Consider the following 144,179-nt stretch of genomic DNA (forward strand, 5'->3'; position numbering starts at 1 on the left):
CCAAGTAATAAAATAGGCATAAACCATTTCACAGGCAGCCAAGTTAAATTATCTGGACAAAAAATCTTTGTAATATCTCTGAAGGATTCCCTACGAGTGTTCCGGGAATTAAAGGCAGCTGAGTCTTATCACTTATCTCCCTTCCTACGGAATCCCTGCAGCGGCCATTTTGGTCATTAAAACAGCTGTCGCCATGGAAACAGACAGGGGTGTTGTTTTAATGCTGTCATGTTTAACAATTTGGTACATTATTTAATCATTTTAATGGTTATTGCCTGCAAAACATATCATGGGCAATGGGCAAATAAGTATTACTTAAAATTTTAGATTAAGATTGTCTAGCTTTTAATGACTTTAACAAATTTTATTCTGGCTGCCTAGTTTATGCCTGCACAAGAAATTCCTGCATTAGTATAATTTCTAGAAAAAAGGATAATAATCCTGCGCTATGCAACTCAACATGCACTATTTGATTTGTTTTAACAAGGAAATACCCGTTTATTAGCTAGAATAGACGCACGTATAGACCCTAAAATATCATACCAGAAGTTAAAGCAAAAAACCCTGACAATCTGATGCCAGCAGTTTGATTTAAAGAGTATAAACATAAATTTTACCCAGAGTTATGGGACCTGCTATTCATGCGCCCTTTTTATTGTTAACATGTGAATCAAGTTAATATGTTTAAAGGCCTTTAAGCATAGTTATCGGTTTTACACAATGACGATGCCAACATTAACACAAAGCCTTGGGTTAAACAGTCGAGCTTAAACATACGTGTATAATGTGTATTTCAATTGTTTAGCTACTTTGTCTGGATTTTGAAGAAAACAGGGTTTCAGAAACAATGGGTGGATTGTTCAGAAATTTGTTAAAGTTAACAACAACATTAACGTCATCATTGTAAACCTACAAATGATTACTGCTCTGGAATAGTAATAGATACACTTGTGATCTGCAGCATTTCAAACCAGATTTGAGACAACTGGTTCAGCTGTAGTTGTTTATATTTAAATATGTGAGCACATCATTACACAGTTCATGTTTAAAAGGTAACAACGATGTTGTTAATCACGTTGTTAACTTTAACAAAGTTTTGAACAATCAGTCCTTAAAGTACTAAATCGTTACATGCAAACACACATACATTTTTTCTAACTTTAATCATCAAACATTTCTGCATAACAGCTTTATCAGTAGTGAAAAACATATTTAAGAAAATGCTATTTTTTCAAAATTTTGGTTATATAATAAGGCAAAGACTCATATCTATCTATTAATTCATATTAACCAAAAACATTTAGTTTTACATGTAGTATGTACATGTAAAGTACACATGTGCACATTTGCATGCATATGTGCATATGATACATATTATGCAAAGCTCTTTGTTGTTTAGCTAAATAAGCGCAGGGAATGGCCAGGTTGGTGTTGGTATAAATCAGACATTAGTAATTCACTCTTATATTTATTCCCATTTTTATAACTTGAGTGACAGAAACAGAATATTCCTCTCATAAGTAATGCATGGTTTCCTCGGCGCATCCGTACAATCCTTAATGTTCCATTATATCAAATTATCTTGAAATATACAAATCATCATCTCACTTAAGTCTGTTAAAACTATACAAAGCCTGAAGGCATATCATGAAACTGCAGATATACTGGAGTAATAAATAATATGGAAAACTAAAAGTTCTTCAGACATTTCAGAGTGAATACTCAGTTAACTGCAAGTTTTTCGGTACCAAAAAATTGTATGCAGTCAGAAATTACTGTATGGTATGGTTTTTAAACAAAATGTAAATCCTGAATTTTTCATCCTTAAATGACTAATATTATTAATCTCTTGCTAGAGTGAACATATACATACACACATTTAGACTGAGAAGAATATTTTCATTTTCATCATTGGAAATATGCAAAGTGAATAGTAGGCACGGTAGGTTAGAAATACAGCGATACAGGAAGGGGAAGAATTCTAAACCACAAATGATTATCCTCGTCTTGAATGGCCTTTCTTGATAAAAGGAAAACTCCCAATAGCATTTTTTTGTATACAGACAAAATAAGAGCTCCTAAAATTGTTTTAAATGAACATACTCAAGTGAATCAAATACTGTGAAATCATTAATATGTGCCATTAACGTTCATAGTCTCAGTTGGATTATCCACTAATTTAAGATCCCAACGAAAATTGGACCTTTAATTCTTAAATTATACTGCAAATGTAAAAGGGTATATGTATGGTTCATCTATTTACTCACATAACATATACCTGGTCACGTTATCCAAACTTGTAAGTATCTAAATCATTGTTAATATTACTATAAATATGTAATATATTATTAAACTTCAATGATAATAAATTTAAGACAAATTCAGACTTGCATTTGATGTTCTTTTTACGACATTGCAGAAACATTAAAACGAGCTGATGATCTAATCCTCCTGCACTGGAACATGTAAGATATGCTGATAATAAACCTTGTGTTTTTGAGCATCGGCACTTCAAAACTTTGTTGCATTTATCAATTATCTTATCAATAAATTCCAAGCTGCACTAGTGAACGTAAAATAATAATTTATTGATTTTTTTTTTCTTGAAGATAACTATTAGGTAGGTGATTTTAATTTGTATGGAGCAGCTCCTAGTATCTTCTATTATTGTTCATTGAAGATCACACACCCTTACTGTGTTTACAAAATATGTTTAATTTACATTCAATGACTGCAATATTTTATATCCTTGATGTGTGTGCATTAATTAGACACTTAATTTACATTAAGAGATATTTGACCTGGGTATCTGCGCTTATTTGTAGTATCGAAAACTGCGTGAAATAGACAACAGATAGCATGAGTTCAGCACATCATGACTCTGCAGACCATTTAGGGTGGCCCATGCAATTTGTATGTACTAAAAAAATGAAATTCCTTCATTTAAGTACCAAGTAATTGTACTTTTTGGAAAAACCACGAAATATCATGCCCACGAATATGAATGATTTTACATTTAAAATGCAAACACCAACATATCAAACTTTATCCAAAACACACCCAGTTTAAGCCAAAATAGCCTGTCCATTTCAGCTACTAGACCTTCAAACACTTCCAGTTTTTTAGCCAATTACGGAAGGATTTGAGTGGTTCTTGCAACGGATGTCAAATTGTCTCTTAGAATATAAACACAGAAGGTGGCATGCCCCATTTGACAATACATGTTTAGTAAGCACTTTAACCACATTATTTAGTGATTGTGTGTGGTCCGTATACCAGTAATATTATATTGTCAGCCAATGCTATGAGCATGGTAGGTAGTGTGCATGTGTGGTCCGTATTACATCACTCTGGGCCTCAAGCTGGTTAAGACAGTACATGAGAGCCTCTTTCTTCAGCTTGCTGTAGGGCAGAGTTGCATGGAGTTCGTCCAGAATGTGCAGGTAGTGGCATCCCTTCTCACTATCTGGAAAATCGGTAAATATGATAGTAAAGAACAGATTAAATCATTTATCTATTCAGAGTACTGACAAATTGTAAAGAATGGCAGTCGAATCTGTTAAAGAACTGCAAAAGAGAGATTCCCCTACAACAAGAGCGAGCACTGAATAGCAAACACAAACATTCTTCTATTCATGTTTTCACAGTCAATCAAGGGGCATAATTCTTTAATTTATAAAGTCAGTTTTGCCCTTGTTTTACATGTGGACATTGTCTCTTGCAAGATGTGAGATGTTTTTTCTTTGAAAACAGACAAGCTTATAATGTGAGTTATGGCCAACAAAAGTAAATCGCTATTACTTACATTTTGTTTTGGCAGTTTCTGTCACCAAAGTTTTCTTGACAGTTTGTTCCAGTTTAGATGTGCCCATCAGAAACTGAAATATAGAAGAATAAAAAATAGATGATGGACACAGTGGAAACTACAGGGACAAGCGCAGTGGCCTAATCTTTAATCAAGATCCTGGTTATAGGCATCAATGCCAAAGAGACACTAAACAAGAGACATACAATGTCACAAGACTACGAACACATTACACAAATATCACAATATGGTATGGGTTGTAAATATTTGAATGGTCAGTTAAAACTAATTATGATCTTATAGGGTTTTGTCCAATTCCCAAGCACTTCAACTCACACTTGTCCCAAATTTGAACAAAATGTTTGGCTTGACAGAGAAAATCATAATCAAAGCGGGAGGCGCTGAAAGACTATCTGCGGGCAAATATGTGAGAGTTGCAAATTTTATTTGAACTATGGGAATGGGTGAAGGGCACATAGATAAAAATGAAAAATGTGCCGAGGGCCTAGAGCATTTGTGCCCACACTGGGCGAGGAAACAAACATATCTATATCTATTTTATGGCATCTAGTATCATTTTGTTTATGTAAATGTCACTTCAATCGTCGTAATCCCCCATCCCCATGTATGTAATGTTACAATGCATGCCCCTTTCAATCATTTCTAAAGGTTTTATGTTGCTTTAATTAGATATCATACAATAAGAAAATACAATACATCATATATATCATTTCCTTTTATGAACATACACATTTTGTTTAAGAAAAATCATTTTTTTTACAAACTACATCAGCAATAATTCCATTCAAAATGCACAGCTTATCACTTCAGTCGACGTATCCCCATGTATTTAAAGTTACAATGCATGCCCCTTTCAATCGCTTCTAAAGGTTTTTCGGTGCTTTAATTAGATATCATACGTTAGGCAAGTTTTATGAACATACACGTTTTAATTGTTTAAGGAAAATGATTTTATTTTTACGAGCAACTTAAGCAATAATTCCTATCAAAATGCAGAGCTTATCAGGTGGTCGTTTTCCCGCGGTGAGGACAAACATGTGGTCAGTTAATGTATGTAGAAACTATTTTAGAAAATCGGTCAGTTAATGTAGTTGAAACTATTTTTAGATTAGGCCACACCAAATTGATAACTTGTTCATCGGATTTTTTCCAAAAAATAATAGGGCGAGCAAGCGAAATAATAATAAAAATATTTGTATTTCATTTAGCAAAAAAGAGGAGCGAGCGAAGAGCGAACAAATATATATATAGTCATTTAACTCACTTTTGCTCACATTTTATTCACTTATTAACTAAAGAATGATATTGTAAACAGTACAAGGATAACATCCAGTGAAAGAATGATAACACTAAAAGATAATTCTATACAAATATTAGTTTTGAGATCAAACAAATGCTATTTGAGATCAAACAAAAGTATTTCTTTAAACTATTTCATAAATGAGAGAACTCAAACCACAGTTTTCCAGTTTTTTAAACCTTTTTGAAAAGTTTTTTTTTTCAAAATAACCTATGCATGGCTAAGCCTGGACACAAGCGCCAATGGTCACAGCCACCTGCCTGCCCAATGGCATATCCAAATCTATTAACTAGGTTTTCCACTTTTCCTTAGGAAAACTTGGTTAAAAATAATTCTCTATTAAAATACATTGTCATATCTCATGCCATGGAAATGACTAGACAAGGTGACTTGAAAAATAACTCACAAAATGAATATAGGCATTTGAAATCAAATATAAACTACAGCTATCACTCTTGCTTTGACTACACGATTGGCCTTGGTAGCCATCGAAGTTCGAAGAAAAGAATTTACAAAAAACCTACACCGTATTGTAAACCATTTCAGCTGAAAATATGTCACAGAAAATTCCAGCCAGCACCAGATTGATTTTAGGCTTTCTCAGAATTTAACGCCTATCTTTTTTAAACTTGCAGGTTTTCCTTAATTTTTTTAGACATCTTGTTCAAATTTAGATAAGTAATAGAAAACATAAAACATGTATACAAAAGGCACTTTTACTTATGTTGTACTGCAAATACTGATTGTTTCAATTTTCATATATTGCAAAAAAATATTTCAAGAAAATACAAGAATATGCAATATTTTTTCATAGACAAAAACCAATCAGCATAAATATTTAACACTTGAATGATTTCCATATATAGTTTTAATATACACATGAACATCTAAAAAATCTACTAACATTTATTCGCAACACAAAGTGTGATTAATACCTTTTCCAATCACACAGTCTGACACCATTTTTTTTTATCCTTTTTGACTAATATTTACAAAATATACACAATCCATTGTGTGAATGATAAAACTCATGGGATTGCATGAAGCACACATGAATGTGAGTCAGGTTAATTTTTAGCATCATCCTACTGTCCACGAACATTGACTCATAGGCGACCAAGGCCTCCACCCCAAGCACGCCATCGTTGCCTCATGGGGACAGGAATTTCATGATCCGCTGCGTCGGAGGAATCTGAAATTTTAATAAGCAATATTATACATAAATGTTCATTGTAGTATAATGTACATGTAGTATGCATTACTGAAACAGTTTGATGATAACACAAGAAAGGTGGTGCTCGTTTCTTGGCCAAACTTTATTTTTCTATTAATGTACATGCATTGCATATGAATTAAATAAACACTATACTCTGATCTGTAGCAAAATAAAAAAAAACATGCATAAATCATAAAATTTGTATTTTTAAAGGAAACAAATAATACAAAAAAATACATCATATTTGCTATATTAACAGCAAAACAACAAAGAAGTTAAAATACACACCTGAATTTTTACCTGGACAGGTGTAGTAGGTATAGATGACCGATTGATAACTGTCTTTTCACTGTAACGGTCATCCGAATTCCCGTCAAACATGTCCGAACCAAATTCACTGTCATTCACGATAAAATTCAGCAACTCTTGCCCAGTATATATACGTTTACTTTTAGCGGGAGCCAAATTAAAACAAACACAATTGTCCAAAATTTAATCAAACTTTAAATGGTAGTAGAATTGTCATTTGTTGACGTAAATTTCAAGAATCAGGAAGTGTTTTAGTCTCGGTCATCTAGACGCTTGCATCTGGGTCTATATCGTGCATTGACTCTAATTAGAGCGGCTGCATGATTGAGCCTGTGCTTTGATAATTGTTACGATCGAAAAACGCGGTGATAAGGGAAAAGGCTACATTCTACTAAACAAAATAGCTTGTAAAAAAATAACTATTTTTTTTTAGATGTTGCGGGCGCAAGTGATAAAAAAATAAAATATTTTTTTTTGCTTTCTTGAAGAAATAGGTGCGGGAAATCCGATGAACAAGTTATTAATTTGGTGTGGCCTTATCGGAAATTGTCTGTTCTAAGAATGGGAATATGATCATGCTTTTTCAAGTTTTATTGATAAATAAATGTAGATGGAATGAACCTTTTACGCAAAAAATGAAAACATCTTATTAGAAAAGTATACGCCTAAAAATGATAGAATGAATAGTATTTTGTTATTGTATAGCAGGCAAATCATAGAATTTGAAGCATTAGCAACGCGAAACCTGAGATACAATTATTTTGACTTTCAGATAATCATTTTTGTTTTATATCTCATAAAAGTAATATAAAAAATACACCATTACAAATAAGCATGCTTCAAGGTCACACCAGGTTATAATAACAAACCCAGCAGGCGATGAGACACTTGGGGTCGGTCGGTAATAATTTCTAGAACATCTTGGGCTAAACTCAAGAGTGAATATCAGTATGTTACCTTCCTACCAGAGCCTCCATTATTTTGACCCACATTAATCTGATAAATATAAGGATCTATAAATAGTTATATACTGCTAAAAATAAAACGCCAGGATACAGAAATACAGCGCGGAAAAAGCCGAACGAGCAAGAACTCATAATCCGACCGCAATACAACTAATCTATTTTTATGATTTCGTCGTCATTCTGCTACACATAGAGCGCATTGAGACAAAAAAATGGGTTAAAACGACATGAATAGAAGTAGTTCTTTGGATTTTGCGGTCTTAAGACTACCTGCGCGCATGCGCAGATAGTCTAAAAATCATATCCACTTTTGTTAAGTTAATGTAACAGTAGTCAATTCATATAAAGGACACCTACACATTTCATAAATAGATTATAAAAATCAATTAAATAATACATAACAGTAGTTAAATATGAACTCATTACATGTCCTTAATAGTTGCTTAGCAGTAATGTAAATATTTATAATATGCTTAACAACAAAATAAAGACTATACCAATACAATACATGGCAGTAACATATATTCATTAATTTTTACACCTCAACATCCATTCCTTAAATAAATTGCCTTTCCGCAAATGCGTTTATCTTGCGATAAACGCAACATCTTTGGATATGTTCGGATCGCGAATCATCGCAAAACAATATACATTAGAATTTTTTTTATCTTGTTTTTGTTTGTATTGTGTCAGCAGGTCCCGTAAAAATAAATCAACATTTTAGAAAGTGGTAATTTATGATATGTTAAATGAATTGTTGCCATTTGTGTTTCAATTAAAAAGTGATTTCAAGAGGATCTTTTCCTGGGCCATTGTGACGTCATTTGATAAACTGTCTCCAGTTACGGTTGCGTTGTTCTATTTACAGAATGGGTGAGAAAGGATTACTGAAAGGTTTTCTTGAATGAAATGAAGTATTTTTTTAACAATTGTTTAATGAAATAATGAGCTATTGGTGTAAATATAAGCAATGAATTGCGGAATTAATGTCATTATCGGTGATATGAATGCAGATGGGCTGGTTAAAGTATGCATGGTGTCCTTCAGACTCCACACACTTTAGCCACCCCAGCTGTGTTCATACCCCGAAAATGACATCAATTCATTCCTTAACTATTACCTCATACATGTTCCTCCTGTCACCCCTGGCAACCACATGCCCCTCCCCCTCCATAAGGCTCAGGGCTCGTACCAACAGCACTTTCCTTGCATGGTCTGCATGCTCCTATAATACAATTCAAGTACAAACACTCACTTTCCTGACATTTTTTCACTCAAATTTGTATGTATGTTATGGTATCTTTATCAGAACTAGTGATCAAGGATTACACATAAATTTATGATGTACTCATTTCCAATCAAAGCCTCTGGTTGTTATTATTAGTGTAGGGAGTAGCGTGTAAAATATAGAGTAATGTACATAGTAATCAGGACGCAATACCATAGTTCTTTACAAGTTTGGTTCGTTATCATACCCAGTATGGTATACACAGGTGCCAACTTTTCTGGGTATACCCATTACTGAGTACTCTTTGTTATGAGGAATTTCCCACTACACAAAGTATGAAGCAAGGGAGCCACTGCTACCAGTTTTGTATCATCTGACTGTTTACCCCAGTCAAACCAGAAACTTAATTTGGGATCTCCAGCACTAGAAGCAGATGCTTTACAAAGTTTAGCTCTTCCAGGTAACCATTTTTTTCTTCCTTTGATCCTTCCCTTTTTTAGTTTTAGAGTAGCATATCGAAAGAGTAACAACAAGGCTCATCTTTCAGTCAACCAAGATGAAATTAAAATTTCAAAAATAATTAAAATATCAGCCTTGCTTTACATGCTCATATTGTCTCTGGCAACAAGTTTCATTTGAAAATCTTGAGTGATTATGAAGAAACGGTCAATATAACTGTTGTTTTTTTTTTAAACAGCCAACAACTATGATGCTGCAGACAACGACACCTAGGAAAAAGCAATACAAGATTTTATTTGTTTAAAAAACAGATGAGCAAAAAATGATCTTTTGTGTATATACATTAAAGAAAAATAAAGCCAAGGCAATGAATTAGATGTGAAAAATCTAACAAAATTGTATTTGTATTAAAGGGTGTTCATAAAGCCTTGCTAGATATAAACAGCAAATTTTACAATGACAAAGTCTCAGAAACAAAAAGATAAGCAGAAACAAAATCCAAACTGGTTGGTGGCTGTAAAATAAGCCATAAGTATCCCTGTTTCTGATCAATACATCTCCACACCTTCAGATGCACAATGTCATCAGCTGTTTAGAGGAAGACACCTACAGAGATGGCTGCAAAAACTGACACCCATTATCATGGCCAAATATATAACAAAGTGGTTATCATCTATTTTCCTTTTTGCGTATAAAAAGATATCAAAATGATGATAGGGAATTCATGAATTAGCTAGATTTGAATGCCAGAAGTTGTCTATTAGAATAGAATATGAATGTTTAATGTGAATAGTGTCCTCTTTAAGTACTGTTTGACTTGTTGCTTTCTTGGCTTAGTCTGAGCATGGCAAAACAGTGTCAATCTGTTTAGGAGTTTTAGGAGTTTATAAAGATCTGCCCACTCTCACAAGGTCTGCCCGCTTACAAGGTCTGCCCACTCTCACAAGGTCTGCCCACTCTCACAAGGTCTGCCCACTCTCACAAGGTCTGCCCACTCTCACAAGGTCTGCCCACTCTCACAAGGTCTGCCCGCTTACAAGATCTGCCCACGCTAACAAGGTCTGCCCACTCTCACAAGGTCTGCCCACTCTCAAAGTCTACCCACTGTCCACTCCTAAACTGCTGCAATAAGGCTATATATATATGCCAAAGAAGTAATGTTGAAGCCAAAATGCTGTTGAGACTGTGATGAATGAAATCTCAATGGTTTAACAGAGTGGACATTTTGTTTCCAATGACTGCTGTCCCCACGTTGTGACATGCATGCATCACTGGTTGTGGTGAAACTAGATTCATGTTGTTTCTATCTATTATTGGTAAGTCTCTGTAGTTGCATTGATGCAAATTATTAAATAAAACAACTGGTATTTAGAGCAACAACATTTTGTACTTGGCCTAAGTACTAAGCAGACATCTAATTCTCAGATTTCTCTGAAAATAAGCTGATTACAACAACAACAGTTATTAGCTGCATGAAAGAGTATATAAAACACCAATATGCATCTTGGAATCAAACAAGTGTTTTGTCTTAAAATGTGTGATGTTGAAAGTGAAAAGGCTATATTATAAGATGAATATTCAAGGCAATATGAGCAAAGTATTAACTAAAAGGTATAGTTTTATTTCCTTTATTCTTTATAATAAATTACTAAGAAGTGTATAAAAACTAGGGATGGCAACGAGTAGTAAAATTGGTACTCGAGTACTCGGACAATCTTCCGATCGAGTACTCGGGTACTCGATTACTCGGATAACTTGAATTGGTTTTCGTGAAAGACAAGTTCATGTATGCATGTATCGTTCATATACTTTATGTGTTGGTCGTAATATTGGCCATTTTCATCTTCAAATAAGACTGCCATTGTGTACAGAAAAATCAATAAAAAGAAAAGAAATGTTGTTTCATGCTTTTAATTTGTCCTTTTCATTTCATTTTATACATGCATATGTACTATAATATAAATGGAATGTAATACTCCGATTTTATTCGAGCGTTTAGATGATCAATACTACACTCAATAATGAACAACATTCAGAATTACAAACAACAAAAATTATTCATAAATTTGTTTTGCTGTTTACTCTACGAAATAATATTTAAACTGACAGTTTCCATACTGAAATATTGCTGTTTACCTTATTAATATGCATAATTCATGAATTAAGGTATCAACCAATCAATTGTGACAAACATTGCAAAAAATACGCCCATTCAGAAATCATTGCTCGTAATGGTCCTTACTAATTCGCTCGTCAACGTCCATTGGTGTAAAGTCTCTAATTCGTGAACAATACAGTTGTGTAGGAAATGCATCGCTATCAAAACTTCACTAATTGACATCTGTGCAATTTAGCAAATTTGGGCCTTTTTTGACAGTTTGCAACTCTCACAACAACTGTCAATTAATGTATTAAGGTCAATTGTGTACACAGCAGGGATTTGAGGGACCGTAATTAGTTATTTTGGAAACGCGCCAGATCTTATACTTAAGTCTTTAAATTGTGGATTTGGTGAATTTATATAAAATACTTATTTTTTTCGCGTACTCGAGTAGTGATTTGGTACTCGGATGATTGATCGAGTACTCATGTACTAGGGTACTCGTTGCCATTCCTAATAAAAACACACACAAAAAAACACACTAAAATAACCACATTCTTAAAGGCAAAGCCATACATTCTATTGTTCTTATGATATTCAAATTTGCAACACTGTAGGACAAGCAGAACGAGGACATATAAAATTCCTCATAAAATTGATTGATCTAAAAGTTGTTTGCGTTCTTACTATTTTATTTCTTCTGAACCATCAATCCATAGAGAGCGAAAGACAGGTTTTGCACAGCCTCTGAAAGAAAGGAGTGGTCCCTTCAAACCTGGTGAATCTAGTCCAACAGATTCACCTACAAATTCTCCAACTTTAAAGCTAAGAGAGGAATCATGCAAAATATTCGACCAACCAACCCTAGTGAAGAAACAAACCTTAGTTCAAGAAATAGGTGTAACCAAGAAAGGACAGTTTTGTTTAAAAACAAATCTCCATTTAAACGAGGTAAAAAGTGTAGGCAACATCACAAGGGACTCTATCAAGCATCCCAACAAGGAGGGATGGGTTGTGAGTAACAAGGGCAAGGAGAGGAGTAAAATCACACCCTTTGACAATGCTGGTCCTGAAATCGAACCAACGAAGGAATCCCCAGGGTGCCGGGTGTTGGTGACAGGAGGGGCGGGATTCCTAGGTCAACATTTGGTCAGTCTGCTCCACACCCGGGTGCCAGATGTACATCACATCAGTGTCCTTGACCTACAGCCATTTTCTAACTTGCTGGGTGAGTGATGATGGTTCAGGTCCTAATTAACATCTTCAGAAATTCTCACTCATAGTCTGTTTTTTCCTTGAAACAGTTTATTTTTACAATGGCTTTGAAAGAGATAAAAAAGATGTTTTTCTTGTTTATAAAACCTCCCATAATCTCATCTTGTGAGTATTTTTCTGTCAGATTATAAGCCTGTGAAGCCCGTGAGGTGCTACCAGGGGTGCATCACAAACACTGAGCTGCTGAATGAGGCCCTGGCTGGGGTCCATACTGTCTACCATATAGCCGGAAAAATCAGCTTCGGAACATTTCCAGATCTTAAGGGCATGCACTGGGTCAATGTAAAAGGTCAGTTCTCTAAATACATTTGAAATCAAAAGCAACAGCAGCAGAAACCACCCCTGGATTTTTCACAGTTGATCTTTGAAGATATACAAACCTTGTATCTGTTTATGAGCCATTTAACATTAATATAATTTTGTGCATACATACATTGAAGTTTTAGGTAAATATCATATCAATCTAAGATTCGAAAAAGAAATAATTGTATTTAACAGGTACAAACTGCGTCATCGAAGCCTGCCTGGCCAACAATGTATCAAGACTGATATTCTGCAGCACAGTAGATGTTGTTATTGGTTACGATGACATCATCAATGGATGTGAGGCCAGCGTAACCACACCCAGGCACTTCCTGTTTCCTGGTTACCCGGAGACCAAGCACCTGGCAGAACAGGAGATCCTCAAGGCAAATGGAGCCAGAACACAGAATGGTGAGTGAATAAGAACAATTTGAAATATGACTGATCTGGTTCATAACAATCTTGATGCCATGTAACTAAAAACATTAAACCATAGGGTCAACAAAACAAGTGAAAGTTATTTTTATATCCCCTTTTTCAGCACTCAAAAATTCGTGATTTCTAATGATTACACACTTTTATTTGTAAGACAATCAATATTAATGACACTAAGGCAAGCATAGTTATCAACATCTCTAGCAGCCATTTTTCTTATTTCCGGTGGTACACTGCTGACCCTTTCCTTGCGCGCTAATGTAATGTATGGAGAGGGGGACCCCTACTATGTAACCAGTGGGTTGAAAAACGCACAACAGGCAGGGGGCATACTGAATCAGGTCGGTCCAGGCACCGCTCGGTTCCAGCCAGTGTATGTAGGCAACACTGCATGGGCTTTCACATGTGCTGGTAAGGACAAAATGGTATTTTAAAGAATTTATACTGGTTGTTTAAAAAGTAAGGACAGCATGTTCCTGAAAGAGATTGACTCATGAACATTACTCATAATATTTCCTTCCACAGAGAAATGATTCACAAAAATTTAAAATAAATGTTTGAAAGTAGTTTAATACTGTGGATTGATTAAATTTTGCTAGGTCCTTTGTAGTTTTTGGTTTTGGCCACTTCTGTGTGTTTTAATATGTTTATACCATTATCTTACCATAAGGAGATATCAGTAAAATTATATTATCTTGTATTTTCCTAGGATTTAAATTCACCACCTGATCCTTGAATGTAAATTTTTGAACATTAAACTCTTGAAATATTTCACAACCTACTGTACAGTACACTGAGTCACATAATTATTCTAATTCCATGTACATCATATATCATCATGACTAAATCTTGAGAACACTTTCTTTTAGACAAGGCACTTCAAGAGAATCCTAACTTGGGAGGTCAGTTTTACTATGTCCCTGACGATACACCAGTCCAAAACACGTTTAACTTCATGAAACCTTTCTTGGAGGCTAGAGGCCACCAATTGTCAACATTCAAACTACCATACAATTTAGTGTACTACAGCCTCCTGTTTGCAGAATGGATTGCATGGGTTATCTCCCCTGTCTACAAAATCAGTTTGCCCGCAGAATCATACAGTGTGAGATACATCAACATGGATTTGTTCTTTAGCAGGAAAAAGGCGGAGACAGAACTTGGCTTTAAACCAATTTTTTCACCAAAAAAGGCTATCCAGATGTGCCTCAAATACTATAGGGATCTGAATCTGTAAAAGTAATGTGGACTACTTATATGTAAAGTGTAAACTTTGAAAAAGGTTATTATACCAAATAGTTTTATGAATATTTTGTAAAGTATGTGCCATTTGGTTAATCATGTAATCAAAGTGTGTACAAGTAAAAATATCTATTCAAAATTTGTTTTTATTTATTTTGCTTATACATACTTATTTCAATTGTCAAAAACATGCCATATTTTCTGGAGACCATTCAGGGGGATTTGTTCAAAAGGCTGAAAATTCAGGGGGATTTTGGTTGTATTCAGGGGGATTTTTTTAGCAGGTCTAAGTTGGCGAAATATTAAAGTATTTTTAGACGCGAGTACGAAAAAATGTATTCACATTTAGTTTGCTTTGAAAACCTAACTTTTTCATTATACAGAATTATTTTATGTCATGATTTATCATATTTTTATGATACACTGTCATGTCATACTGTAATGCACTTACAGAACAAAATATGTCATTGCAAAAATATGTTTTTGAGACAATTAAATTAAATTTACCTTCCTCCGAAGTCTTTTAAAAACTTGTGCTTAATTCTATCAGCTTTGATGACTTTCAGACAATAAGAGAATAGAATAAATATTATTAATTTCTTCCTTCCAAAATAGTAATATTTCTTTGCCTTTGATAATTACTACAAAGTAATTGATCACTTGTTGTAAAAGTTTCCTTTTGGCATTTCATCCTTGTGGATTTGTACATTCAGTTACACTCACATACTGTGGCTTCACTTTGTCATTATTGCCTGATGTAAAATTTCTAAAAAAAAAATTTTTTTTTTTTTTAAATTCCAAGGGATTTTTATCTCCCGCCGGGAGACCGGGGGATGGATCGAAATTTCAGGGGATTTTTCCCCCTGCCGGGGGAGCTGGCATGTATGATTGTGAGGACAGCTGTACGATAATATGAATCACTTTTGAGTGCTTTCTGGGTATAAACAGCTCTAGAAGTACTTGAGCTTGGTAAACACCATCAGATTGTCCTGGGTGTACAGACACTGGTCAGTACTGCTGACCACTGTGTATCTAAACAAATCACCATGACTACCAGATAGTGAACTTGAACTTGGTAAACACCCACATATTGTCCAAGTGTACAATACCTGGTCAGTATTGCTGACCACTGCATGGAGTAACTACACAACTCACCGCTGATTAACAGTTGACAGTCAGAAAGTCCTTGACCTTGGTAAACAGTGTACAAACACTGGTCAGTACTGCTGACCACTGTGTGAAATAGACTATTTATTGTTCAGTAATAACTACACAACTCACCGCTACCTGACAGTGGACAGTCAGAAAGTCCTTGACCTTGGTAAACACCCACAAATCGTCCAGGGTGTACAGACACTGGTCAGTACTGCTGACAACTGCGTTGAGTATGGCCTTTAAGTCTTGGGCTACTGAATACTGAAAAAGAATTTGAATATTACATTAAAATATTTCCAAATTATATTAATATCTTTCTAAAATAATCTGTAAAATGTAACTGTCGCATCAAACTATTGCAGAGTTAAAATTAAATTTTATGGCATGGCTGTCATAGGAAAACATATTTGAAAACAAAGGGCTAATGCTAAAACTGCATTAAAGCCGGATCTATCATTTAGATAAACACAATTTTGCAGCAGGATGTATGTTTATACAGAAAAAAGTAACTGCTGAAGATACATATTCTCACCGGTCTGACTTGATTTTTTAATCAAGATGACCCATATTTACCCTGGTCCTAAATATATCGAGTTTCTAGAAGATTGGATAAACACTTTTGAATTTTTTAAAGGAATACCTGGTAAGAAACTTTAACACAAAATTTTGTCTTAATATTTGACCTAGTAACCTAGTTTTTGACTCAATACACGTATGACACACTGGGCTGAAATATCATGTTAACAATGATAATTTGGATGAAAACTTGTACCACTACCAGTGTGTGTATACCACTATATATATATACTAATGGCCAAAAGTCGTGTTGGGTATGGTTTTCATTTGAGCCTTGCAAATCCCCTATGCCAATCTTCAACACATTACTGTACCGGCAGTACTGGCTCAAATTCCAAAAAATATTTTTCATTGAATGCATATCAATGTCCTCTTTTCATTGATACCAAATTCATGAGTGTGCGATAAAAAACAAAACAGATATTGAAGATTTTGTAGACCGGACAAGACTTTTGGATATTGTAGTTTTTGTAGACCGGACAAGACTTTTGGCCTTTAGTATATATTGCGTCATAAATGCTACGTCGGAAGACAACATTTTGCTTTGAATGAAGACTTTAAACAAATATATCTTTCCTATTTCTTCACCCTTTTAATTGAAACATAGCGCAGTCTACGTTGTTTACGGAGCCTCATCTTCGCTCTTTTACCAGAGTTTGATTGAGAGTTTTGTTTCTATAAACACTTCGACACTTTGATGAAACTAATCACCTTATCAAATTCCGGTAATTAAACTTAGGCGGGGCTCCTTAAGTGGCATAGGCTGCCCTTTGTTTCATTTAAAATGGTGTAGTTAAAGAAAAGTTATTTTTGATTTAATTTTTCATTTTAAGCAAAATATTGCCTTCCAACGTAGCATTTATGATGAAATTATCAGATGGTATACACACACTGACTACTTATGACATGAAAAACAACAACTTTGGAGCAAAATTGCTTGTGATGAAATAGTTCTCCAAGATAAGTTTATCATTCACTAGATTTTCTGTTCAACTTATCAATTAACTGTGATTTATGCATATAATTGTTCCAAGTTAAACAAAACAGTGCATGAATAAATTTGACCAAATTACACTGGTCACTATCTTTGAAATATTGGAAAGATCAAAGTGTGAACAAAACAAATGTTGATTAACAGTGGATGCAAAACATTTTTCAAAACAAGTTTTCAGTTTGTTTTATGGTATCACTTTCACTATCAGAGATCAGTCTGATTGGCTTGTAGATGGGGGTCTGGTTGTTATGAAGACCAAGTCAGTGTGATCTGTCAGATTATTTCAATTATGGTAAAGAATTTTAGCGGTAGTTTTTAATCAATTAATTGTTGTGTGAATTTTCTCGAAGTTCATGTAGCAAAAGTAGACAGTTTGAAAAGATCAAATCATTAAATAGATCAAAAATTGCATTTTAGTCAAATCATTTAGTTTCATTTGTGATGACTTTGTATGAAAGCAAATTTTCAAGCATTCAGTTTCAAAATAAGATTCCCATTTCCCTAATAAATGCTAAGTTATGTTTACATTAAAAACAAGAGCTGTCACAGTATGTGACGAATGCCCACGAATGTGACATTGACCTATGAACAAGGTAAGTACATGAAAAGTTGATCTTGCCTTTACGTGTCAAACACATATGGCAAGTTATTTTAAATTGCCGCTGAACATAAAAAAAATACCGCCCACTCTTATGTCCTTATATTCAGCATTCTTTCATGAATAAACACTAAGTGTATCTTTCACCTTAGAGGTAGGGACATGGGTCATGCATGGGACATGTCACCTTGGTATGTCAAACACATGTGGCAAGTTATTTTAAAATCTGTCCATACAAGGGAAAGTTACAGCCAGGACACGACAACCAATACTCTGTGTCCTTATATGCAGCATTCATTTGTGAATAGACACCTATGTGTGACCTTGACCTTTGAGGTAGGGACACAGGTCTTGCAAGTTACACATCGTCGTGGTATGTAGAACACATGTGCCAAGTCATTTTAAAATCTGTCCATACAAGAGAAAGTTAAAGCCCGGACACGACAACCAATACTCTGTCCTTATATGCAGCATTCCATTGTGAATAAACACTAAGTTTGACCTTGACCTTAGAGATAGGGACACAGGTCTTGCACGCGACACGTCGTCTTGGTATGTCGAACACATGTGGCAAGTCATTTTAAAATATATCCATACAATAAATAGTAACAGCCTGGACACGACAACCTATACTCTGTGTCCTTATATGCAGCAATCCATTGTGAATAAACACTAAGTGTGACCTTGACCTTATGTGCAAAATTGAATGGGGTTTACTTTATTGTTTCTATTTTCCATTATATTTATCTAGTAATTATAACTTACAAAGTTACAATCATTCAAAAAAGTGAATACCATGAATGTCACACACCAAATAGATTAGCCCTAGGCATTTTAGTTTCAGATAAGACATTCTCCTTAGCCCAAGGGCAGGGCCAATTTTGACCCTAGGGGCATTATTTGAACAATTCTTGAAGAGGAAGACTTTAGAAGTTTTACACACCAAATATCTAAGCTATAAGCCTTTCAGATTAAGAAATTTCACAAAGTTCTTCATATATATGTCTATGTAAAACTATGTATGCGAACACGGGACAGGCATATTTTGGATCCTTTAGTTATAATTTGAACAATATTTGTAGTTGACAACTAGACAATGTTACGCACCAATATCTTATCTCTAAGCCTTTCAGTTTCAGATTATTATTTTTGTCCTTTATATCTCTATGAAACACAAGTGACCCTCAGGATACGGTCAATTTTGAACCAAGAGGCATAATTTAAACATTACTAGAGGACCAATCGACAATGCTACACACCCAATATCTTAGCTTGATGTTAGCTTGATGTTTGTTTTTAAAACTAAACACAAAGTCCAAATTTCAATGCTATAGCTTGAAAAATAAGACACTTAAGTCAAAAGTCAATATTGGTATTTGTTTGCAAAGCTGAACACAATCATGGTCCAAATTTCATTGCAGTAGTTTTTCTTATAAAAGTCTACAGTCAACTTGTGACCCCCCGGGTGGGGCCAGCTTGACCCTAGGGTCACAATTTGAACACACTTGATAGAGGACTACTACATAATGCTAAACAGAGAATATAAAAAGGTCTAGACCCAGTTGTTTCAGACAAGAATAATTTTTGGAGAAACACAATATAATGCTACATACCAAATATCAAGGGTAAGTGCCCAGCTGTTTCAGAGAAGATTTCCCCATATATCTTTATGTAAATAAGTGAACAACGGGCTTAAATTTGAACAACATTTGTAGAGGAGTACAAGAAAATGTAACACATCAAATATCAAAGCTCAAGGCCTTACGGTTGTTGTCAAGAAGGTGTTTTGTATAGTTTACCAGAGTTCTGCGAGGAATTCATTGCTTTGAACAATTTTGAAAGGGACCCAAGGAACATCCAAGTGAAGTTTCATCAAAATAGTCTAAGCAATTTAGGAGATGTTTTATAAAGCAATTGTTGACATCGGACGCCATCCATAGACCTATCACAATAGCTCACCTCAAATTATTTGTGCTCTGGTGAGCTACAAATGGAAATTTAAGTAAAAGTACAATCCATATATAATCAGAATATATAATTTCTAAGGTTAAGAAACATTGCTTTTGGGGCAAGTGAGTGAGGCCCTTTTAAAGTGCAACACTAGGCTGTAGGCTCTTTAATTATGTCTGTTATCATTTATGTTTCATCCTACAAAGAATTTGTGCCAGGCATATTTAAATTTTTCTTTCCTAAGATTGTTAATTTTTCAGGGACAGCGCGAACCAATAAACACTTAGTAACATATTACTTTTGAGGCACTATTTAATCTCAAAAATGAACTCTATTATGTCTGTTATGATTGTTTCTATAATGTTCTAGTCATACAAAGAATGTTTGCAAGGCTTTTTTTAATTTTTCTTTCCTAAGATTGTTAATTATTCAGGGACAGCGCGAACGCAGTCCCCACACCAATAAATTACGTACCCGAGTAACCAACATTTGTGGCTATCGCAGGCGTCAGCCCAACCGAAGTGCAATGGGAGGGCCTCTTCCTGGGGGAACCGCCTTCATGATCACGGTATCCCCTGTACCAGGTAAGTATGATTAATTAAGGTTTGCTCCAGACTGTATACCGGGCCGCTTTAACCATATTGTGGTTAGCTTTAGCCGATTCTTGTGCCAATATTTTGTATATATTCCTGTTTGCATATTTTATTCAGCAAGTGCCATTTCTGAATCGGATATATATTAAAAATCATTGTTTTCACTAATACAAATGTCACTTAAATTTATTATTCATTAAACAGTTCAGCTTGAATTACACTATATATATATATATACATGCATATATAAAGATCAAGCCTCCGTTTGTCTATTTATAGCATGTGGTTGTTATCTTTGTGTTTGTAAACAGCTGTACACACAACTCGTGATCACATCATCTTTAGACATTTTCTATTACTCTCCCTTATGTGATGATATTACACTCTGAATACATGTTGTGTTTGAACAAGCATTATAGGCTTTATACTTGTGCAATATCAAAGTAAGGACTGGACCTATGTCCATTTAAATAGCTCTGTTACGTCCTTTAATCCTCATCATTATAATGAATATATTAGGTTTTTCCGTGCCCTAAATGCCTTCATACATGCTTGCCCACGCCTCAGTGCTTTTTAAAACAAATGAGTGACATTTGGTACCAATTATAACAAATAATTTAATCCTTCTCCCAGGTGACATGTAATAATAATAATAATAATAATAATAATAATAATAATAATAACAATAATGATAATAAATAATAATAATAATAATTATAATAACAATAACTCAGGGGCGCGACCAGTCTTGACATAAGGGGCATAATTTAAACAATGCAGGTACAGATATACAATATGATGCTACATACCAATTATCAAGGGTGTGGGCCCAGCTGTCTCGGAAAAGAAGATTTCCCCATATATCTTTATGTAAAACAACTGATCCCAATGGCGTGGTCAATTTTGACTCAAGAGCCTAATTTGAACAATCTTGGTAGAGGAGCACTAGAGAATGGTTCACATCAAACATCTTAGCTTAAGGTCTTCCGTTTTCTTGTTAAGAATATTTTTTAAGTTTTTCCTTTCTGTTGCCATGGCTACCAGAGTTTTCCATGATATTCATTTTGATAGGGCACCACCCAAGGAACATCTGAATAAAGTTTTATAAAAAAAGATCAAGCAATTCAGTTGTTTTAAAGCAATAATTTTTTTATTGTTGATGACTGATGCTGGGCATCGGCCGACCACAATAGCTCATCTTGAGTAGTTTGTGCTCAGGTGAGCTACAAATGGAGAGTCAAGTACAATCAGAATCCATATATAATCAAAAATATAACCAATCATTTTTAACACTTAATAACATATTACTTTTGAGGCACTATTTAATCTCAAAAATGAACTCTATTATGTCTGTTATGATTGTTTCTATAATGTTCTAGTCATACAAAGAATGTTTGCAAGGCTTTTTTAAATTTTACTTTCCTAAGATTGTTAATTATTCAGGGACAGCGCGAACGCAGTCCCCACACCAATAAATTACGTACCCGAGTAACCAACATTTGTGGCTATCGCAGGCGTCAGCCCAACCGAAGTGCAATGGGAGGGCCTCTTCCTGGGGGAACCGCCTTCATGATCACGGTATCCCCTGTACCAGGTAAGTATGATTAAATAAGGTTTGCTCCAGACTGTATACCGGGCCGCTTTAACCATATTGTGGTTAGCTTTAGCCGATTCTTGTGCCAATATTTTGTATATATTCCTGTTTGCATATTTTATTCAGCAAGTGCTATTTCTGAATCGGATATATATCAAAAATCATTGTTTTCACTAATACAAATGTCACTTAAATTTATTATTCATTAAACAGTTCAGCTTGAATTACACTCAATATATATATATATATACATGCATATATAAAGATCAAGCCTCCGTTTGTCTATTTATAGCATGTGGTTGTTATCTTTGTGTTTGTAAACAGCTGTACACACAACTCGTGATCACATCATCTTTAGACATTTTCTATTACTCTCCCTTATGTGAAGATACCACACTCTGAATACATGTTGTGTTTGAACAAGCATTATAGGCTTTATACTTGTGTAATATCAAAGTAAGGACTCGACCTATGTCCATTTAAATAGCTCTGTTACGTCCTTTAATCCTCATCATTATAATGAATATATTAGGTTTTTCCGTGCCCTAAATGCCTTCATACATGCTTGCCCACGCCTCAGTGCTTTTTAAAACAAATGAGTGACATTTGGTACCAATTATAACAAATAATTTAATCCTTCTCCCAGGTGACATGTAATAATAATAATAATAATAATAATAATAATAATAATAATAATAATAACAATAATGATAATAAATAATAATAATAATAATTATAATAACAATAACTCAGGGGCGCGACCAGTCTTGACATAAGGGGCATAATTTAAACAATGCAGGTACAGATATACAATATGATGCTACATACCAATTATCAAGGGTGTGGGCCCAGCTGTCTCGGAAAAGAAGATTTCCCCATATATCTTTATGTAAAACAACTGATCCCAACGGCGTGGCCAATTTTGACTCAAGAGCCTAATTTGAACAATCTTGGTAGAGGAGCACTAGAGAATGGTTCACATCAAACATCTTAGCTTAAGGTCTTCCGTTTTCTTGTTAAGAATATTTTTTAAGTTTTTCCTTTCTGTTGCCATGGCTACCAGAGTTTTCCATGATATTCATTTTGATAGGGCACCACCCAAGGAACATCTGAATAAAGTTTTATAAAAAAAGATCAAGCAATTCAGTTGTTTTAAAGCAATAATTTTTTTATTGTTGATGACTGATGCTGGGCATCGGCCGACCACAATAGCTCATCTTGAGTAGTTTGTGCTCAGGTGAGCTACAAATGGAGAGTCAAGTACAATCAGAATCCATATATAATCAAAAATATAACCAATCATTTTTAACACTTAATAACATATTACTTTTGAGGCACTATTTAATCTCAAAAATGAACTCTATTATGTCTGTTATGATTGTTTCTATAATGTTCTAGTCATACAAAGAATGTTTGCAAGGCTTTTTTAAATTTTACTTTCCTAAGATTGTTAATTATTCAGGGACAGCGCGAACGCAGTCCCCACACCAATAAATTACGTACCCGAGTAACCAACATTTGTGGCTATCGCAGGCGTCAGCCCAACCGAAGTGCAATGGGAGGGCCTCTTCCTGGGGGAACCGCCTTCATGATCACGGTATCCCCTGTACCAGGTAAGTATGATTAATCAAGGTTTGCTCCAGACTGTATACCGGGCGGCTATAACCATATTGTGGTTAGCTTTAGCCGATTTTTGAGCCAATATTTTGTATATATTCCTGTTTGCTTATTTTATTCAGCAAGTGCTATTTCTGAATCGAACAAATATTGTAAATCATGGGTTTTCACTGAAACATTTTCAACTTAAATTTATTTCTAATTTAAGTTTTCAGCTTCAGTTACACACTGAATATAAAACCAAGCATCTGTTTGTCTATTTATAGCGTTTTTTTCCTTTGTGTTTATAATCAGCTGTATACACAACTCGTGATCACATCATCTTTGGACATTTTCTATTACTCTCCCTTATGTGAAGATACCACACTCTGTATACATGTATTGGTTGAATAAGCACTATAGGCTGTATACTTGTGTAATATCCCCATCACAGTAGCAAAGTCAATCTTTAAGAAAAGACATTTATGAAGCTCAAATTAAAATCCATTTTAACAGCTCAGTTTATCTTCTTTAATCATCATCTTTAAAAGGACAACTTATTTAAATTATTTAAATGAATTTATTAGATTTCCTATAAACATGCTTGCCTCAGCCCCAATGTTTTATAAAAAGAAAAAAAATTAAGCTTCTCTTTAAAAGTATAGTAATGAGTGACATTTTAATTAAGAGAATAAGTGTGAATTATACACACACTTTGTGGTATTCGGCTCATCACTAAGAACAGGTGAAACAGGTATATGTAAGTCACAAAAGGCTTGCTCACTAACATATTTTTCTGAACTTCTTGAACACAAATGTGTATTATATGACGACTTACGACAGATTCTTTTTATTATATTCTCTTTTTATATTTCGTAAAATAAAGCATAAAAGGCCAACCTGTTTCAGCCGAATACCACAATGCAGTGCCATTTCCAGCGCCACTTGCATTGAGAAATGGAGTACCCGAAATAATTTTATACCACAGATTCATCCGATCATTTAATTCAGTTTATAAGTAAATGCATACTAAGAAGATATCTCCAATAAGACTTACAGAAAACACACTATATTTTTAATGAAATAAATGTATGACTTGCTAGAATATTGCCAATTAACATATTAATTTTGCCAATCAATTCGTTGACAAACATGTGGTGTGATATGTTTTCTGAGCAATAGAAATGGAGCAATGTTATATCACGCATGAGTAAAACAGAAAAAAATGTGATGGATATATTAAACCAGAAACAAGGTATAGCATGTGATTAAGTGGCTAAGTGGTTAAGATTACTTTAAAACTGTCATTTAAAGCAAACAGTATAGAAAATATTGACATTGAATTTCAACATCTATCATTAAATCCATACATTGGTATACTTCAACATTCATATAAATAGGGAGTAGTACTAGTGTGGTTATATATGTACTACTTATTTGAATAGAAAACATTTTATTCAACTATTAAAAACTTTAATCAAGTGTTTGCTTATACCAAATTAGCTTAAATAACAAAAAATATTTGAAAAGCAAGTTTTCTTTCCTATTTATACATAATCATTATCAAATACACTAGTATATCAACATTAATCAATGGATCTATTTGTCAAACAAGAACTTTTTATTCATGTTTTTTTGGAAAAAGACATACAAATGTTTACGTAACAAACTCTTTTATATCTCAACATTGTTTATCCTTTATCTTCAATTTTAAGGGCATAGAACAGAATGGATACGAAAAAAAGAAGGAGCTTGCATCAGCATCTTCATTTCATAATGAGGCCATCCTTAAAAAATTGTATGTTTGCTGTAACGCTACCCATCATTTTTACAGTGAGTAGGTAGGTAGGGATTTTTTTTTTTCCCATTGTGTGCCTTAAATTACTCAGTGAATAAGTTTCTTATCATTTCAGATTGCTTGACACTTCATTTTGGACAGACCTCATCCATTAATCCATTATCATGTAGTACAGTGTGATGACTATCATCAGACATGTCTCATTCCATCATCCTCATTTGGACAGATCCCATGGACACAGACTTAGATACTTCATCAGTGTGTCTACATAGTTGTACAACAAACTCTTAGGATTACAATATAAATAGTTACAGAACATTATAATAATAAATTTGGTATTTATAATGAACATCCAAAATAAGTTTCCTGTTAATAAAGTCTAATGCATTGCATCATTTTTGTTTATTGGCTTTGTTTGAGTAACATTTTTAGAAACCTACTCACAATGTTCCAGGGCAATCTCAGTCATCCTGAGTTGTTTACCAGTTCTATAAAGTTCCCATACTCCTATCAGTAACTGAGAACAGCAAGAGGGACCAAAATGCTGTAGAAATCATGTACAAATCATGACCCATGAATGTGTTGTAAACCTGGATTTTGGGCTGACCTATGATATACCATGTTAAAGTAAAGCTTACATCATTTTGATTGCTCATGATTAGTCAGGCTAGACAAACCAGGCGAGACAGTAGCAGTCAGTTGCGACATTTTCAGTTAAAGCGGAAAAGACATCAAACCAGGACTCGTTTGTGCTGAATTTTCTAATGGAGTTTCGAGCATGGAATATGGTTTCAGGCCCCTTTTTCTCGATAACTGTAACCGATAGATAGATAGATTTATTTCAGCATAAAATGTACATAGCATGGAATTAAACACATGATAAATAATATCAGGAATAAAATATATCCATGTTAACTACATTATATATCTAACCGCAAAGGTTACACGCTCGCCTTCGTCGGCCATTTTGTCGATAAAAACAAAAGTCAACCGCATGACGTAATATAAATGAGCCGAAGGAAAATAATGAGCGGAAAGAAAATATAATGAGCGGAAAGATTATTTTCCGTACGCTCGGAGATGCGAAAAATTTTTTTTCGTCCTGAAGGGCCGAAAAAAAAAGTTGAGTCGAGGTAATTTCGTGAGTCGGTCGCGTTACAGCAAACATTCAATTTTTTAAGGATGGCCTGATGTATTTCAGCGCTTTCACTATTAAGTATACATGCTGTATACAGTCCATACCCAAAATTAACTTTTAGAAGTGATTCATACAGAAATTAAATGAATAAATGTGATCATAAGACTAAAGATATTAATTTAAACACAAATGAAATCCTATTTTGAGAGAACTAGCCTGTTGAAAACTGCACTATTTAAAATCTGGGGTTTGCTGTTTTTGATGGGAAAAATAACATACTTTTGACATTGTAATATGAATATGATGTTCAGTGTTTGCGATAAAAAAAAAATCCGTAAGGTTATCATTTTCATATTTCCTACAAAAGATGGCATTTAATATTGGTCTATATTTTATCTATGAACCTTTAAGTAGCTAGTAGGATAGTTGTGTGGAATAAATAACAAACCTATCCAGTGAATAAAGTCAATGCCTTATAATGACCATTAAAGATTAACTTAAGTTGCATATTGAATACCATTCCAATCTAACCTCAGATTGATCCCCTGCAGTTGTAGAACCAAGACTCAGGGCCTGCCGGACCTTTTGAGGGAGCTGGAAGGGCTTATCATAACACTGGCTGTACACACGGGGAAGCTCATGGATCCGGAACACATGAATATTCGGGTCTTCTATCCTGCCTGGGGTGATGTTTAAGGAAATACAAGAGGTTTTTGGCAAATAAATGATAATCCTAACAAACATTTTCAGTACTGGTAGTCTGGTTCTGTTATCTTTAATTATCTTTTTTTATTCATTTTGTGGACAAATGTTTTAAGTATTACAGGGCAACAATTTCCTTTTTTTAAATGTTATACCTGATATAAATATTGTCATAAAGTAATGATGAAATTCAAAATAAAATATAAGCTGGCACAACTGAATTAAGCACATTTTTTTTACATGTAAACAGATATTGGAAACTTCCTGAAACATATATAATGTAAATACACTCATTGAAAGATACTGTGGTAGATAGCAACCACCTCCATCTTTTCCCGGAAGATTTTTAGTTTCCCCTTGGCATGCACGAGATCCCCAAACTGATAGCCATGTTCCTGACTCGACTCCTGGGCTTCTAAGGCGGCCAACTTCTCCTGTAGTGGCCCTGGCAAACTACCACGCTGTATGTGGGTCTCTTTAGGGAGAAATTGGGAGATTAATAGTTTTGTTTTTCTTGTAAGAAATATGAACAAGATCACCAAGCCGGTAGCCATGTTTTTTCTGTCAATTAGTTACATCCAAATAAAATTATGGCCTTTTTTCATCAATAAAATGGCAATAACTTGTAATGGCTCTGGATGGACACATTTTAGCATTTTTCATTAATCAAAAGGCAATATGGTGTTTCTGACCTGATCAAGACGAATATATGGCACGTGCACAAGAGCAATATAGTTATACATTCTTTACATAAATATATATTTTTTTCTGTCCAGTTGTTACAGACAGACTGAAAGATTTAAGGATGGAAGGGCCAACAGAAAGATGGACCGTCAGACAATGCCAAATCCATATTCCTCTATCCAAACCTTCTGTTTCGCAAATAATCAATTCCAAAAGGAGTGTGCAAAATATGGATTTAAGAATCTTTATTTGCATAATACTTAACAGGACAGCATTACTTTGCAGCAAGTACAACATTGAACTTTACTATCCATTTAGCTCGATGAATGCCTCACTTTTCATTGGGAAAATTAGAACTGATAACAATGCACTTACTGTAATTATCAAAGGGCTGTTTCCAAATACAGCACAAAATAACACCAGTACCATCATCAACTGAAAATAGAGAGAAATCAATTTTGTAACCATGGAAAAGATTAGAAGCAGTTTAAGATTGCCCTGATATTTCAAATTTATCTCATTTTACAATACTTGTCAAAAGCCACAATTTAATATGAAATCACTGTTGAATTAATAAAATAACCAAAATTATAATAAACTGACAATAAACCACCAATGATATTCTTTTAATAATGACCACTGCATTGGAAATACAGAACACTGGAAAATGGTTACCCATGAGTGTATCACTACAGTCTAGTAACCCCTAACCAAGCAGAGAAAAGTCACCTAAAGTTGCTGATGCTTGGTCTAAAGGTGTTTTAAACTTAATTTAAGAATATGGAGCATCAATACTATTGTTTGGATAAAATGATTGCAATCGTCAAAGTAAGCAAAGGCAGTTCAGCCCTTACACAAGTAAAATGATTGCAATCGTCAAAGTAAGCACAGGCAGGTCAACCCTTACACAAGTAAAATGTTTGTCAGGCTTGTTGGAAATCTGAATTTTACATAGAAGAGCCTGTAGAAATGCAAGAATTCAGCCTTGTTGATCAAAAAGTGGGTTTCCTACCAGGACTCGATCTGGTTCCTTCATCCTCACACGACTCCAGTGCAAAATCATTGGAACAGGAGTGATTAATTATAATATAATTTTGAAATAACTTCTTTTACAAGTGCTTCAAAATTAAGTAAAGTTTAAACAAAAAGTCTAATATCCAAGACTGTGTCTGCTGCGTTTTCTTGACGGTTTGCTTCTTTTTAGTCATCGTCTCCAGTAATAGAGTGTTCCTCTTGGCTCAACACACTTACCTGCATAAACAAAGCACTTGGCTTGTTCCACCCTCTTTACAATAGTGCCGATGATGTCCACTTTATAAACTGGATGATTTTTGTATGCAAAGGCACCTGGAAAAGTGTAACAAAGAAATAATTTGTGTACCAAGATTTGTTTTCATTCTTTCACAATCTGTACAAACTTTCACACTTTTTTTCTTTTGTTGACATCCATGGTTTATCTTAAAATGAGTAGCCAGAGTAACAATTTCATGTTCAAGTTCAAAGTTTATTAGCAAAAGAGGCTTACAAATGCTTACAGCCATTACAAACACAATCATGGCAACACAAATAATATAAACATATCCAAATCACTTGGCGAGTAAAGTGTCATATTATAAGAGTGAAAAACATATACGGGAGTTAGTACATGTATTTAAGAGAAATATTTAATTTCCAGGGTGGTGTAACTTAATTTCATTGCAGCTTTGATAAATAGCTATATTTAACAGTTTTCTCTTGGAGATGCATACTAAGAAAGACTTTAGGCCAAGATGTATTCCCTAGATAGTTAGATCTTAGTCAATTATTAAGTACACACCATAACCTGATACTCATCTGCTGTTATATTTGAAGAACAACATATACATTTTCTAATGACTCTTAAAATACTTGTATATCTGTCAGTTTCAATTTCAAAGTTATGTTCAGATATGCTTAAACATGTCATATTTTCCTTAACATGTTAACTATTGTCTTTGATCTGCATTATGTAATTTTCAAAAAGAATTTTTTTCATTCAGTTTACAGTATAATATCAACTAAGGCATATCATTATTCCACGCATTCCAGCTTTGAACACACTGGTCACAAATTCTACATTTAAACATTGTAGGGAAGTTTGTAGAAGTTAAGTCTTATGCTCATAAAAGCAAGATGATAAATAATAGAATGAATTCATTTTGCCAAACATGATCCAGGGTTGTTTTTCTACATTTGGGGAATTAAAGGGTCCGGCCCTAAGAAAGGTGAATTTAGCATTGTGTTTGCTGAAAAGGTGTATTTTGCACAAAATAACATTTTAATGCAAATTGATGAAATATACATGTATCAAAACACAGAACACAATGTAATGTCAATAATAAATATATTCTTTGGCCTTATCAACCCCAAAATTATTTTAGCAATACTTTTTATTTATTTATAGAACATAACCTTCTTAATAATTATACATAATTATCACATCTATTACCAGTAAAATGTGGGTAAGGTTTCAAGTCTTGGATGTCTCTAATGTACATCTTTTTGTATGATGAGAAGTGAAAGTCAAGGCCCCAGGCCCGGGGAGGGTAAAACTGAAGCTCTCCATGAACACCACAGGGGTCAGGGCATGCCATCAGCCTAAAACAATAACAATATGTAAATATCCTGGTGAAATAGCATTTTTTGTGCTGAAATCATCTGGCAAAACAGTGTTAACATTTTTAACAGTTTTAAAATTTGATGAAAAATCTGCCCATGATACTACAATGGGTCACAAATACACAAAGCTTACCAGGAGGCTGGTTATTACCTACACACTATACTTCTGCCCCCAACAACGTTTCAGGCTGATCCAGGCACTTTTCTTTCTAGCACCATTAAATCAAGCAAACCTAAAAGGAAAAATGACACAAGATACAAGATACAAGAATCTTTATTTAAAGTCAGGTATGTGTTAACAAGAAACATTAGCTCAACACATTGAGCTATTTTCCGACATCTGATGTGGGCCTCGAACGCACAATCACAGGGACAGTAGAATGGAACTCTAACGGACTATGCTAACCATTCGGCTTGTTCTTACCCACACCCACTACAAACTTGACAGTACTTAGGCTAGCAAGGAAGAGTCTAAGAAGAATAAGCTGTAAGTTTAATGCATTTGTAATAAAACGGAGTCACTGACTAATGTCAAACAGTTCTTTTTTTTGCATATGAACACATATGATGTAAAAGACACATCCAAAGACTGTGTAAAAAGAACCAGACCTGCATTGCAAAACAATTTGCATTATTTGGGTCAGCTCCACATTAGTGAAAAAACTGATCATCGGATTTCAGATACACGTCATCTGATGTACACGATAAAGAAAATGAAATTACATCAAAAGCAAACCATGACAACGAGTAAATATCAAGGTTAATAGTCTGATAAAGAGTTCATGTGAAAATCGTGCAAGCTTAAGAAATGGCAAATATATAAACAAGGGAAGTAATTCATGAGTTACAATTGATGGTTTCAGATCAAACGGCACTTTCGAAACGGGTATAGCGACTTGTTTAGTACACAAAATCATGATTATTGTCATTCTTTTTGTATGCATGTAGGCTCAAAATATATTTACATGTACTTGCTGGTTGTATTTAAGATAAACGACCTTATTTATGTGCTTGTTTGTAAATTGGTACACATTAAGTTCAATGTAATATACACTGGTAGTAAAAGTTGGGGTACCCTATTAAACGTATGTTTATTAGACTCATGTCAGGAATAAGTTTGCGAAATATGTATCATTTCACTAATATGTTTGCATCATACTTGAACAGGTTAATCTTGTCCTAGAAATTGTAATGATAGTTCCAGGTCTAAATGGCACAATTTCCTGAAATTGTGTAGACATTATTTACAGTAATAACTAGTAACTGTGACATCTGCAGTAATAATTTTATGAAACTGGTCAATTCTTTGCATTGGTCGAAATTTGCCAATTTGTTCACTGATTGGTCAATGTTTACCCAATGATTACTATTGCCAAATCAAATCATTTAATATTCAAACTAGACCAAAGAAAGCATGTGGAAATCTTACCCAAGTTGTGTACTACTGCAGCCAATTGTATAAAACCGGTTATCTTTTTGGTTTGGTCAAAGTTATCCGAAATGTTTATCCATTGGTCAATATTTATCCAATAATTTTTTCTAACCAATCAAATCATTGAAAAGTGTTCACTAGCCGAAATATAACCTGTGGACAACTTATCCGAGTTTTATAGTCCGCCCGGTTAGCTCAGTCGGTAGAGCGTTGGACTCTTAATCGGACAACCCGAGTTCGATTCCCGGGCGGACCAGGTCACTTCTGTTGTGATTGGTTATGAAATCCTTTCTACGACCATTCGCACTGTACCACTGCCCCTGGCATGTACAGAAGTTGTCAGTTCCTTTCAGAAGTGAAGGCACCTAGTACTGGTTCACCGCCCAGGATAGGTTTGCGGTGGTTGAACTGACACTCTGGGACCCTTCAATGTGCTCACGCCGGGACCCGGAGTATAAACTACTAACACCACCTCCGAGTTTTATACAATTGGCTGCAGGTTGTCTTTTGCCGACAGTCGGCTATAGGATCTGCTTGTTTCTAGCCACTACGGGGGCTGACAAGCCCCAGTGGAAGTTCTGCCGGTCATTAATCGTCAAATATGTGTGTGTTTTCATGGATACCAGAAATTTAGATATAGTGTTTAATAAAACCACCATTGTACGAAAATTGTATATTTTCAACAAAATTTGCTATATTTATGTAAAAAAAGCGAATTCCAGTACAATCCTTGTATAAACGCAGCAAAAACTGTATTTCTAGTAAAACGCATACATGCTGTTCATTTATTGACACATTCCATGATGCCCTTGTTGTCAACTGTCGACTTAGGGGGAGAACAGGGCAATCACTTGCTTCATGTATAAAAGTAGAATTAAACATATTAAAGCTATTAAATGTACAGGGTATTTTTACACGCTTTATATTGAGTGCTAACAATTGCAAAAAGTACCTAACATCATATAGCGTTGTTGTTTTTTCTGATACGACGTATAAAAAGCATCTGTCGTCTTAACTATGGTATAATTGCTAGCTTGAGATAATAAACTTGTATGTGTTTAATTTAAAGTATACATCAGTAGAAAAAATATCTCTTGCACAATGCAAATTTTATTGTATAGCATCGTATATTGCGTTTTGAGCAAGGCAACACCTTGGTTTGTAAATACATATATGTATTATGAAAATATTTTTTATACCATACACATTCTCTTAAACGTTATAAATCGACCCTCAATGAGTACTGTTTTTTGCTTACCAAAGCTTATTGGACAGCATCCAGGCTTGTCTGGTTCAACACGACATGGGCCAACTTATTCCACAGTACGATGGTTGCCGGAAAGAAACTGCTATTGTAGGTTAAGGTTCGAGTTCGGATTTGACTGAATCGTTGGTGTGCCCTCTAGTGAATTTGACACTATTGAGTGGAGGACTTGGCGTTATGTCAACTGGTTTGTGCAGTATCTTGAATAACATTGTTGTTCTGATGTTGTTACGCGGGCGTAAGTCGGTTATTCATCTCAGGTCGATAAGTATGTCAACGACGCTGCTTGTTCGGGTGAACGTGTTATCGTGTTTAAAGATTCCGTTGAAACATTTCTGTTGTTGGTTAATGTTGAAATCAGAGTGAGAAGACTAGACAGCTGAGGCGTATTTGACAGAAGGAAGAACGCACTTCTTAAAGACCTAGTGTAAGCCTTCTATAAGCCCCCCCCCCCAAAAAAAAAACAAACAAAAAAAAACAACTGTGTATAGTACACAACTACTGTGTATTGATCTTTATCTTTATTGCCTTGTGCTGTCTGTCAGATCTCTGATCCGGGTATCCTGCTGTGCAGTTGAAGTCACAGTTTATTATAGAAATATTCAACCTTTTATAGCCCTGAGCCAATAAACAAATACACAGAAAATTGGCCCCTACTGTGACACCAGTGCATTTAACAGGGCATGCACAGCAGGGGATCATCATTCCAAACATTCCTTCAACTAGGCCTTTAGAGGCATTTGTCTAGGCAGTTGGACGACTTGGCTTTTGCGTGATGATGTCAATGTGTTTTTTTTAGTTCCAAGAAAGATCAATAGAAAATAGAAAAACTAACAACACGATAAAGTTGGCATGATTTGTAGTGTAGAGTACTGCGCTTTGGATGCTGTGGATGGTTTATCTTCGTGGAGATGTGGATAACTTCATATTTGTCCTTAGAAAAGGCCATCTGCCATTAATTTTTCCAAGGATTGGAGACTATCAAGGCCATGATGAAATTTGTAGGAGACGTCTGAGCTGCTGATGATATGATATAGTCCCTTGACAATCATTTTTACTGAAAGGTATATCGTTGTTGTAGACCAGGAAGAGAATGGAATTACGGACACTACGGACCATGGACATTACGGACCAGATTTAGGGACACTACGGACCAGATTTAGGGACATTACGGACCAGATTTAGGGACATTACGGACCATCTTCGGAAACTTACGGACCATGATTTAAACATTTTTTTTTTAAATTATTCACTCATTATTCACTCATTAGTTTTTAATTTGTTAATAAATACTTGAATACTCAGTATGACGTTATATCTTCCATATTTAAAATACATTGATGTTTAACATTGGAATTCATGGGATTTTTCAGTTGCATTAAAGATAATTGTCATACTGAGCACTCATATTGAAGTATTTATTAACAAATTTAAGACCAATGAGTGAATAAATTAAAAAAAAAAATGTTTAAAAACATTATAAATCATGGTCCGTAAGTTTCTTAAGATGGTCCGTAACATCCCTAAATCTGGTCCGTAGTGTCCCTAAATCTGGTCCGTAATGTCTGGTCCGTAATGTCCATGGTCCGTAATGTCCGTGACCCAGAGAATGAGCCGATGCCCTGGCCTATGGGACGCCTGAGATGACAGATGAGATGGCAGGGAATGCGACCTTAAGGACGCACTATTCAGTGCGTGAAGAAAGAAAGTATTCCATCAAGGAATGGATTGTACCCACTAGCGGATTTAGAGGGGGGCGCTTCCGGCGCGCGCCCCCCTCTAAAATCGTCAAAGTTTACTTTTTATGTCATTTTAGGAGATAAAAAATAATAAAATACGCCTATAATGCATCATTTCCAACTACAAATTGTTAATTTTTCTTGATTGCTTAACCCCCAATCCTTATGCAAACAGTTTATGCCATGCACTTTCGGTTCAGAGGGAGGGGTGCATGTCAAAAGGTTGCGCCCCCTTAGTTACGCCCCCTCTAACGTTGATTCCTGGAACCGCCCCTGGTACCTCTGATTACACACTGATCTAGTGTAACGGTCCGTTGTAGGCGGCGGATGTGCGTTCATAGTATAACATTCCGTTATAGACGGAAGTACGTTCATAGTACGTATGTTAACTTGGTTGGGAATACGCAAATTAGCAAAGCCTAGGTTCTGTATGGATTGATGATTATATATGTATATAAAGACCAGCGGATCCAAGGTCGAGCATGCTTTTCTCTGAAGGGATCTTTTGACCTTGTTAGGCTCGCACGTTACACTAGTTTGTGAAGGAGGCAAGACGGTGCGGAACTTAATTGAAAGCGTTTGAGCATTGAAGTCAAGTAGGTCATTCTTTGTTTATACCTTTATCTAGATCGTTACTCGTTACGAGGAGTTTATGTTATAGGGTGTGCTTTTTTCTGAACCCATGTTGTGCGTGTCGGAAGGAGACATGGTGATAGATGATGTTTTCCAACACTTTGTTGTGTTTATTGATTGCACGGACCTATAGGTCCGTGTTGATTGGTAGTGCTTTTCTCACAAAATGCCGCTAAACAGATAAAAGTTCACATTTTAGACACATACAATGTGCAAAATTCCCTTCAGTAGAAGTGACATAAGCATTTTATGTTAGTATTTAATCTAATTTATAATGTAACATGAATCAATCAGCAGATGCAAAATATTCCTGAACGGAAACTTTTGTGCCGTTTTGACCAATTCTTATGTTAATGTCGCAAATGACATCCGGTTCGAATCGATTTCTGGCAAGACAAACGTCAAACCACAAAAAAAATTGTTCTTCTTTCCTTCATCAAATTGTACATCAACTCTACAGGTTTACAGCAGTGGTAGGTTATGCTGCAAATGTTGCATATGCATTGTTGTTTGAAAAGGCATTTATCACCTGTTTCTTTCAAAATCTTTTTATTTGCTGGTTTGATCTTTTACAACGTACAAACGTCAACAGCCGAACGTTTGTTTATTACCATAAGGCTGAGTGTGTTATCCCATTACCTCCTTCCTTGACGACTACCCCTTCTACCTAAATTGTGTGTTTCAAATGCTATCAATCTTTTTAAATCTAGGTCTAGAATATACATACTTTTTACTTTGAAAGTAGTATTGATATGGAATTACAGGGAATTCGTAACACCAAGAGACTTCCTACTTCGGCTGAAGATATCATACTACATATAGATCATTTAGTGAAATGTGTTTGAATAAGTGAAGTGACAATAATAATAAATTGCATAATAGATTAATGTTGTATGCATGTTTTTGTTGGTATTTATAATCAATTAAATATGCTAGCACACCAAACTATGACAAGTCTCTGAGTTCCTTTAAATTTACCGGCTAGAGCCTGGGTTCCTTCTGGAGTCGTGATATGCATCTAGTGCAATTGTCATTCATACACATGCACATCTCGTCTTCGGTTAAAGCCTTCCATCTAGACCAATCAAAATGCTTCTCAATCATACACATCTCCTCTTTGGTTGAAGCCTTCCATATAGACCAATCAAATTGCTTGTAATACTTAGAAGCCAAAACAATGGAATCTTGCTGAAAAAATATGGAAATTGGAATTATCTTATTGTTATAATCTATATTTTATTACAGAATGACAAGCAACGGGTTGACATTGAAAACGTGTGGTTGCAGTGATTTATTTTGGGTGCAATTTACTGCCTTCTAAAGGCTGTTTCCCCTTGCGGAAAAATGTCCATTTTCCCCCAAAAAATTTATAATTTTTTCCCAATTTGATAAATGCACATTATGTTAGTGAATACAAAAAGCAATGAATTTCTTGAAAAATGAACAAAAGCTTGACAAGGCTAACTCTTTCACAGCATAAAGTATGCATAAAAATGTGAAAACATGTATATTTATCATTGTATTTGCTATTTTGATCTGATTATGTATTTTTCCCAATCTGGACTTTTTTCCCATTTTGCAAGGCGCAGGCAGTAAAAATATTTCCAAAAAAATCACTGGGTTGATGATCATTTCATCTGTTACCAGTATGTTGTTTAAATAACTGTTTTTTACTTAGTCAGTATGTGATTTAACGAAAACTTAGTATGGTTTGAACTATTTAAATTGTGTTGCTCTGCAAATAAATTTATTTTTACTTCATTTGTTGTAAGTAGTGACAATCCAGTTTGCTTCAAAATTGAAGCAGAGAACCCTCAAAAGGGCTTCTTAAAATCCAGTTTTCCCTTTAAACCCTCACTGGGGGCCTTTAGCGGCGCATAAACCTCTCCCCCTAATGGTTTCAGCCCTTCAGCTGCCAGGTCAATCACATCCCTGATTTGTCATTAAATAATTAATCGATTAAAGGATGTACAGTAAAACTGTATTTGTACGGACAGGCTGTCATTTGAGAATTGGTGTTTGGTTGAGGTTGAGGCTTAGTCTTGACCATTATTCCTTCTATTTTCATCTTAAATAATGCTGGCGATGGATTGAAACCTAATAAGTCGAGGACTTGAGCACCATTGCCAGTCTCAAATACACAAATCATGTGCAAAACCTTCAATTACCTTGAGGCAATGATTTTACGCATGTTCCAAAACAAACAACTTGTAAAAATAGCAAATGACAGATGAAGGAAATTTGAAAAGGTGGACAAGTGGGATTTCTCGTTACTCCGGTTTCCCTACAACATAACACCATACTCTCGCACAACATATTCCCTACGAGAGTGACTTAGTATAAGATATCATAACTTTTTTCAAAATCATTGTAAAATATATAATGTTTAAACTGAATGATTTTTATTTCAGTTTTTTTTATTTAGAAAAAAATATATGCATAAGGGTTGTATTACATGTCAATATGACAAATGCAGAACAAAATGTTTCTTAGATTGGCCCTTGGGTGTTCTTTTATCACAAAAGTTTATACAATACCCTGTTTTTGTGTTTATCAAAAATTCATGCACCACCCTTGAATTGTCTTTCTATCAGAAATGCTTCAAATATCATATTCAATTATTAAAAAAAAATAAAAAAAATATGAATGATCAAAATGTATTTAAAAGCAAATAAGGCAAAGACCATGGGTATTGTACCAGATACATAGAGTATATATCAGGAGACTAAACTACCCATTTTTCATAATCTTGACACCTCCTACAAATTGATGACTAGGTAGAAAGAGTTTGTGTCCCAACTTGTGTTTGAACACAGAACCACATGCTTCTCCAAATGGAAGAATTAATACAAACGTCATATGCAGAGCTTATGTGATACTCACTATATGAAATATTCTTGTTTATTGTTTTCATATATATGTGTTAATATTTGTTTTTTATTGTGTAAAAAAGACAGAAAAAAATCATATGGTATTGTCATAGTATCGAATGAGTCATGTTGCGAACAGTTTGATGTGGGTACTGTAATTTTGTCCAATAAATGCTCTTCTCTAGCGGAGATAATGGAGATAACGTAGGAAAATAACAAACAAGATAATCATGACTTAATCAAACGTATCAAGAAAAATATACATTCATGTAGCATTCCCACTTGGCTAGATATTATTACGGCTGGAAGTATTTTTGCTGGTCCCTGGCATATCGAGCTAACGGGTTCGACTATAAACTGAAAATGAAATACAAGTTGGGGATCCCTGTTGAAGGAGGTTAGAAACAACTGTCAAACCAAGGCTCACTATTTTAGTCCCAAGCATCACCACTAAAAATACTAATCTTCTTCAAGGAGGGACGTTAATTGGAGATCTTATATGAGAGTGCTATATACTGGCACATGTTAAAAAAACCCAGGGCAGCTCTAACCATGGTTACATTCTGTCTTTGCACTATGCACCACAACCTTGCAAGACTGATACTCAGTAATCTTACTAGGGCTGACACCTATAGATTATAGGCAAGTGGTGTTGAATAATAAATATTCCCACCCCCTCATGAAATGCAATATTATAAAAGCCCACATGCAAGCATTGATGTATTTTGATGTTTTAAAAAAGAGATTATGTAAATATGTGGTTGAGTTATTGATTTAATTAAGGAATGAATTGCGGGATTGATGTCATTATCAGGGTATGAATGCAATTGGGCTGGTCAAAGTGTGTGGAGTCCGGACTCCACGCGTACTTTGACCAGCCGAATTGCGTTCATATCCCCGAGGTTAGTGGTTGAAGTAACTTTTACCATGTTGTCAAGGACAGCGTTCAATAACTAGTTATATAAGTGAATAGTATTGTAATCTATCCTCACAATATAGTAATAGCATGGTTACGCTCCACCTTCTGGTTATGTGATGTTCCAATACAGGAGTTAATGTATAAAAAAAAATGAAGACTCTTTCCAACATTGTACACAGTTTGGTACAAATCTGTTTACAATTGTTCTTTATTAGGACTTTTGAACTTTAACTAAGATGAATTGTTCCAAGAAGAAGAAAATGAGTTTAAATTGTTGCCAAAGAAAACGAGAAATAGTAATATCAGGTTTAATTTTTATGTAGAATGGAAGAACGAAGACTATATCATAGTACAAAGAATCTTGCAAAGCAGTAGTATAAGAATTCGGGCTTGTTCATCCAAAAGTCTAATTTTGATGACTGTTATGGTGTGTATGGATACATAATACCATTTTGAGCATTGTGTATCATTTTATTTATTCATTTGCAAAGCTTTAGCAGTCCTTTTTTGTCATGTGTTATATATATTATACAGATCACTTTACAACAAATTAAAACCACTGAAATACAGTATCATTTCAGTGGTTTTAATTTGTTGTAAAGTGATTTGTATAATACAAAATTTCCGCCTCTGTATTTATTACAGGAATGACATTATAAATTATGACAAACCATAACTGTGAACAACAAACACCCATCCTGAGAAAACATAATCCAGTCCAGATTCAAAATTATTGATTATATAATGAGAACATTCTGGAATATATTGAGTGCTATCACTGTAATTTCATCCATGGACAATTTATCATATCTTACTTCTAAGATGTTCAATAAAAATTCCCAATAAAATGTCACCATGTCTCTTTTATTCAGACTTGGCTCTTTGCACATCAACAATTGTCAATACCCTCTGATGTGTCTGTACCAAATCCAGCAGAAATGCTATTAACATACCTTGAAAATATGGACGTCATCAGGAAGCAATATATTAAACCAATCCTAGAAAATCATGAGGAAAAAAGAAACTTAATGTCACTGACAAATCATTTACAGGAATTTTCTAGAATTCAGTTCCGGTAGCTTTTAATATGCTTTTATGGTTGTAGTTTTGTTAGTCAAGAAATGTTGTATCATTTTTATCTCAACAATTTTAAGCTTTGCCACTTGTATTGTTGTGTTGAATATATATCAGTAACTGTTGTTTTACATATGGCAATTTCAAATTCCAGGTAATTCCAGAGGGCTGTATAAAAATGATTTTGTGCCCAAAATTTTTCCCATTCCTCGTCTAAAAAGGTTGATATTTTCACCAAATTTTGTGTCTTGTTCATGAACAAAATATTTTGATCAAAATTGGACAATAAGTAGCCAGTATATAGGCATTTTCACCTGCAATATGCTGTAACTAGAATCAGTTAGTACTAAGGTTTTAATTATGATTGTCTATTTGTCACAATAATTAACTAATACATTTAATTTATGTTTTATAATCAACAATGATTTTTGTTTGTTTGAAATTCCTTCTTTGTCAAAGTTCTAAGGCCCCAGCCCCATTTCCCATGAGGTGAGAATCACAGCCCTGTATCCTGTCAGAAGGTTTTTCCCACTCCAATGTACATAATGCACACACTTTTTTGACCCATCTGTAAAAAAGGCAAACTTGTTAATGTTTTCGTTGCTAATTGAATACCTTTCATCACATAATAAACACCTCAAGTTGTCTAGTAATCTGTCCTTGGGAGATAGGGCCTGAAATATTGTCATATATTGGCAACTTGCAGCCATTCTTGTCTATTGATTTGTCAGTTTACATTTTACCACTGGTCTCTAATGATTTGTCTGCAAGCGTGGTTAGTGCCATTCAATAATTCCATGTCAAACTTGGTTACATACTTTCCAAGTATTTATTGAACTGTGGAAGGAGAGAGTGTTTGGATTACATTATAACCGGAACATGAGAATGTGGCATCTGGATGCATAATGTAACGAAATAGGGATAATTCCATTGTCATTCAACTGATTTGCATAAGATATGGTCAACAGGGTATTGAGGAAATTATTCAACATCCCTCATTTGATAAGAGAATATTGTTCTACCAGGATTTACACTGCGCTCAATTATTTTTTATTTCATCTGTTTTAATAACGGAGAAAATTTCTCATAGAAGGACTTATTTTCAACAGAAGTCTGGATATTTTTCGTGTTTTTTTTTATTTATTTTATTTTTTTAATAGTGCTTAAGTATCAAAATTTAAGAATTGATTGTTAATTTATTTGAAGGCTTTATATTGTTTTTGTTTTTATTAATATGCATGATAGCAAATCAATAAATGAACTACTTAACAAAATGTTACAAGACTGCATTTCAGACAAACCTCATTACTTTTTACCGAAAGATTACTCCATTTGCAAGTATTTTCTGAACAATTTTCGTAACGTTAATTCAAGGACATAAGTCTGAAAATTGGCATGAATTTTAATACAATTGTAATTCAGCTCCTAATTAGCTCTGCTGTCTTTTTTAGATTTTTCTCTTAAAAGTAACTAATTTTCTTTAGGCATATTAGGTGAAACTTTCTTATCTTAAAAGGCTATTTGCTTAAATGTATTTTTTGTTAGTATTAACACATTATGTTAAGTGTTTAAAGCATATATTTGACTGCACTTTAACAGTCTTTGAATCAAAATTTCAGAAAGCATTTACACACTGTTACGAGTATTTTAAATTGATAATCAGCTCTTCCATTCAAATTGAAGTATTCCTTAAACCCTTGCTATAATAATTTAATATTGCATCAAATTGTTGGGTGTAATATTAAACTAATATTTTCAAGCAGTGCGGGGCTTAAGTTTCTATGCCACAGTGGACAGTATGAAGGCGGATGGTGCAATGCAGGTTAGTTTTGATTTCAATCAAAGTTCTTATATCAGTCCTTACCAATAACATGCATTCAAAAACAGGTATCATATTATATAAACTGTAAAATGTGGAGCCCATTGCTATATTAAGCCTAGGTATTAATTACCATTAGGCCTTGGTATCGCCAGCATCAGTTTGCACAATGTAAATTGTTGGACATGAATGAGAAAATCTTAAAAGATATAAACATGAAATTTCGTACACCTTTAAAACAGTATACACACATGTCCCACAACTCTGACTTAACTATTTGTGGAGTTATGCCCTTTGGGTTGGAAAACGGACGAGCATTGGCATCCTGTTTTGCTTTTCACATGTAACTCAACGTCTTGAGAGATCTTCTAAGGCCGTTATCCAATCATATATCGGTAAAGCTCTTTTTATACAATTTTGGTCTGTTTGCGATCTTTCTATATGTGTGTATGATGTTAGTACATTTTTATGTCCCCGAAGGTGAGCATATTGAAATCACACTGTCTGTCCTTCCGTGTCCAGCTCAACTTCTTGTGTCTGGGCTGTAACTTTCTCTTGTATGGACAGATTTTAACTTTCCACATGTGTTCGGCTTATAAAGACGATGTGTCACGTACAAGACCTGTGTTCCTACCTTTAAGTTTTAGGTTCACACTTAGTGTTTGAATGCTATGGAATGCTGCATATAAGGACATAGAGTATAGGTGGTTGTGTCTGGGCTGTAACTTTTCCATGTATGTACAGATTTTAAAATAACTTGTCACATGTGTTCAAAGTATCAAGACGCAGTATTTTAATGCAAGTACGTCAATTGTATTTAATGTGTACTTCGACTATTATTATATATTATATAGATATTGAATAAAATATGTTTAAATCAAGACGCCGTGTTGCATGCAAGACCCGTGTGCCTACCTCTAAGCTCAAGGTCAGACTAAGTGTTTGTTTACTATGGAATGCTGCATATAAGGATATAAAAGTGTAGGTTGTCAAATATGGGTGGTATTTTTTATGTTCAGAGGCAATTTAAAATGACTTGCGGTATGTATTTGACACATAAAGGCAATGTTGCATTTGCAAGACCCACACTGTATTGTTGTCAAGCATAGAGGAGTTTCAATCCTATGGCATAAACATGCGGTCTTGCAAATGTTGGTTAGACAAAATGTCTTGTGGTCTCTCAAGGCCACCAGCCATATTGGTTAGACATAATGCCATATGGTAAAGCAAATGCAACAGCCATGTTGGTTAGACATAAAGCCATGTGGTCTTTCAAATGCACCAGCCATGTTGGTTAGACATAATGCAATGTGGTCTTGCAAATGCACCAGCCATGTTGGTTAGACATAAAGCCATCATCATCATCCGTGGTCTTGCAAATGCACCAGCCATGTTGGTTAGACATAAAGCCATGTGGTCTTGCAAATGCACCAGCCATGTTGGTTAGACATAAAGCCATGTGGTCTTGCAAATGCACCAGCCATGTTGGTTAGACATAAAGCCATCATCATCATCCGTGGTCTTGCAAATGCACCAGCCATGTTGGTTAGACATAATGCCATGTGGTCTTGCAAATGCAACAGCCATGTTGGTTAGACATAAAGCCATGTGGTCTTGCAAATGCACCAGCCATGTTGGTTAGACATAAAGCCATGTGGTCTTGCAAATGCACCAGCCATGTTGGTTAGACATAAAGCCATCATCATCATCCGTGGTCTTGCAAATGCACCAGCCATGTTGGTTAGACATAATGCCATGTGGTCTTTCAAATGCAACAGCCATGTTGGTTAGACATAAAGCCATGTGGTCTTGCAAATGCACCAGCCATGTTGGTTAGACATAAAGCCATGTGGTCTTGCAAATGCACCAGCCATGTTGGTTAGACATAATGCCATGTGGTCTTGCAAATGCACCAGCCATGTTGGTTAGACATAAAGCCATGTGGTCTTGCAAATGCACCAGCCATGTTGGTTAGACATAAAGCCATGTGGTCTTGCAAATGCACCAGCCATGTTGGTTAGACATAAAGCCATGTGGTCTTGCAAATGCAACAGCCATGTTGGTTAGACATAATGGACATATCATTGCTATTTTCTTCCCTTTCCTATGTACTGACATTGTTCAAAGGTCACTGTCACATTCGGGGGCATTCGTCACATACTGAAACGAGAGTGTGAAAACTTATTGGTTAACTTTGGTACAAATAGTAAATTTTCCTTTTTTTCATACCATGCACATGGACAGTTTTGTCTTTTAAAGTGATTTTAATTTTATCTTGAATTCATCACAAAATCAAGATACAGTAACAGTTCCACTTCGAGGTATCCAATGAACAAATATGCCCGATATTTGAGCCAAACACCCATAAAAAACACAACTATGAATGACATAATTCTTGGAAACATGAATTTAATAATATTTTCTTCAACGACATGTCAATATTGACTTACAGTGACTAATAAGGGGCCATATAGTAAATTGAATGCCGTTGTATAGTGCATGTTAAGCAATTTTTATAACTTGTACAAAACCACTACAACATCCCTGTTAACATGCCTCCAAATACATCATTGATGAGCGCGGTTAGTCCTCTACTCAGAACACTTCTATGTTTTCCGATTGCTATCTAGGTTTGCACCTCTAAAATGAGAAGGATCTGGACGCGTAAAGTGATCAGTACCGAGTCCAATCTAGGGTAGAACTTTTTTAACTGATATTTCTCGTATTGTTTTGCCTGCCTCCTATCTATCCTTGTATCTTTATACACAATTATATTTGGTATTTAGGTATTATATAATCAGGAGAGCTGCATGGGCACCCATCACTTTAGTATTCTGTTTTGTCAGATCTGAAACGCCAGGCGTCCAGGCAATTAGTTCTGTGCTGTGTTCTGTTTTATTCTGAACGATAATATATACTATTTGCAGCATTTAAACTGATTGCGGAATTGATCGTCTACATGTCAGTTCCATAGAACAACATGATATTGTTACATCCTTGAAGTTCGAGTCTTTTCCATTAATTGCTTTCCAATTTCGCTAATTGCAAACAGAACTGTAATTTTAACTAATCCATAACATGATCTATCAGAGACCAATTTGCTATGTATTGATCTAGTAGAGTATTGATTTTGCTCTCCTTCTTTTTCTCCTATTGAAGAGTATCTTGCTCCTGGTCAGATAGATTGATATCTGCCTCAATAGTTTTGTGGGAATTTTGTGAGAGATTGGAAAGAAACCGTTTCTTGTCTGGATTTTATACTTTCTGCTTGTCCAGCATTTTCATATTCCAAGGTCATATTTGTACATCCGACCACAACTTGAGGTGATTTTTGCACATATTTGTGGATTATTTCAAATTAAATTGTGAGTATAACTTCTTTTCCTCAAGTATTGCAGATATTGATGGATGTGTTTGGTCCATGAAGGTTCTCTTATATTAAGCAGGCAAATTGCAGCCAGTGGCATTTCCATTCTGAAATGGTGAATATTGGCATTTAGATCTCTTAGATTGATGTATAATTTGTTCATAATGCCTGTTTGTAATAATTTGTTCATAATGCATGTTTGTTCAATTTTTTCTGTGTTTGTTCTTTCTTTTGAGGAGTGGAACTTTATGCTTTCCTGTTCTGTGATATAAATGCAAACACAGACAAGAGCAAATTTTACTGGTTAAATCCCACCCCTATTGCAGGAATTCGTCAAAATTAATGGGGTCAGAGGTGTTCCAGGCATTACCAAGTCTTCCGGCCAAGTTTTTTCCTGAGGTCTCAATCTCACTGGAACTGTCAAAGTCTGTGTATCTTGTCTTGAATCACCCTTTGTCTAAACTCTCATATGATGCACCATAACCCAGTTAAAGACATGACATTGATAGGTTTTAGTGTTTTCTCCAGATAGTGTTTTCTCCAGATAGGTTATAGTGTTTTCTCCAGATAGGTTATAGTATTTTCTCTAGATAGGTTATAGTGTTTTCTCCAGGATTGATCATAAAGTGCATGGTCAATTTTCATTAAAACAGCACAAATAATAGAGATGGGACAGTTTTTATTTTCCTAGTATCTGTATCTGACATAATACTTACAGTCATCTGAATGAACCATTAAGAAACACATATGATTCTTTAAACCTGAGTTGTCTGAAAAGTCTGCTCCCAAATCACTAACACAGTGGTTCATTTTACAGTATAGGGTCTTTTTAATTTTGTCAAACCTCATTTTGTGTTTAAAGCAATGTATACGTATTATATTAATGATATGGATATACATGTTTAAGTATGTGGAAAATATGATTAAAAGTTGAACTGATTTATTTTGACTTTTATGAGCTCTTGTCATCAAGCCACTGTGATCACACACACTGCTTGTAAGAAGAAAATTAGAACTGATACAAATTCTGTGCCATATTCCCCTCAATTAATATTCTCATTCAACTTGGTTTCACTTACTTATGAATATAATATATATGAACGTATAATAAAACCAAGAGCAGGGTATGAATGTTAAATTGAATGTGACATGAGTTTAGCTTTGTTGATTTTTACTTGTCCTTGGTTATGTTTTTTATGATTATGCTGAAATTTTAGAACTGTATGACATTTTCTTGATGAAAACTTTTTTCAAACAAAAATAAAGTTACTTAAAACAAAACAAAATTGCAGAATTTGTTAATCAATCATATTTTAAAGTGATAAGCTTACACAACGTTTTTGTGTGAATTAAGTACTAATAATGTTGGTATCAATGAAGACATTTCAGTTATGCAGATGTCTGCTGATGATCATACATTCAGTAAGCATCTTGACCTAACAGGTCCCTGGTTGACTGCAAACAAATAAGCAGGCAATAGTTTCATTTTTACCAGTTCCTGGTTTAATGGCAAACTAAATAAGCAGGCAACATTTTCATTTTTACCAGTTGCTGGTATAATGGCAAACATATAAACAGGCAATATTTTCATTTTTACCAGTTCCATAGTATAATAGCAAACATATAAACAGGCAATATTTTCATTTTTACCAGTTCCATAGTATAATAGCAAACATATAAACAGGCAATAGTTTCATTTTTACCAGTTCCATAGTATAATAGCAAACATATAAACAGGCAATAGTTTCATTTTTACCAGTTCCATAGTATAATAGCAAACATATAAACAGGCAATAGTTTCATTTTTACCAGTTCCATAGTATAATAGCAAACATATAAACAGGCAATAGTTTCATTTTTACCAGTTCCATAGTATAATAGCAAACATATAAACAGGCAATAGTTTCATTTTTACCAGTTCCTGGTATAATGGCAAGCAAAATAAGCAGGCAATTGATTCATTTTTACCAGTTCCTGGTTTAATGGCAAACAAAATAAGAAGGGAATAGTTTAAGTTTTACCAGTTCCTGGTATAATGGCAAAAATTGAAGCAGGCAATAGTTTCATTTTTACCAGTTCCTGGCAAAATGCCAAACAAAATAAGCAGGTAATAGTTTTATTATAGGCAATTCCCTAGTGTAATGGCAAACAAAACAATCAGGTCATAGTTTCATTATAACCATTTCCTGGTATAATGGCAAACAAAACAAGCAGGCAATAGTTCCATCATAACTAGTTCCTGGTATAATGGCAAACAAAACAAGCAGGCAATAGATGCATTATAACCTGTTCCTGGTATAATGGCAAACAAATAAGCAGGCAATAGTTTCATTATAACCTGTTCCCAGTATAATGGCAAACAAATAAGCAGGCAATAGTTTCATTATAACCTGTTCCTGGTATAATGGCAAACAAATAAGCAGGCAATAGATTCATTATAACCTGTTCCTAGTATAATGGCAAACAAATAAGCAGGCAATAGTTTCATTATAACCTGTTCCTGGTATAATGGCAAACAAATAAGCAGGCAATAGTTTCATTATAACCTGAGTTCCTGGTATAATGGCAAACAAATAAGCTGGCAATAGTTTCATTATAACCTGAGTTCCATAGTATAATGGCAAACAAAACAAGCAGGCAAAAGTTTCATTTTTACCAGTTCTTAATATATTTACAAACAAAACAAGCAGCCAGTTTTTGCCAGGTCCCTCAGTTAGTTGCAAACAAAACAAGCATGCTATACTTTCATTTTTACCCGATCATGGTACAATCACAAACAAAACAAGCAGGCAATAGTCATATTTTTTGCCAGGTCCCTTGTTACTGTAATGTAATTTTTCCAGTTCCCTAGTATAATGGCAAACAAAATAAGCAGGCAATAGTTTTTGAGCTTTTCATCTGCTTTCAGATCAATGGTTGTTCAAAAGTTCAATAAATTTACACTCTCTTTATTTTCAGCTAGATATCTGTTTCCTAAAATACACCAATCCTTTCAAATATAGTCATGAAGCTTTTATCTGACTCTATTATTCCCCATATTGAAAGCTAATATTGGCAGATTGTAACGTTATATTTTTCTGTCCTCCTCAGAGTTAAGTGTACAAGGGTTTTATATTTACTTGATCAAAGCTTCCATCGGGAATAGTCTTCTTTTGTATTAATGCCTTACAAAGCGGGGGTAAGTAAGTTCATTATGATAATTTTAACGATCACAACAACCACTCTCCATTATTTCAGGCAAATCATCTCTGTAAAGTTCTTATTGGCCTTTACATACGTCAGCATTGATTATCCAAAAACTGCAGCTGACAGTATCATAGAATTGATTATTGGTGCTTTAACAACTCAGGAAATGGCTCAAGAATCGGGAATGGACCCATCCTCTTAGTTTAGGTTTGTCAGGAATCAGAATTTGGTCAATACATGGGAAGAAATCATGTTAACAAATAAAGCTGTTTTATTGACTCTTTCATTGACTCTACTTATATATGATTGCAGGATTTGAAAACTATTCTTTTCAATAGCTCTTACAAAAAAAGTAATAGGTGATGCTTTCATGCTCCGTACATGAATCATCTCAAATGTTTTTGCCTCTTACAACATGACAAAACAAATGGCAAAGACTTGGTGACATTCATAAAAAGGCACAGGAATTTGACCTAGTGTTTTGTCTGAAATATGATATATGAAAGTAATTTTAGACCAAATACTGACAAAAATGACATTAATTCCAGAAAAAAAACAAGTTGCTGATAATATCCTTAAAAAAAGGACTGTCACTATGGACGTGCCCTGATTGTGGTTAGGCAATTTTGATCTCTGTTATCATTTTCACAACCGGCAACATTAAACATTCTGTACATTTTTTATATTTAAATACTCAATTCAACCTAAGCAATGATATAAATCTTGACATTAATCCAAATTATATGGAAATAACCATTGGTGAAAATATTCCTAGAATCAAAATTGTTGACATTTTTCTGACTTCTGGCACCTTGACCTTGGGCTGATTAATCCCTAGCTATCAGCACATGAAACAAATGTGCTGTTTTCAAACAGAAACTTACTTTGATTATCTTCGACATGCATAATTTATTTGCAAAGTATTATATCCTTAGTTTTGCTAACATGTATATTCATTTGCAGTTTCTGTGTTATTCAAGCCTCAGTCAAACAAAAACTCATTTAGTTAAAGGCATTTTTTGCTTGAAGGTATATTCTTATTATAAATCAGTTGATATACACTTGTATTTGAGGATATCACACATTTTTGGAGTATTTTCATGTTGTTGGTGTAAAGACAATACAGCGGGTAGTTAATTATCAGATTAAGGGTTTTGAAACAAACCATAGTGTCTAATTAAATCTGTGGATATTGAGACGCCCCCTCCGGATACAAGTATGGCAGTATAGATTTTTATAGATCTATAGGCTCTAGAGAGAGACGTAGTATGTTCGCTACTTCCATCACCTAAAATTGATCTTGGAAAACAGGAGTGTTAGAAAGACTATGTTGACGTATAGCGATAAATAACAACAGAAACACGTAATTGCACTATTTTATGTGGACCAGAGTTTTTCTGGAAGATTAGTTCTATATTTATTTTTAAGAATTTTGCAAAACACTTGGACTAAAATCTTATAACTATTTTCTGGTAAGACGTTAAAATTGTATTTTAGCCAAATCTGTAGATTCTAATATTTTTTATTTTTTTTTTAAAGCAAATAGACATTTAAAAGTATAATTCGTAGCTTAATATAAAAGTGTATTGAAGCTTTTGTCAAGGATAACATTGGTAAGTATGGAAAACAAACAAAATTAATGTCAAAAAGAGCCGCATACTCTAGGGCATAATTAAATTCTTTGTTATTACAGTCCAATATCAATGTTTGGTACAAGTTTGATCAATATCTGATAATGATGATACATAAAAGGTTTGATAAAACTTGGTAGGTACATGAGAATGGCCATCTGTTGCCTAATACCTATACCATATGGACATTTCATTGTCATTTGTCAGCTGAAACAAGGCATGAAATCCATGGCGTATAGCAATCACGGATGTAAGGACCTACATCGCTTGTATGACTAATGTACCTGTGATACCTGTAAATTGTGATAATTACAAGCTGGGATGCTGGATACTTAGTAATAAATATATATCATAATTATTTATTTAAGACTTTTGGAGCTTGTGTATAATATTTCTGGGATTAATATTTATCCATTATGGTATGTAGATCATCGTTAACATTATGTGTATAGAAATTCCATGACGCTTAACTTGTTTATTATAAGGATAAATGTATTTAGAATGTATTAAACACAATTTTCTTAAACACCTGAAATCTGTTACATGAAGAGAGGAAAAGACTCCAATCATCCAATCGGGTATGAGAAAGGTGACCATATTGGACACTGTTAGTAAATATTGACCACAGGTGTCAAAGATGCATTGTCACAGATTGACCATTTTGACCAATCTGATCTTTTGTCAGAAGTCTTATATCACTGGTTTACAGACATTTACACAAAATTAAATTGCTTTAATGTTTCTATTTTCAGATGGCGTCGGCAAACGATTCAAAGTGGCAGAAGGATGCGGCAGATCAAAACTTCGACTACATGTTCAAATTATTAATAATTGGAAACAGTTCTGTGGGAAAGACATCTTTTTTGTTCCGATATGCTGATGATTCATTCACGTCAGCATTTGTTAGTACTGTTGGAATTGACTTTAAAGTGAAAACAGTTTTCAGACAAGATAAACGAGTCAAATTACAAATATGGGTAAGTGTATCTTCCTCAATTCAAATAAAACTAATATATTGACATCTTGGAGAGTATTCTCGAAATTGGGGCCTGTTATTTATGTGTATGTCCTTATAAACATGCATAACCTTTTAGATGTGCAGTGTGTTTTTGTTAGTAATTTGTCCAATTCTCGGCCACAGTGAAACAATGCTTAACATTTCTAAACGTTTAGAAACACTGGGGAAAAACACAGCTTGTTTCTCAGTTAACATTGTATTGGCAACCATTTGGTAACAGCACACTTATAGGTTACACAAAACCAATATTATATTGTGATCCAATAATAGTAGGAGTATCTTAAATACTTAGAGATTTAAAATGATAGTGTTTCCACAAGGCATTATGACACAGTGCTGCACTAAGCTGCCATTTTTACTGGGGGAAATTTGTCTACTGCCCATTTATCTTGCCCTTTGGAAATTCCCTATTGGTCTTCAATAAGGTCCATGCTAAATCGAATATGAAAAAGTACCTGCACCCTGTCCCTTTTGGTAGCTATATTCTGCCTTCATGGAGACCAGCATGTGTACCCCATCTGCCTTCATTGAGACCAGCTTGTGTACCCTTCTGCCTCATGGAGACCAGCATGTGTACCATTCTGCCTTCATGGGGACCACCATGTGTACCCTTCTGCCTTCATGGAGACCAGCATGTGTACCCTTCTGCCTTCATGGAGACCAGCATGTGTACCCCTCTGCCTTCATGGAGACCAGCATGTGTACCCCATCTGCCTTCATTGAGACCAGCATGTGTACCCTTCTGCCTCATGGAGACCAGCATGTGTACCATTCTGCCTTCATGGGGACCAGCATGTGTACCCTTCTGCCTTCATGGAGACCAGCATGTGTACCCCTCTGCCTTCATGGAGACCAGCATGTGTACCCCTCTGCCTTCATGGAGACCAGCATGTGTACCCTTCTGCCTTCATGGAGACCAGCATGTGTACCCCTCTGCCTTCATGGAGACCAGCATGTGTACCCCTCTGCCTTCATGGAGACCAGCGTGTGTACCCCTCTGCCTTCATTGAGACCAGCATGTGTACCCTTCTGCCTCATGGAGACCAGCATGTGTACCATTATGCCTTCATGGAGACCAGCATGTGTACCCTTCTGCCTTCATGGAGACCAGCATGTGTACCCCTCTGCCTTCATGGAGACCAGCATGTATACCCCTCTGCCTTCATGGAGACCAGTATGTGCACCTCTCTGTCTTCATGGAGACCAGCATGTGTACCCCTCTGCCTTCATGGAGACCAGCATGTGTACCCCTCTGCCTTCATGGAGACCAGCATGTGTACCCCTCTGCCTTCATGGAGACCAGCATGTGCACCTCTCTGTCTTCATGGAGACCAGCATGTGCACCTCTCTGCCTTCATGGAGACCAGCATGTGCACCTCTCTGTCTTCATGGAGACCAGCATGTGTACCCCTCTGCCTTCATGGAGACCAGCATGTGTACCCCTCTGCCTTCATTGAGAGCAGCATGTGTACCCCTCTGTCTTCATGGAGACCAGCATGTGTACCCCTCTGCCTTCATGGAGACCAGCATGTGTACCCCTCTGCCTTCATGGAGACCAGCATGTGTACCCCTCTGCCTTCATGGAGACCAGCATGTGTACCCCTCTGCCTTCATGGAGACCAGCATGTGCACCTCTCTGTCTTCATGGAGACCAGCATGTGCACCTCTCTGCCTTCATGGAGACCAGCATGTGCACCTCTCTGTCTTCATGGAGACCAGCATGTGTACCCCTCTGCCTTCATGGAGACCAGCATGTGTACCCCTCTGTCTTCATGGAGACCAGCATGTGTACCATTCTGTCCTCATGGAGACCAGCATGTGTACCATTCTGTCCTCATGGAGACCAGCATGTGTACCATTCTGTCCTCATGGAGACCAGCATGTGTACCATTCTGTCCTCATGGAGACCAGCATGTGTACCATTCTGTCCTCATGGAGACCAGCATGTGTACCATTTTGTCCTCATGGAGACCAGCATGTGTACCATTCTGCCTTCTGGAGATAAATATAATATGACTATATTAAATACATACATTTTCTGTCAAATTGACATAGTTTTTAAGTTCATTACAGCAAGATACAATTTGCCCTTCTGCTTCAGCACCTGGCTGCTATTCTAGAGCACCCTGCCCTTTTCAAAACATGACTGTCATTCAGATTTGTAGTTTTACGTGGTCAGAGACATGACATTTAACAATTTCATTCCCTGAGGGCCTGTTGAAAACAGGTTATAATCGAAGACATTTAGAACATAATAGGTAAAATATAAAGGACTTGGTGGGGCTCTCTCACTTTGCTCGATCTGGCCTTATTAGCAATGAAAGATGTACCTGAATATGGTCTAACTATTACTTTGTCAAGAAGTATTAAATGCAGTTATAATAAAACCTCATTTTTAATTTTAAAGGAAAGATTTCCATCAAACTAATTTGAACATTATCTATAATGGGAATTTGGAAGTTATTTACATTTCTGCAATATTCCATACTAACTTTTCTCTTCCATATTAAATGAAGCAATATTCATAAATTGACATTTGCTAGTCTGGCCAAGTGCAATTAAATCAATTAATTATAAATGTCAGTAGTTTTCAAGGGCAATATAGATGTTATATTAGGGCTTTGCCTGGTTATACTATTTTCACAGTTACATTTAGGAAGATGGCCAATTTCCCATCGGCAAAAGTGTGTGTTCAAGGTTTTCAATCTGATTATTGGACCATTACATTGATCTAGATAAATAAGATCTAGATAAATAAAAGATTTTCATCATGTAGGCCAGTAAATTGAAGTTGAATTATTTATGAGTGTCACATTGTTTTATAGAATAAATATAAATGTTTTCCCAGTTGTTAAAAAGTCTGTTTGTGAACACTTTCAGTTTAATGGTTTGACATGTTCAAATAAAGGGGCTAAACAATGCGGATATCTTAGGTTTCACATCCTTGTTGACTGCAAAGGTATTATATAACAAATAGAAAATGTTTTTATGAGTTTTAAAAGGCCTTCAGCAAAATTGGTGAAGGTATTATTATGCACCGGTCAGTTGTAACCAAGGCCCCCCCCCCCCCCCCCCCCGGTCCGGGAAATAGCTGGGACTTTGACTCCCGGTCCAGCCAATCCCAGATAAAATTCCCGCCAAGCAGGGACAAACTGCTGGTGAAATCCCCGCCAAATGCCCCTGCAACCCTAGGTAAGGCCCATTCCCCGCTATTTTCCGCGCCAAAACAAAACCAATGCATTTATTAACGGCCGACTACCAATGGTGTTGGAAGGTAAAAACTTGGCCCATTTCCCCCTCTACTTGAAGCTTATTTGGTAGGGGAGGAGGGAGAGGCTTTGCTGCTGATCATAGTAGCCTGTTTGTCATAAACACAATAGCTCTCGAACAGAAGAGTGCCTGTCAATGACATCTTGTGGTAAATTCAAAACAATTAGCAGAAATTATTTTTCTGACATACACAGATCTGGATTCAAATAGAAACTTAAATTTTCAGGAATAAAAATAATACTTGAATTATAGAACATTTGTGACATAGTTTAGATGAATCTGTCCAAATTGTATAGACTATTTTTGCCTCCTGTTTCCTAAACATGCAAAATGAACATAATGGTTGTATTAATATAGCCATCATTGAAGAATTGTACAACCAGGCGGATTTCAACAATAACATCTCACGCCATTTGTAGTCATTTCCAGGGTTGGTTATTGAAACTGCAAGTTCAGTTCACATGAAGCAATAACAATTTGCCGCAATTGAGAGGATTACAATGGCAATATTTCCTGGCGGGAGGTTTTTTTCCTGATAAAGAGGAGACTTATTTGAATAAATCAATAGCTTCAATTTATTTTAATTGACGTTACAAGGCCAAAGAAAGATATGGAATAGTATGGAAAATAATACGTAGATTTCTTAAAATTTTCTTAGTCAAAATGCAGAAGTGATGTTAACATTAAAGTATGTTTTTTTCAATATGGTCAATTTTTGAAAATCTTTATTTTTTATTTCATATGACTGAAGAGGTATGAACATTCTGAAAGTGACTTAAGTTAGGAAAAGTTTTATGAGTATGGCTCCTGGTCCCAAAAACGCTAGGACGTTTAGGGACAAAGATTTTTAAGTCAAGTCAAAACAGCATAGCAAGTGGTGAATCCTTACCATGACATTTAGTATATTGTGTATTAAATAATAAATATTCTACCGATATATTTTTCATTGTAATCAACACAAATGGTCAACAACAGCTAAAAATCGGAAATCAGATTTTTTTATCAAAGGTAAAAAAAAACCCTCTAGGGTCAAAGGGTTTTGCTTCGTAGGGTTGGGTTGCCCTTAACACGGGTTGTTTTTAAGGCCTAATAATCTATAACAAAAGCTGACAGCTGAAAGTCATTGTATATTTACGTAAATACATGTATCCAAAAAATGGTTAAACTGTTTTATCCACCAAATAAAGTATTACAAGCCTTTATAAAGCTGGGCTCACACTACAGGACTGACGTTTACCGACGTTTGAACAGTTGTTTGGACCGAAATTTGGACCGACATGTACCCTCATTAAGGCAAAGGTCAAGCACTGCTAGTAATTTTTTAAAAAGTTTATAAGAGTTGATGTTTGCTACCAAACGCTGGTAAATTTGTCGTTATATTTAACATGCAAAAGCTTTGTCGACATTTGGAAATAAACGCTGGTGTAAATTTGAGCTCCATTTGTAAATCTTCTGAATGCTCGAGTAGCGAATGTGTAACTTTGGACAATGGATCCTAGCTGATATGACCACTTATTATAGACGTGGCCAGCTAAGGCTGATTTCATCTGACCTCTGCTCATTATTCCTTCGCCTAAGTTGGTGACCGCTGCACATTCACTATATTTGCGTTGGTAAAAATTTGCCTATGCTAATATGGAAAAAAATACACTGCTGGTAAATGCTGCCAAGTGCTAGCACACGCTGTCAAAAGCAAGGAGACATTTCTAAAAGTTGATGTGCGCCGTACATAAAAGGTTCGTAGTGTAACTGTAAAAAATCGTTCTCGCAAACTTAATTTCACCGATGTTTGGATTCAATTTTCTTATACTTTTCAATTGTTGGTTCAAACATTCATAGTGTGAACCCACCTTAAGAATGGAAAGATTTGATTCTCTAAAGCATTCAAATACTCAAAGGCAGAAGGGTGCACATCAAATGGCAAAGGGGTGCAACAAAACAAGGGCAGGTTGAATCCTTTTAGTAAAGATAATTCTCCTTTCAGGTATAAATTTAATGGTAACACTACAATAAAACTAGGCCGATTTTATTGCATCAAGAAAACCTTGAAGGAATGATAAGGTTTCCATGGAAGCTGCCTTGTAATTCCATTTAGAGACGCATAAAATCAGCAACAATATGCAACATCTTGACATTTTAATTGTGTTTTCTTGAGATTGCTGACAGAAACTCAATTTCCTCAAATTAGGCATCTGGGTATTGTGTTGTTACTTTGTGATAGTATTTTTATCTTGCTGAAAGTTGTCTGGTTTTTAATGGCAGCAATGTTTAAACTTGCTCTTTAAATTATCAAATTAGTGTTGCCGTTGAATTGTTGCATTAAAAAGACTACGTTGGTAAGTCATAATAGGAAGTTCAAAAAATAAAGATTTCAAAATATGGTTGATAATATCTGTGTTCTTCCAGGATACCGCTGGTCAGGAGAGATACCGAACGATCACGACAGCGTACTACCGAGGGGCCATGGGATTTTTACTCATGTATGACGTCACCAACGAGGAATCATTCAACGCGGTTCAAGACTGGTGTGTATTGGTAGTTTAGTAGATCATGTTACCAAAAAATCACAAAAAACAACCTTGTAACAAGTGTTTTTCTTATGTTAAAGGTCACAAACAAACCCAATTCAAATCTTGTTGGTACTGGTAGTTCATCAATCTACTTATCAATCATGACAGCTAACTAACTGCTGGGCCATGACTTTTACTAATTTATGTGCCACCAATGAGGAGTCATTAAACACAGTTCTGGACCAGTGTGTATGACATGATTTGTAATTCAGTTGATTATTTTAAGCCCAATTCTCTAGTTGGCCAGCTTGTCCTATCAGTTTATATAGTTACGAAAAAAGAAACATGAAGGTACCAAACAATCAAGAAAGCCTTCTATAGAGGTGCAGATGGTTAATGCTCATGACATGGAGTTATTTTATACTGATGGGTATTGTTAGTTTAGTTAATCCCTTTGCCAAAAAATCATAATGGCTTACTACCAATGGTGTTGAATTTTTTACACCTAAATGATGTCATGTGCATTACTACTTTTCTTATATGTCTCAGTTACATAACACCTGAACATATTCTGATACTGCATGTTCACAAAATTGTCAGTACACTATTATTTCACTTACCATCCACCATTTTACAGGTGCACACAGATAAAGACATACTCATGGGACAATGCCCAGGTGGTTCTGGTGGGGAACAAATGTGACCTTGAGGATGAGAGGGTCGTCTCCACGGAGAGGGGCAAACAGCTGGCAGACCAACTAGGTAAGGGATACAGACACATTGGGGGACAGTATATTATAAAGAGTCCATCCTTATTAATGCAAATCTAAAAATATGGAAATGGACCGATCATTAAGTATAATAAAGGATGAGAATCAAGGTATGTTCCACATTCCAGTCAGGTTCTTTGCCACAAGGTCAAGGTCATACTGCATGCAGAAATCTAATTTGTTGTTCGTACTGAATATACTTCGTGATAGTCATCAGGGCTTCTAAAAGTTTGGAGCCTCAGCCGGTCCAGACCTGGGGGCTTCAACATTTTTTTTCATCATCATGTTTTTTCCACTGACTAAGTCATTTTGGACCAATATTGAAAAACAACAACAATTTCAGACCGATTTTTTAGCCATTTTCTTTACCTGCAACCGGTCTGGCAAAGTCAAAATTGGTCCAGACTGGCAAATTGCTGGTTTTTAGAAGCCCTGATAGTCATTATCTGCAACCCAAAAGTATTCGTATTTTCTAGGATTTTTTTCCATCATTCACTAACATCTTGTGTCTGAGTTTGCGGCTCATGCTCGGAAATGTGTTTATTTATAAAATCAAACCAAAAATCATTAATATCATTCATTTTGATAACAGGTAAACACAAATAAAGATGGAACTAGTCATCAGTAACATGTCAGCAATTTTCATTTACAGGGCTTATTCTTATTATACATGTGAATCGGAATTTGCAGAAAAGTATTATTTCTGGGTTACTGTTGTAAAGAACTATTATTATTATGAATGTGAAGGAACATCAACTTTATCCAGGAAACTCCCAGAATATATGAGTCTGATAAAAGTCCATCGTTCAAAGACTCTGATCATAGATGTTTCAAATATTAATGCAAAAAGCTTTTTTATAAAGCAAGGTTGTTTTACCCAAGAACAGTTAAGGTTTGAGGTATTCTGGTTTGTTAAAGTCATTGAAAATCAAGTCTGTATGGGAGTAAGTAGATACCTAATTACTAGATACATATTTAATGTCTGAAGGCATATAAGTGGCATATTTTATGCAGATGTATTTCTACCATTATGTGTGTCTCATTTCCTGGCAACTACAATTTACAGTAATATCTTTTGATGGTTCTGTGGACAAGTAATGGATTAGCTTTTGAAAGTGGTTATTGCCCTGTGAAAACAAAAACTGCACAAACTCCACTATCTGCTGATAATGTTTTTGCTTCAGTTCAAGAACATGCAATTTATGTCATAATGATCAATCCTCTGGGTATGAAGTGGCTGTAATATTTCAAAAACTTTTAGGAAAACATGTCATCATTAAAACTAGATGATCCAATGGTCTAACTGGTGAACCCAGGTAAGAGAAAGATGCGTGTGAAAGCCTTAATGAGGGGACGATGTGTTTGTGAGCCTAGATGAGAGGAGGATGTGTTTGTGAGCCAGGATGAGGGGACGATGTGTTTGTGAGCCTGGATGAGAGGGGGATGTGTTTGTGAGCCTAGATGAGGGGACGATGTGTTTGTGAGCCCAGATGAGAGGGGGATGTGTTTGTAAGCCTGGATGAGAGGAAGATGTGTTTGTAAGTTTAGATGAGGGGACGATGTGTTTGTGAGCCTAGATGAGAGGAAAATATGTTTGTGAGCCCGGATGAGAGGAAGATGTTTTTGTGAGCCCGGATGAGAGGAAGATGTTTTTGTGAGCCCGGATGAGAGGAAGATGTGTTTGTGAGCCCGGATGAGAGGAAGATGTTTTTGTGAGCCCGGATGAGAGGAAGATTTGTTTGTGAGCCGGGATGAGAGGAAGATGATTTTGTGAGCCCGGATGAGAGGAAGATGTGTTTGTGAGCCCGGATGAGAGGAAGATGTTTTTGTGAGCCCGGATGAGAGGAAAATGTATTTGCACTGGGCATTGATTGGTCTTGTGCTTCCATGTTTATAATTTATTGATGGCATAACCTTAAACCAGATGCTGGGCTCTCAATTATTGCATTGCTGGTATGGGAGTTTTTGGATCACTCTGATTTATATGACAGATTCCAGATACTGGCACTTTAATGAGAGAATTTCCCATATTTGGACAAACATCCCAGCTTTAAATGATTAATTTGTTGTATTTTTATGAAGGCCTTAAACAGACCCTATTTAGAATAAATTCTTGAAGAGCAGTTCTTCAGGGGAACACACTTCATCAAAAATATGAACATTTAATTGAAAGTGTTCATTGCCAATAGACACAATATAGCAGTTTAAGCTTGCCATATTTGTGGACACCTTTAAATGTAGAAAACAGAAAACAGGATAAACCTTCTCTGTTCACATTAACTTTTGAATTGTTAACAAGTTTCCTTGAAATGACATAAAAGCAACAACAACATTTCTCCTTTATGTAAAAGCTCTTTTTTCAGATTCAATGTTTCTTTTACATCAAATGTAAAATGGGAATCAGATAGCTTTTGTTGCACAGTAAGTCTGTTATTTCTAGCAAAATCTAAGGAAAATCTCTGTTTCGTATTCCAGAACAGCCTTCCAGAAATCCTTGCCGCAAGACTCTCTGAGCTAATATCAATGGGAAAATAAATGACATTGCAGTACAATGATATAATTATAGAATTATAGATTCAGTGGAGATAATGCATTGTTTAGGAACCAGGCTAGGTAGCCACAAATAAATAGATTCTCCTTGCTGTCAAATACCAAGTTATTAGTTTTATCTTGCTGTCAAATACCATGTTGTTAGTTTCTCCTTACTGTCAAAAACTGTGTTGTTAGTTTCTCCTTACTGCCAAATACTGTGTTGCTAGTTTCTCCTTGTTGTCAAATACTGTGTTGCTAGTTTCTCCTTAACATCAAAACTTCGTTTTTAGTTTCTCCTTGGTGTCAAATACTGTGATGTTAGTTTCTCCTTGGTGTCAGATGCTGTCTTGTTAGTTTTTCCTTATTGTCAAATGCTGTGTTGTGAGTTTCTCCTTACTGTCAAATGTGGTGTTGTTAGTTTCTCCTTGATGTCAAATTCTGTGTTGTTAGTTTGTCCTTACTGTCAAATGCTGTGTTGTGAGTTTTTCCTTGGTGTCAAAAACTGTGGTGTTAGTTTCGCCTTATTGTCAAATGCTGTGTTGTTAGTTTTTCCTTGCTGTCAAATGATGTGTTGTTAGTTTCTCATTGGTGTCAAATGCTGTGTTGTTAGTTTCTCCTTGCTGTCAAATGCTGTGTTGTTAGTTTCTCCTTGGTGTCAAATGCTGTGTTGTTAGTTTCTCCTTGGTGTCAAATGCTGTGTTGTTAGTTTCTCCTTGGTGTCAAATGCTGTGTTGTTAGTTTCTCCTTGGTGTCAAATGCTGTGTTGTTAGTTTCTCATTGGTGTCAAATGCTGTGTTGTTAGTTTCTCCTTACTGTCAAATGCTGTGTTTTTAGTTTCTCCTACTGACAAATGCTGTGTTGTTAGTTTCGACTTGGTGTCAAATGATGTGTTGTTAGTTTCTCCTTACTGTCAAATGCTGTGTTGTTAGTTTCTCCTTGCTGTCAAATGCTGTGTTAGTTTCTCCTTGGTGTCAAATGCTGTGTTGTTAGTTTCTCCTTGGTGTCAAATGCTGTGTTGTTAGTTTCTCCTTGGTGTCAAATGATGTGTTGTTAGTTTCTCCTTGCTGTCAAATACTGTGGTAATAGTTTCTCCTTACTGTCAAATACTGTGTTGTAAGTTTCTCCTTACTATCAAATAATGTGATGTTAGTTTCTTCTTACTGTCAAATACTGTGATGTTAGTTTCTCCTTACTGTTATATACTGTGGTGTTAGTTTCTCCTCACTGTCAAATACTGTGGTGTTAGTTTCTCCTCACTGTCAAATACTGTGGTGTTAGTTTCTCCTTTAACTGTCAAATACTGTGATGTTAGTTTCTCCTTACTGTTTAATACTGTGTTGTTTAAAGCCTAACCAGAATGACTTATACATTCAAACGAATGATTTTTGGATGTGGAAAATCCATATTATTTGATTACTTCCAGCAGCTAAATGGTTTTCATGTAATTTGTCCTTAATGTTCTTTGCTGTCATTAATGTGCCTAAGGAGGTGGACAAGTTTTGCTTATTCATTAAAACAAATCAGCTTATGAAGGAAAATCTAACATTACTGCAGACTTTCATGGTTAATCTTTGCTTAAATCCTGTATCATTTCCAGCTACACTAATCTTTGCATTTTTAGTATGTCTCTTTTGCCAATATAAAAGGTCAAGGGAATGTTTTTACTTTGGTTTTGTCTCTTCGAACTCTAAAACTGATGAAACTCAGGACTCCTGTTGCAAGCGACAATATGAATATGTATAGTAAGACCCTTAACTCTTACTTGATTTATTTTTGAGCTATGCTTACTCTTTGACAAAAAAAAAGCCTAACATTTATTCTGCATTTCATTCACCATTCAAGATAACAGAAATTTGCCACACATTATACCAGAGACAATACACACATGTACAGCAAGTTCCATAACTCTGACTTTAATAGTTGTTAGGTCATGCCCCTTTTCCCCTAAAATGTTTTTGACAACAACAGAAAAGTATTCATTCTGCAGTTGTCTTGTTTCCACTTTCAGCTATTCTTTCCATTTTCAAAAGGTTCTTCCACAATCTTCTTAAAATGTTGATACTTATTAATGTTATTTTAATCCTGTCTGACTGCTTACTTTAACACATGGTGTATATTAGTGGAGATATTGTCTGGAATAAGACAGAATGTGCCTGCAGACATAGGCCATTTCAGCTTGATCCTATTTCACAAGTTCATTTCTGTCTGAAACCATAGTCTTCCTACATTTAATGACCAGATAGATATTAAAGTGGATAGCTGACATGATTGAGCTTAAAGAAAGTGCAAACACAGTTATCTCCTGCATGCCAATCCTAAAATCCCGGAGTATGTCTCAGGGGGTAACACCAGATTGATTTCTAAATCGCTGTTACCACTGCAAATAGGAGACATGGACATTTAACAGGAAATCCCAGTCTTGCATGACTGCTAACTTTATTATATTGAGACATAAAGCTCTCTTCTTTCATCTCTTAATTGCTACAACACCTTTACTATTTGGCCGGGACATGCACCATACATGCTCATTATTATTATATCTTTCCATGAAATGCATAAGATTTTTACCGGTGCACTTGTGTTGTGATAGCAGGCTTGGTGTTGTTCTAGACTTTGCCGTTGTAACGCAAAACTTGAACCTGTCTGATAAGAATGATAGACTGAAAAATCTATTCGAGACATTCGAACGGAACCTGGTACACATGTTGCCAGAGACAATACGCACATCAACAGCAAGACCCATAACTCTGCCTTTATCAACTGTTGAGTTGTGCTCTTTTGTCAACAGAAAAGAATAGAGACAAACCTTGAAGTTCAGTTGAGTGGTGCACTTGTTGAATAATTATGATGGTTATTTATTTTGATGTTTATTTTGTCATGTTGATTGCAAAAAAAATTACTTCAAGTGTCTGTTTCTGCTTGTTTGGGCTCAGTTTAATGATGGTAGATGTCTCAGGTGGCCAACATTCTGCTATGGGGCTAAAATGATGATTGCCTTCTTTCGCTGATAACTTTCCAATAATGTCTGATAGTGTTCAAGAAACAAATTGATTTATTTATGTAGCTTCAGAGGCACCCTGTTTGTGTTCAGTAAAGCTGAAAAAATAGCTGTTTTCATCCTAATGTCAGGGTTGTTAGAATTTGCAGATTTCCGTCTTAATGAAATTGGGCATCTCTAAAAAATCCCTCCGATTATGGTTGATAATTAGGTAGAAGCTAATGGAAGGGAAAGGTTTGTGGGGTTTAGTTCTGTGGCTGTAATAGAAAGAAGGATGATGATCCCTGTGTCTGGTTTTATTGGGGATGCTGTCATTTATTGAACACACCATTTGCTTCATTTTGAAATGACGTTAACAACTGACATTCCAAATATACATTTGGCATTAAAATTTACTGCATCTTACATCAGGACAAAGCAGTTTTCCATACTGTTTTAAGAGCTGTCTATTCTCATTGAAAGCCAAGGCATTTGTAACATCGCATACAGCGCCTTTTGATTCTCGTTTTATTTGTAATAAGTAGGGATGAGATGAAACAGATAATATTGATACTGTGCTGATATTATTCGTCAACAATATTTATTGTTACATAAGCCCTGTGTAAATATTGTAATGAAATGGCTCTATAGTCTATACAGTCCTGTTTTTCGGCGAAATACTGAGTAATACTTATCATGTGAAAAACATGTCTGCCACAATAACATAAAAAAATATTGAAACTAATACATTTGGAACTTTGGAAGCAAAATTGCTATAAAATTGTAATCGTTTTTTTTTGTCTTTCGTCTGGGTTTAGAATCAAATATATGTATTGTATAGGGAAATATCATATCGGCATATAGTTATATCAATACTTTTCACTTAGCAAGTATTGTTATTTGCTCACATGAGAGTGAATGTCTGTGTAATACATACATGTACATACAAATACATTATTGTATAAATGCTTTCCTGTTCCAGGCCTGGAGTTCTTTGAGACATCAGCGAAGGAGAACATCAATGTGAAAGCTGTGTTTGAGCGCCTTGTGGACATCATCTGTGACAAGATGTCCGAGAGTCTCGACACTGACCCAACCCTCGTGAGCAGCCAGGCCAAGGGGACACGACTCACAGAAAACCCCAACCCACAGTCCTCCAACTGCCAGTGTTAATCGGAGTTGTCCTCCTTTGTACAACTGTATTAAATTGATTTGATTAGTATATCTAGTTTTGCACTGGTTTTATTTAGAAAATGCATTTATGAGAAACGTTGAAGAATGTTGTATGGATATTACATGTTAGTATTAAAAGGATAATAGCAGTGCAAAAGTAGAATACTTTTTCAAAAACACATGATAAATTTAGACTGTGTCAAAATCTCCCTCATTCAAGCACGCCTATAGGAATGACAGAGTATATAAAGACTGATGGTTTGATGATAGTATTTTAGAAAAAACACATTTGATGTATTTGACAAATATAGCAGTAGGGATTCTGAAATTGCATAATGGTTCTCTTGATGAAAAATGGTGTTGTTCACAGTCATGACATATATGCAAAAGAATGTTTTTGTTAAAACTTTGATTGGTTTAGCTAATTTGTAATTTAAGAGCCATGGAAAGTATGGTGTTGAGAAGATGAATGGAATTTTTAAATGCATATACTGTGAATTCATTACATTGATGGATACAGGTTCACCCATAACATGTATGTGTTTATTGCATACTCATTTGTCATTCGGTAAAATCCACACTACTATTTCATGTAAGGTGAAAGTCATTATAAGAACTAGTTACAGCACTCACAACCCAAGTTATTCTGACTATATACAAGTGTATAATATCAATGACGAAGGTTGCAAGTGACGTAGCAGTGTTGTACCATGTTGTCAAGGATAATCTTTAATTTATCTGCATGGTAGTTATAGAACAGTTTCACCCATTCTTCTTGTTACCATGCCGATAATGTGTAGAAGAAAACAAAAAAACAAACACTCAAACATGGTACTACTTACTGTTTAAATATGGTGTCACTATATTAGACTAGGCCTAATCTAATTGTCTCAACTTCAATAGTGTCATAATTTTTCTCCTCTTACAAAAATGCCAAAGTCTTACAATATTTTTTTAGTCTGAATATTCTTAAGACTAATTTAATACTTCACATTATTATTACTACGCAATATCTAGTGTTTTTTTACAAACATTTATAAGATAACTTGAACGCAGAAGTTTTTGTGCAATATGAACATTTTTACTTCTCATATTCAAAGAGTAATGTCATTATATTCCAGCCTATATACCAGTAAGCATGCCATATATGAATGATCTTCCATTTATGTATACATACATACATTTGCAAGGCTGATGAAAAATTGAAACTTTTATCGTCATACAAGAATTAAATATTACATAAATCTTCTTCATGTTTTCGCTATATTTATCATGAATATATGGTGTGGATTGTTGTTTCCAAGTATTCCAATTCGATGTAGACATTCCATAAGCTGGATGGGACCAAAAACAAATACCTTGTTTTAATTTACGTAGGTTAGTACATGGTTAGGCCTTCCTTTTCATGGTATTTTAACAGGGTTTGGAGTTTGAAGTTAAGGAAATTTTTAATTATTATAAGTGAAGCAGACATTCATTAATTATGACATGACCTTAGAAAAAAAGTGTCTTGTATTTCTTTAATGTTCAAACTTTAAATTAAATCCATTTTCTTGGTGACAAAATCTGTAATAGATTAATGACATGAATTTGTTAGGAGGATAGAGGTTAGCTCCATACACAGTGTTGTGCATGTAAGTGTTACAAATTAAATTTCCGTTCTACACATAACTGCAATATTATTAAGCCAGAGAAATTTAAATGTTACCTGTGTATTAGAATATGTAAATGTTATTACCTGTGTATTAGCATATGTAAATGTTTTTTTCTGTGTAAGTTTGATTGTTATACTAACTGATTGTGATGTAATATTGTTGTTGCGTATATTTTACTGAATGTAAGACTTGTTTTGCATTTATAAATAATTGACATTCCTTGTCTGGTATGACGCATAGGGCCAATCGTTCAGAACTTTGTTAAAGTTAAAGTTGTTAACATCATTTTTGTTAACTTTTAAAGTTTTTACTGCGCGCCTGTTTCTTCGTTCTTCTAAATTTCTGACAAGATTTGAGACAACTGCTTCACCTGTGCTTATTTTATTTAAATATGTGAACACATGGTCAAATAGCTCACCTATAAAAGTCAACAAAGATGCCATTAACAACATTGCTTACTTTAATGAAGTTCTGAACACTCAGCCCATTGTTTGTATCTAGTTGTATTTATAGGCTAGTTGATGTATACATACTTACACTCTCATATAATCTCATACACTTTACATTGTAATGCATTCCCTCAAGCTGTATTCATAGAATATCTTAAGTCATTTCTTAGCTTAAGTCATTTACCTAAAATTTTCATGGTCAAATTAAGTGTGTTTTACATAAGAGAATCAAACCATGAAAATGACAAAATTCAGATATGATGAAGCGATTAAATCTTATGACAAATGTAAAACTTATTTTAAGAAAATGACTTATGTTTGGAAATGACTCAACATTTTTTATGAATACCAGCCTGTTCTACATTATATCTAATGATACGGATACATGGGTTCAATGTTATGCGAACTTGTGTTGTGTTTTTGTTTGCAACTTCGTGCTATTTATGATTGTTCACTGTTAGTGCAGAGCATAATGTATTGGCACCTTCTAAAGAATGTATTCTTCATTTATTACATACAACTCTCATCAACTTACTCTCTCACATTAAGTTTAAGGCTCAATGCTTTAATGTTTATATTACAATAAACACTTGCCTTGTTTTTCTTTAATTTTTTTTAATTTTTATTTTTTAGTCATTTTTGGGTTGTGATTTACTTTACATATTCAATATTTATTTATCTTTACTAGTTTGTTGTGAATCTTCATTGAGTCATGTCTACACAGCTTTAGTAGTATCATTTAATTGCCAGAATGTATAGCTTATCACCAGAACTAGTGCTTTCACATTGTCAATGCATAAAGAGGATTTTAAGATGGTTGGTTTTTGCAACAGATTAAAAATGTGTTCAGAATTTGGGGAAAATGCTGGATTAAATTTTATAAATGATACCTACGACTCCCGGACCCTTCTTACACTATTCTCCATTTCTGAAGCTCAGGTTACCAGGTTATATCAGCTATTGTTCTGTTCTGTTTTCTTCTAGTCTTGTTATGTTCTGAATATTTTATTTGTTGTTGTTAGTTCAGTTAAGAATTTATTCCATAGTTTTGTTTTTGAGTTTAAAGCTTTATTGAAGATTACTTTTATCAAGTGCATTTAGAAAAAAGAATCATTTTCATGAAACAGTGTGCAATTAATTGAAATTGTTTTTGCTCCGAAATCCATGTATAAGTGCAATAAAAAGTTTTTTGGTTTTCAAGAAACTACTGTCTGTAATGAAATCCACATCAATTTTTCATAAATTTAATGTAAATTAATGTAACCATACCTTGATGTTATCTTTGCTAGTGCAGCAATATTTTATTATAAAGCTTACTAATAAATTTTTTTATGATCGTTCACAAAAGAAACTTACTTGAAATTTTAACATACATAATATATACCATGATGTAAAAACAGTACTACAGACTGTTGTATATGTAGCTATCGTCTGATTAACAAGCATATACTCTTGTACTTATAATTACCCATACTGCTTTATACATTTTATTCTTGTAGTTTTGTGAATATTTCCAAACAAACTGTTTAATTGGCTTATCATATGCTTTTGGGTAAACTGTCTCTATATTTTGTGATTGGTAGGGTCCAGTTTTTCCAGTTGAATCTCTTTACTAAGATCTGATATTTTGGTTGTTTTATTTGATGCACAGTGTTACGTAGGACCATGATATTTATCCTGTATTGAAGTAACTATATTGTAAATAGCTCATCATTTATATGTGATAGTGTTGTTTGAGTGAGTTTTCACATACCAGTAGGATATTTTACAACATTTATATCATAAGATAAATTGAAACTTTTTTTACTTTAAAGAAACTTTTTTTTGAAAATGAAATTAAATATACAGTTGTTTTTCTATTAAAAATGCCACTATAAAACATAATTCTATATAAGCTCTCTGGAATATTTTGCCAAAATAGGAAATCATACATAAGAGGTGTAGATAGTGGTTGTTACAGTTACTAGAGTTTACAGGACTCAACACTCACAGGGATGAACAAATTATTGATCAGGACAGGATTAAGAGCTCTCAGTATCAGAATTCTACACCTTTATATTTTGTCCAATGGAATGGCAGTATTTTTCAAATCTGTGGTACATTTACTTTTGTTAATCAGACTTGGTTAATCAGTAGACATCCGGTATTATTTAATCCGGTGAATCAGTAGCTTTAACCAGTGGCTGGGCCAGTAGACACAATATATTACCAAGCTGGTTGAAGGGTAATTGGTATGCATTTAACAGAATAAAACAGTTACTAGACTTTGTGGCATTAAATATGTATTTCGTTAAATGCCTACTAATAACCTTGTATCATTACATTAAGTATTTTCCATTAAAAAACGCTCAGAAGGACTTTGCGATAGATGTAAAGGGCTCTGAAAAACCATTTCATCAGCTTAACATGGCTTTAGGTTTGAACTGTACATACGCAAACAAAATTTTCAGATTTTACAGGTTTTTCTTCATCCCTGTGCTTTATATTCACAAAACAATTTAAGGGTAAGATTCAGTTACATTTTTGTTTCATTAAGAGTACATCATGACAAAAATTTTCATTTTCGTTATGATTTGAAATGACACAACTTAGCACTGGCATAAGAGTATACATGTTTTTGTAAAATATATATTGTTCTAGTAAAAATAAGAAAAATCTATCAACATTTTCACTTCTGAATCTATTTTAGGAATCCAAAATGCGTGTAGAAGTTGTATTCATGTTAATTACATATTGATTGTTTATTTGGTTGGCTTAGACATTTTGAACACTAAAGTACTTGTTTCCATATTTCCAATATATCCACATGACATTGTTTTCTTGTAATTAGGTATACTGTGAGAGTGACAAAAAAGAAATAAACTTGATGGTTAGCACTATTCTGTGTTCGTATTTCTATTCTAAAAGGTAATAAACAATGTTACATGTTGAAACTAATTTGTTTCAAAATAGTGAAGCAAGTAATTACAACATAATAGTAATCACTCTCATTGGCGAAAAGTAATGTGAGAGTGAGGTCTGGTGTTGTTGGGAAAAACAGAATACCCAGAGCAAACCTAGTTGTACGGCTTCAAGGTGTCCCAATACCTAACTCAAATACTCCAATGTACAGGTTTAGTTTAAACTGAAGTGGTTTTTATTTTAACTGGCTCCCAGTTTTGTGCTCTCTTGTTATATCTGTGTATGTTAATGTATAAACAAAATCACACATGTGATTCTTGTCATTGGCGCACAGCAAAGTGGATATAAACAATATAAATTTGACCAAATATTAACGAAGGCCAAAACTGTGAATTTTGTGATCTGGCTTATTTTCAAACTTGGGACAAGATAATTATTCTGCCTATAACAATTGGTAAATATTCAATAAATTGAGCTTACCAGTTTCTGAGGGTACAAGAAATGATGATGCCATAGTTGCATCAAGATAGGATTCCTATATGTCTGCTATTGCCTTAGATGCATGACAACAAAGTGTGTTCGACACAGACATCAAAATAATAAGATTTAGTTCTGTACAATCATAATCGAGTCAACAGGAACCCTGAAGATTTGTTTTATTCAATTAGACTGACATAAGGGTAAAATTGCAACTTGATGATTGAATTCTTCCCAGTGAATGTGTTCCAAGAATGTGATAATTCTTTTAAATGAATGTGTTCCTAGTAAGTCAGATTCTTCCAAATGAATTTAATCTACAGCCAATGACAAGAATGTTTTTGCAGAATTCAAAACAATACGATTAAGCTCATATGTGACAAACCATCAATGCAAATAGAGAAATGTCTAAGGAATTTAGTTTTTTAGCTTGACTATTCGAAGAATAAGGAGAGCTAAACTACTCACTCTGGCGTTGGCTTCACACCTTGGTTAAGGTTTTGCATGTAAGCACCTTTAAGTCATTATCTCATTAAATACATCATGTATTGCATTGAAACTTCAGATATGTATTCCCAACTATCCAACCTTCTTAATTAACCAAGTTAGATATCTCTAGTTTGCTTTTAATGCAAAAAATGGGCCTTTATTATTGACTTTGGTGATTTTTTGGTGAATTCTGGTTAGGGTTTTGCATGTAAGCACACATAGGTTAATAACTCAGCAACTACATGATGTATTGCATTGAGACTTCATACAATGGTACTCAACCATCAAACTTACTTAATTAACCAAGTTAGATAACTCTAGTTTAAATTTAATGCAAATAATTGCCCTTTTTTATTCGACTTAAGGTTTTGCATGTTAGCACACATAGGTTAATATCTCACCAACCACTTGATTTATTGAATTGAGACAGTGATCCATGCATGTTTCACCAAAACTTTTTAATCCTTAACACCTAAAAGCGGCAAAATAGTCGAGCGTGCTGTCTCTGTGACAGCTCTTGTTTGTATTCTAAAAGGACATACCCGGTAAATGGCAAAATAGTAAATCTAATCAATGCTCACATTTTGGAAGTGTGTGCTTAAACTCTCAATAAATTGCACATAGTATACTTACCGTATCTTTCCATCAAGAAAAATTAAGTTTTAATTTTCACTATTTCTTTTATTGTACCATACTTTGGTACAATCTTGGACTCCATGTTGGTTAAAATATGGTCTGGATTATTCTTTGTGCAATAGGTATTGTTAAGTGCGCTTAATAAGTAAAGAAACACTATTGATAAAAACATGAAGTGATTGCAACCGTACTAATTTCTTAGTTTGGTATATTTCGGCGACTATTTTAGATGCCACAATAGCAGAAATATGGTGAATTTCATCAGAATTTTACCCGAATATGTTTGTCAATATTTAGAAATCATTCAATTCAAGGTAAATTGTTTATTTGCTTAAATTTGGTGGCTATCTTGGCTGCCATCTTGAATAAAAAAATAATGAAAGACACAAGGCCATTTATCTGATTCTTGTATTTTAGTGTCTAAGCTACCAAAATACGCCATTACATTTTGTCAACGCAGCCATGCAAGTTTTGGCTTAAAATCTCCATTTTGCTGCTGTACTAATACGTTCACAGTAACAGATAAATCCCAATGGTTGTGTTCTAAATAACAGAAAACCTTTATTCAATAATGTTCTTGCAAAGTAAGATTGCATTTTTCCATGCAGCCTGCCCAGTTTAAGTTCCATCATTACCAGCACAATGTTGTACAAAATTCTCAATATTTTAATCAATACAAAAAGATGTAGGAATTTCTACTTTATTCTTAGTTTCTTCAAATTTGCAAGTGAAGCTAGGTTGACAAAATGTGGCATGTACGGTAATAATTTCGTGTTGTGATGATAGCCAGTCTGAAAACGGCACAAACAAGTAATGATTATGGCACACTATTGTCTTTTGGGATCACAACTGGCAGATACAATTTGCAATAACAGTCTAGTCCTTCCCATAAAATACAGCATTTCAGAACCAAAGTGTCTGGCCAATATTAACTCTGAAGACTCTCATTTAAATAAATGACAAAACCATGTAGTTAAAGTTGTAAAATCATGATAAATGGAGATATATAACATGGGATTGCTAATCCTCCCATGCAATGTGGAATCATTATAAACAGACATAAATGCTAGATTCAAAGAGTGCATTGTGGCCTTGACCTTTCGCTGGCATCAACATGGATTCCGCATGTGGTCCAAGTTTCATTAATATACTTTGAGTTTATGAACAAACTTTGGTCACATGGCTAAGTTTGGTAAAAGTCAAAAGTCTCATTGTTATTTTTATTTGATATGTTATGTATGTCTGTTATTCATGTCGGAAAATAGCTCATTAAGCTAATGTTTCTTGTTAACACATACCCAACTTTAAATAAAGATTCTTGTATCTTGTAAAGTGCCAATCCCCATTGAAAGTATGTAGCAATTATTCTTTAGATTGAACAAAAAGAAAATCAAGAGATGTCACAGAGACAGCGCGCTCGACTATTCCGCCGCTTTTCGGTGTATTGATTGAAAAGTTTTGGTCAAACATGCATGGATCACTGTTAGATTAGATTTCAATGCAATACATGATGTGCTGAGATATTTACATAAATTGAATGGAAAATATTTGAGGTTGTACGCACTCGACTATTCCGCCGCTTTTCGGTGTATTGATTGAAAAGTTTTGGCCAAACATGCATGGATCACTGTTAGATTAGATTTCAATGCAATACATGATGTGCTGAGATATTTACATAAATTGAATGGAAAATATTTGAGGTTGTACGCAAACTTTAACGTTAATTCTAAGTCGAAACAGGGGCATAATTTTGTCAAAATGCTTGATAGAGTTACCTCCTCTTGTGTACAGGTTAGGGGCATGATGGTGAACAAGTGTGCAAAGTTACAAAGCCAGATGTCAATGGACTTTGAAAATATTTGAGGTGGTACACAAACTCTTAAAAAACTTAAACATAAGTGGTTACGCCGACGCTCGGGTGACTAGGATAGCTCTCCTTATTCTTCGAATAGTCAAGCTAAAAAGTATAATACCCCTGACATTTCACCAGAAACTTCCAATTTGTCCAATTTCGAAAGACCTTCTTAATGCGGCTTATTATTAATAAAGGCTTTTTTCTAAGTTCAATTTGCAGACATAAAAAGTATAATACCCCTGACATTTCACCAGAAACTTCCAATTTGTCCAATTTCGAAAGACCTTCTTAATGCAGCTTATTATTAATAAAGGCTTTTTTCTAAGTTTAATTTGCAGACAGAGAAAAACACTACACAAAGCTTTTAAGACTTTTATTACTACAAAGAAAGAAAATGTTAGAATAAATACTTCACAGCAACGCTTTCCTGCATGGTCCTGCCATGACTGTCGAGAACAATATATATTGTTATAAAAATGGCAAGGTTAATATAAAGCTAAAACATGTATATGAACAAATATTCAAATTTTCTAAATGTCAACTCCGGGTTAAACAATGTAAATTAAATGTACTTTTAACAATGAAATTACTGTAAGATAATAAACAAAGTGACCATTAAATTACATATGTAAATTCTGGATAATATTTGATTAAGTTTAAATAAATGCATAATCTTATATATATATATATATATATATATATATAGAGAGTTGCATTGGTTTCAAATATCTTACTAATTTTATACCAAATTATGGGAAAAAACATAAAATAAAAACCAAAACAAACATTTTACTTTCAAAAGACACATGGAAACATCTTCACATACTATTAATGGTCCATTATATCACATTTATTTTTACCACTGATATTTCCTCATAATAGGTGATTTGTATTTTACGTACAGTATGATAAAACTATCGTAAGCCATTAAAAAAACAAACATATTAATTTGTTAAAAATTCTCTTTCATTGGATTGTTTTTAGCATTGACATGATTATTAAAAGTTATTCAATGACATGATTATTAAAAGTTATTCAATGGAGTAACTGTAAAAAAATATGTTTTCGAAAATAAAAGAAGAAATTTAGTTTTAATTCACCATTTAACAACCTGACAGAATGTTACTTAAACACTTAAAATGTAAAATACAATAAATGCATGCGCATAAATGCAAGAAAAAAATGCATATCACAGTTGGAAGGCATAAAACTATCTAAACATATACCGATATGTTGTTATGAAACATTGCAAAACATGAAATATAAAGACATCTACATCTGGTAATATTAAAAAAATGCTCACTGTAATCATAATCTCATGTGATTTGTCACAGACAACTTAAGACCTTATATTTAACTTATTTGTTTTTTATTTGAATTCAGAGACTTGACTTTTACTGTGTTGCTGGCTATCTGAGATATCTCTATGACATGACAGACACAGATTTTGACAGAATTTGCTTAATTAATAAATAAAATTGTCCCATTTGATAACCTCAGTTCTGATAATCATTAAACTGTGCCGCATGACATGAACATTTAAATTCTTATTTATGCTCTTGTTCAATGATTTAAATTTTAGTCAATTAATACAAAAAAACGTATCATAAAATAATATTAGTAATTGTATAAAAAATCAACTTCACACAACAATCACTTTGATTTAATGATATTTAACAAATAATTAACTGCAAACCATTCAGGGTGCATTGTTTTTCAATTAAAATCTTTTAATTATGTTATGATCATTTTTGAAGAATCATTTCAAAGCATTTAAACACTCATATAAAACAAAAACTATAATAACCCTAAAATGTTGTAGGAAAATATCATAATAACTATTTCTAGTGGTGCGTATTATTATTCTATTTTATTAAGATGATTCTAAGTGAGTAGAGAACAAATAAGAATACTGAAATAATATAATAAATTTTGATTCTGTTTTATTTTCATCAATCTGATATTGGTAATAAGAACCCCTTTTTAAAAAAATGTCTGACAATGTCTTTCAAAGTTTTTTTTCAATGTCAACTACCAAGTTCTCCATTTATTATCATCTTGCTGCCAGCTAGATATAAAATATCAATGCTTCTATTTGAGATTTGAAACAGAATTTACTCCTTCTTCGCCTTCTTGGTTTTCCTCTTTTTCTTCTTCTTCTCCTTTGAGTCATCTTCAGTTGCTGTAGTTATCTCGATAGGCTCATCTGAAATGTTCAATAAAATCATTTACTTTTACTCTGACAGTGTGGAAAGATATAAGTTTGGTGCAATACATGTACAAGGTAGGGAAAACACAATAGAAATTAAAACTATATTTTTTTTAAATAGCAGTCCCCATTTGATTCTTCATGCTAATGTCACACTGTCAACGCCCCCCCCCCCCCCCCCCCCCCCCCCGCTTCAGCAGTCTTTTATTTTTAAGAATCACAAGAATCACTATGATACATTCCATAATCACATCTGAGTACAAAAAACAACAAAAAAAAACATTCACTATGGAAGATGTATGATGCTTTAATTGCATGTATTACAGGAATAATATATCTTAACAAAATAGAAAAATATTTAGAGCTTACTGTACATTTAACATGACCTACCATCATCACTCTCCTGCCCTTCGCCCTCAAATGCTGGATTATCTTCCCCTGGATTTCTTCCTGCTGGAGGTAGTGGTTGTTCCCCCTCCTCCTCAGGGTCAGGGACGTACCCTGGATTTATCTCGGCCATCTCACGCTCGCTCAGGCTCACTGCTGACCCCTGCAGGCTTGGCTGGCTGCTCACTACAGAGCTACCAGACTTCTGGCCAGCTGGAAGATGCAATAAGAATGACAATTATAGCTCCTAGACTGATGATTAAATGCTAAAATTACCATTATTATAAATGAAGATAATGCAGACACACACATTATGACAACACTAAGGCTTTTGCAATACATTGCAAACATCTCTCTTCAACGTAAAAGACAAGATAAATTCAATTTTATTGCTTCTTATAAATGTTCACAAAATTTTTACTTCTCCTAATTTAATCTTTTCATAATATTCATTGCACATTTTGTGTTTCCATAATTTTACACAGAAGACAATTATATACTATATTATATAAAAAAATGAATGCAATCTAAATCAGTCTACTGGAATTGCCCTTTGCAAATCATATTACAACTATCTTTGATAAATGTGAACTAAATTACAGTTGCCTATATATAACACAGTCAATTCCTGTTACTATTTGGTCTAGCAAAATATCCATCAACCTGTGTCAGCCAGAATTAAGAATTTTACTTCCTGGGAAAAAAATGCAAAAATAACACAACATGTAAAATGTAGGAAAGGATTTTTTGTACATTTATTCCATCATGAACAATTGTCCTTTCTATGGAAACAAGTTAATTCCCTCTTGTTCCATGTGGATTTTAGGGTGTTTCCAATATTGATTTGCTAATAATTGCTGTACAATGATTTGAGAGTATTAAGCATGACAAAGATGTGGTTTTACAAGAACTAATCACGTTCACATTGCTTTAGATATGTACAGGGACACCAAGCAGTTTCTGATGGCAGGCGAGGATTAGTTTCACACCATCCTAAACATCATCAGCAAATGCCTGATGAAATGTTTTACTACGTGATTACCAAACAATATTTATTTAATCAAACATGCTTAATATACTTTTTTGTGTTTAAAATGATTTTAGAACCACCCTTTGGAACCCCTTAAAACTGTAAAAATTCATGTAATGTCTGATAAAAAAAACTTTCAAAAGTAGTAATATTTGCAATAGCTGCCTCAAAATGACATTGATATTAATTAAATTGATCTGGGATCAATAACCAATCCTACTCCTGGAATTAATGAAGTTTATTTAAACATAATTTTACAACCTGTTTTAATTCTACCATGATCTTTTAGTACAGTTACATATCCTATGTAAACTGTTTTAGACTATAGATACAATATATAAATGCAATTTAGATGTCGGGCGTAAATTATATTAATATCATTATTAAATTTTTTCAAAGTTTCGCTAGACTATTTTTTTATCGTATGATATTGATATTTATTGTTTTTAATCCAGTTAAATACCACATTTCATTTTATTGTGTTTCATATTTTTTAGTATGTTGTACATTTATTGTTCAAAAGCTGTCTAGTATTTTAATGATATTGCTTGTAGTTAGCTATCAGATTATATCGTTGTAAAGCGCCTTTGAACGTGTATATGAAAAGGGCGCTATATAAGTTTGGTAAATAATAATAATAATAATAATAATAATAATAATAATTTATATATTCACACCATAAAACTTGAACACAGATAATGTGAATCCTTGAAGATGTGTGTGTTTGTATTTAAAATATACATACCAGGAGACATAGCCCTGCTACTGTGTGCTGACCCAGCCGATGGAGGTCTTGGAGACAGATGGTGGCTGCTACCTCCTGGGGACCCAACATCGCGGCGCAGGGAGGCCTTTGAGCCAAACAAGCTAGGGGAGGTAGAGCGGGGATAGGCAGGGCCGGCATCAGAGTCTGATGAACTGCTCTGTGGATTCAGAAAGAAGAAAATCAGAGGATAATGTGATAACATGTGTGTTTGTAAACAGGTCAAGGTTACAATATAACACCCTTATAAGGAAAATAGTTTCTTAAAAAACATATCATATTCATGCCTTGTTTTGAATTTTGCAAAAATAAAGGGAATGAAATTGAGAAGTTAATGAAATCTTATTAGTCTATTTCTTTAAATATCATAATTATTCAATTAATCTAGAATTCTGTGAAAATGGATGTGTCACCTGTTTGGAGTGCACACCATAAGCGAACTGATTAAAATACAAATTTTAATTTTAAATCAGGAAAACTTTGTAGTAAAATGAGTTACTGCAATTTATCACATTTATCACAAATATGACCAAGATAAGTATTATGCACACAAACACTGTCGTCAAGTTTCATCTTGATTGGAAAAGAAATACAATAAATTAATGCACAAGACATAAATCTACCATTTTTTTAATGTCAAAAATCATAACTCTCGAGTAGGTGATGCAATTTACCCTATGGTCAAACTTAAATGAGCCAGTATGTCTACAAACAAAGTCACCAAGATTCATCATGATTTGGTAATAAGTAGTAATGTTATTGCCTGCACAAGACATAAAACAACCATTAATTTATGTAAAAGAGGCATAACTTTGGAGTAACTGATAGGATTTACCACAATAATTCATGATCAATATAAACTGAGACATAATGTCCATAAACACTGTCACTAAGCTGCATCATACTTTGATTACCAAATATTTCACTGACCGATGATGAGGAAGATGATGACCGAGACCTTGGCCTTGCTGGCGGTCGGTGTCCAGACATGGGACGGTTAAACGGCACACCATGTTTTCCCGCAGGCACCTTCACCATGTTATCTTCATCTGAGTCCAAACCACCCATCGGGTCTTCTATCATTGGGCTATATTGTGAAATTTTTTAGTAAACAGATTCCAATTGAATTGGTTTGGTTAATAAGATTTTAATGGTCTCAAATGGATATCATTACTGTTGGTAAATCTGTGTCCAAACCACTCAACATGTCTTCTATCCTTGGAGTAACACTTTGAGAGGAAAACAAACAAAATAGAAAGAAAACACAACTGGACATGCCAATTAAATGTTGGCATTTAATTCAGAAATATTGAATAAAGTTCATCTTTCATAACATGAAAGGGCCAGTGTTTTCACAAAACCAGCAATTTTTATATGTTACAGCACAGAGCACACACTACCTGATACTACTGTTGTTGAATTTTTGATGAACTTATATTCTACTAATCTCGGTTTAATTTGTATGAATATTAACATTTTCATATTAAGCCTGAATAACGTTAACTTGATGTCCATGTTTAAATGTAAAAACACCTTATTTCTCGTGAACTTATCAATCGACAGTAAGAACAAGCTTACGTTTCCAGGTCAATGAGTCCCACGTCAGGAAGTCGCCTCAACATCCCCTGTACATTGTCCTCCTCCTGAAGTACAAAAGTTTGTTACAGTGATAACCTGGAACACTCAAGTTCATACCAAATTCAAATTTTTACTTTTCTCTATGACAGCTGAATCATTTTTTAATTTCCACCAAGATGTTTAAAGGTATTTTATTAATTATAACAAGGGCTGTCACTGAAATGGAAGAATGTGTGAAAGCGGTACTCAAGTGTGATTAAAAGGTCATTTAGAAAGGGAGAATGGAAGGTTTATGAACAAGTGTAATATTGTTTTATTAATAAAAACACTAATTATAGCCTCTCATTGATGTTTTGCAACAACACATGAGACCCAAGCATGGTCACTGTAATATGTCAGTGTTGTTGATGGTCTTATGTCATACAGCCCAGAAACAACCACCTATACTCTTATGTCCTTATATTTAAAATCCATTCATACAACAGAAAGTTGGAGCTGGACACTATCACCTTAACTCTTTGTCATTATATGCAGCTTTTAATAGTAAACAAACACTTAGTGTGACCTAAGCCTTAGAGGTAGGGACACATGCCTTGCACGAGACATGTCGTCTTGATAGGTCAAACACATGTGGCAAGTAATTTAAATATCTGCCTGTACATGAGAAAAAAACAGCCCGGACACGACAATCTGTTAGCGATGTCCTTATATGCAGCATTCAACAGTAAACCAACACTACTGTGACCTTGACCTTAGAGGTAGGAACAAGGGTCATGCATACAACATGTCTCTTGGTATGTCAAACAAATATGGCAAGTTATTTTAAAGTTTGTCCATACAAGAAAATGCTACAGTCCGGACACAAGAAATTGAGCTGGACGCACGAACAAACGGACAGTTGGTGTGATTTTGATATGCCCACCTTTGGTTAAGATACAGTTCATCTTAGATATTATTTTCTCTGTTTTTCAGGCATTATTTTTAGTCTAAAATATCATCAGGTGCCATGATTAAGGAACTTTTTATCCTCATCCTGAGACAGGCCTCAGTGATTCTATTCAGTGTATTGATGAAAGGATGGTCCAATCAAAATACTCACATTTTTATCCGTATATTAAGATAACTCTAAGTGCTTTATTAGAAAGGGCGAAGAGCATTTTTATACCTCAGTGGATTCCTCATCTGTGGACCGGTCCACTATGACATTGAGAAGGTCGTCCGAGTAATTGCCTCCAATTGGCTCCGGGTACAGGTCCTCATAGTAACCATCCTCTTCTACAAATTAATTGAAGTGAAATCAGTAACTGTTTTCATTTATGCACAGTGTGAAGAGTTGAATCCAATAACATTGTGTAGAGACCAAATTTCGTTTTTTTTGTGTTTTTTTTATTGTGGGGGTGGGGGGATCACATTATTCTTGAATTTGTAAGTGATGTACTTTGGCCCCCTTTCTCTTAAATTTACTGAAGCCAAAACTGAATTGCAAACAATGATAACTATAATGCAGTTTGTTAAATATCAACAATATATATCCAAAAGAGACTACTTAAAATTGATTATTCTACCCACCTTCAAACTGCCTGTCTGAGGGAAGTGTGGGCCAGACTTTCTCCAAGGCCGGCTGCAGTAGATTCCTCTTGGCCAACTTCTCTGACCGACCATTCAAGAACAGGCCTGCACATGGACATAAACATCATATAACATACATGTGTTCATCTTGTAATGTTTAGAAGAACTATAAATCTATAGTTATAGTTTTAATGCTGTATATTTCAAAATGACGTTACAGGCACATTTTCAATAAACCTTGACCATGCCAATGATATCCAAGAATACCTTCAAACAGCTTTAAATTTATGTTTTTCTAATAAAATATATTTTTAAAGACTGACAAGCTTACATTCAATGTTCCAAACTTCGCAAGAGTATCTATTGGTGCAACAAAATGATCATACACATTTTACTTAGTTCCCACTTTTGGAACTTAAAGAGCTGCTTAATCAATCTTGGAGATAATAATCTCCTATTATCATACCCATTATGTACATCTTGAGGAGCATGCGTTTCTTGTGTGGAGGTACGAGGATCATGTCGTAGTCGCGCTGGGCAAGTCGCTGACTGAACATCGGCACCAACTTCATAAACTCGGCAGCCGTGCGTCGAATTGATTTCTTCACACTTTCTGTGATAATCATAAAATATTTAGAGGACATGATTAACTTACCAATCATTATAGAATTCAAACTACACCAGGGTCTTACATATATCAAAAGGTTAACTAAATAACTTAAATACAGAATGACTTAGAACTGCTTAAACAGATTATATATTACAAATTGATCAACTGAGAAAAGTTCGAGTTGATGATAACACAAACAATGCAAGCACTCAATGCCTTTTTCAGATGATCGAGGGGCATTACTCCATAAACATTCAGACAAAATGAGCGAACATGTATGCTAAATAATAAAATATCTGCATTTTGTCAATGTAAACAGACTAAATCAATTCCTGACTTTATGCTTTAGAAACATACTAGCTTGAAATAACACAGCTTGAATAATTTGCATGACTATCCATTAAATCATAGAGAGACATCAGTGGACTTACCAGCAAACAGCGACCTTGGTGCAATGTTAGCATGAGACTCGACCAGGTCATCCAGCACCTCCCAGAGGACCATGTGAAGAGCATCATGCGTGTACTCAGCCTCCCGACAGTATGTGTTGATCACGTGGATGTGGCGGGCTAGCACATGCACTGGAGCAAAAACTGCAGACACACGCTGGATCTTCTCTGTAGGTTCAGAAAAAAACAATGGATTCATAAAGGTTAATGAAACTCAGTGGAATCTGACATAAAATGAAATGATTTCAATATGATCTTGGACGCTTTTTGATAATCAATTATCAATGTTTTAGAAGATTTTTGAATAAAATTTTAATCATGAAAAACTATTACCGTATTGAAAGCAATCTGCATTGTAAACATAAAATAGTCTATGAAATAATTACCATGAGCAATCTTGGCCTTGATGATGGCCGTCATGAACTTCTTGGTCTCTGATGTAAGGTTACCAGACCCAGAAGTGGCAATGTTGGGCCACACAGGTCTCTTGTAGCAGGACTTAGTGGAATGGCAGCACGTACGCGACACAAGGTACACGAGGAGAGCGACCAAGGAGACTGTCCAACTCGCCTGGATGAAGGCGATAAACCAGACTAAATACTCTGCTGTGAGCCAGGCTGAAGGTATTGTGTAAGAGGTGTAGGCCGAAATCAGTGAGCCGATAAAAGAGTTTCCCATATTGCATAGGATACTGAATGCAAGGAATGCATTACAGCTTGTAAGGCGAAATGGTCTGATCAGAATCGCAATGATAAATACAAGAAGAAGCCAGATTGTTGTGACCATGGCTTGGATATTAATATGTTGAAATGCAGAAGCAAATATTATCAGGAGAATAAGCTTCACAATCTGTAGCGTTGTTCTGTAATATCGTCCTCGGTGTTTGTAAGAGGAGAAGATCCACATGGCATCGTTGAGCCAAGAGCGGTTTAGGTGGATTTTGTATTCAGTCTCCTTCATCAGTATAAATGCCAGATATCCATGTGATGTTCCTGTCATACCTTCTTGCCTTATCTTCCAGACCAGGAATGCTGGATAGATGATAAAAACCAAGGTCAAAATGATGACTGCTGGAGCTGCAAGCTTCCAGTGATCAACACTAAAACAAGTGTAGTCGTTTATCGTGTAGACCTTACTGTAGTCAGCCTCACACTGGAAAATTCTGAACATTACCGTACCAATAGGCAAGCTAAGGACATGGATGATGATCATAAAGACAAACTGTATCCATGACATCACTCTTCTCGCCCAGGACTGGGGATACCAGAAGTACCGAAAGCTGAAGTGGAGAGCTGCATAAAAGATAGCAATTCCCCCAAACACTCCAAACCAGGCAAGCATAATGTTTTCATAAGATACTGGTACATTAGTGCTTGCCAGATATGCTCCTTGAACACTTGCATAGGTAGATTCATTCTGGAACTTGTAAATCTCCCAGACATCCAAATTCAAGCCAAACACCCAGTACATCTTGCGTAGCCATGTCTCTGGGTACACCCATCGTGTTGCCATTGACTGTATGAGGGCAAAGATCTGCAGAAAATCCAGAACAAGAAGAGCTACATCCATCCACACCAGGTTGACACTCCTCTTCTTCTTCTGATCTATGATATCAAAAACTTCTTCATCATCTTCGTACACCTGGATCTCCTCATCATCATCATCCTGGCGAACATACCTGAAGATAAGCAACATTAATGTTCATTATTTTGTAAAAACAGTACCAAAGAAATGTAATTATCTTGCAGGAGTAAACTCTTGTTTCCAAAATTATTACTTAATTATAATTGACTTCCAACTATTTTTTTATTATTTATTTTTTAAGTCCACAAATCTAAATCAGACTGTTTGTTATTTTATTTATTCCGGTAAGAATTTCTCACCTTGAATTAGTTCTATCTTTATTATATAAAATGAAATAAGAAATTGAAATCCATATAGTATTGTTCTGATGATTCATTATAATAAAAATATATCGAAAAGGTCAACATCTGCACCTATCCAAAGTGATTTTGTTATAACTGATTAATGAAGTGTATGACTTTCTCTTCATTTCCCTAAAACTTTTGACCAAAATATTTTTTTCCTAATAAGTTCATCAATTTGTCATTAATTTAAATAATCAAAGATAGATAAATGAAAATAACAAAACATACAAGTGTGAAAAATGAAGCCAAAATGTAGATTCAAGGATTTGTACAAGCATAAAAATGGTTTATAATTAATCGATCATGCTCATTTTTCCGTCTTCAATAATCAATAGTAAAAATTGATTGCAAACCCTACTTCCATAATATTATATTCAATTACCATGAAAGTAGAAATATGAGGAATAAACTTTTTTTCCAGACAAACAAGGGGCATAACTAGGCAATTATAAAATCAAGAATTATGGGCCGTAAAACACTTGTGCATATGTCACTGGTAGCATGTGAATATCTTGACTGGTTATATTAAGCACTTGTAACCTTGAAGTTTTTGCATATCAAGGGAAAGAGCTAAAGAATTAATAAAGCCAGAGATACATGCGGGTATTGGCCATAGTTATATGTGTATAGAGGTTCATGTGAATGTCTAAAACGTTTTTTAATTATGACAAAGGTAAAACTTTTTTTCATGTTAATGACTATACACTGATAATGACCCTAGAAGGTCATGTCAATATAAACATGATTTTTTTCTTAAGAAAAGACAGAACTAAAAAGTCTCGTTAAAAATACTTTATCCAAATTGGACCAATGTGTCAATGATTTACTAGGATCATTGCCATTTAAATTTATAGGAAAAATACTTATGGCGTTGGGAATAAAATGTAGCCAAAGAATTGGTACAAGAACAGCTGGTACAAAGGCTAAGTCCTTCTGAATTACCTGGCTACAGGTTTCTGCCTGTATGTGGGTGTACCAAGCCAGTCAGTCGTGAGAAGTGGGTACACCTCTCCCTCTACCTTCACCATTCTTTCTGCAGAGGTTGGGTCAACAGTATTTATTATTCTTGTAAGATAAATGGCAAACAACCTGAAAATAAATATAGTACAGTTATCACAATATGTACATCATTTTGTTATAAATATTTGTTTTAATGTACAATGTACATGTATACATGCATGTGTTGTGACTTAAAGTATAGATGAATCCAGGGCTTTTACTACAACAAGCTCCCACTGGTCTAGACTATAGGACCAATTCCCAAAGCCAAATATTAAATATTTTCCCCAATTGGACAAGTAAAATCCAAGGCTGAACCACCTGTAGATGTTAAATTGGCTACCGGTACCGGGGATACAAAAATAAACATACCAAAATACTGCAATTGAATGTCCTCTGATTTCTTTGATTATTCAAACCAAATAAGTAGTGTAATATTGATTATGAACAGGAACTCCACTAGGACAAATGTTGCACAATAGCAAGTATTATTGTGGAAAAATCAGAATTTTATTTTTCTGAGTGATCAAAAATAATTGATTCACAACATGAACTTCAAGTAGTGCAACTCAGTCTCAGATAAATGTTGACGATATGGATGGGGATGCTCAAACCTCAACTGCTGCGGTAACAACTTCTTTAATTAACCCTCTGTCATTAGTAGTAAAAATATATTTAAGCACAGAAATTAGATAACATTCATATTTTCAGTTATATAAACACTTAATTTTTCAACAGTGAAAATTCCCAAAACCTCACAAAAAGCAATAACATTTCTTTCCCAATTGGTAAATTTATTATGCAATTTTTTCCTGTGGACCGGATCAAGGGAATATGAAGAAGCTTGTAACCAGTTCATGCATATGTAAAAGAATCATTCAACCATTTGATTTCTATCTCTGAATAACATCTTCCGAGTGTTTCTGATTTTAAAGCAACAGAAAAAGAAGGGACATCAGTTTGAACATGTCAATTGTACAATTTTTCTGCAAATTCATGAATTATTGCTTTAGTGCCAAATTGTGATAAAACAAGAATAACCACGGCTTTTTAATCTATTTTTTACCCGAAAACGGTATAAAAAAATAATATCAAATAATATCAAATTTTGCCCAAAGAAAGAACAACAACTTCATTGTAAAGATAGGAAATGACTCCCCTTAATAGTTTAAGGTAATGAAAACAGTGTATCATGCAATCAAAAGGATTCATAGAAACTTACCTGCGAAATTTACGTTTTGTCCGCCATGTTGTTTACGCAAATTTCTACGGAGATATAGGCTGGTTTAAAATATTTAACAATATAATGTCGAACGCAGTTGAATAAAATGTAACCCGTCTATACGGTTTGGACCCGGCTTCTCTTGGTTAAGAAGTTCACAAGACGGCGTGCAATTTGTCACTTTAACCTTTGAACTAGCAATGATAACAGAAAATTGACATATATATATATATAGATTGCACTTTTATTTTACAACGAAATTTAACTATTCAAAGGTGTGACAACGTCGTAAAAATGCCGCTCAAGTTTGCAGCTAACATCTCGATGCTCTTCCAAGAGATTCCTTCCATGGTGGGACGATTTAAAGCCGCGAAGGATGCAGGTTTTAAGTATGTGGAATGTACATTTCCCTATGCAGAAGGGTCAGAGGAGTTGGGGGAGGCTTGCAAGGAGGCGGGGCTTCAGCACGTTCTCATCAACAACTGGCCAGGTGAGGGAATAAGTATTGAATGGCATTGTTGATATAGCTTCCTGGAATATCACGATTTAGTCTAAATGAATAGTACAGTCAATTTGCTTGATCATAAAATGTGTAGGTTTTTTATACTAAAGTAAAATGAGTATAATAAACTGGGTTTAATCTCTATACATGTGTAGAACATCAGTTTATCAGTCTTTGTCTGTGAAAGAGTTGTGAAATTACATCAAATACCTAGGTCATCAAGTTCATCAACTCTTTATGAAGGAGTATTAGCCATGTTAAGGGATTTAATTAACCACTCATTATATGGACTATAAGGTGTATATACATGTCAAAACTAGTAAAACATCTGCTTTTCCTTGGACACATTAACTGCTTACACTGCACACATTAATTGTCACTGTGCACATAGTTGTCGAAATATTTAATCCTTAATGCATGTTGTCTTTTCCATAGACAAGACTGAAACCAAAAAAGAGATGGAAATGGCCCAATGAACCTTTAAAATATCAGGGCAATCTATTAAATCTTTTTATATTACCATACTGCATATTTGAGCGGTGTGTATCGTGAAAAACACTGGAATGGAGTGATAAATTATTGTATTAATAGCATGTCTTTATGTGACACGCATGTTGAAATTATTCCATTTCTTAATCACCATAATAAGAGGACAGACTGTCCCTTTAAATACCGCTATTATTGGACTTAAAGCTTTTTATCATCAGTTGGCTTATGTCATATTTACTTTTGTGTAGAGGATTTTATCTAATAGTAGCCTTTATAAACAAGTCATGATAAATGCACTATGATGATACACAATTCGAATCTTTTGTCATTTAACTTCCTTGAGATTAAAATTGATTACTTCCTTTATTCCATACAGACAAGTACTTGTAGTGTTGTACTACTAAATATATTAGAATGAAAATGCTTATAAAATATAACTTTATAATCCTGTTCAAGAGTAATTTCAGAGAAACACCTCAAATGTTACCCTGATGGGCATTTTAAGTAACACTAAAGTTCTCTCTTGTTTAATCATCTAATGACATGTTTTGCCTCATTTGAAGTAACTTTGATGTTGATTCCGATGGACAATTTTTATTAGAGATCTTTGGTTTAAAATAGCATCAGTTGTTTATTTTTTTATAAATTTATATAATTATTATTTCACTTTCTGAAAAATAGGTCTGGTTAATCAGATGAATGAAATATCAGTTCGATGGATTCACAATAATATTGCAAGTAGTTTACCAAGACTTGAATGTCCCTCGTTTTCATGATTTGGTTGCCTAACTAATGCTGGTCATTCTTGACTTCTGAAGTAGTCATTATTTGCATTGGATTATGATCATCATAAGCAATAATAACTATATGTATTTATCTATTTATATAAATTGTCAACAGTTTTTGGTTGTTAATCTCACATGAAACACTATAGATGCTTCATGAATGTTGAATATTGGTATTTACTTTAAAATATTTCAAATGTATTATACTGGATAGGGACCACCTTTTCGCCCTCAGCAATTATTCGCCCACCTGGCAAATCCTGTGTTTAACAGTTCCATTGTGATTACTTTTCATACAAATAGAAGTGTGTGTTCAAATGAATCTTCAAAATAGTAAAACTAAAAAAATCTGAAAATAAGCAATTTATTATCAATATTGAAATTGCACCAGGTTGCCTGATATTTTTTTTCCAGTAGGGGATTATCATTTTTTTACCGCTCATCAAAATGGAAAAAAAAATCCCTGAAAATACTTGTTAAAACAGAGCAACATGTTCGGATTTATAGAAAATAGAAAGAAATTAAATATTTTGTAGTTCATCAGCTCCTATTTTTTTGAGGTATTTAAATATTTTTTTTATAGTGGGTGAAGTATTGGTGCAGTACACTGTCGTTTCAGTGAATGAGAATGAGTATGTTTGGCATGTGAATTTGCTCTTAAAATCAGCATACACTATAAATCTTACCGCACAAACTTTTAAATCTGGAGATTAACTTTCACTGTTAAATGTCTTCAGGAGATATTCAGTATTTGTCAAGTTATTCAAGAAATACTATAATTTTCAGGCAAAAAGGGGTACCTAACCAGTATACAGATTTTGAAGCTGAAATCAGACTCTGCATATAATATTAGTGCCTCTAATTTACTTGCACATTTATAATTAAAACAAACTTTAATCCTGATATTGTGATGTAACTTGGACAAAAACATCTAAAGAACTTATTTTCAAAATATTGTTTAATTTTGGACATGTGAATAAAATGCAACATGTATATTTTATTATATAACAATCGGTTTCTAGACTGTTTTCATTAAGATGTTTGTTGAATAATTTATAACAGTTTGTTATAATCTAGTTGGCTCATATATGGCTTCATTTAATCCCAACTACCTATCTTCTAATATCAAGCCTTCCTGCTTAATCTCTGTAATCCTTTCAAAATTCGCTGATGGATTGTTTGTCGATTGACACCTATTCAAGCATAATTCTTATGCATAGCTCTTGGAAATGTCTTGAAATATTGTCAGTAATTTGCAATTTGGTAATTCCTAGTTTGTTCTATACATGTGTAGCTTTCTTGTTTTACTTGTTACTTGTTTTTATCAGTCTCGAATTGACAGCCGTTTGTTATTCAGCTGGTGAATAAAAGTTGAGAAACAGTGAACAAGGACTTTCTTGAATTATCATTAGTGTTAAAGACTTCCACAAAGGCCTTTGAGGGGACAACCTCTTGAGTTCACTAAACATTTGACAGAGAACTCTACTCATAAAACTAATTAGATTTCATAGCAATTTTCTCTTTTATTACTTCTTCAAAAATAAATGATGATAATTTTTGTCCAATTTTAAAAGCTTTCATCATGTGCGTAACTTGATGAATATTATGATGATAAACGTTGCTTATAGGCTTATTTCCAGTGACTCAGGTTTAAAAAACAACAACATTTACCATGGTCATAACTGAAAACATGTCAACTGTTTTAAATTAACACTATAAGTCTTGTGTATAGTTCCATCACTCTGGCTAAAATGCTCACTGAGTTATGTCACTTGATTAACAGAGAAAAGTGGAGACTGGCTAAAATTGTCACTGAGTTATGCCACTTGATTAACAGAGAAAAATGGAGACTGGCTAAAATTCTCACTGAGTTATGTCACTTGGTTAACAGAGAAAAATGGTGACTGGCTAAAATGCTCACTGAGTTAAGTCACTTGATTAACAGAGAAAAATGGTGACTGGCTAAAATTCTCACTGAGTTATGTCACTTGGTTAACAGAGAAAAATGGTGACTGGCTAAAATGCTCACTGAGTTAAGTCACTTGATTAACAGAGAAAAATGGAGACTGGCTAAAATTCTCACTGAGTTATGTCACTTGATTAACAGAGAAAAATGGAGCCTGGCTAAAATTCTCACTGAGTTATGTCACTTGATTAACAGAGAAAAATGGTGACAGGCTAAAATGCTCACTGAGATATGTCACTTGGTTAACAGAAAAATGGAGACTGACTAAAATGCTCACTGAGTTATGTCACTTGCAGGTTAACAGGGAAAAATGGAGACTGGCTAAAATACTCTCTGAAGTATGTCACTTGATTAACAGAGAAAAATGGAGACTGGCTAAAATGCTCACTGAGTTATGTCACTTGGTTAACAGAGAAAAACACAGACTGACTAAAATACCCACTGAGTTATGTCACCAAGTCTTGGTTAACAGAGAAAAATGGATAATGCTAAAATACTCATTGAGTTATGTCACTTGGTTAACAGAGAAAAATGGTGACTGTCCAAAATACTGAGTTATGTCACTTGGTCAAATTAGAAAATTGGAAACTCTGGCTTAAATACTCACTGAGATATGATCCTTTGTTACTTGAGAAAAACGAATGCATCAGACTTTTATATAGAAATAGGCTTGCTTTGTGCTTAGGCCTTGCATATGTATGACTCATAAGGATAGTATCATCTGTATGTAAGAAAATGATTTTATTTCAGGTAAGATGGAGAAGGGTGAGCTAGGCATGGCAGCTCTCCCGGACCGTGTCCAAGACTTCCGCATGCAGCTGGAAATGGCCATAGAGTATGCCAACTGCCTCAACTGTAAACGGTGAGAAGACATTTCTCCATAGCTAAGTGACAGACCTCAGGCCAAGATTGAAATCCAATTGCAACATGCCCAAAGGATTAGTGGGAACATTTTTGTGAATATTAAGAATCTATATAAATTGCATTTTTTTTGGTGTTTTTTTGTTTGTTGGATGAGCATTACAAATATTTAATCTGAAGGTAAATGCAGGCATATATAGTAAAAAATCATTAAATGTTTAAACTGGATGAAATATAAAAGAGTATTAGTTTGGTAACCCAGGACAGTTTGACTAATTAATAGTCATTACATTAGGGCCTAATTTTTAGCTCTACTGGCCAAAGGCCAGAAGAGCTTATGCGATGGTAATGTGTACGTAGTATGTGCATCCGTGCGTCCGTGCGTCAGTGCGGTCGTGCGTCCGTGCGTCTGTAAACAATTGCTTGTGAACACGATACAGTCTTCAGTTTTGATTGTATCTCGATGAAACTTGTACAGTATATAGATATCCATTAGAGCTCGGTTCCTTTCGAAAACCAGCCAGATCCGTCCATAAATGCCTAGATTATAGGCCATGAAAGTTCGTGCGTCCATGCAGTCGTGCGTCTGTAAACAATTGCTTGTGAACACGATATAGTCTTCAGTTTTGATTGTATCTCAATGAAACTTGTACAGTATATAGATATCAATTAGAGCTCGGTTCCTTTCGAATACCAGCCAGAACCGTCCATAAATGCCTAGATTATAGGCCATGAAAGTTTTAAAGAAATGCTTTCTATTTTTAGCCAGGTCTGCATGAGCGAATTCTATTTTTAGCCAAGTTTACATGTACATGTAAATTCAAGTCTAGAGTTAAGGGAGACAATTTGCAAGTCTAGGATTTTGAGAGACAATTTGCTTTTTGCTTCTGCAGCTGATTTTGTGAATTACTCTGCCTTGTTCTTGTTGAAAGCCCAAAGGCCATTTTTTAGCTTTAAGTTCTGTAGTTTGCACATTCATCTTAACAAAATTGGTTGTGAATGTTTAAGTTATGCACCTGGTGTCATTACTGGCCACACCCAGGGTTCACAGGTTTGGTAAACATAAATCTGGAAAGGTTTGAAAATCTTTTTGTGTGTTCGTGCATCCATCTCAGCACAATTGATTGTGAATGTTTGTTCAAATTGATCAATGTTGTCCTAGGATGCCCTTGACTTTGACCTTTTGACCAACTTTTTTTAACTTCTAAAACTACAGAAATTTTTACTACGAGTACAGTTTTGAAAGCATTTTTTTTTTTGTCAGATGACTTTTACTTGGCACATATTAAAATAGTTCATGCAACTAATCTGCTTACAATACTTTCTGGGCTCAGATGTTGAACGTGCTACGTTTTCAGGTAACCCAAACACAAAACATAAAGTATATGTCTGTTGCCTTTTGCCCATACATACATGCTCTGGATTGATATGACCACAAAAGCCATGCCAGTAGAGCATAGGCCCTTTTGGGCCTCTTGTTTTATTAGCTTGACTACTTGAAGAATAAGGAGAGCTATACTACTCACCCTGGCATTGGCATCGGCGTCGGCGTCACACCTTGGTTAAGGTTTTGCATGTAAGCACCTTTAAGTCATTATCTTAGTAAATACATCATTTATTGCATTGAAACTTTGGGTATGTATTCCCAACTATCTAACCTACTAAATTAATGAAGTTAGATAACTAAATATAATGCAAATAATAGGCCTTTATTATTTGACTTAGAAATTCTGGTTAAGGTTTTGCATGTAAGCACACTTAGGTTAATATCTCAGCAACTACTTGATGTATTGCTTTGAGACTTCATACAATGGTACTCAACCATCAAACCTACTTTATTTACCAAGTTAGATAACTCTAGTTTGCATTTAATGCAAATAATTGCCCTTTTTTATGCGACTTAGAAATTCTGGTTAAGGTTTTGCATGTAAGCACACATAGGTTAATATCTCAGCAACTACTGAATGTATTGCATTGAGACTTTATACAATGGTACTCAACCATCCAACCTACTTAATTAACCAAGTTAGATAACTCTGGATTTAATGCAAAATAATTGCCATTTATTATTCGACTTAGTAATTCTGGTTAAAATTTTGCATGTAACCACATTTATGTTAATATCTAAGCAAATACATCATGTATTGCATTGAAATCTAATCTAATTTTACAGTGATTCATGCATGTTTCACCAAACCTTATACTGAAAAGCGGTGGAATAGTCGAGCGGGCTGTCTTTGTGACAGCTTTTGTTTTGGTTCAGGTTACCTGACCATAACAACGAATAGGCGCACTAATGTTTTTATTGTTCATCTGTATTTTTTTTTAATTGAAAAAACAATTTTTTTTTATTTATTGTTAGTCATAGTGTGTGTTTTTATAATTATGTAGTTTAAAAACCTTTAAAGCTTTATACTGAAGATTACATTTATACCATTTCCCATGACAATAACATTCTTACATATAGCCTAATATTTTTTTATTCTTTTTTGAAAAGCCTACCTACCCTACCTGCTTCTGGACAAGATGTTACCCTAAACAAACCTACTTGTTTGGCCTAGATACATGAGCCGAATAACAAGACTTTAGCATCTTAATTCCTATTTTTGAGTTAACCGACTATGTTTCTTACCAACCTGCCCCATTTTTAAAAGATTTGGATGAGAATCTAAAAGCTGTTTTTATCTAACCATGTAAATAATTTCCCCTGCCAGGATGCATATAATGGCCGGGCGTACATCGAGGTACAAACATGAGGAGATGGAGGAAACATATCTAGACAACCTACGCTTCGCTGCTGAGAGGCTACAGAAGGTACAAGCTTGTTGTGTATCATATTAAAGACGAATGGTTTTTCCGGTGTAAGATAGCAATATATTTCACTTCGTCAACCAAGAGTTGTATTTCACAAATGGCTTTACCCTATGTGAAATGTTTGTATATACTAGTTGAAACTTATTTCACTCATACACTGCAGCAATAATTTTCATTTTACATCATGCTTGTTATTTATTAAAAAATGACAAGTTAACATTATTTATTTGCAAATTAAAGTTTTACTTTTAGCTGTAAATTTAACATCATACAAAATTGATTTTCCCCAGCATTGTTGCGCTTTTGTTCATTTCTCACAGTGTAACAGGTTACCGGTAATTATTAAAATGCCTGAAAACAGTGAAATAATGATGTTGTGATTTCAATGTTTCAAACAGTTAGCTTATCATGTAGTTATAATTATTATTGATAAACCTCTGACAAGCACTGCAGGAAATGTTGCAAGTACTCATTAAAGGAATGCCTCATAAGTGAATTTACTTCTAGTATAATTTGTGTTAAAGAATAAGATAACTGTCAGCTTGATGATGAAGTATTTAAAGTATTGTACTGTAAAATGTTGTCACAATTTGTTAATATCATGATTTTATTTTTGGTGTTAGCCAATTTTCTGATTAATGTATCTTTGACAAACATGTCTAAATTGATATTTCACTAGGTTTAAAAGTCATGTCTTCATTGGTTAGTAAAATATCATAACAATTTACAGTAACCATGGGATGGGTTTTTAAAAGAAATCTTTTCAGACACCGTATATAGAATTGCTTTTTCTATTTTCAGGAAGGCATAATGTGTCTGATAGAGCCGTTAAACTCCCGCATTACAGCACCAAACTACTTCCTCAGTAATTTTCATACTGGTAGGGAACATTATTGTTGTTACACATATTTATTACAAATATGTATATGAGGGTATTGAATAATATCAAATAATGGTCTAGGAAATAAAAACTTATAGATTTAGTTTGTATGTTTAGAACATAATTTATTCAATTATTGGTATTGTAATTGCCTTGCCTTTTACCTTTCAAGTAAGTGAGTTCTAATGTTTTGACCTTCAGCATTAATATGATCTTAGACTACCACTTAATCTGCCATAAGGAAATTATTCTATCATAATCTAGATCTCTCTAGATGTTTGCCTTGTTTTAATAATAAAGATAATTATCAGGTGTAAATCATTTGTTTAAGAAACTTTATTGTTTTTCCTGTTTCAGGTGTTGAGTATATCAAAAAGGTTAACCACCCAAATTTGAAATTGCAGTTTGTAAGTATGATTTTGACTCACAATTTTTTTAGGCTTCCCGCTGGTGTTCGCTAGACCCATTAGACTCAGACTCAGAAGAGCACTTTTATTAAATTACAAAGATCAATTTTATTCCATGATGGATATATTTTACAAAAACAAATCTAAAGATTTGTACAATTTCAAATACCGTAAATGACTGGGTATTAGACGCACTTTTTTCCCTCAGATTTTGATGCAAAAAAATGCCTGCGTATAATACCCAGTAACAATTTTTTGAACTTTTTTTCTGAGGTCGATTTCAAGCCGAAAGTTTGTTTAGATTTATGTAGAAAGGGATGTTACTCGCGTCATATTGATCGAGTATATACGGTTTAAACGGCAGTTGAAGATTGGGATACGGTATATCGTAAGACGTTTATAATTTCAACAAAAATATTTTTCGATTAAAGTTACCGTAATTCACCTAAGAGTTCGGACACTCTAAATATTTGGACACCCATAATTATTTCCCAAAATAATTTATTTTGCGTACTTAATTTTCGGACACCCAAAGGACATCAATCATAACTTTCATAGTTACCAAGTTTCACAGACGAAGATTATTGATTTTTATCAATGCCTGGCTAGATTACCTAACCGTATACACACCACTGTGACAATTTAATTAGTTACTACCCATCCTAAACGATTTATTGCCTGTTGAAAAGGAAGTGTGATATATTTATTTGAGGATTAAACAAAGAACAAGGGCAATCAAGGGATTAAGAAAACATCGACATGGCATGTTTGTAAAACGATCTGCCAATAAGCTTTCAAACTTGTACCACACGACTATATGAAGCAATAATCGTACAGCTATACATTAATCCTGCATAGCAATGTCCATGCTCTCCACGAGATCCTCGTGGGTATAACTGTAAGTTATGTGACGTCACACAGTGTGACTCTTTGATCTGAAGCCGATAGAATGTGTTTATTCAGTTCAGTGCATGTATAAAATGGTGTTTTAATTAACTTGATGTAGGCGTAATAAATAAGTTTATGACCATTGATTACTACGGATAAATTAATAAGTGGTAAAAAGCAAACATGAAGAAAAAAGGCAGGTTAAACAAACATGTAAATAAAATGTAAAAACGATAATTTTCTATGTATTCGGAGGGAGAAAAAAAATAATTTATGGTGTCCGAACTCTTGTGAATTACGGCATTCAATATTATTTTGAATAATAAATTGAATTAAACAATAATCAAACTTACATATAAAAAAGCAAAGTTGGGCATTGTCAAAATATTTTTTGCATAACAACTTTTCATTCTAAACAGTATGGTTGTATGGTTTTAAAGATAACCATCGCCATTTTCACGAAAAAAAATTTTTTTGTCACTGTCAACAAACAAGGTGGCTGTAAATGCCAGACGATTTTGACATTTTTTCTATGCGTCTTTTAACCAAAAACATAGATTAAAAGTTTTTTTCTCGGATTTTTCACAGATTTTTTCCCCTGCGTCTAATACCCCCTATCGTCTTATACCCAGTCATTTACGGTAGTCATACAATTCAGCAAATTTCATCTTTAGTATTCAATTAGAAGGAAAGATACAATGAAATGAAAATCTGTCGCTTTGCCTCTTTGGTCTGAAGCATATTTATTCTGCCCTAAAGGTGTATTTATATTGCCTTGAGACGGCTTGTAATCATGGCCCCTGTTCTCCAATGCGACGGAAAATTACCAAATTCTGTTAGATGAATGTCTGGTATGCCTTTCTCAAATGTGCTTGAAAGGCAGAAAAGAAATTTGCTTAAAATGCAGAAAAAAATGTGCTTTTAATGCAGAGAAATGCACTTTTAATGCAGAAAAAAATGCGCTTAAGGGCATAAATGCACTTGTTGTCCGAAATAAATACACCTTTGGAGCAGAATAAATGTCAGTGTGTTTATACCACGTGATAAATTTTGTCATAAATGCTATGTCGGAAGGCAATATTTTGCTTCGAATGAAGTCTTGAAACAAAGATAACTTTTCTGTTTCTTAACCATTTTAAATGAAACATAGCGCAGTCTACGCCCCTACGGAGCCCCACATTCGGTCTTTTACCAGAGTTTGATTGAGAGTATAGTTTCTTGAAACACTTCGACAAACCTTTTCACAATAAAGCCCTCTGATGGAGCACTATCAAAATATTATTTTGGAAACAGATTTGTCGAAGTTTTTGATGAAAGGAATCACCTTATCAAACTCCGGTAATAAATTGAAGGCGTGGCTCCTTAAGCGGCTTAGACTGCCCTTTGTTTCATTTAATATGGTGTAGTAAAAGAAAAGTTATCTTCGATTTAAGTTTTCAATTTAAGCAAAATTTTGCCTTCTGACGTAGCATATATGATGTAATTTATCACGTGTAATACACACACTGAATGTGCTTCAGTTACAAAAACTGGCATATTTTCTAGATTTTAATTCACTCTGTAAGAACAAATATGCTTTAAATACAGTGCCAATACTGCTGCATTTAATGCAGATTTAACACACTTTTGAGAAGCAGTTGGTGTTTGGTGTTAACAAAAGAATGTCAAGTTATTCATTGTCCACTAAGTGAGGAAATCATTGCAGACATAAAATCTGTGAGTGAGTGGCTTAACAAAGGAATTTGAATTCGCTATTAGCATATTATGATTGTGTTTACTTAGACTAGAAGATAAATAGAAGAAGATGAGGAAAGTTTATATAAGGAAGTATAACAAACAATATCAAACAATACATAATTGAAATAAGCCAGTATTACTGCAAGTTCAAGCATTTACAATAGCTTATTTAACAATGTACTTAAGGCAAACAAGCGAACTATTAGTAAATTATAAGTAAATTACAGAACAATTTAACATCTGGGTAGCACAATATTGACTAGATTATCTATAGAATATATATATATATATTTATATAAAAGGTCGTTACTGTTTATCTTTATTAAGTATAAATTTTAAAAGCTATAAAATATGCACAAGACCAAGATTTTTTACAGGCTTAACGTATAAGAACTGACTTGTATTATTTGAGCAATATCAATAGTGTTCTGTTCTGCTTATATTAGTGTAATAAATATGTCATGTGTTTCTGCATGTTTAATTCAGGATGTGTTAGTTTCTGTATTAACGCCTATTTTTATTCCAGGATGTGTTTCATGCTCAAATCATATCAGGAGATCTCACTGGCAACCTGAAGAAGTATCTTCCTTATATAGGTAAACACAAATTACTTCCCTTATACAACTGTTGTAGAAACGTAATGTTCAGACTCATGCAGCTGCCATTGTGATTGCTAGACTGATCTGATAATTTAAAAGAGCTCTGAAAACCAAAAATTCATTAAGCTGTAACAACCACCAAATTGCTACCCGGGTAATTAATAACAAAAACAACGGCTAAATTTCCTTTAAGACATTGCTTGGTTTTATCACGGAACTATAAATCATATAGTTATTGATAAGAAGTTTTATTGAAAGAGTTATTTAGAAGCTGGAACATGCACACACATATATAATATATAGAGGCATTCGATAGAAATTTGCGCTGAATTCTATGAATGTTAAGACATATACTTGGCGATGCCTGCAGGCTGTGCTTAAGGCCTGCTGACTTAATCTTTCAGAAGTCCAAACATAAACACTTACTATTGCATGGAAACAAATACTAGTGTGAGATTTTAATCAAAAAGAGAAGACTTTAGTGTAAGTTGTGAATTTAAGTTATAATGGTCTGTTTTGTAACTGTTACGGTACCAAAAATGTCAACTTTTTTCTAAATACTCTGGTTTCTAAATACTCTGGTTTGTAACGATTTTTTATGGACTTGTTTCTGAAAAAAAATGTTGTAAAAACATTATGTGTAAATGCTTTGTGAGGCATAATTTGTTTGCTAGGTTAAAGAAAAAGTGTAAGTATGGTCGTTTAGTCATTGTTGGCATCAGAATCTTCATGCAAAAACATTAACATTGGCCATAACTAAAAAAAAGATCAAGATGTTCTTATGAAACTTGGTACACATGATCATGCAACAGGCAATGTGCACATAAATGTTAAGGCCCATATCTCTATCTAAAATAATTGTATAAGTATACTTCCCCATAATTGACAAGAGGCGAGTGCTGGCATCCGCTAATAGTGCTGTTATTTATGTCACCGATAATGCAGGGCACATTTGCACATTTAGGTAGCAGGAACGTCTCAACAAAGCTGAAGGGTGAACTGTAGATAAGCCTGTATGGAATATATTGAATGCAATATTTCTGGTCACATCTAGATAGTGCCTTACCTCAAGCCCATAATGTTTGATATGTTGAATTTTGCCAACTAAGGTTGATTGATACTTGCCCTGTATCATAAATCTACTTATATTACAGGTCAAATCCAGATAGCTTGATCAAGTGAATTAGAAACAGCAATGTTATTTATGTCACCAATAATGACTCAATATTCTAAATTGACCCTATACAGGTCACATCCATATAGCCCAAGTTGTTGACCACTAGTTGACCCACCAAAAAAGGAAGGGTGAACAACAAGTGTTATTGATGGTTGTCCACACAGCTTGAATAACACTTGCCCAGTAGCATATTATCAACATGCATCAACACTTTAGGTCACATCCAGATTGCCCAAGTGCCTGACCGTGGGGAGCCGGACCTGAATGGGGAGGTGAACTACAAGTACATCTTCCAGCTCCTTGAGGACATTGGATATGAAGGATATATCGGATGCGAGTACAAACCCAGGGGTATAATCTCTTGTGGTTCTTGCTTGTATCTCATCTGTTTATGTGGCTTTTTAGAAAATATAGAAATATTGAACTTGCTTCAGTGTAGTCAATGGCAAAGGAGTTGGCAAGCAAAAACTTTCATATTGGTAATAATTTCAAACAATGAACATTTTTGACATGAATTGTTGTAAAATTATTTCCCATATGTCTATATGAAGTAGGTGCCATAACTTTGGATAACATTATGTCCAATGATTGGATGAGAAAAACTGACTTAAGGGAGACAATTGTTAGTGGTTATTTTACCTAATATCTTGATATTTCTTACATCAGCTCATGTGTATTTTTAATTTACCTTTCAGCTACGACACAAGAAGGCCTCAAATGGATAGAAGAACTGGGAATAAAACTTTAACTTACTGTATTGATAGTATTAACTTTGTTGACACAAAATCATGTTACGTGGACCAAATACATAAATAATCATTTAGTGGTCAATAAATATTTACAATATATTTTTAGAGAATTATTTTGTTAACTCATTTTAGCTTGTCTCTTTTTTGAAAAAAGAAAGAGTCCTGGTATTGTGAAAGCCTTGGTGTCAGTGTCAGTGATCACAATGTTGTCGTGCAAAACCCTTCAATCTGGCGATACCTCAAAAGACGTTCAAGATCGATATCAAAATGAACAATAGAACATGGGTTGCCGGAGAGAATACACGCATGTACAGCAAGGACCGGAACTCTGGCTTTTGTAATTGATGAGTTATACCCCTTTTTTCAATTAATAAACAACAGACGAGCATTCTTATCTAATTTTAAGTTTTAACAAGTGTGGTCTTTAAAGAAAAACCTTGACAGATTATGAACTCCGATCAAAACAGTTTAATAAAATGATATTTTCTAAGAAGATATATATTTTGCTACTTTTATATTTCTGAAAAGTGTTTTTGTTGTTAAAAGTATTTATATATCAAAAGGTTAGGTGATATTGATTGTGTTCTTTTGCAATATTGGGTAGAAATTGTAGAAATACTGTTATTTTTACCTTTGTTTCAATTGTAATATTTTACAAAAGTGTTCGAATTGGTTCAGATATTTATTTATTGTGTCCTTCCTTATCTTATTTAATTGTTAATCGATTCAAAGGGAGTGAAAGTAGTTTGTAAAACATATTTAAAAATTATACAAGTAATAAGTTTTGGGTATGTATGCATTTCAACAAAACTTAAAATATGTTATCTCTATAAGCAATATGTTTTGTTAACTGTGTATGTTTCATTTCTGGGGAACTTGACTAAAGTGAGTGTGCTTGAAATGGGAATTCCCACCTGGCATATAGGTACATGTAGCCAAGATAACCAGAACACCCTGCGCTCGGGTGGTTAATAATGTGGGTTAAATGAATCCTGTCACATGTCTAACCCATTTTCATGCCATGCTTAACATCTCACAACAACGACTTTATAATTTGATTCCTCCCACCTCAGATAAATAGATCCATTAATTTAACCATGCTAGAAATTCTTATCTTGCCCACGGGCGAAGATAAAATGCCCGGATGGAACTTCTTTTAATGGTCACCACAGTGTAATTACCTCCCTTGTTGAAGACTGTCGTCTGTAGCGCATCATGGAAACCTTGTCTTGTGGCAATATTTAGAACGCTAAATAATTATTTCTCGCTTCAAATGTCACCAGAAAACAGTTTTCACGCACCTTTCAAGAAATAATGCTTCTCTCTTCTTAGAACTATTTAAAGACCGATCAGACCATTTACATACTCTGAATCACTGCGCAAATATCCATTACAACCACGAATTATCGCATATCCGTGCGCAATTATTTTCACTAAGCACAAAAGAGTTCTAGCAAAAAAATACATTTTTACTTAATTTTGTTTAACTGAGATGGGAGAAAAAGCATCTACCATAGCCGCTCGTGTAAGATAGAGTCATCCCGACCCTCGCGCAGGGTGTTTTGCCAAAACACCCTACGCTCAGGTCTATCTTACACTCTCGGCCATAGAAGATACTTACGGTATAATCTTTTCATGTTTAGAAAACCCTGACGACTTCTTGGCGGTTTCAGAACATATATTTGGAAAACATATTATAAATGTTAAAAAACAGTTAAAATATTATCACTGATCAAACTAATGTCACTCCCTTTAAGTCTCAAAATTAATGTATACTAAGTGGAATTAAGATTGAAAAAACAAAGCAGAAAACAACCTTGTCAAGAATAATAACATTAAACTTTGTCTTAATACCACATATTTATAGTTCAGAAATTAGGGTATAGTAACTTTGTATTATGTATTAAAACAACTAATCAAATGTTTACTAGGAGTGGTTTTATTCCGATTAATCTTCACGCAAAGTTGATAGCTATTAAAGCAGAGTATTCACTGCAATGTTTTGATGTTATTGTATATTGAGTGTATTATTTTGTTATCTGTTACATAATTGTAATCCTATGTAGTAAATGTACTTATCTTTTGGGGAAACTGCCAGGTTAGGAAACGAAGGGATTGATTCTATCAGTCCTCACAACCAGTGATTAGAATTTCCAAAAGTTCAGTACCATTCTAAGTTTTAAATTTAATTATCAAACAGGGTTATTTTCTGAACAAATATTTTACTGTTCTGTTCTGTTCTGTAATACTGAAGCATATATGTACAGACCTTTGCTATTTTTGTTTCCTGATAAAAATGTCAATGTTTGCTGCTCTTTGAATGCTGATAGGAAAGTTTGTACACTATGTTTTCTGGCCGAGCAGTTTCCTCAATTTGGTTCATGTATTATGATGTCTATAAGTCACTGACAATCAGTATTGTTAGGTCAGTAAATGACGTTAGTTAAGAGGGCCTCTAGGGTTTTTTCTTAGAAACTTTTGCTCCAGGCTTCAAGCTTTGCTTTACTAAGGGAAACGCTTTTATTTGCTCAAGATTTTTTTCAATTTTTAGACAAATTTATTTTTTAGATAAATTTTTATTTGAATAATAAAATTTTTAGATATTCATTTTCCTGAAATCAAAAAATAGGGCGGGCACCAAAATCTTTGTTGTCCATCAAAATTATGCTTTTTTCTTTTGAATTTTTGCAAAATTTATTGACAGTCAGAAATGGCAAAGTAGAGGAAACTAGATTTAGATTATAACCTTTATTTACATCCATTATGTAATTGCCTATCAGCCATTTATATTTAGTATCACGCTAAACTGTTGAGAACTCTTCACAGACATGACTTCATTATTTGGTTCCCACTCGGTAAAAACATGTTCCAATCTAACTCGGAACATATTGTGCCAAATTTCCTTTTAGTAAAGAAATTAACCCCCAGATTTCCATTTAGTGTTTTTTTTTACTTCATTAAGTAAGTGATTTAGAAGCTTGTGCATGCACACTGACTAGTGTAGAGACATTTGATGGGCATTTTGCACCGAACAATAAAAAATAAGCATTTATTTTTGGTCTTCTTAGTTCTAGATTTTTGTGCCAACCTTTTTACTTTAGAAGATCAAAAATAGACTTACTATTACTTAATGGGTTTTTTCATCATTGAATGATATTCTTATGTCTAAAGAAGTGGACTCATGAAATATCAATTGCTTTTAACTGTGAATGTTCTATATGTTAAGTTTGTTGTTGTTGATTTGATGTTTTGTACAAAATTCTACTATATACAATCACAGGGAGCAGAAACATTTTTTTTTTTATTCTATCCTATATGTATATATACTCTCTCTATATATATACATATAGGCTAGAATAAACAAAAATAATTTGTTTCTGCCCCCTGTGATAAACAATGTATCTTTCTTTGTTTGATTGATTAAAAAAACACATGTTTTCATATTGAATACATGTATATCGTAGTTTATACACATATCCCTAATCTTAAGGAAAAGAAATAGTTTTACTGTTTTATGGGATTTCTATAGTAAGCGAATACACATACTTTCTTGTACACAGGGACACATGGTGTATATAAGATTTACTGAATAATTTTAGTGAATTTTATAATAATGACTTTGTCTGATTAAAAGAAGTACATACAATATCATGTTTCAGTATCATCAGCTAATCTATCAATTTTAATGGTCATTTTAAAGGTCCCTTATTCAGATATGTGAACCTTTAGCAATGGCGAGAGATAGATTTAGGTCTCAAAAGTGGTAGATTAGGTTCAAAAGCGGTAGAATTTCTAATTCCTTTAATTTTCAGTCAAAAACAATGATATAAACAAAAACTTGATATTTGTAACTATTTTTAGATTTTTGGAAAATATGCATAAAATATGTCAGTTCACATGTTTGCCTTATTTTACATGATAAAAGGACAAGTTATGGTCTAAATTTCCTTTCGAACACATTTATTCATCGGCATAGTTCTGGTAGTTGTAATGATACTGTACATATATTTATACATGTATATTACAATAACGTTATGTACTTGACTGTCTCACCATCAGTATTTAAAATGATTTCCAATATATTAACTAAGGTCATTGGATGGTAAATATACGTCTGTTAGAAACATCTTTGTAACATCATGTAGTTTCAATGCATATTCAGTATAACCAGATAAAGACTACAAGTAGTACAGATGAAGGGCCCTCTTATTAGCAAGCGTACAACAGTTATTATAGATCATGAATTGTCCTTATTAAGTCGATATTACAAAATAAATGGAATGGTTAACTGCCGAAGTCAAATACAATTTGTCTAAATTAACAAATTTAACTATTATTTTCAAAATAAATATTCTTCATTATCGTTATCATATAATATTATTAAATGATGTTTCTAAAAATCTATTATACAGTACATCTGTTGAACTGGTGGCACTAATTTGTTCAGTAAAACTGAGGTCTTTCGAACAGCCGGTCATTCAAGAACCCATGGTTCCTCAAGGTCGGAGCTTGGTCTTGAACATTTTTCCTTCTATTTTCATATAAAATATACTGACGCTGCATTGAAAACCTAAATAAGTCAAGAATCGAGCACTATAGTTGGTCCCAAATACACAAATCATGCACAAAACCTCTCTTGAGGTCATAATTTCACACTTTATCCTGAACGAGTGTTCCAAAATAAACAGACAATTGCTAGGTTACAACAGCCTTTGAACATATGAGCGATTTCCACAACGCAACACATAATCAGTGTCATAGTGAATCGCCTGTTTGACGACTTCAAACTTAATATACACTGAAAGATATTTCCTAACAGACTGGAAAATTACAACTCGGGTCGTTCAAAACATCGGTTCCCTCGAGGTTTCAGCTCGCACCCCGGCGTCCTCGAGCGATCGCAGTTTTACTGTATACCAAGAAAATTAAGTTGACAGGAAATCAAAAATGTCTCATTGAGAATGTTTTGTACTAAACATTTTTCTTGTGTTATATATGTTTTGAGTAGTTTTTATTTGTTCAAAGTCATTTATATTTTTGTGACATCCTAGATATTGTTTAATTAGAAAGTATTATTTACATTTTTTTTGTATTCTACAAAAAGTCTTTGGAACTATTCTGAAATGCTAGTAAGTCAGGCCATTTTACAATGTATTACATATTGCATGGCGTTGATAATGAAAACACAGACTAGGTATATAGTGGCTTGGTATAAATATTGAATTAAGAAGGTACCGTATATAAGTATTACAAGTTTAAAGTGTTTTTCATATCATATTATTTTGCTTTTATAAATAAAACACTATTTCTCTGCAAACACTATATTTTTCTACAAGCCATATATGTATAATACTTTTTGTATGTTTTTATCATCAGTAATCAGGCCTCAATTTCTCGAAACTTCTTATGTCTCTTATAACAATATTAAGCTAATCACACTTTTTTTGTTTTTCAATACTAGCATAATATTAAATTCTTTAAGAGTTTTTATACTTAAAATAGGAATGATCTTTATAATAATTACAATAAACCATTTTTCATTTAACAAAATTCATTTAAATTATGTATTTTGGCTAATTGAAATAAGCCTTTTAAGCTTAAGAAGTTCCGAGAAATTGGGACCTGGGCCTCTAAAGTTCAGGATTAAACCTAAAAATTAGGATTAAAAGCTTTTATTGTTTTCGGCTCAGACATTTGCATCAAAAACAGTAGGAAATGCCTTAAAATTAACTTAAAAAAAACTTTGAAAACACTTCAAAAGAGTTTTAAGCTCCTTTACTGTGCTTTGGGTATGAGTTACTTGTACTCAAACAGACCCCAGGCTATTTTACAGGATAAACAATTCACAGCTGTGAGAACCCATGGTAATGCATTTCCAACAATAATTATGTCCCTTGACTAAATATTATTAGTGGTTTTAGTTCATAAGGGTCAGAGATGGGGTTTATAGTTGTGTGAGTGTAAATGTATAAAAGAAAAAATTAGAATGGGAATACCGCCACTTCATCGTGAACAGAACATGAGTCGACTCTTCACTATTTTTAAAGCATGTTATCGGGACATACAAAAAAAATGAAAAACACCAGTTTCGATCCCTTCAACGTTAAACAATACGCAGATGCCAGTTTAGATCCCTTTTTAGTTATATGCTTGTGATTCCTATTACATTCCCTCAATTTCTAATGGAACCAATAACTTTAATCTCATCCATATTTCCAGTTTTAAGTATATTTTGTTATTAAAGTTCTATGATAGTAGCATTTAGTCACGATATACATAACTGTCTAGTATTTGTATCCCTGTAATGGCTGAGATGATCTTCATTTCTATCACATTGTTAAACTTTCTGTAAAACATGCAATTAAATTTGACAAAATTAATTTATTTTGATATTTATGTTCAATATTGTTTAACTAAAATCTGTAATACAAATGGATAATACGGTTATAAAAAATAAATGTATGGATACAAAGCTCTTCTCTTTCTATTGACCATTTGTAGACTTACTCCTGGATAGTGGGTTTGAAGGGCCATAAAATGTGCTTACTCCTACAGATATTATAGACTTACTCCTGGATAGTGGGTTTAAGGGCCATAAAACGTGCTTACTCCTACAGATATTATAGACTTGCTCCTGGATAGTGGGTTTGAAGGGCCATAAAATGTGCTTACTCCTACAGATATTATAGACATACTCCTGGAGAGTGGGTTTGAAGGGCCATAAAACGTGCTTACTTCAACATATATTATAGACATACTCCTGGATAGTGGGTTTGAAGGGCCATAAAACGTGCTTACTCCTACAGATATTATAGACTTGCTCCTGGACAGTGGGTTTGAAGGGCCATAAAACGTGCTTACTCCTACATATATTATAGACTTGCTCCTGGACAGTGGGTTTGAAGGGCCATAAATCGTGCTTACTCCTACAGATATTATAGACTAACTCCTGGACAGTGGGTTTGAAGGGCCATAAATCATGCTTACTCCTACAGATATAATAGACTTGCTCCTGGACAGTGGGTTTGAAGGGCGTTAAATCTTGCTTACTCCTACAGATATTATAGACTTGCTCCTGGACAGTGGGTTTGAAGGGCCATAAATCATGCTTACTCCTACAGATATTATAGACTTGCTCCTGGACAGTGGGTTTGAAGGGCCATAATACATGCTTACTCCTACAGATATTATAGACTCGCTCCTGGACAGTGGGTTTGAAGGGCCATAAAACGTGCTTACTCCAACATATATTATAGACTTGCTCTTGGACAGTGGGTTTGAAGGGCCATAAATCTTGTTTACTCCTACAGATATTATAGACTTGCTCCTGGATAGTGGGTTTGAAGGACCATTATACGTGCTTACTCCTACAGATATTATAGACTTGCTCCTGGACAGTGGGTTTGAAGGGCCATAATACGTGCTTACTCCTACAGATATTATAGACTTACTCCTGGACAGTGGGTTTGAAGGGCCATAAAACGTGCTTACTCCTACATATATTATAGACTTGCTCCTGGATAGTGGGTTTGAAGGGCCATAAAATGTGCTTACTCCTACAGATATTATAGACATACTCCTGGAGAGTGGGTTTGAAGGGCCATAAAACGTGCTTACTTCAACATATATTATAGACATACTCCTGGATAGAGGGTTTGAAGGGCCATAAAACGTGCTTACTCCTACAGATATTATAGACTTGCTCCTGGACAGTGGGTTTGAAGGGCCATAAAACGTGCTTACTCCTACAGATATTATAGACTTGCTCCTGGACAGTGGGTTTGAAGGGCCATAAATCGTGCTTACTCCTACAGATATTATAGACTAACTCCTGGACAGTGGGTTTGAAGGGCCATAAATTATGCTTACTCCTACAGATATAATAGACTTGCTCCTGGACAGTGGGTTTGAAGGGCGTTAAATCTTGCTTACTCCTACAGATATTATAGACTTGCCCCTGGGCAGTGGATTTGAAGGGCCATAAATCATGCTTACTCCTACAGATATTATAGACTTGCTCCTGGACAGTGGGTTTGAAGGGCCATAATACGTGCTTACTCCTACAGATATTATAGACTTGCTCCTGGACAGTGGGTTTGAAGGGCCATAAAACGTGCTTACTCCAACATATATTATAGACTTGCTCTTGGACAGTGGGTTTGAAGGGCCATAAAACGTGCTTACTCCTACAGATATTATAGACTTGCTCCTGGACAGTGGGTTTGAAGGGCCATAAAACGTGCTTACTCCTACAGATATTATAGACTTGCTCCTGGACAGTGGGTTTGAAGGGCCATAATACGTGCTTACTCCTACAGATATTATAGACTTGCTCCTGGACAGTGGGTTTGAAGGGCCATAAATCATGCTTATTCCTACAGATATTATAGACTTGCTCCTGGACAGTGGGTTTGAAGGGCCATAATACGTGCTTACTCCTACAGATATTATAGACTTGCTCCTGGACAGTGGGTTTGAAGGGCCATAAAACGTGCTTACTCCAACATATACTAGTATTATAGACTTGCTCTTGGACAGTGGGTTTGAAGGGCCATAAAACGTGCTTACTCCTACAGATATTATAGACTTGCTCCTGGACAGCGGGTTTGAAGGGCCATAAAACGTGCTTACTCCTACAGATATTATAGACTTGCTCCTGGACAGTGGGTTTGAAGGGCCATAATACGTGCTTACTCCTACAGATATTAAAGACTTGCTCCTGGATAGTGGGTTTGAAGGGCCATAAAACGTGCTTACTCCTACAGATATTATAGACTTGCTCCTGGACAGTGGGTTTGAAGGGCCATAAAACGTGCTTACTCCTACAGATATAATAGACTTGCTCCTGGACAGTGGGTTTGAAGGGCCATAATACGTGCTTACTCCTACAGATATTATAGACTTGCTCCTGGATAGTGGGTTTGAAGGGCCATAAAACGTGCTTACTCCTACAGATATTATAGACTTGCTCCTGGACAGTGGGTTTGAAGGGCCATAAAACGTGCTTACTCCTACAGATATAATAGACTTGCTCCTGGACAGTGGGTTTGAAGGGCCATAATACGTGCTTACTCCTACAGATATTATAGACTTGCTCCTGGATATAGGGTTTGAAGGGTCATAAAACGTGTTGCTTACTCCTACAGATATTATAGACTAACTCCTGGATAGTGGGTTTGAAGGGCCATAAATCATGCTTACTCCTACAGATATTCTCCTGAAATTTGAATATATCTGATTTCTTTTTTAATTATTATAAAGTTTCTATCAACTTCTGCAAATAATGAACAATTAAATGGAAATACAAAAAAAAATCACTTTTGTTTCTTAACCTTCCGAATAACGTATACTAAAGAGGTCAACTTATATTGTATGTTATAGGGTTATCTCAAAATAGTGTATCGATTTTAATTTTTCAAATTGCATTGTCATTGAGGTTACAAACTTTCCAGAGCTTATAAACTGTTATACAAGCGAGCACTGGGTAACCTTGACTTCCAGTGCTAAAACTTTATTATATATATATATCGCAACCAAAGTTCGAGGGAGGTATATGAGTCACCATACGGAAGATTGTCTGGTTAGTCTGTCGGTTTGTTGGCAAATGTTTGTGACTCAAACTTCTACAATGGTAGTTGTTTCACTCTGATACATGCTACATTTTAAGCCATGATGGTTAGTAATGCCGTATATTTCGTAACATTCGACCGTTCGTCTTCTAGTTAGGGCTATCAATTAATTATCATATATACACTTTTGGCTATATTGCAGTTTGTGGAGTCAACTTCTCCCAATTAAGAGCTGATACTTGGTAGTGATAATTGATTACATTCAATGTGAGCTGTTCAAAGTTGAGTGATATTAATACTTGTTTCAGTTGTGTTTTTGATTTGTTTTCTGCTTTCAGGTGGTTGCCGGAGCTGTTGAGGTGACTGGCTGTAACGGTCACAGGCATGAAAGCAGAGTGCTGTTATAATATGTGCTATAATTCATGGTCGCCTTTTAGATTATTAAATTTATTCTTATATGGTTATATTCTGTATAATTTACTTTGTATAAATAAAATAGCACTTTTTGTATCAATTTTATTTCAATTTAATTTTGTTTTATTTTCTATGATTAAGATTTTGCTTCAGTTGTACTTTTAAAGTGTGGCTTCTTTGTTTTAAATAAGTTTTTGATAGCAATTTAGTTTTAAAGATAAATTATGTTTCATGATGTCATTAAATGACATGCATTATCACTCAAGTTGACTTCCTGGGTTATTTAATGTCTGCAAATACTTTTATCAATATATTAATACCTTTAAGTCGGATTTTAGCAGCTTTGTTGCTGCCTTAGGGGCATTTTACCTAAACAAGAGACGTGACTTCCACGCGTTGCAAACAATTTAGTCACTTACCATTTATTCCCGAACGAAAGAAAATCTTCATAATAAACTATTAACTGTTCTCTTTGTTGGATATTTTATATAGGCTAAAGACGGACTGTTGGCTGAACTGCCCCAACCTCCACAAGCAAAGCGAGTTTCCCCCAAGAAAAGCGAGATTCCTTAAAGCAAGGGAATTTCCAAAAAGCGAGTAGATAACACGTGATCTAAGCTAAGCAAATACAAGTTATTACGGCAACATTTAACATTATACAATCCGAAAATCAGCGGTTCAGTATATGTGTACCATCTTGCTTCTTTCTGTTGTCATGGATTCACGTGGTTTAATAATTTAAAACTTGTTTCATTTCCGTCTAATCCCAACATGTTGGTAATTTTGATTCATTTACATCCAATATACTTAAGGACTTTTGAGTAGTATATGAATTGAAAAACAAATGAATAAGTGTTATATAAATGCAGTTACTCATCAGTGACTTTGAAAATTATCCTGTCCGAGGCTAACACTGATGTTTTTATTAATATTTCTATAATGTTCAGTACAACAATCTAAACATACATGTATGTAAAACTCGGTGAGTTCACTGCTGTATTATTAGTGATACTTGTACCCCATATTCACATCGCTGGTATGTATTTATATAAATGTTTTAATTAAGACTGTTTTCTGGAAGAATGTACAATAGTGCCTATTGAAAATGCAGACTCCTGCTGCTTCCCATCAAACAAGAGTGCCCTGAAGGCCCTGTATCGCTCACCTGATCCAATAAAGATTATCAAGAATAACATTCTGATCAAGTTCCATGAGCATATGGTCTTAAATGTGGCCTCTAGAGTGTTAACATGCTTTTCCTATTATTTGACCTGGTGACCTAGGTTTTGACCGCACATGACCCAGATTCGAACCTGGCCTAGAGCTACTCAATATAAACATTATGACTAAGTTTCATGAGCGTACAGTTATAAATGTGACCTCTAGGGTGCTAACAAGCTTTTCCTATGATTTGACCTAATGACCTAGTTTTTGACCACACATGACCCGAATTCAAACTTGACTTAGAAATTATTAATATAAACATTCTGACCAATTTTCATGAAGATACAGTTATAAATGAGACCTCTAGCGTGTTTTCAAGGTTTTCCTTAAATTTGACCTGGTGACCTAGTTTTTGACCGCACATGACCCAGATTCAAACTTGACTTAAAGATTATAAATATCAACATTCTGACCAATTTTCATGAAGATACAGTCATAAATGAGACCTCTAGAGTGTTAACAAGCTTTTTCTTCAATTTGACCTGGTGAACTAGTTTTTGACCGAAAATGACCCAGATTTGAACTTGACCTTGAGATTATTAATATTAACATTCTGACCAACTTTCATGAAGATACAGTCATAAATGTGACCTCTATAGTGTTAACAAACTTTTCCTTTTATTTGACCTGGTGACCTAGTTTTTAACCCCAGATGACCTAATATCGAACTCGTCCAAGATTTTATTGAGGGTAACATTCTAACCAAGTTTCATTCAGATTGTGCCCAAATTGTGACCTCTAGAGTGTTAACAGTCAAATTGTTGACGACGGACACAGGGCGATCACAATAGCTCACCTTGAGCACTTCGTGCTCAGGTGAGCTTAAACACGCCAGCCCCAACCCGTGACAATCAACATTCAATTCGTCAACTGCGTTCCATGGATAGGGCAGTACACTCACTGCTTTACACATACAATATGCAGCACCCTGCTGCCGTTCTCATTCACCAGAGGTTTGATAACCTGTAGATCGCACAAATGTAGCCTCGACACCTGCTGGTACAGAACAATACGTGACTGAACAACATTCAACACTCTCTGCTTGGCAATTACAGGGTGGTGTCCCAGGCTAATAGTGATGGATGCTTAGACGGTCATGTGCTACCGCTGTTTATTGGGTTGACCGGCATTATTATTAAATATTTATTAAGATATGACGGACACTCAAAACAAAATATATCTCAATGTACATGAAAACTGAACGTGTGTATCCAAAAATGAAAGAACTGGATACTTTCCAAGAAATATTCAGGTTACAAAAATAAAATGAAATTGCGCGTATGTACATGTATAAACCTTTTTAAACTGCACATGACTTAGTTTGACCTCTGGCGATATGGGATAATATATACAGCGTTGTCCTTCTAAGAATCTTCATGGCAAAATAACATATATTTATTTAGTATATTTATTTAAGTAGTCGTTAAAATACAATTTTAAGTTTAAATTACGTATTACGTAAGGGAAGCGGCCATCAAAACTTTTATTAATCATTTGTTTCTTTTCGGCTTCCCAAACCAGATTTTTCAGTAAGTTATTTTCTACTAATTTTTATTAAGCCACTGTCACACCAAGCTGCGTTGCCACTGCGATTTCACGGCGTTGTTTAATTTCCCAGAGCGCCGTAAGATCGCAGGGTAAAATGAGATTTTTCATGACGATGTCGATGTCAGGGGGTTCTTACGGCGACCATGGCGTTTTTTCTATGGCGTTCTTCCGCGTTCCTACGGAGTTGAAGTTGGCAATTGCATGTGCTCTCACGGCGCTTCCTCTGCGCTGGGGGTATGTTGTTCCGCACTTCCTATAAAAACGATATCTTCATCAGATCTGCGTCCTTCGATATGGTTTTCATACAAATCAAAGTTGCACCGGAAAAGTCAAGTTTTAGCTATTTTGTTTATTTTCGAAAAAAAAAACCTCGAGATATTGGGATAACCTTCGTGTCGTCGTCGTCGTTGTGTGACAATTTCTGCCTTGACTATAACTCAAAAACCTTTCAAGTGAGACCAAGCGCATGTTGAGATAAAAAAAAAACCCACATATTTTTAATTTAAGCTTAAATAACTAGTTATGACGCTTGCTCGGCGGAAACAACACTAACAGTCGAGTGTTTGCGTTCGCTCAACGCGTTCTTGTTTCATTTGACATACGGCAATGCAGCACATTTAGTACAGTTAAAGTAAGTGCAATCTCATACCACATTGTGATAGCAATCCCCCATGATGTGTCAATTAGAAAAGCCAAATAATGACACAAAACGGACTCGATTGCAATGCTGATAACGCAAGTATGTCAGAACGACTAGCAGAAAGGTTGATATATTTGGAAATATATAAATGATATCGCCTTATGTAAGAACAGGACATGTCTAGAGGCTTTGTTTGTGTTATATTCTTGTCAGGTAATTCAAACACGATTTGTAAGAAATCCAGTTAAAATTCTATAGACTGTTTATTTTTTTATCTAAAGACTAGATTTATAATAAGTTAATGAACTGGTTTATCGTTGTGTAGGGTTCTATTGGAGTACATGTATATGTTCTTTCAACATAATTAAATCCATTAATTGTCGTTCAGCGTATTAAAAACGTTAAATAGTCCAACTATTACAACGGTCTTAAAAGTTTAGTTAAATAATAATCATGGTTACCATATTATTATATAGTAAAACGAGTCAACCATCTAAATCTTTCTCATTTTACTTATTTAAGTGGTCACAATTCTGTTACCATGGGTATCAGCACAATCCATCCAGATTGCGCACTCAACCACCGTTGGCACCACCAATGTCCCTCCCACCCCTTCAAGTGAAGAACTAGGCCAATCCCATCTCACAACGCTTCAGCAACAGAGTACAACTGGAGCAGCTGTTTCTGGCAAAGCGGTTGCCATATATTCACAGAGTAAAGCTACTACAAATGTTAGAAGCACAAAAGTCCAGTCGACTACAAAGTTTACCGCACCTAAAGTAGACAGCAAGTCGACAAATTTGGCAAACGCAAGCACAATGGCACGAACAACAACCACCAGAACAAATATGTCCCCGACTACCGGTAAACCTATCATACACAAACGGGCAAAAGTATGTTACGACACCCTTGGTTGCTTCAACAATAGCCCACCATACATCCACACGGTTACACCTTGGTCACCGGAAAAAATAGGTATATTTCTGACGCTATTGAAGTAGCTTATGTAGTAAAACGGATTTGATATTCAGAGGTTTTGTTATAATAGCTGAGTGACACCATTATTTTATATGAATAAAGTGTACTACTCAGTGTAAAATCGCGTTTTAAATCTCAAACTTACTTGTAGAATATGACTTATGATATTAAATAACTAGTCAATCTCATTATTTCTAGTACAAGGCATGTTTCAGACGTCAATTGTTTGCTATACACCCGCGAATGGCCACCGGGAAATGAGACGGTCCGGATTGTGTACAATGAGCAAGCGTCACTCCGAAACTCCAACTTCAGCACGAGTAGACCTACCAAGTTTGTCATACACGGCTTTAATAATGACATAAAGACAGAATGGCCCTACGTTATGAAAGACGAGCTATTGAAAAATGTGAGCAATACAATTATATATGATCATCGCAGTTGTTGTTTTAACTCGCTGTGTACTGTATATCTACATTCTTTTGTTTTACTTCAGTAAAATAAGAGTGAAACGAATAAGGCAATAATTAACCAGAAACTATTTCTACTGTTTTTTGGTAAAGATCTAGTTTCATCATTTAGCCTTTATTTAACTTGTTCTTGTTTGTTTGTCTGTTGATGTATTGTCTTACATGATTCATGTGCCACGTAACAAGATCATAAAAGGTTTCTGGCAGACAACTGCGCGTTTCCATTTTGTAATTTTTGCCATATGAGTAAAGAACCATCCAACCTTTCTGGGATGTGTAACAAATGATTACAGATTAAGTATTGCTTTACAGTTTCAATGTACTTATTCAAGGCTTCGATCAGGCTATCAGCACTCAAACAAAGAACATTGCTTCATTTTCATAATGCGCACATACGCACATACTATTCTATGTTCCAAGGCGGACGTGAATGTATTCCTGGTATTCTGGGGTAATGGCGCCAATTTGGGCTTCCTTTACGACCAGGCCGCGACAAACACGCAGGTTGTGGCGGCGGAAATCAGGGTGCTTATCCTCAACATGGTCTCGCTGGGGGCAGATGTGAACCAGGTTCACTTGATTGGCCACAGTCTCGGAGCGCACACTTCCGGTTACGTAGGGGGCCGGCTAAAGTCTGACCACCATTTGGTGTTAGGACGTATAACAGGTATGTAAAATGTCCTCATATTCAATATATATGAGTATCCTGCTTACTTTATCGGGAAATCAGATCAATTATAAAAAAAATATGCACAAGACAAATATCCAGTAAACGAACAGTGAAGGTTTCAATAAATTAAAGCTGCACATGTTATAATTACCTTAAAGACTGTTGTATTCATGTACAATGAGTATGATTTATTTGAATGTCAAAATCCCTGAATAGGCATGCCAGTATAGTGTATAATCTGCTTTATAATTTAATATAGATTTATGCACCTTATACAGTAATTAGATCATTTGTAACAAAAGGCCTGGATCCCGCCGACCCTGACTTCGAGACAAAACCTATACTTGTTAGACTAGACAAGAATGACGCCGCCTTCGTCGACGTCATTCACACTAACGGCGCTCCATTTACTGGGCTAGGTATGTGAGGCATTCCCTGAAACTTCAATTGTTCTGTATCTGTTTTGTACAGCGTTGTAACGGAAGTTCTGTTTGATAAAGCGGTTTTGCGTTACGCCAGTAATTACCTTGAACGAATTCAACACATGAAGACAATCTAAATAGTTGCCAGTTATGAAACAGCGCGTTTTTTTTTCCTAATTGGGTTTTGGCTGAAATAGATTAGTATTGGTTTGACCATTAAAATACAGCATGCTTAAACAAAAGTTAGTATCATATTTTTTATGTCGAAATTATTCCTCTTAAACTAGGTGGTTATGGCCTTATGATTCAGTGCGGTGACGTTGATTTCTACGTTAATGGCGGAGCGTTACAACCAGATTGTCCAGGTGTTGGAATGTCCGTCCCAGGCATGGGTAAATGTTGCGTTATTTAAGGATTTCTTCTTGTCGTAGGTAATTTTATTTTGAATGACCAACATGATATATTGCATTGCCTTATCCCAAATAAATAAAGAAAAACGTGTTAATGAACAAAATATGCAGTCTGATCCATAGCCTTGCATCCGCAAGACAATTGCGTTAAATTCCTATACTAATACATGGCGTTTTGATGTTTTGTGCGTTGTCGCAATATCCTCGTTATCGGAGTTCAAATTCATGGATTAAGCTAAAAACACAATGAAGTTATTAATAATGTCGTCTTGGTCTTATTCGACTTGGACTTGAAACATGCATGGAACGGGACTATCTATGTTCACGGACATGTCTGTTTTGGTAGATGAGTTTGAAAGGAAAATGTTGTTGGATCAGTTAAACAGACAATTGTTCAAATATTCGGAGTTATGGTTGCATAACATTTAATTTAAACTTCCATCCCCCTTTAGGCTTTATGGACTCACTCTCGTGCAGTCACGGTCGTGCACATGAAATTTTTACTGAGACCATCAACTCACAGATGTGCCAGTTTGTTGGATACCCATGCTCCAGCTATGTAAGTATTTATGCATCACTTTTATATGCCATGTATACATTACCTTGTTACCACCTCTATAATAATGTATAGGATACTTGTACCAGTTGTATCCATTTGTACTGCATGCCAACTCAGAACGAAAGCGGCGAAACAATTGAAAAATCTAGATATTAGACGCATTGTCTTGTGTCGAATATCGTCGTTCTTGTTGGTTTTAACATATACACCATTGGTTATGGTTAAAACATAAATTACTTGATGTATGAAGATTTACAATTTCCAGAATTACAAAGTTTGAGCATCATCAAAGAATATACTGTGACATGGCAAATGGAGAGGTAGCAAATAGGTCCTGATTGTTACCCTTTCCCCTGCGAGCATTATTATGTTCTAAATTGCCTCTCGCTAGGTTTTCAGTCTGTCTGTATATCTGTCCGTCACAAAATATAATGTCGGGAATATCTGCAAAAGCATATTAGCCAGAATGATGAAACTTTACAGGAATGTTAAACAGGATATTAATTTATCAAGTGCGTTTAGTGTTTTGTATGTGGTTGCACCTCCTAAGTGCAGAGTGGTGGTCAACTTTCGTCTGCCCCTTTGGTATAGCGTGATTCTGCCTCTGGTTAAAGTAGAGTTATAGCCCTGTCTTAATTATAAATTGCATATAAAACATGTTATCTAGTATCACCACGTTTCCATAAAGTATATCAGCAAGTATATAAGCAAGAGTCATGAAACTTGATATGAATGTTAAGCAGAATTTGAGCTTGTGTATCTGAGGTATGTTTGTTTGTATGTCCAGCAGAGTCATGGCCCTTGACATAACCAAAATTAGGTACATAGGTCATGGAACTTACTCTTATCTGAGGTATTTGAGTTCGAGTCATAAAACTTCACAAAGATGTAAGTGTGCTTATAAAACTGTGCCCTAAGGTCAAGGTCTTAAAATAGAAAAGTAATTGTACAGCATATATTTAGTTCGAATAAAGCTAGAGTAATAAAAATAAGTACATGTACATGTATGTAGGTATGACCTTTTTATGGCCTCACTCTTTCGTTTGGCAGATGGTTAATTTGGAAAGTATGGTCCCGGGTTTTGTGAAAAATACGAGAAGTGGGGGACATATTTCTAGTTTCTAATGCTTTCACTTTTAGACAACATTTTCACAAACATGCTCCCGTAATGCGGAGACACCAGTTTACAAATGCAAACGCAACTGGTAATCTCGTCCTGTCACATTTAACCAATTTGCTATTATGTTTTTGCTAAGGACCTCGTCCTTGGGATCAATTGAAAAAAATAATAACCAAGATTTGTTACAACACAGGAGAGTTTCCAACGAGGAGACTGCATGGATTGTGGCGAAGACGGATGCGCAGTGATGGGCTATGCTTCCGACATGTACACCGTTCCAAGGGGCAAAAAGTATCTCAACACACGCCGATCTTCACCGTTCTGTGGTGGGTAAAAGATATATGCATGTTGATGGGAAGTGGTTTTATGGTTTGTTAAAAACGATCAGGGTACATATTTTTGTACATATTTACTCATGTTATAGCACTTTAACAATAAAATATAACAAATTGCTTCTCTGAGTCTATGTCCTAATTTCAGACTGAAGACGTTAGTGTATTTTGACAGAACGATACATCTTTTAAATTATGACGTTTAACATTGATATACAATCACGAAGCAATTTATACGTAGGCAAAATTGTACAATCATGATATGTCGTGTAATGTAGATTTATTAGTGCATGTACACACATTCAAATACATGTGTATGTCGGTTGGAAGGCCAGTGCTTGTTGTAATAAGTGGTCTAAATTGTTAACAATACAACTAATTCAGGCGGATATTTATTTTGCTGTCTCTTGAACATTCAAGGTTATTGACAATATTGGCAGATTTATTTATGATGCTTTGAAGTTCCGAGAGGAAAACTCCGAACATCAGCTGCTTCCTTGTTGGTTTGCTTAAATTGTGTATACATAACATATTTAGTTAATATTATTATATTTTGTTTAAATGTATCATACTATATAATGCCATTCCCATTATTGTGTTGCATCTATATTTAAACTTAATATTATGTTGCATTAGATGTTTATAATTTTATCTTGGCCATACATCTATATGACCAAAGGTAAGATGCCGTTTTGCCAATAAAACTTTTAACGTGTAACTTATTAAGTACCATTCCCGATAAGATGGTAGAAATAGGTTACGCCGGGGAATGGAGACGTCTAACTGCATGTAGATTTGATAGGTTGAGACAGGTCCACAACATGTCATACTTGAAGTTATCACGTTCTTGTGTAACCCCATTCGCCGGTATATTTCAATTATCCATGAAATTTTAAATCCAGGGTGTTGTTGCATTTAACCTGATCAGTATCAGCGTTTCTTTCATTCTACTTGGGACACAAACGAATTATTCGTATATTCTTGAAATTGCCTGTAAACATTTGTCATAAAATGATCTTCTCATACCTGCAGGTCACCAGTACAAAGTGTTGGTAAAGATGTCTACTTTTTGGGACAATACAAAGGGGAAGATTGAAATTAAGCTTGCAGGCACATGGGACACGAGCGAGTGGATCCCTGCAACTGCAGCTGGTATGTTTTACTTTTATTCCCAAAATGTTTCGTTGATGTAAATACGCTGTCATACTGTTACCATTATATTGAAGTACTTAAACGCTGTCATACTGTTACCATTGTATTCATAAAGTAAAACGCTGGCGTACTGTTTGCATGGTATTCGTAAACCAAAACGCTTTCAAACTGTTACCATGGTATTCGTAAACTAAAACGCTTTCATACTGTTACCATGGTATTCGTAAACTAAAACGCTTTCATACTGTTAGCGTGGTATTCATAAGCTAAAACGCTGTTATCAGTATGGTATTCAGAAGCTAAAAACAGAAAACGGTGAAAATCCCGGACTGGACGAAAGAGAAGCACTCACACAAACACACGCGCACACTCAAACGCTGAAGTAATAAGTGAGGTCACCTTAATAAACTTCCCTAAGTTGTATTGTTACGTTATATTTCGCTCACAAACGCCACTTTCAGGCATAAATGACGAGCAGTTGAATAGAGGAGCCACGATCTCACATGTAGCTGTTATGAAAGAGGTGATAGGAACGATTACCTCCATCAGTGTCCGGTTTACAAAGGGCAGTCATTCCCAAGATACCCTTCAAGTGAATACAATCAGGACGAAATCGGGAGACAATGGTGAAGAGTAAGTAAGATTTTCAGATTAAAATAAGCCGAGGGAAAAATCTGGTTATTCACGACGCTATATTTTCGATTTGATTACGCTTTTTAGTACACGTTTTCGTTTGGTTAATTTAAATCTCTTACAATTTATAAAGAGCTTTCGTTTTCGGACGAAGTGCATTTTTTATACAAATTTTCCAGTCCTCAATTAAAACTTTGTATTAAGGGTGAATATGTAACACGGGCTTGAAAAAAAAAACATCCAACAAAACGACAGGGACACACACACACACACACACACACACACACACACACACACACCCACACTTATGGTCTGTTGTAATTTGATTTTTCTTTCAGGACGGTGTTTTGTTTGTCGGACGTCACCTTGCAGACAGGTGTTCCACAGGATTTCCCACCACACCGAGGAATGACATGTCCTTGATTTCTTTTTGAAACTTATCAGAAAAATAAAATGTGTAAGATTTTTTAGTATCGACAATACATTTACCCTATTATCCAACAAAATAATATATATATCTAATATTGAGTGTTTCGTAGAATCGTTTTTGTTTTTCATTCAAATGCCATCAAATTTGGGTAATATGTGTAAACCTTGACCCATTTACACCAGAATGTAATTACAAAAGATGATTTAAATCTATTATTGTTTCTTTATGTTCATATGTTTGGAAAACATTCCGATTCTCCAATAAACTCTGAAACCCCTTTTGAATGTGCATGTATCTCTTATGTATTATTTTGATATAAATGTGTATATCATTTCCAATATTCTGAAGAAAATTGCAAAATTGGTCTCCCCAACAAAAAATGACTTGAGAAGCTTAAAAATAACCTCCCTTTTCGTATGCATAATTAATCGGATTATTTAGATATCATTCAATATTTTTTGCGATAATAATGATTATTATAAGAATGTTAAATAACCAGAATGTTGTAACTATGTCTTTGCAATTTTGATTAGTTTATAAAAAATCTTTTCTAGCTTGATTGTGATGAAAGCTGTAACTTTCGAGTCCGTTTCCTCGGTAGAGATCTGCAAAACTGGTATCCGCTTTGAGAGCCATTGAATAAGGTCGAACCGACAACCTCTTTGGTGAGAGGCGGACACATTACGATTGAAGACTTATTATTTCATTGGGGTCGGATTTTAAGGATTTTAAATATGATACTATAAAGTATATTTCCGATGAATCCTGCCTCCATTTTGAATAACGAATATTATAAAAAAGAATATCTTCAAAATAGACAGGCCTTTGTGAATTAAACATGCAGTTTTTGTATTTGTATTAAAAGGAAGTAATATTTTAGATATTTATCAATTTTGACAAGACTTAATTGGACTAATATGTTTTTAGAAATTGTTTAATTCAATTATGTATTTTATGATGACTCGTGACAGATCTTTATATCAATAAAACATTTTAAAAGAACCACTAATCATACTCAATGCTGCAGAATGACACTATGTTTAGTACGGTTCCCCGAAGGGGGTGTCGGATGTCAGTTGAGGGGCACCGTAGTGGAGACACTACTGCAAGAACATTTGCATATTACATGGATGTCAAACAGTATTTTAAACAGAAACAAGGTATTGTCAGAAAAAGTTGCAAAATTGGATTTTTGGTAGATATTTTGACAATTATTTTTACCATTAAACAGTATATCAGTCATTTATAAGTCAGGTATGGAAATCAAGGCACAAGGTGTCAAAATTTGAAAGAGAAATAATCATCCACGTATGGTTCATTGCATGATTATTACGTATAACAACTGACGTTTAATGGTTATTTCACACGAAATGTACCGCAGCAGTGTTACATAGCCTATACCTTTGCATTTCCACCAACTGATTAGTGCAACTGTAGTATTTTGTTAATGTGTGGTGAAAAATAATATTTCCAGGTCATTTCTGTTTAATTATTATTATACGTCAACACCTCGGAAGTTATTAAAGGAGTCTGCGAACAGCTCTGTTATATGTATTCGATTACAGGTCATATAATATTTCAAACTTGTTCTCAGGTTTTGATAACTAGTTGATTTATTTTCCTAGCTATAAAGAATGATTACGTGTTATCGAGTAATTAAATGATGGTTTGTTACATTTAATCTCAAAACACTATTAAACAATGATAAACCAAATAAGAACGGTTTGGTGATACTGTGAACCAGCAACGTCCGACCCACATGCACATGTCAACATGGAAGTCATCATTATGACCTTATCCAGGTTTGAAAGTGTTTCACTTGGTTTCCCTCTAAACATGAACACTCATATCGGAATAGTAATAAGTAAGCGGAACTTTTGACCCGTGAGCTATGACCTTTTCGACCAGTCCATTGTTGAACTGTTACATTCCTTATTATAGTGTGTCAATAAAGTACATGTAGTTACTTACCCTCTAGTATGCAGCTACGTATTAAACTGCTTTAAAAGAGCACCGTAACACATTGACACTCGTGAAATAAAATACGATCTGAAATCAATCAATATCCTCTATATATGCCATCTGTATAGGCACAAAAAAGTTGTATTTAACACCCGTAAATGATATGCGTCGTACTCTATTGTAGATAATTAGGATTGCAAAACGTTTGTGTCAGTTATCAACCCCTCTCCTAAAACGTATGTATAAATTGGCTCGGTTGACATCGCTAGCAGGGATCTAATGTCAGATAGGTGGGTAGGTATGGCTCTTAATAAACGGAAATCATTTCATGCATTAAACTGTACTATTCACAGCAAACTTTGTGAACTAATCAATCACATGTTTTTATCAAATAAGTATATATATCTTGATGCAAATTTAGGTTGCTTACATACTCCACAATACTTTCTCTGAAGCTCGCGGTGGATGTTTGGCTTTGCCTGCGCCATGTGTCTTTATTGCGGACAGCGATTTCAAAATAGCTCAAATTAATCTTTTACATTGGCCATCAGTGCCATTTTTTAAAGCTGTTGTTTGGTGGTTTGAGTTTATTTATACTCACACTCGGGCAAGACCCATTCGGCGAGTGTTCCGATAAGATTGTTAGTCATATTAGGTTTTGTGTAGCATAGTGCACAGAAAGAATGTTATCCTGGTTAGAGCTACCCTGGTTCTTTAACGTGAACCAGTGTACAGCACTCTCACACGGGACCCTCATTTAATGTCCCTTCCGAAAGACGATTAGTATTTTTACTGGTGAGGCGGGCAATTGAACCTTCGACCCCTGGATTGACAGAAGATTGTGTTACCACTAGACCACAAATCCATCAGAAGCCACTGTATACCAGAGCTCCAAATATATATACATGGTGACCTGACGTGACTGACCACCATAAGCCGTACAACCTAAGCCATATATAACATACTACTAATGCAAACATCATATTGTCACAAATGTATCGTTGAAGTAATACACAACCGTCTTACTTGAAAGTTTATGTTAAAGCAGCATGTTTATCATGGCCTCCGATAATTGCTCCGTACCAGTCTGCACCGGTTCCCGAAAGTTTGTTCATATCATAAGATGGACCCTGCTCTCCCCTCATATTATTAGCAAAGCGCTAAACCCTTTGGAATGTAGCATTGTTTTTATATCCTATATTACGTTTAATCAAATTAACGCTCTTAAAAACTTCAGGCTCATTATTTAACAAGGTAAATGGGTCTTGCATAAGAAATCACTTGAATGTTTGTTTGAAAAACAGAGAAATCACTTACTTAATGTAGATTAATGTGAATGCAGATGAATCTGAACGAGAGCGGTTGAATTTAAACGCTATAACGCGTTTTCATATTGATTGCAAACAAGGGAAAGTAGTTTACAATTGCACACAATCATTACATGTATATACTGATTAATATAATATATATTAAGACGATAATATGTGAATACAATACACATTCAGTTTCTATCAGTAAGCATCAGCAACATAATTTCTACTTGTCTTGTCGATTTCAGGCCTCGGTACCATATTCTCTTATCTCCAATTATGATTTAGTTTGTCAAATCAAATACTTACAAGATTCTAAAAGGACACGATCGGAATGCTGATAACAAAAGTATGTCAGAACCACTCGCAGACAGTGTGCGATACTTGGCGAGTTTGTTCGTAAGCAAAGGAGATGGCTGGATGTTTTGTTTATATAGTATACTTGTCAGGTAAATTTGATTGGCAAACACTACTTTTCATTTTTTTCTTTGAGCTGTGTCTTTCTTCATTTATTTGTAGGACATTCTAAGTGTTTTATTTTTAAACGATATACAGGTAGCTGGTTAGATTCGAGATGGAGGAAAATTATACGACGAGCGAGAAAGTGTTCGTTACTAGCCAAATAAACTTCCTCCATCCGTGTACCAACCATATATTCGCTATATCCTACATTTTTTATGCTTATATTCTATTTTCATAATTTTTAATTTCATTTCATGTTTAGATATCCTTTAAAATACAACACTTATAATTATTTACTCTTTCGCAAGAAGAAGTCAACAGCTCAAAGACAGTTTAAACTATAATGTATATTGCAACGGTTATCGTTCTCCACCCAGCATCATTTACAAGCAGCTCAATTTTCTTTTCAAAGTAACATCTAAAATCTCGTAAAGTTTAAGCAGTTGACATTGCATACTAAATATAAACTTCAACCAAAATCCTATAACTTACCTACCCTCTATAACGAAGAAAATCACAAGCAAATACGTTCCAGATTCACGCAAATGTCATTGGAGCAGCCAAACTTACTATAACAATGAAAAATTTAGGGACCAGCTCAGTAGAAGAAACTAAAAAAAAGTACAAGGGAGTCTTATAGGTGAAGAAATTGTATACAAACATAATCATACAAAAACGCATAGCATATTAAGCTCATATTCATAACCGCACGTGCGTTAATGCCAGAAATATAAACCCGTCTACCGGGCATTCCTTTATTCGGTCATCAGAAGGGGTAGAAGCTCTTTTTCTTCTATGTTATAATATTTCTATTCTTCTATCATTGTTTTGACGTCTTAAAGATTTCAGTTAAGATATATATTGTCTACTATGTTTTGTCAATACTTTTATTGTAGATGCGTTTTTTGTTTTGTTTTATAAATAACAACAATAATAAAATTACACGCTATCTTTTAAGCGGTTACACTCGTATTACCATGGGTATCCGTGCAGTCCACACCTTCTACTAGCCCTGCCACTGCCGCCAGTATACATGCCACGACTATCACCGACATTCCACCCACCGTTTCAAGTGAAGAACTAGGCCAATCCCATCTCACAACGCTTCAGCAACAGAGTACTACTGGAGCAGTTGTTTCTGGCAAAGCGGTTACAATATCTTCACAGAGTAAAACACCTATAGTAGTCAGCAATTCTTCACCAACATTAAATGCAAGCACAGCAGCTAAAACAACAATTAATAGAACAACTATTCTACCGACTACCCGTAAACCTATCAACCATACAAGGGAAGTTTGTTACGACACCATCGGCTGCTTCAACAATCGCCCACCGTATATCTCCAGTCTACCTTGGTCACCACAAAAGATAGGTTTGTTTCTTTAATCGACAGTTTTGCTTTCAGCGTTACTTGTATTTGAGGTTGCATTATCACAAAATAAAAACATCAATGACACAGGTTGCATTGCCAAACGATTTGATATATCTGACACTATTAAAGAAGCTTATGTAGAAAAATGATTCGTGAGCTTACTAAAGTGATAACATTAATTTTTATAACTTTTAATTAAAGACCACGTTTGAAATTTATAACTTGGTTATAGAATATGATTAACAATATTAAATAACTGGTGAATATTAGTTTTTAAAATACAATGCCTGTTTCAGACGTCCATTTTCTATTATACACCCGCGAATGGCCATCGGGAAACGAGACGGTCCGGATTGTGTACAATGACACCGAGTCACTACGGAACTCCAACTTCAGTACGACTAGACCTACCAAGTTTGTAGTGCACGGCTTTCTCAACGATATGAAGTCACCATGGCCCTACGTTATGAAAGACGAGCTATTGAAAAAGGTTAGCGAACTTTGATATAAAAGAATCCATAATCGTCATAGCCGATTGTTTAACAGCTGATATATACTGTACATCTTCCTTTCGGCCCACTTGAGTGAGTAACCAGAAAATCAATTGATACTGTTTCTATGGTCCATCAATACATGAAAACTGCAGGGACAAGCCCAGTAATCAAACATTTAGATATCGGCCCTGATTAGAGACACAAGGCACAAAATCGACACAAACGTGTAAACACCATATATATACACACACAAACAGACAACGCATCAAATATATATTGACCGATAAATGATCGGATTACAAGACTCCATTCACATTTCAACTTTCACGTCTATTTTCTTTGTTTTTCATTATAGTAACTTAATAATAACTGGACTTGACCAGTTTATTTGGCATATTGAGCAAATAGCTAAGCCTCCTTTCGAATGATATGTCATACGTCTCTTTATTTTTTGCTTAACGACAAAAATGTACTACTTTATATATAATCGCATTTCTATTCTATGTAACAAGGCTGACGTCAATGTGATCCTGGTTTTCTGGGGCAAAGGCGCCAACGTTGGTATTACCATGTACGACCAGGCCGCAACGAACACACGGGTTGTGGCAGCTGAAATTAAGGTGCTCGTCCTTAAAATGGTGTCACTGGGCTCGGATGTTAGCCAGGTGCACTTGATTGGGCATAGTCTCGGGGCGCACACTTCCGGGTACGTTGGGAGCCGGTTGAAGTCTGACGACAATTTGGTGCTAGGAAGAATTACTGGTATGTTAGAAGTTTAGATTACGTAATTAAACCTGACTCTCTTGCTTGTATTAGAAGAACATCAGACCAATATTTTAAGTACTATGGACAATACTAACCTCAAGCTTGATTGATGAAGATGCGCAAGTCATAAAAATGCGACATTGCACATTAACACGACATTATTGAATATTTGTATACACAGTTTGATTGATCCTAATGACAATTTTTCAATATGTTAATGCGAGTACGGTGCATGAACGATTTTATAATATAGTACTGCTTCATGGACCTTATAATTATACATGTTTGACATAACAGGGCTGGATCCCGCAGAGCCTGACTTCGAGAAACAACCAATGCTTGTTAGACTCGACAAGAATGACGCTACCTACGTTGATGTCATCCACACAAATGGCGCTCCAATGCTTGGCGGAGGTCTTTGAAACATTTCCCGACTTTTTAATTGTTCGGTAGCATGTCTGTACTTGTAGTGTTGCCTTAAAATGTAGTTAAACGAGGATGTTAATGAGATGTTAAGTTTAATTAAACTGTTTTGTTTTATGCAAGTAAATGTTTTGAACGAATTCAACACATGGAGACGCGTTTTGTTTCCCCATTGAGTTGTACCCTCCATGAATTAGTATGGGGTTGACTTAATGCAAAAAAATAAAGCATGCTTAATTGTTATTTTTTTATCACATTTCTATGTCAACAATCATTATATTTGGAACAGGTGGATTCGGCCTGATGATCCAGTGTGGTGACGTTGATTTCTACGTTAACGGCGGAGAGTTGCAACCAGATTGTCCAAATCAAATAACGGGAATATTCACCTCAGGCATGGGTAAACAACTAAACATGCGTTATTTTATGATTACTTCAGGTCAAAGGCAATTTCGTTGAATGACAATAATAATGCAATGCTATTTTGAACTCTTTTTCAATCAAAATTAGGTGATATAGTCGTCGCATTTGACTCGTTTATAGATTAAAACGGATAACAATAAAGATTTTTGTTAGGCCTTTATTCAATCGACTTTGTGTTCGGATACATGGCCATCATATGTTCGTTCATTCGTGCCCCCTCTAGCCGCGGGTGACGTTGTGGCGTGCAGTCACAGTCGTGCACATGACATTTTTACGGAGACTATCAACGCACAGATGTGCCAGTTTGTTGGATACCCCTGTGCCTCATATGCAAGTATTTTTCTATCACTTTAATATAATGTTAAAATTCGGTAATTATGTGTACCTGGTAGTATCAAGCTATGCTGGAAGGTAGTATAAACATATGCTGAAAGTTTAAGGTAATTATAACATCATAATTTCATTTATTTTTTTGTCTTTTAACTTTTGCAAAGATATTGAAGTGTTGTGGTGTGCTAGTCTTCTCGAATTGTCAATATTAAGATGTTTGTTCGAACTTGCGAAAATACATGACACTTTGGCAGTCTCCAATCATTTCATGTATTTAATGTAGACGAAGATATTGCCTAATGCTATCGTGGAAAGATATTCATCGTCTGATTCCGATAATGGATCATACATTTGTCATAGAAAGAGATCGCCAAACTTAGAATCATCAACCATGTTTGTTTTGACAGTTGTTGCAGACGGACCGTAGTAAAAACCGCGTCAATGTTAATTTGTTTGTATTATTAGTTCAATGCGTGTTCTTTTTTATGAATTGCAAAATCAAGTATTTTTCAAATGATATTTCTAGGACAAAATGTTTTGCCTTTAAATTCTTCGTAAAACATCAAAATAAACATGTAAACAAGCCGGCATTCAACAGAACATGTGCCCTGCTATATATAGTAGTACAAAAAGTAGATCGTAGTAAGATCACTACACGCGGTGATTCACAAGCGCCCAATTAGAGAGCTGCTTTCTTGCCAAACTCCGCCCACGAAAGTCACGAAAGGCCTACCTGTTCATGCAAAGTTCAATTATCGTTCAGAAAATCAAGTACGGATGTAAATATTCGACTTTAAATCATCGTTTTAAACACTAAGGTAAATTGATAAAAAGTGTTAACAGTCAATGAATTTAACATTTACAACATCCAATGTACAGGTATACGGTACGGTGTACGGCGTGTTTTAAGTTAATAAGTTATGGAACACGTTCAGATGTATTTCGTTTGGAGACCCAAATGATGTATTGTACATATCATATCAATATTAAAAACAAATCATGTTCTCTCAAAATGTACAATTTGAACGTCGTTGCCATTTCCGTTAAATCAGCAAAATATTAATAAAGAGAGTTTCGTTGATTTAATAGTACCCTCTCATGAGAAAGAAAGCAAAACCATATTAAAGCCACCAAGAATACATTTACACGGTCACTTAAAAAGCTACTTAAAAAGCTAAAATATTTGTGTGTGTGTGTGTTTTTTATGTGCTCTCTTTCAGGATGTCGTCATCATAAAACAAAGAACACAGAGTTATTATTTATGCCTAAGATTATAACCTGGCGTGGAACCAAATGTTGACATCATGTTTACTACAAATCTTAATGACTTTATGCGTGGTACTTATTCAAAACCGAATGGCTGGGAATGTTAATGTTATCTAAATACTAATAACTATGATGCGTACCAACTCAGGATAGGTTCCAGCGAGGAGAATGTCTAGAATGTGGTGAAGACGGATGCGCTGTGATGGGCTATGCTTCCGACATGTACACCGTTCCCAGAGGCAAAAAGTTCCTTAACACACGTCGATCGACACCGTTCTGTGGTGGGTCGAATATATCTGGTTTAAAGTGTTAACAGAACAATGCAAGTTCTAAACTATGCATATAGCAGGAATATTATACGTTGTGAATTCTAGCGCATGTATAGTGTCGAATTTACACTGAGTCACAGCAAGTCATACCAGTATTTATTCATTCTTTTAAACACAGTTTCGGCAAGGGCACTAAATAATCCATAAACAGTTATGCCTTGGTCAAATTACATGTTGTCGGATTCACATAGTTTTTCACATAAGTATCACCTTCAGCAAAGGCGGATCCATACGTTGATGTTGGAGGAGGCGTAACTTATGGACGTTACCTTCTTATTTGCACCCTTTCCTCAGAACCGAAATTTATTTGGTTTAAAAAAATGGCAAGGGAATTTTGGGGTGCTTCCCGCATGAACATACTAAAAATATCTAATCCAAAATGGCTAAGTTGAGGCGTATTTTATTACCTTTTCCCGCCTAAATTGAAATAAATAGTGCGCCCCTCCGGATCCCTGAGCTTTATTTCATGTTATTTTGATCGAACAAGTCTCATGAAATTCATTGCTTCATACTTGCAGGTCACCAATACAAAGTGTTGGTAGGTGTGTCTCATTCGGGGAAAACTACCAAGGGAAAGCTCGAAATTCAGCTTGCAGGCACATGGGCCACCAGCGAGTGGTTCCCTGCAACTGCAGCTGGTATGTTCAACTTTTGGTACTAAATAAAATGGTCATTGATGTTCAATTATCAAAGCGCTGTTTTAGTGTAACATTTACAAACTCATAAGTAGAAAACAATAATCGCGCGAAACTTTCACGACAAAGAAAAATGAGGCCCAACAACTATACCCGAAGTAAAACCGAAGTGAGAATGGTCTAGTGGTAAAGGTGTCCGTCTCTCTTCTTAGAGGATTTGGGTTTAGGCCACACAATCGTTTCTTTCTCATTGCCCCACATAATAGACACAATACTGGTTTCTGTCCAGGAAATATTCATATCAGCTTTAAGCTGTCGTTACGATCGTGATAAAATAAATTGGTAAGTACCTTGTAATAAACTTGTATTTTAGATAACAGATATAACAAACAATTTGTCGCTTTTAGGTAAAGATGATGAACAACTGAAGATAGGTGCGACAGTCTCACACTTGGCAGTGGCGAAAGAGATTGTAGGAAGGATTATGTCCATAAGTGTCCGGTACACCAAATACAAAGGCACCTTTTTTGGATTGTTTGGGGGAGGCCAGAATACCATCCAGTTGCAAAAAGTCATGACTGAGTCGGGTGACAACGGTGAAGTGTGAGTTTTGTTTGCAAAATAATACATTTTTAATAAGAATTATTCAAATAGAATTTCACAAGTAAACATTAACATATATATTTCTGTTTCGCATATTTCATTTTGTTTACTTAAATATCTTAATATTGACGAAGTACTTTCCTTCCTTCATGTTTAAACCCAAACAAATATTCTAACGTTTATCATATCACTTTTGAAACTTGGTTCAATATCCCAGATGATAAATATGTACAATACTAAAACGATGAAAAGTTACTTAACCTGAGGCCAACAATATAAACAATGCCATTGTTTAAGGGGACTAGACCCCGGATGAGGGAAAAACCTTAAAATTGATATCGATGTGTAGATGAGTACGAGGCATTGAATCTTAAATACTGATATATTACATCGCTTACGACGCACTTTTTGCGTAGGTTTCCAAGTTCGAAATTTACTGGGTTGGTATATGTATCTGTTCTATACACGTGACTTTCACATGCTAAATATACACACTGTAAACTGGGAATCATAATGCACTATTTTTAAACGGGTTATCAGCTGTGACAGCGACAAAATATTATTTTAATCATGTAAAATGGTGTATTATCAATTTCATACTAATTCGTATTGATAACTCTATGTTTGTTTTGCGAAAACACAGTATTTGCTGATTTGGGACTGTCTGGTGTCTTGTCACTTTAAAGCTCTTGAACGTAAAAATAACTCGAACAGAGCACACACGCCTTATCATTTTTAAAAAGAAGTATTGTCATTGAAACAAGACAATTTGTTGATTTAGATATCCGTCTGTTATAGTTTCACCTTTTTTCAGGACCGTGTTTTGTTTGTCGGACGTCGCCTTGCAGACAGGTGTTCCAAAGTCGTTCCCTGCTCACAGTGGAATGACATGTTCTTGATTTCTGTTTCCAACTTTTCAGAAAAAAATATGATAGTTTGTGTTTTGTATTATTAATACATTTGCAATATTATTTTATAAATTATAAGCATTAATTATGTATTGTCTGTGCCTATCTGCCAAAAGATTAATCACACTGTTAACTTATGTTGTACAGAAATCCATTGAATGTAACAATTGGCACTAATATTTTCACAATGTACCTCACAGTATTCTGAAGATTATTACTTCACTGTTACATACATAACGCCAATAATGTTCACACTGAATGACTGTCAACTTTCAGATTTAAGTTTATGAGGTGCGTTTATGTTTGCATGACACACATCTCCACACAAAACGTCTGAACTCAGTGTTAAAGAGTCCTATTATGTAAGGGTTGACGCAACTATTGAACATTAATGTGCGAAACAAAATCTTCTGACCAACAGGTAAATCATCATCGTGACCCTTGTGATCCAGACGTACATAAAAGTATCCAACATAACTCAAAAGCGAAACAAATGTGATCATAAATGTCATCTTCTGTTACATTCCTTTGCACCCTCTTCCTCATTTGTATGCTCTTGCTAGGAAGTCTTATAACATACTCCTTTTTTGCATCAGTCTTGTGAGTAACATTTGAATGAGTGGAGACGCTGTTCTCGTCGTGTGTACTTACTATGATCCCACTCAATGAAGCATCAGGAGTTGTATCTTCCCTAATGTCGCCAGAAAAGTAAGAGTTGTCTTTCTCATTATCTGCTTTTTCGCATTCTTCAATTGACTCCTTTGCTCGATCGTTACTATCGCCATTTTTCATTCTTTTAAATCTTTTGCTTTTTTGCTCTTCTTTACAAAGAGTTTCAGAACAATGCTACTGTATAAAATAATTAGAAGAACGATTACAACAACAATTATCACAATATCTAACGCATGAAACGTTATCTGCGCCATTGAAACAGTGTCATCGTTAAAGAGGCATCTTTTGCCGACTATAGCTATATTGTCTGCCGTGGTGACATTAATCTCCTTTGCAGTGGAAAACTTAACTAGCTCGGGCACTGCCAAAATAAGTGAAAGTCCGAACATGACTGCGACCATACATCTTCCAGCTTTCATTGTGAATCTCCTGCTTGAAAGAACCAACACAACGCAGTAAAAGCGGTCTATTGCTAGCGGAACTAGAAGCAGCGTGGAATTAGCTGTAAAGAAGTGAAGAAGAAATCCGTGGATTTTGCACATGATATCGCTTTCATAGGTTACACTATGCATTATCTGGTAAATCAAAAACGCATTGACCGCCGAAGCAATTAGATCGCTCACTGACACTGAGGTAAGGAAAAATACATTCACAGTTTTAAGTTTCTTGGAACAGTAAAACAGCATAGCCCCGGCGTTACCAACTAGTCCGATCACACCCAAGATGCCTACAAACACAATCTCCGGAATAAACTCAGCAGTTTTAAAAGCGTTGTATTCGGCAACGGAAGGAGTAGCCATTGTATTAAATCTGTTTTGATAATAATAGTGTTCGCATAACGTCAAATCACAGCACCATGTGTACCAAGTGCTACTGCAATATGAATGTTGAATTGAAAACTGAACGGCAGTCGACATAAATTTTTCATAGTCACAAATAAATTATTCGAGCAAGACCAAAGCGGAACTCTCTTGGGTACATTTTAATGTATCAATTCATTAACAAAGCGGCATAACTAATAGACTGGATTGGATACTTATTAATTAATTAATGCAATATGACATCTGACGTCTGTTTGACTTTGAAAGCAATGCTTTAATCAGTTTTCATTTGATTATTTTTACTATCTTGAATTCCAATCTTAAAGGGACTCGCTCATGTTTTGGCACAATTTTGTTCCAGGTAATGCATCTGAAAACACTTACATTATAACTGTTTTGCATTTCACTACCTAAATTGCAGCAAAACAAAAATAGACTCAATGTATAAAGGAAAGTTCTGGTTTTAGTGAGGGCCGAACACATGAAACCTAATCTTATTTTTTTTGAATCGCGTTACTAACGCTATTCGAAATTGTGGACTCCAAAATCAATATTTCAAGGGAAGACGTAATTTCGTTTCATGCAATCATTAAGTATGAAAAAATTTTCATGCCAAACAAAATCGCGGAGTTGGAATGAAAAGTACCGATTCTGGTACTTTTGTCTGAAATGTAGATCTTTTGTTTAAATTTGAAAAATGTGAGCGTCCAGTATGTGGCGAACAACATATTCTTTGATCGACATTTTTGCATTCATTCCTTATGCTAAATTGGCTAGTCGGTGTTATCACGTGATATTACCGAGGTAGGTGTATAGCTTAAATATGTCACCCGATTAGAGTAAGCCGCCGTGGCTCAGTGGATACGACGCTGGACTGCAGTTTTGGCGACACAGGTTCGAACCCGGTCTCCGACACATTTTGGTACTTATTTACAATTACGATTTCAAAGCGTAACACATTCTATTAGATAATTGCCCTGAGGTTCGTTACAGAAGAACACTTTTTTGGTGCCAATCTGGTGTACAGTCCCTTTAAGATACTAAAAATCGGTCTGGAAACGTGTACAGTCGAGTGATAACCATAAAGTTTGGAAAATAGGAATATATACATGCAAGCACAGTTACAACGTGCACAGATATGCCATATCAGCCGAGAAAATACGAAAACTTGTGGGTAAAATCGGTTATTGGTAAACATTGCCTCCTAAGCCACAATCTGTTTAATTACTTTTATATCTTTAAAGTAATGATATCAAACCAAGATGTCCATCGCAACATACTGGACGCATAGATTTTTTTTAAAATTTAAAGAAATAGTCCACTTATCAGGCAAAGGTTGGTACCAGAATCGGTACTTTTCATTCTAAAACGCCATTTTGTTTGCCATGAAACATTATTCTTACCTAATATTTGCATGAAACGAAATTACGTCCTCCCGCTTGATAATGGAGGGTTCGAGCCACCAGAAGCTTAGTTTTAACACTCCTTTTAATTTAGCTCCCGTTATTTTGTCATAAAAAGTGCATTTTTAAAAACATGAGCGAGATCCTTTTAGGGCCATTCTCAGAGATAAACTATTTATGGTGAATCCCTTTTAAGGTAATCCATCTGTCATTTATACAAATACTCCTACTGGTAAATATTTGTTTTTAAGACACATAATTTTAAGTTGACTATTTTTATGTTTTAGTCGAGAGCTGATATATGCATTATGTTGTTTAAGAAACAAATAAATAAAATTGCTATATTATCATAGACAATGATTGTTTTGTTGCCTCACTTTAATTTATAATATCAAAATAGTAACGCCATGTTTGTAATATCAGGAATGTCCTTGGTAACAAGTTACAATCACTTTTCCCATATGATTAGAGCTTCCAGGAAATAGTCAATGGTATAATTTGTGGAGACTTTTGTTGACCGGGAGTGGGTTCAAGTCCAGGTCATAATCGAAGCTTAATTATTTTTCCATTATGTCTTGACAAGTAAACTGTCAAAACTATTGTATTTATGCCGCAAGTCGTACACATCAACCGCTCAATTTTGCAGTGGTATCTGCGATCAGACCGTATTGACGTTAATAACTATAGCAGCCCGAAATTAGGTAAGATACGACGACGCTACAATAGGCAACAGACTGTTGACCACGAAATATACCGAAATCAATGTGCAAAAGTAAATAATATGCTGGTAGAGGCTAAAGCGAACCATGATTTGGATAAGGTAGCAGCTTGTGGTCGAATTAAAAGAAAACTACTGAACGGTCCAACTGAGACATCTTTACCTACAAACATAAAAACTTATAAATTGCCACAAGAGTTTTGTGACTTTTTTGTTAAGAAAATAGAAACCATCAAAGATGAGATAAAATCAAAATTAGTTCTAAACCCAGTCGAATCAGAAATAGAACAGTTGAGTGTTGAAAATAGTCTGACTTAATTTGAAACAGCATCAGAAGAAAAAGTTACATTATCAACATTTCGCTCAGTACAGGAAACGTTCCATCAGAATTTAAAGGATCTTATGTTCGACTTCTTTTGTAAAAATCAAACACTGGGAAGTTATTTTAGACCTGTTTCAAATCTATTATTTGTATCAAAGATCCTTGAAAAAGTAGTGAGTTCTCGTATTGATGAACACTTGACAGAAAATCAACTTCAAGAAAAACATTAGTCAGCATATCGTAAATTCCATTCGACAGACACTGCACCTATCAAAATCCAAAAACGATGTTGTCAAATCCATTGACTATGGCAATGCAACCATCTTAAAAATGTTAGATCCTTCAGCAGCTTTTGACACAATCGATCACAAAACTTTGTTCCAAAGAAAATGTGTTCGGAAACGCTGAAAAACCACTTGAATGGATAACATCATACCTTCAAGATTGATAACAGACTGTATACATTGTTTGTGTGCTGTCAAACCCGGTCACACTGAGTTTTAGTGTTCCACAGGGGTCCATATTAGGGCCGAAATGTTATACAATGTTCACTAAACCTCTTGTTGCCATTTGAAAAAAGCATGGGCTGCAATACCATCTCTAAGCCGATTACTCATTGCTGTATATATTTTTCACACCATTAGATGACATTTCTAAACTTTTCAACGCATTCAATCGTGCCTTTGAGACATAATATCATGGATGAATTTAAAAATGATCAAACTTAACACTGATAAAACAGAAGTCATCATGTTCTCATCTCCTCATAACTCCAACACACAATGAAGATCTATCGGTAACCGCCAGTGACTCGAAAATTAAAAAATCTGTAAATGTAAGAAATTTAGGTGCCATCTTTGATTCAAACATAAACATGGCAGATCACGTTTATTCGGTATGCAGATCATGTTATTTTTTCATCTTAGACAAATAGGCAGAATTCAGAAATATCTGACAATTAATGCATCTAAACAACTTGTGACTTCTTGATTATCTCGCGCCTAGAGTACTGCAATGCACTACTGTATGGAGTACCTCGAACATTAATAAAAAACTGCAGATCGTTTAAAATACAGCTTCCCGCATCATCACCAGAACCCTGCGGTACGATCATATCACACCTGTACCTGAATTACATTGGCTTCCAGTGCAATACAGAATTCAGTTTAATTTTTAACGCATACCTACAAAGCTTTAAACGGAAAATCACCAGAATATTTGGAAGAAATGTTATGTGTTTACAAACCACGAAGGAACCGACGATCTCAAAACAAAGCACTTACTTTAGTGATACCAAAAAGTAAAACTGTAACATACGGCGACCGACGATTTGAATATGCAGCTGCGAAACTGTGGAACGACCTACCATCCGGTGTGAAAGACTGAAATTCATTGTGTTCTTCCTAACGTGCACTTAGAACACACTATTTCAAACAAGCGTATGAATAGCATTTTAACCTGGAATAATCTGTGACAGTCATTCACGGAGACTGTGTGACCATTACGTGATTTTAAACATAATTTTACAACGTGTTTTAATTCTACCATGATCTTTTAGTACAGTTACATATCCTGTGTAAACTGCTTAAGACTATTGATTTAATATAAATGCAATTTAGATATCGGGTGTAAATTATATTACTTTCATTTTTAATATTTTCAATGTTTCGCCAGACTATTTATTATCGTATGATATTGACATTTAATTTTTTAAAAATTTAGACGAGTAGTTCAATACCACATTTTATTTTATTGTGTTTCATATTTTTAGTATGACGTACATTTATGGTTCAAAAGCTGTCTTAGTATTCAAATGATATTGCTTGTAGTTAAATATCAGATTATATCGCTGTAAAGCGCCTTTGGAGGTGTATATGAAAAGAGCGCTATATAAGTTTTGGTAAATAATGTTAATATGATTGTTTGACAACTTGGCTTTTACCAGTAGTTTTCATATTTTTGTTAATAAACAATGATGTCAAAATATGTGTTGGAGTGTCCTTGACTTTATTAAAATACCATTCAGGAAAATTTATTTAATCTTTCTTCGTTTAATTACTCTTCTTTAACGTTATCGCATCAAATCAGAGCCCAAGATTGAATTGAGTTTCAAATGTGTATGCGTTAAAGTGAGCTGCATCCACAGCTGCATTCTTTCCTTAGCTTATGGGTAATAAATATGTTAAATATCGAATGTCAATTTCTGCAGATGTTATCCTCTTTTAGAAATAGTTGACATGTATTCTGTGAATTGAAGTTAACTAGTTTTCAATTATTTCGATTACAGGCTTGTTAAACCAGCTACAGCAACTTTTTATCAATCACTTTTGCTGGGTTGATGCAATACGGCTGGTGTTGTAAGGGAAAACCTGAGAAAACCCACTTAATATCATCCAAATTAAGAGGACAGCATTTCTCTCCTCCTATTTTAAACATAAATGTATATCAGTCTGAAATATGGATTATATAAAAGCAATGTTTGAATTGCCTCTGGCATATCAAGTTATTTAAATCCAGCGTATGTGATATGTTGATTTGTCTACATGTGTAATACATAAAGTTTAAACTAACTGTGAACACAACTTGAACATTTATAGGCTGTATTTATTCATCAATCTTCGTTTAACTTTGTCAATTGATGTGCTTTCAGATATTAGCTATTTGGCGCAAGATCTGTATGTTACTACAGATAAATTATAATAACGCATGTTTTTTTTGTATCAGGTGTCTGATATTTTTACTTAATAAAATAGTGCAAAGTATGTCTTCTAGTTAAAAAAGTCTAGATGTAATATACCTCTCTAGGTTTTAATGTCTTTTTTATAAAAAAACCGTATCATTTTGACAGTTATCTGCAAATTTTACATACAGCATGGTATTGTTTACCGAATGGAATCGAAAGTGGAATCTAAATAGACGGTCAGCATGGTTGAGTGTTGGTATTCATTTTTGTCATAAAGCCATTTATCAGAAAATATATTTAAGGTAAATATGTATATGAAACACATAGTGAAAATAAATGGCCATTGTAAAGCTAGATTGTTTCGACAATAATACGGGTACAAAGGATCATCATGTCTTTTACTTCATAAAATAGCTAGAATATTTAGATACAACAAATAAACAAGCGTTCAAAGAAACACACACGCACACAGTTATTTTGTTTGCAAGGCCACTACCCGTAGCAAACATAGCACAAAACATACATTTGATTACTACTAGTGCAAATAAGTGAGAAAGGATCAAATAGTAGTAATAATAGTCAAGACAGTTTGTAATAAAATAACATAATTTATTAACAATACAATAATGTTCTAACAGTAATTCATTGTAATAAGAATGTAATGTTTACTCTGAAAACAAAGTTTTCTTTTCAAGATTTAGTCTAAATAATGTCAAGATAACAACAGTTTGTCAGGTATAAGTTCCAGATATTGTCTCCTTCAATCGCCACATTTAATAGTATTTATGATAGATGTTTTGTTCTACGCCATTCTATGAAATAACTCATGTTTAAACAAAGGCAATGTTCATAAAAATCCATGCTACAAACTGTAAGTTCATGAAATAGCAACACCAAGAGGTCGTATTAAAGACAACTCTTGTTTCACTTCATACCAAATGTTTTTGGTTCCTGTTTTTAAAACCAAAATTGACACTCATACAAACAATTTGAAGCAAGAAGACAATGGTGTATGTCTAACATAAAAAACATTATTGCAAACATGCAATATAAATTAGTACGTATAACAGTTACTAAGTAATCAATAGTTATATGAAAACACTACAGAAACAAGTCCAGTAGTCGAAAGTTTAAACATAATCCCGGTTTTATGGCACAGGGTCAACGCCAATGACATAGAACACAAAAACAAACAATCGCAAAGCAGAAAATAGGGAACAACAAAACAAAACTCCACAAACAACACACTTCATAATTATTGACTCTATCTTCCGAACCAGCTGCTGGAAACCTTTTAATGTTACGAATCTTTTTTTATTAAATCACTATAAAAATCTGGATGACAAATACTGCTCGGAATCAGCAATTTAAGACTACTATTGCACTTAGATATAATAATATAATGACAATTAACATCTGAACCTCTGTTTAAGAAGTGTTTCCGTCATAAGTTTACTGCGAAAGCTGAATTCTTTGACATATGTGCATATTCTATGAAATCTTATCAACTGTGCAATAAAAACATCGTATGATGGTGAAAGAGGAACATCTCAATCCAATTCATTATTAAAAACACGAAAATGCTGTTGGTATATTGTCGCTTTCCAAAGTGATTGAATATTTTGTCATCGGTCGAAAACGTGGAAAACGGGTCGATCACTTACTTAATGTATAAAAGTTGAATAAGTGCTATTATATAAACGCTATTTTTACACGCTTACATATTGAGTGCTAAAAGTGACAGAAAGAACCAATCATCAGTTTACATTATAATTTGCATTTGACTTTTAGAACTTATAAAAAGCATCCGCCGTCATATCAACGGTATAGTCGTTGGCTTGGAATTATAAGTATTATTTTTTATTCATGGCCGCTCGTGTAAGATATTGTCATCCCAACACAAGCGTAGGATGTTTTGCGGAAACGAGGTTTAAAATAAAATAAAAGAAGTTAAAGGCTCAAACTGAAGACACTTTTGACATTGCTATGAAAGTGAGTAAATATCATTATGACATAGTACGTATCCACTATTAACTATATCAACCAGACGGTTTGTACCATATTTGTTTCAAAATAAAAACATGCTTGAGATTTCAGCGGACAGTGCATTCTAGTCTGTTATTGCATTACAGAAGATAGAAATATTTTCTTACAAATTAAAAAATGGGGCAAAACAAGTTATGTGAAAGCAATACGGTTGCTTTATTTAAATTTAGCAATTTTAAACCTTAGAACGAAAAAGAAGCTGTTCAGATTGCAGTCAAAAATAAAAAAAAAATCGAAAAAAACCCAGCAGGGTCGAGGCATTTTATATTTAACAGACAAACTAGACACGTGGATTAGGTATCATGACATCCGGAAGTTTATAAACTTATGCAAACAAAGGCCACAGTAATTAGAAGTGTAGCCAAAGTCTGTTTTACGAGACCCGATCCATTGGTATGTGTTGTTCCCCGGCTTTGTCCGCCTCCTGATGGAGTTTGTGTAACATTATCATTAGCGGCATCCGATGGACACTGAATCTTACCAGCGTAGTCACTGAAGAAGGGGTTTGTTTGAGCACCACATTTGCCGTAACTAACACCTGCTTTGATAAAGTTCTTAAAAAAGTAGGCTTTCTCAGATGTGCAGTTGTTTCTTGTTGTAACGTTGATGCAAGACTTGTAACTATTGTAGGCCCTGGAAAAAGACCAAGATATTAACAAAATTGCCATGGTGATCACATTTCCTCACTTGATCAAATAAGTAGTTATTGACTGTTTATGCTATATTTTTAAGCAATTTCCTTAAATTGTCATTAAAATATCTCCAGAATATATTGTGGTGTTGACAGCCAATGTCGTTCGTTAAATAAGTACATATTAGTGATCCTGTTTCGATGAATACGTACCTACAACCATCAACACGTAGCGTATATGAACTAGGATTGCGGCTGTATTTCTGAACTGCTTCGTTTATAGCTGTTCTCAACAAGGAGAAACAGGTGTCAATGTTAGAGTAGGCATAACAACTCAGAACACTGTCAATATAATCTGAAACACACACACAAAAAACAATAGTTTTGCCAAACACGATTAAAACAAGGGCTTTCGTAGGACAGCGCGCTTGACTATACGCCGCTTGGTGTTAGAAATGAATACAATAATGATTTAATATGTGTCTTTTAAAAAGCAATAAAAACAGACAAACTCAAAGGTAAACAAGGAACGCCGCAATGCGACGAATCAGGTTTTGTAATGGTTGATAGAAGAACGTCAGCCTTCGTTGTGGGATTCAGTTTTAACTGTTATTTTTTCTATTTTTTATTAACTGTGACCGTTACCTTCAATCTAGGGACCCTAAATAAAAACAAATGTTAAGCCCCCATTAACACTTCCTACATACCAAGTTTGGTCACAATATGTCAACCCTAACTAAAGTTATTCAGTACCAGACGCTTATCTATTTTTAGTAACAGTGACCTTAATCTTGACATCGATCCTAGGGATCAATACTAAGTTTGATCGTAATTTGTCAATCATAACTTAAGTTATTCAGTACCAAACGGTTATCTATTTTTAGTAACAGTGACATTGACCTTGACCCTAGGGACCCCAAACGCAAAGTACCAATAAATTCTTATTGTCAACCAAGTTTGGTCATCAATTTGTCAAACTAACTAAAATTATTCAACACCATAGGTGAGTTTGACGCCGCCCTCATGCCGGCCCGCCCCAACAACGGCGTACATCATTCTAATAACCAAACTCAGTCAATCAAGGGCCATAATTTGTATTAAGAGTAAATATGGAGTTATGTTACCTTATTATGTGATGGCCGTCAACAACTGTGTGAAGTATTCAGTCATTTGAATGAAAGGAATAGAAGTCATAAGTGAAACTCCCAACTCACCCTTAAACTTTAACCAGACACAGTGTGCCCTAAAACTCTAACCTAGTTTCCTAAGTCAATCATGGGCCTTTATTTGTATTAAGGATACTTTGGAGTTATGTAAACTCATTTTTGATGGTTGACAACAACTGTGTGGTGTATTAATTGAATTGAATGAAGGGTATGGGGGGGGGGGGGTGATCAGTCAACCTGAATTTTAATTGGCGTTTATTCAGAAAATCGCGGGATAAAAAAGGTCGTGATGTGGTTAAAGTAACGTAATGTAAAAATTGTAATTATAGAACGTTTTAATACAAGACCATAGACAGAAATAAAATTTACATGATATTTCACCCAAACGCGAACACGAAATATGATCATTGATTGTTTTAGTGTTAAATTGACGTAAATTCCAGCTTAAATATTTGGTGTAAATATTGCGATTTGATTCTTATCAAAATATTACTATGTTTAAATAATGCTTAAAAGTGATATTAGAGGAAAATTAGTGAGATTTTTCAGGAATGCGCGCCAAATTGTGTGCGAACGTAACGTCATTACGGATTTGACGTCGTTGAAATTTTGCCCCCGATTTTGCGAGCTCATGTTTCATTTAAACTTGAGAACGGGCTAAATTTTCGATACAGTGGAAATAATAAATTGGATTTATTGACAATTTGTTGATGTGTAATATTAAAATTATGACAACGCGTCGTTTTCTACAAATTAAGACATGCATAATCTCAATCAGATACATAACCTACATTTCCTGTCAATTAGACTGCCTTGTTCCCCGCTTAATTAAAAAAAAACAACAACTGCATTTTAACATTTCGTTCACCGCCTGCATAAAACATGTTATAATGTAAGTCAGTTCTAAGATATAATATAAACTCGTAATGACTAAGTAGGGCGTCCACGCATCGCTCGTTCTGTCTTTCTTAAACACGAAGAACTGCATGATATGTTTGAACGATTATGTCTAAGTAAAAACACTTTAACAAACATTTTACAAACATTACCTACCGTACTTAGGGTCACATAACGCACGCATCCCGACCGTCTTTGCTGTTGGGTCGGATTCAAATAAAAGATCTTGCTGGTAGCATTCTCCAATGGCATCAACTACACACTTAATGGTGCATTCCGACCTGTTACAGTATTTTTTGTTTTCATATAATGTTCATATTGACGAAGACCCTTTTTATCAGATCAGCCAAAAAGTATATTTGATTCTCTCAATGATAATGATTGTCTAAAGAAGATTCATTAAGTAGAACCATCAAAGTTAAACAACCGTATTTGGTACTCGGTATTTTCAGGGACTTACTAAGAAGTACTGAGCATTCAAGAGGGTTGTAAGCGGTACGCAGAAACTAAAAATGTGGCGGAGTTTGGTATGCTGGATCTAAACATAGTTAAATATTATTCGTAGAAGTTAGAGCATTTCAGTTGTTCGGTACGCAGGGGAGGGATGGGGGATGATGTTACACCTCTCTAGAAGCAACAACAGTTGTTAATATCCAATTGGAACATGATTCTTTAACACTATTTGTTTAATTTTCAATAGTTTCAATTAACGATTTTAGACAAAGCATCTTCTGTCAATGCTTAAATAATAATACGAATCTTATGGTTTCATTTTCATAGAATTAACATTTAAAATCAAAATTTCAAATGTCCTTTAATTATATCAAACATCCCTTAAGCTCAACTACTTTACTTTGGTAGAGACTTACTCTTTACAGATGTTTGAAAAAATCGATTTCCACTCCTAAATTTCTGTTATGCTCGGGGAGCCAGACATCAGGTTGTTGGTATTTTTAATGAGTTCTGACTGCCCTGGGCATTTTTTCAAACGGACAAGCACAGATGAAAATGAACAGGACTGAAACATGAAAAAATGAACAATATTTTAC

The 144,179-nt window shown here is 34.8% G+C and overlaps 6 protein-coding genes, 1 long non-coding RNA gene and 3 other non-coding genes across 19 annotated transcripts in view; 4 read left to right on the plus strand and 6 right to left on the minus strand.

The window, feature by feature from the left end:
- Nucleotides 1–943: 943 nt before the first annotated feature.
- Nucleotides 944–31,478, minus strand: LOC128212943 (CST complex subunit STN1-like). 5 transcript variants are annotated; one of them, XM_052918350.1, is made up of 11 exons: nucleotides 31,284–31,478; nucleotides 30,830–30,907; nucleotides 30,505–30,653; nucleotides 29,289–29,384; nucleotides 28,413–28,472; nucleotides 27,658–27,828; nucleotides 27,183–27,331; nucleotides 15,941–16,075; nucleotides 8,737–8,841; nucleotides 3,806–3,878; nucleotides 944–3,466 (listed from the first exon to the last, which is right to left on the minus strand). In XM_052918350.1, the coding sequence occupies exons 3-11, from the start codon at nucleotides 30,647–30,649 to the stop codon at nucleotides 3,303–3,305; spliced, it is 1,098 nt and encodes a 365-aa protein (XP_052774310.1). In that variant the 5' UTR covers nucleotides 30,650–30,653; nucleotides 30,830–30,907; nucleotides 31,284–31,478; the 3' UTR covers nucleotides 944–3,302. The 5 variants fall into 5 exon arrangements, with proteins under 5 accessions (XP_052774310.1, XP_052774308.1, XP_052774309.1 ...); XM_052918348.1 differs by having other exon boundaries at nucleotides 30,826–30,907; XM_052918349.1 differs by having other exon boundaries at nucleotides 30,808–30,907.
- LOC128215607 (U1 spliceosomal RNA) lies at nucleotides 20,363–20,524 on the minus strand. Its single transcript, XR_008258047.1, has one exon. It is a non-coding gene; the product is annotated as a U1 spliceosomal RNA (small nuclear RNA).
- On the minus strand, nucleotides 21,966–22,127 carry LOC128215617 (U1 spliceosomal RNA). The gene has a single exon (XR_008258056.1). It is a non-coding gene; the product is annotated as a U1 spliceosomal RNA (small nuclear RNA).
- LOC128215618 (U1 spliceosomal RNA) lies at nucleotides 23,579–23,740 on the minus strand. The gene has a single exon (XR_008258057.1). It is a non-coding gene; the product is annotated as a U1 spliceosomal RNA (small nuclear RNA).
- A 4,627-nt stretch (nucleotides 31,479–36,105) lies between the features above and the next one.
- LOC128213744 (ras-related protein Rab-3) lies at nucleotides 36,106–69,841 on the plus strand. Of its 6 annotated transcripts, none has more exons than XM_052919783.1 (5): nucleotides 36,106–36,215; nucleotides 51,361–51,585; nucleotides 57,303–57,421; nucleotides 58,044–58,168; nucleotides 64,668–69,841. In XM_052919783.1, exons 2-5 carry the CDS (start codon nucleotides 51,361–51,363, stop codon nucleotides 64,856–64,858), a joined length of 660 nt encoding a protein of 219 aa, XP_052775743.1. In that variant the 5' UTR covers nucleotides 36,106–36,215; the 3' UTR covers nucleotides 64,859–69,841. The 6 variants fall into 6 exon arrangements, with proteins under 6 accessions (XP_052775743.1, XP_052775741.1, XP_052775745.1 ...); XM_052919781.1 differs by lacking the exon at nucleotides 36,106–36,215 and adding an exon at nucleotides 42,369–42,427; XM_052919785.1 differs by lacking the exon at nucleotides 36,106–36,215 and adding an exon at nucleotides 50,194–50,340.
- A 3,837-nt stretch (nucleotides 69,842–73,678) lies between these two features.
- LOC128212941 (uncharacterized) lies at nucleotides 73,679–86,110 on the minus strand. Its single transcript, XM_052918345.1, has 12 exons — nucleotides 86,065–86,110; nucleotides 84,786–84,932; nucleotides 82,302–83,593; nucleotides 81,898–82,083; nucleotides 81,323–81,469; nucleotides 80,857–80,961; nucleotides 80,453–80,562; nucleotides 79,288–79,352; nucleotides 78,640–78,796; nucleotides 77,692–77,869; nucleotides 75,920–76,129; nucleotides 73,679–75,526 (listed from the first exon to the last, which is right to left on the minus strand). Exons 2-12 carry the CDS (start codon nucleotides 84,869–84,871, stop codon nucleotides 75,435–75,437), a joined length of 2,628 nt encoding a protein of 875 aa, XP_052774305.1. The 5' UTR covers nucleotides 84,872–84,932; nucleotides 86,065–86,110; the 3' UTR covers nucleotides 73,679–75,434.
- Nucleotides 86,111–86,265: 155 nt separating this feature from the next.
- LOC128213982 (putative hydroxypyruvate isomerase) lies at nucleotides 86,266–106,384 on the plus strand. The gene is made up of 8 exons (XM_052920132.1): nucleotides 86,266–86,554; nucleotides 90,557–90,668; nucleotides 93,382–93,481; nucleotides 94,283–94,361; nucleotides 94,719–94,768; nucleotides 97,920–97,989; nucleotides 99,386–99,520; nucleotides 99,865–106,384. Exons 1-8 carry the CDS (start codon nucleotides 86,359–86,361, stop codon nucleotides 99,915–99,917), a joined length of 795 nt encoding a protein of 264 aa, XP_052776092.1. The 5' UTR covers nucleotides 86,266–86,358; the 3' UTR covers nucleotides 99,918–106,384.
- A 3,203-nt stretch (nucleotides 106,385–109,587) lies between these two features.
- LOC128215104 (pancreatic lipase-related protein 2-like) lies at nucleotides 109,588–120,525 on the plus strand. The gene is made up of 11 exons (XM_052921827.1): nucleotides 109,588–109,593; nucleotides 109,826–109,882; nucleotides 113,880–114,206; nucleotides 115,182–115,428; nucleotides 115,734–115,850; nucleotides 116,141–116,245; nucleotides 116,716–116,822; nucleotides 118,136–118,268; nucleotides 119,307–119,426; nucleotides 119,888–120,059; nucleotides 120,398–120,525. The coding sequence occupies exons 1-11, from the start codon at nucleotides 109,588–109,590 to the stop codon at nucleotides 120,480–120,482; spliced, it is 1,476 nt and encodes a 491-aa protein (XP_052777787.1). The 3' UTR covers nucleotides 120,483–120,525.
- A 3,615-nt stretch (nucleotides 120,526–124,140) lies between these two features.
- Nucleotides 124,141–131,789, plus strand: LOC128214495 (inactive pancreatic lipase-related protein 1-like). Its single transcript, XM_052920992.1, has 11 exons — nucleotides 124,141–124,210; nucleotides 125,182–125,595; nucleotides 125,892–126,085; nucleotides 126,602–126,851; nucleotides 127,152–127,268; nucleotides 127,567–127,677; nucleotides 127,924–128,030; nucleotides 129,445–129,577; nucleotides 130,144–130,263; nucleotides 130,668–130,863; nucleotides 131,678–131,789. The coding sequence occupies exons 1-11, from the start codon at nucleotides 124,174–124,176 to the stop codon at nucleotides 131,760–131,762; spliced, it is 1,764 nt and encodes a 587-aa protein (XP_052776952.1). The 5' UTR covers nucleotides 124,141–124,173; the 3' UTR covers nucleotides 131,763–131,789.
- Nucleotides 131,790–139,467: 7,678 nt separating this feature from the next.
- LOC128214471 (uncharacterized) overlaps nucleotides 139,468–144,179 on the minus strand; it is an 8,150-nt gene continuing 3,438 nt past the window's right edge. Inside the window, exons 3-6 of the long non-coding RNA XR_008257926.1 lie at nucleotides 144,000–144,148; nucleotides 143,287–143,411; nucleotides 141,281–141,422; nucleotides 139,468–141,069 (exon numbers count right to left, since the gene is read on the minus strand). This is a non-coding gene — a long non-coding RNA (uncharacterized LOC128214471). The remainder of the gene's footprint in view (nucleotides 141,070–141,280; nucleotides 141,423–143,286; nucleotides 143,412–143,999; nucleotides 144,149–144,179) is intronic.

Source organism: Mya arenaria, chromosome 13 (assembly GCF_026914265.1).
Source record: "Mya arenaria isolate MELC-2E11 chromosome 13, ASM2691426v1".
NCBI lineage: Eukaryota > Metazoa > Mollusca > Bivalvia > Myida > Myidae > Mya > Mya arenaria.

Bases quoted from the DNA above. Each gene is read 5' to 3' on its own strand.
- LOC128215104 (XM_052921827.1), top strand. The intron at 114,207-115,181 runs GTATGTTACGAC...CTATGTTCCAAG, and splicing joins TCATACACAAACGGGCAAAA to GCGGACGTGAATGTATTCCT. The intron at 115,851-116,140 runs GTATGTGAGGCA...CTCTTAAACTAG, and splicing joins CGCTCCATTTACTGGGCTAG to GTGGTTATGGCCTTATGATT.
- LOC128213744 (XM_052919781.1), top strand. From the start codon at position 42,404: ATGAAGGCGGATGGTGCAATGCAG. The intron at 51,586-57,302 runs GTAAGTGTATCT...GTGTTCTTCCAG, and splicing joins GAGTCAAATTACAAATATGG to GATACCGCTGGTCAGGAGAG. The intron at 58,169-64,667 runs GTAAGGGATACA...TTCCTGTTCCAG, and splicing joins ACAGCTGGCAGACCAACTAG to GCCTGGAGTTCTTTGAGACA.
- LOC128213982 (XM_052920132.1), top strand. From the start codon at position 86,359: ATGCCGCTCAAGTTTGCAGCTAACATCTCGATGCTCTTCCAAGAGATT. The intron at 94,769-97,919 runs GTAAGTATGATT...TTTTTATTCCAG, and splicing joins CAAATTTGAAATTGCAGTTT to GATGTGTTTCATGCTCAAAT. The intron at 99,521-99,864 runs GTATAATCTCTT...TTTACCTTTCAG, and splicing joins ATGCGAGTACAAACCCAGGG to CTACGACACAAGAAGGCCTC.
- LOC128212941 (XM_052918345.1), bottom strand. From the start codon at position 84,871: ATGGTGAAGGTAGAGGGAGAGGTGTACCCACTTCTCACGACTGACTGG. The intron at 80,962-81,322 runs GTATGATAATAG...GTCCATGTGCAG, and splicing joins CCTCAAGATGTACATAATGG to GCCTGTTCTTGAATGGTCGG. The intron at 80,563-80,856 runs GTGGGTAGAATA...ATTAATTTGTAG, and splicing joins CTCAGACAGGCAGTTTGAAG to AAGAGGATGGTTACTATGAG.
- LOC128212943 (XM_052918347.1), bottom strand. From the start codon at position 31,345: ATGATCAGTTTTTTCACTAATGTGGAGCTGACCCAAATAATGCAAATT. The intron at 16,076-27,182 runs GTTAGATTGGAA...ATTCTTTTTCAG, and splicing joins CTGCAGGGGATCAATCTGAG to TATTCAGTAGCCCAAGACTT. The intron at 8,842-15,940 runs GTGAGTTGTGTA...ATTGTATTATAG, and splicing joins CTGTCCACTGTCAGGTAGCG to GAGCATGCAGACCATGCAAG.
- LOC128214495 (XM_052920992.1), top strand. From the start codon at position 124,174: ATGGCTGGATGTTTTGTTTATATAGTATACTTGTCAG. The intron at 124,211-125,181 runs GTAAATTTGATT...CTATCTTTTAAG, and splicing joins TTATATAGTATACTTGTCAG to CGGTTACACTCGTATTACCA. The intron at 125,596-125,891 runs GTTTGTTTCTTT...TGCCTGTTTCAG, and splicing joins TTGGTCACCACAAAAGATAG to ACGTCCATTTTCTATTATAC.